General features: G+C 39.9%; 3 protein-coding genes across 7 annotated transcripts in view; 1 reads left to right on the forward strand and 2 right to left on the reverse strand.

Annotated features, from left to right (window-relative positions):
* LOC143021303 (uncharacterized) overlaps positions 1 to 22,848 on the reverse strand; it is a 310,379-nt gene extending 287,531 nt beyond the window's left edge. Inside the window, exon 1 of the mRNA XM_076178711.1 lies at positions 22,496 to 22,848. The gene's annotated coding sequence lies outside the window, so the exon portion shown is untranslated. The remainder of the gene's footprint in view (positions 1 to 22,495) is intronic.
* An 18,408-nt stretch (positions 22,849 to 41,256) lies between these two features.
* On the reverse strand, positions 41,257 to 115,479 carry trx (histone lysine N-methyltransferase trithorax). Of its 5 annotated transcripts, XM_076177800.1 has the most exons (18): positions 115,279 to 115,479; positions 107,358 to 108,416; positions 106,836 to 107,028; positions 103,626 to 106,594; positions 103,368 to 103,505; positions 101,298 to 101,422; positions 99,298 to 99,556; positions 98,578 to 98,754; positions 97,549 to 97,791; positions 77,007 to 77,210; positions 76,288 to 76,419; positions 68,655 to 72,607; positions 59,504 to 59,533; positions 54,277 to 58,291; positions 53,996 to 54,171; positions 53,376 to 53,538; positions 46,953 to 47,099; positions 41,257 to 44,824 (listed from the first exon to the last, which is right to left on the reverse strand). In XM_076177800.1, exons 1-18 carry the CDS (start codon positions 115,438 to 115,440, stop codon positions 44,651 to 44,653), a joined length of 14,319 nt encoding a protein of 4,772 aa, XP_076033915.1. In that variant the 5' UTR covers positions 115,441 to 115,479; the 3' UTR covers positions 41,257 to 44,650. The 5 variants fall into 5 exon arrangements, with proteins under 5 accessions (XP_076033915.1, XP_076033917.1, XP_076033916.1 ...); XM_076177802.1 differs by lacking the exon at positions 76,288 to 76,419; XM_076177801.1 differs by lacking the exon at positions 59,504 to 59,533.
* LOC143020903 (bifunctional glutamate/proline--tRNA ligase-like) lies at positions 61,936 to 62,260 on the forward strand. Its single transcript, XM_076177806.1, has one exon. It carries the CDS (start codon positions 61,947 to 61,949, stop codon positions 62,229 to 62,231), a length of 285 nt encoding a protein of 94 aa, XP_076033921.1. The 5' UTR covers positions 61,936 to 61,946; the 3' UTR covers positions 62,232 to 62,260.
* Positions 115,480 to 117,500: the final 2,021 nt, after the last annotated feature.

Genomic DNA, 117,500 nt, shown 5'->3' on the forward strand with positions numbered 1-117,500 from the left:
CATGGAATCCACATACCTTTGATTTTCTCATTCAAATTTGGAAGAATAAATCTTATGTTGTTCAACATTAAGCCTGCTTAGTTTCATTTGCCTTGCATATGTAGTTTCTGTTATCTATCTCTCAAATGATATAATTTTTAAACAACACACACACATATATATATATATATATATATATATATATACATATATATAATATTAGATTTACGTAGCTATAACTGTAACACTGCCTACCTGGCATTAGTGATAACCAGACAGTGCAATGAAACTGGGTTAAGGTCAGCGCATTGACCTGGCAGAGCAATGGACAGGGGCACGACGACAATTGCAGCCATAAAACCGAGCTGTCCGGGTGAGGCAGCACGCAGGGAGCAATACCCAGTGTGTGACAACCTAACGTAAAAGACGAAAAAGAGGACGAAAAAGATGGAGTAGAAGAGTGGAAGTAGATTAGATGGTTAACAAAGTCTGGGGTTTATTCCTCAATACGAAAAAAAAAATAAATCCTCATTTAACCTCCTTCTTAAGAGACGCATGGGAGCTCGGTGACGAAATTCTTCTCCCCCTCCTCATCAAATGCTCAGCCGCCTCGATCTGTCGACAATCACGACGTGCAAGGCACGTTCCTCTTGCAAGAAACGCAGTTGCAATAATTCGCAAGAGAAAAAAAGGGACATTTCCATTTGCCTTAACGACCGTTTCTTCTGTTGAAAACCCATCAAATTTGGCAATGCGTGTGATTAAACGCTCTCCCTTCTTTCTATGATGAATCCTAAATGACGTGTGTGTGTGTGTGTGTGTGTGTGAATGTTTATGTGTGTATATGTGTGTTTATGTGCGTGTGCATTTTATCTATCACTGAATTTAGGTACAAATATGTTCACATTAATATGTATACCAACATACACATCACATGTGTATATATTTATCTTCACTGTGTGTAAAAATTTATGCAGCTGGCTCAGACCTCTCATAGCTACAGGTGACTGTCAGACGCTTTGGATACCTTAACACTCAAGGCAAAGGTGACGGTTTCGGCCGTAGGTAAGCCCCCCCACCCCCAACACCTTTTTTTTTATCTCGCCAAAATCACGTCGTCAGTAGTCAGCGTCTGGCAGCCTTTCAACGAGAGCTGTCGAGTCATCAAGGATCTCTTTCTCACGACAGTTTCCCCCCTCCCCCCCTTTTACCCCTCTCCTCCCCCTCCCCGCCCCCCGAAGTCACTCACAACCCGACATCCGTCGTCTTTTCTCTGACAATGTCTGTCGATGGCGTTGACCCGGAAGCATTTTATTTTATTTTATTTTACTTTAACTGGCGTCTAAGACTTTTATTCAGATGTGAGGTGGTCCCTTACCCTGAAGGGAGCTCCATCAAACCTATCCTTTCATCTAGACTTGAATTATCCATCGTTTAGAGCAATAAAATACATAAAGTGTGCCACGGAAAGGAACACGTTGACAAGGTGGCGACTACATCAAGTAGTGATAGCTAAACTCAAACTCCCTCTCGCCACTGGCGGTTTCGCTTACACGAATGGCGACAGACATACGATTCAAGTCGTGATATCGCGATTGATTGCTACGAATAAAATCGCCTGGCGACTTGAAACGGACCAATAAACAAAAATCGTGGTGAAGAGGTCTGTCTACATTATCCACCTTAAGGCTATCACACTGGGCAATTTTTCCTCCAACCTCCGATTCATCAGTGGCAAACAGTCGGAGGAAAAATAGCCCAGTGTGATAACACGTTTAACCCTGCCTTGTAACCTATCCCGTCCTATCCACCCTCGAGTGAAATAACATACGAGTAATCCTTATCTCACCCGTCCCAACATCTAACACGTCTGTGACAGTTCACCTACGTTACCTCAACTATCCCAACACATCGGGCAAAGGTGATGTTTTGCAATTATCCCTTTATTCTCCCTTGATTATTCATTCCTTCAGCTTATTTTCACATTATTTTCTCTTGCTTATCTTTTCATTCATTCGTTCGTCCAACTTATTTTCAAATAACATAGATTTGCAAAGGAAGGGCTTACGGCCGGTAGTCACACTCTTGTCCATATATGGACAGACTTTTTTTTTTTTTTTTTTTTACACAGGAGTGTCTGGAACTTGGCCCCCACCCCCACCCCCCCTCTCCACTTCTTGATTGACTCGGCCGCGGAGGACTGTCAGATGGAATTGGACACGACGGCAGTTCCGCCTCAACGCCAATGTTCTGGCCACGCCTCTGCCATTCCCTTCCCTTTATGGTTGCCATATCAACCTGGTCAACGAAACCACGTGACCAGAGTCGGCGAGTGTCTGGGAGGGCCTGGGGTCGTTACGCAGAATCCGAAGAAAGTCACTAGATCGATAGATGACCTTTACAATATGTGCGTATATACGAGTGTATCATATATATATATATATATATATATATATATATATATATATATATATGTGTGTGTGTGTGTGTGTGTGTGTGTGTGTGTGTATGTGTGTGTGTGTGATAGAATCAGAAATGGAGAGAGTGAGTAGTTTGAAGTAAAGGTGGGACTTCACCAGGGATCTGTTATATCGCCTTGGTTGTTCAATTTATACATGGATGGGGTGACAGGAGAGGTAAATGCATGTGTAATGGGTCAGGGATTGGAGATAGTTAAAGAAAATTGAGAAAATGGGAGATAAGCCAGCTGTTGTTTGCTGACGACACTGTGCTTGTGGCAGGATCAGAGGAGGGATTGAGGAAGTTAGTGATAGGGTTTGGGAAGGTGTGCGAAAGAAGGAAATTGAAGATAAATGTGGTTAAAAGCAAGGTGATGAGATGTACAAGGGGAGAAAGTGGCACCAGACTGGAAGTGAGTATTACGGGAGAGAGACTGAAGGAAGTGGATATCTTTATATACTTGGGTGCGAATGTGGCGGCAAAGGGAGGAATGGTGGAGATAGAATGTAGATTGAGAGAAGCAAGTAAATGCCTTGGGGAATTAAAAAGTATAATAAGAAACAGACATTTGGGAATAGACGCTAAGGGAAGTTGTATGAAGGAGTGATTGTGCCGACAGCAATGTATGGGACAGAAACATGGAGCATAAGAGAGGAAGAGAGGAGTTTGAATGTGTTTGAGATGAGGTCCCTGGGAAGTATGATAGGGGTTACTAGGCTGGATAGAGTGAGAAATGAGGAGGTGAGGAGGAGACCAAGGGTGGAGAGGGAGTTGGGAGATAGAGTTGATGAAAAAGTATTGGGATGGTTTGAACACATGGAAAGAATGAGTGAAGAAAGATTAGTAAAAGAGGTGTGGAAAGCAGAGGTAGAATGAGTGAACATGAGGGGGTGACAAAGGATGAGATGGATGGATAGGGTAAAAGGGGATTTGGAGGGGAATGTCTGTTGGGGAAGGATGGGAGAAGACAGAAGATAGGGGTGAATGGATAATGGTTGTGTATGGATGATGCTGTGATGCATGAAAGGGAGTGGATGGGAGATGGGGGTGAGGGAGTATGTGTGAAAAATAACTTAACGCAACCCGAAGGGATTTCTCCCCGTCTTCTCCTTTTCTGCATGAGGGGACGGAGAGGGGGGGTCGCCGATTTAATGAAGTGGCAGCCTTGCTTTGGATGTGCTGTCTTGGGACACTGCTTCTGACCCAGGGCATTGGGTGAGATGCAGGGATGACCGGTCATCCAGGAGGAGCCAAGATAAGAGGGAGGGAAGAGGGTGGATGAGAGTGGAGTATGTGGGGATGGAATGGGTAAAAGTGGATTTTTTTTTCTACCTCCCTTGTAAAGGGGAAAAGGCCTCTGGTGTATATATACATATATATATATATATATATATATATATATATATATATATATATCCCTTTGTTGAGACAATCCCCCAATCTGTATCCTACAAGCTTATGTTCATATCTTCCTGCATAACACATATATCATGCACAATATCATTATCATAGAAGCCTCTCCATTTTTCATTTATTCGTTTATTGATATATTCATTTATTTATTTATTGATACCTCGATTTAGGTATAAATAAATAACTCCTGCAAGTGGGATGAGAAGGAGCAGGTGCGTGCCTTGTCTGGCTAGCCCCCTTATAAGGGGGAAAGAAGCCTATTGGTATATAGATAAATATTTTACTTATTCATTTACTTATTCATATATTTATTATTTTTGTGGGAATTAGTTTTCGGAGAAGTCACCCTAACAGAGGTTAATCTCTCCGTGATTAAACTTCGCCCATCATAGGGATCTTGGCAGAAGTGAGGTTAATCCCAGGATTTCGTCTCCTTCCTCCTGTACCTCGTGATTATACCATGCCCTTCTACACAGTCCTACTTTTTTCACAAAGGATTACAAAGGAAGAGTATACCGAAAGATGATCTTTTGATTCTTGACTAAGACCGATATCAAGAATACATAAACTAGGCCGGGTGTTAAGAATAGATAGTTAACTAGGCCGAATGGTAAGAATAGATAGTTAACTAGGCCGAATGGTAAGAATATATAGTTAATTAGGCCACATGCTAAGAATAGTTAACTAGGCCGGATGCTAAGAATAGATAGTTAACTATGCCGGATGCTAAGAACGGATAGTTAACTAGGCAGGATGGTAAGAATAGATAGTTAACTAGGCCGGATGCTAAGAATAGATAGTTAACTTGGCCGGATGTTAAGAATAGATGGCTAACTAGGCCTGATGGTAATAGATAGTTAACAAGGCCGGATGGTAAGAATAAATAGTTAACAAGGCCGGATGGTAAGACTAGATAGTTAACTAGGCCGGATGCTAAGAATAGATAGTTAACAAAGCCGGATGCTAAGAAAGCCCTGTACCATTACAATGTAAAAGTCAACTTGGTTTTCTAGTTGTTTATCTGGCTTACTGGTTTATCTACAAAATCTGATTAATTCTTATACGCACAGTCAAGTTAGTCAAATTTTTCTCTCTAATGGTAGAAAGCGTTCCCCAAATCTACTGTTTCCTCCTTCTCTTCTTCCTCCTTTCCCTCTTCTTTCTCCTACCCCTTCTCCTCCTCCTCTTCCTCCTCCACCACCACCTCTTTCCCCTCCTCTTCCTCTTCCTCTTCCTTCTCCTTCTCTTTTTTTTCCTCCTCCTCCTCCTCCTTTTCCACCTCCTCCTTCTCCTCTTCCTCCTCCACCTCCTCCTCTTCTTCCTCCTCCGTCCCAATCCACGATCTCTTTGGTGGGTCTGCAATCAGCACCGCTGAGCCGATCTTGTTCGTTCATAGACCCCGCGACCTCTCTCTCCCTCCCTCTCTCTCTCTCTCTCTCTCTCTCTCTCTCCTAACCAAGAGGGAGGGAGGGAGCGGGAGTGGGAGTAGAAGCCGGTGTGGAGGTGCGGAGGGGGTGGGGCTGCGGCTATGGAGTGGGTGGAGGGAGAGAGGGAGAGGGTGCACGGTGTCAGCAATGGCCAGCGCTTCTATCCTTGGGCACCGAAGAAGGGAGTCCTTGAGAAGGTAAGGACAGATGCAAGGAGGGCGACAGAATAATGATGATGATGATATTCATGATGATAATAATAATAATGATAATATTGATAATAATAATAATAATAATAATAATAACAAATAAATGATAATAATAAGTAAAACTAACCTCTTAACAACCCAGGCTTACAATTGTATGCACCCATCAATGATTTACAATTTCCCCCCACCCCACCTCTTCCTGGTAAACCAAGGCAGTTACGTAACAAGTTACTTAACAAGTTACAAGTTACCTGCAGCTTGTTACAGGCGGAAAGGATTAACAGCCTCAGTCCTTTAGGGAGTTTAGCGACACCTCTACGGCCCAGAGTCCCTAAATATTTTTTATAACTGGAGAATATCCTAAGAGAGAGAGAGAGAGCACATCACCCTTGAAGGAAAGAACACCCGCGTGGTTTCATTTCCTCGAGAAGCACTTCCATTTGGCCTTACGAACACTCCCTCGTGTCGCCTTTGCCTTGTTTGTGCATGAAATTTTTTCCCCTTCATTTTCCTTCTTTAACTAAAAACCTTATGATATATTCAGAATACCAATACACTTTTTCTCTAATGTCATCTCTAACCCATTCTAACCCATAACTAACTCATTCGAAAAAAATATACATACATTCACACAAACACACACACACACACACACACATATATATATATATATATATATATATATTACTCCATCGTCACTTACAATTGCAAGTTCTTCGCAAGAGCAAATGATCAAAAGGGGCCCACAAGGCCATCCATCTCCTGCCTCAACTATTGCTAGAACTGCTTCAATGAAACTAGGTGCTCTGTACTCCGTTCAAAAGCCCCCAGCTCCAATTCAGCTACTGACATTTTTAAAGTCCCTGTGAAATCTGCTGACTCAACGATCACATAAATAAATGATGAAATAAATAGATAAATAAATAAACAAATCTAAGCAACTCCTCCCTTTCCCACGCTCGAACGAACCTGATGTATCCTCACCCAAGTCCACCTCGGATTCTTTCCCCACTCCCCCTCTTGTCCCCCTCCCGCTCTTGTCTCCCACCCCCTTTTGTCCCCCTCCCCCTCTTGCCCCCCTCCCCCTCTTGTTCCCCTTCCCCCTGTTGTCCCCCCTCCCCTCTTGTCTCCCACCCCCCTTTTGTCCCCCTCCCCCTTTTGTCCCACCTCCCCCTCCTGTCCCATCCCCCTCTTGTGTCCCTCCCCCTCTTGTCCCCTCCCCCTCTTGCCCTCCTCCCCCTCTTGTCCCCCTTCCCCCTATTGTCCCCCTCCCCCTGTTGTCCCCCTCCCCTTCTTGCCCCCCTCCCCCTCTTATCCCCCCTCTCCCCTTCTTTGCCCTTAACAGATTCTCCTTCACCACCTTCGTCTCCACATCCCTTTTTCCCCCCTACACATCCGAAACCAACCCGTGAATAAAAAACCTATAGACCAATTAACAAAATTAATTAATTAATTAGTAAAGAAGTAAACTGAAAGAACCCCCACCCCGTTTTCGAAATCTCCACGCACAGTTTTTTTTTTTTTTTTTTTTTTGTGACCCAAAGACCTCACCCGTTTTTAGTCGGTGCTCTTGACCATCACCTTAGTAACAAATCCTAAATATCCTAACTTCGTCCGCCTTCATCCTTCCCCGATCCCTCTGTGTGTGATTTACTGTGGTCTTGGATCACGTGTTGGACTCGTGATCGACAACTACTACTCTCCCGGAAGAGATCTCAGAGATCATGTAAGACCGATCTATGGATAATGTTGTGACCTTACACACACACACATAAAAAACTCCCCGCCCACAAGAGTTGGAGTAACGGCTCGCAGCGCAGTAAAATTATTTCAGCCCTTGGCGGGATTCGAACTCGGATTGTTGTAGCAGCTGTTGCGAACGCTACCACTGCGCCGTCGAGTCGTGTGATTCACCATGGTCTTGGACCTCGTGTGGGACTCGTGATCGACAGCTATTACCCTCCCAGAAGAAAGCTCAGATCTCATATATGACCGATCTATGGGTAATGTACCTTATACGCGCGCGCGCACACACACACACAATTCTCCAACCACGAAAGTTGGAGTAACGACTCACAGCGCAGCGATACTGAAATTATTTCAGTCCTGGGCGGGATTCGAGCTCGGACCGCTGTAGCAGCGGTTGCGAACGCTACCACTGCTCCGTCGAGTCGTGTGTGTGTGTGTGTGTGTGTGTGTGTGACAAATCCCCATAACCTCACCAAAAGTCATCAAAATAATTCAAGAGCGACCCTGACTTAAATCTCTCCCAGTCCGAAGAAGCCACCTTCCACTCTCTTTGGTTCTGGGGTAGGATATCCCATTTTCTATGACAGACGGGATGACGGATGAGCCGTTTTCTTTATTGGCCTGGGTTGCTGACACACTCCCGTCCCTCGTATTGCATCTCCAACAGCTTCGTTTCCAAAACATCCTTCCTTGGGTCTTGCCCAAGAATGTTTTGTTAGACGAATTTGTATTTACGAATTTTATATTTTGTGTTTTTTGCATTTGTAAAAATTCGTATTTCGAATTTGCATCGTCTACGTCGGTAGTGACTCCTTTTACTGCCTTCCCCTTCGTTTAAATCTTGTTCTTCAAATTCAAACTTGCATGGAGTGGTTTCTGATCTACGTATGAGTAATTACAACATAGAAAACAGGAAAAATACATAGACTCAAGATCACACATACACGCACACAACACAAGCATACACACATAATTTGTAATTATTGTCTCAAAGCGCACATTTGTGTACATATAAAGATATTTTATGTGTTTTTACATAACTCCCTGTGCAAGTAACACTCCTAGTTCATAAACTGATTCCTATTTAGCAAACAGACCTCGTTGCTAAACCCTAACAAAAGGATGAGGTGTTGACTGTGGTTGTGATGGTGGTAGTTGGTGATGGTGGAGGTGATGATGATGGTAGTGGTGATGGTGGCAGTGGTGATGGTGGTAGTGGCGATGGTGGTAATGGTGATGGTGGTAGTGGCGATGGAGGTAGGTAGTGGTGATGGTAGTGGTGATGGTGGCAGTGGTGATGGTGGTAGTGGCGATGGTGATAATGGTGATGGTGGTAGTGGCGATGGAGGTAGGTAGTGGTGATGTTAGTGGTGATGGTAATAGTGGCGATGGTGGTAGTGGTGATGATGGTAGTGGTGATGGTGGCGGTTCTGATGGTAGTAATGGCGATGGTGATAGTGATGGTGGTAGTGGTGATGGTGGCAGTGGTGATGGTAGTGGTGATGATAATAGTGGCGATGGTGATAGTGGCGATGGTAATAGTGGCGATGGTGGCGGTGATGATGATGGTAGTGGTGATGGTAGTAGTGGCGATGGTGATAGTGATGGTAACGGTGATGATGGTTGTAGTGATGTTGGTAGTAGTGGTGATGGTGGTAGTGGTAATGGTGGCAGTGGTGATGATGGTAGTGATGATGGTGGCGGTGATGATGATGGTAGTGGTGATAGTAGTAGTGGTGATGGTGGTAGTGCCGATGGTGGTAGGTAGTGGTGATGGTGGTAGGTAGCGGTGATGGTGGCGGTGATGATGGTAGTGGTTATGGTGGTAGGTAGTGGTGATGGTGGTAGGTAGTGGAGATGGTGGTATGTGGTGGTGATGGTGGTAGATAGTGGTGATGGTGGTTGTAGTGATGATGGTATATCGGTGATTGGGGTGGGTTGTCCCTAAGCACCCCCGTCATCAGAGCTCCACCAAACCAGAATCCCAAACGTTGACAGAAACGTTTCTTGCCCGAACACCTGTTCCATACAACAAGAAATAATGACAGCATTTTACTATGATCATGAACATAATTAATTCTATAATTACTATAATTAGTCATCTCATGCCCCTCACCCCGTCTCATTGATGGACGGTTGCATCAACTTCAGACACCATGGTGAGCCCAACAGCAAAAATTCCCATTATGAGCTCCCATACACACCAACCCATCAAACTAGACGAGAGAAAATATGTTTCTATTTTCTTGCTCCGTCCACATTATGCCCTACTCAGTGAATAATACTTTGTTATGAAAATATCAAAAAAGGAATGCAGAGTAATTATTCAATATTTGTTGACAACAAAGCGAGACTACAAGAGTTCAATGTTTTATTTACTTTTTCATTTACGTATTTATTTATCTATTATTTACTTAATTATTCTAATTTACTTTTGTAGACATGTAGGACCCGGGATATCAAACCATAGTATACTTTAACATCTAGCTATGGCATGATTAATGACTATTTCCTATGCTAAGAAGGATACTTCACCACCACCCCCAAAACCAAACTAATGTATATATATATATATATATATATATATATACACATACATATATATACATATACATATATATATACATCATATATATACATATACATACATATATATATATATATATATATATATCCCTTCACCTCAAAATCAAAATTAAATAATACATTAATAGACAACCACTATAAAGAAACCTTGATTGCATGAAATATTTTGTCATCTACCTCTAACACAGCATCTCCCAACCTTGGGTGCTTAAATCAATTATTATAGAAGGTTCTCCTGGGAAACAGTGCATACATACACTTTCCTTTGTCCTTCTAGTAATAAGGTATTGGTCATAGGGTGCTAGACAGCTTAGACAGATGGTGCCACGATCGGAAAAGGTTGGGAAACACTACTCATTGCAAAATACGTTACATCATTTAACGTTATTCTAATAAATGTTAGACTCCCATACAAAACAAGTGAACACTAAAATTGACGCAAAACGAATTAGAAGGAACGAACATTAACGAATGAAATTTACTAAAATATTTGCTCACTAAATTCTTTGATGTAAATAAAATAAAGGTGTTTCGAAATTTTCCAAAATTAAGAAAATTTATATCCGATTTATCTAAACCCATACTATGAAAAATCACCTACCAAATACTTTTACGCACGAAAATTATAATGAAGAAGTTACCTGCATAAACACTGCACATTGTATATGTCATGTCTCTATTAATCTATATTCTATTTATCTTAAACGGACAATGACGTCACACTGGCGCGCTCATAGAAGCAGGTCTGTGATTGGTTGTTTACATTACAGCAGGTCTGTAATTGGTGAAGGGACCTGGACAACCCCAGATCCCGTTTTCTGTTGTCTCTCTCCTCAACTGAAGCCCTCGAGTCTGACGTCGGCCACCGGTAAAGCAGAGGACGATCGCTGTCTTCTCTGTGAGGGGTCAAATCGAAAGCTCAATTGGGCAAAAAACCATATCCTCACACTTCGCCGCCTCGCCAGTGTCCCAATCCTAAACGCCTTTTTTTTTACACTTTTCCTTATATTTTTAACCCATTTTTAACAGTTTTCCTTCTATATATTTTCTTTCTTTTATCTTGTCAGAAGACCATTCACTTCATCCTTCCCGAAAAAAATAATTACATAAATAAATTAATCAATTTAAAATATAGATACATAAAAGTAACTAATAGCAACCTCCCATATACCATTCTCGTTGCCAAACGCCACCAGACGTAACAACCAATTCTCTTCAAAATACTTCCATGCAAGTCTATTCAGCCTTCGTAAACCACCACGGCGAAATATTCTACCCCGTAACTACCAGAAGATCAACTACTACATTGAAATAATAACATAAACCACAATGACGTTAAATGGTTATTATACGTGCAACACATTCCTGCATGAACCGGTGTTTTGTGTCCCAAGCAGACATCAGAGGTCCCGTAGACAAGTGCCGCACTTCCATCCTAACCCAGTTCGAGCTGGTTAAAATGGTTTCTGACTTAACTATGCTCAGAACAATAACTATTCTTATATAACCAAGTTCAACGTACAACTTTTCTAAATTAGATTACGGGTTAGGATGGCCCTGCAGTGGAGCATTCGTGTGTGTGTGTGGGGGGGAGGTGCGTGTGTGTGCGCGCGCTTCCGTGTGATTGTGTATGTTTGTGTGTGTGCGTGTGTGTTTTCGTGTGTGTGTAGATTTTTGTGTGATTGTGTATGTATGTTTGTGTAAGTGTGTGTGTATTTTCGTGTATGTGTATATTTTCGTGATTGTGTGTGTATGTTTGTGTGTGTGTGTTTACATACATTCATTATACCTTGTGTGTGTGTGTTTACCTACTCTCTCCTACTCTCCAGTTCATCATACCTATATATATAGTATGTGTACGCGTATGTTCGTGTGTTTGTGCGTGCGTGTGTGTGGTGTGTGTGTGTGTGTGCGTGTGTGTGCGTGTGTGTGTGTTTGTGCGTATGTGTGTGCGTGTGTGCGTTTGCGTGCATGTGTGTGCGTGTACACGCGTGTGAGTGGAGGGCCAGGGGCACCTTTGATCACGAGGAAGTGAGAAACATAAGTAAAAGATGGGGAAGGGGAAGGGGGAGGGGGGAAAGGGAAAAGAAAAGGGGAAGGAGAAAGGCTGTCTTTGATATCCGCCAAAGAAAGTTTGGGTCAAATATCTACCGGAAAGGATCTGCCCACCCAACCACTTTTTTTTTTTTTTTTTTTTTTTGCACATGTCTCCTTTTCCGTAATACAAGCCTGAAGGTAACGAGGGCTCAAGTTTTTGATGATGACAAAACTAAAATAAATAAATAAATAAACGAATAAATAAATAAATAATGTGAGTAAATGCATAACCGAATAGTCATTTCACGGACACGAATGAGAGTCAAGTACAAAACGTTTACCTCGTTTCGGACTAACGTAATTCAGCTTTTAAACGTTATCTTTTATTCCGTTTCTTTAACATATCAGCTACGTTTTACGTCGCGCGCGCGCGCGTGTGTGTGTGTGTGTGTGTGTGTCTGTGATTCACCATGGTCTTGGATCACGTGTTGGACTCGTGATCGACAGCTACTTCCCTCCCGAAAGAGAGCTCAGAGTTCATATGATCAATCTATGAGTAATGCTGTGACCTTACACGCACACGCACACACACACACATACACCCAGCTCCCCGCCCACGAGAGTTGGAGTAACAACTCGCAGCGCAGCGATACTGAAATTATTTCAGCCCTGGGCGGGATTCGAAACGGGGCCGCCATAGTGAGAGCCGGGAACTCTAACCACTGCGCCATGAGGTGTGTGTGTGTGTGTGTGTGTGTGTGTGTGTGTGTGTGTGTGTGCGTGTGTACTCACCCAATTCCACAAATTCCTATTTTCAACTGGCGTGAAATTATATCACTCTCTAACTTCGCACATACACTCACGGCGCGAATATACGAACTGCATTGGACCACAGTTGATGGGGTCAGGCTGTGGTCAGCGTGACAACTCAGCTCTTTCGAAAACACGACGTAGCAAACTCGCATGACGTCATCCATGTAACCGAACCATTCGGCTTTATATATATATATATATATATATATACATATATCTTATCCGAGAGTTGACACCTTGGCGTGGTGGATAGGCTTGAGAATCTTAATGATTACAAAAGATAGGATCTCTGCAGGGTCACCTATATCTAACAGGTTTTGTAAGAAAGATCAAAGAGCAGCTCACACACAGTCGCAGGACCCACTACTAACTGGCACGTTCCTGATGGCGAACAGGGAAGTTCCTCATAGATACATGGGGTATCGTCATAATGACGGGGTGGACTATTGAGAGCCCTGTAGATATATAGGACTTCACGGAATATAATGGATAAGGTGACACCAGAGAAATATCTCCCCAGAAACCAGTTGGCACGGAGGTGAGATTACTGCCAAAAACCCTTCATTGCAAATATGAATAGTACAACCAAAACAAAGTCGGGCGTTCCTGTTGTATCATAGTCTCCTAAAGGTCCAACCGCATTGCCTCGTGTGCTTACGGCCAGTGTGACACCGAATGTGAATAAGCACTTTTCCAGGCAGATCCAAGCACTGGACATTAAACAGTATGAAGAAAATGAAGATCTATCCTTACAACGTAAGAAGTCTCTCATAAGACCAGGCTGGAGAGTTTAATGGGAAGAACTAGACAACATCAAGTGGGACATCATAAGGTTGAGCGAAGTCCGAAAAGCGGAAGAAAATTTTATACAATTACAAGATGGTCACCACCTGTTCTACTATAGAGTTAAGGACAAAGAAAGGTCTAGTGGAGTAGGATTCTTGATCAACTGAGAGGTTGTTGGTAACGTAGTCAAGTTTAGTAGTTTATCAGACAGGATAGCTTGGATTGTGATTAGGCTGTATAAAAGGTGCACTCTAAAAATAGTTTAGGTAGCACCAACTTCACAGAGTTCAGACGATGAAATTGAGTCCTATGATGATTTACGTCGGATAATAGATCAAGAAAAAAGTAAGTATACGTTGATAATGTTCAACAACACGAAAGTTCAAAGTAATGATATTATAATCGATGGTGAGAGTCTTGAAGTTGAAGAGTATAATTATTTAGGCCAGATGGTGAAAATGACGAAATATCACGACAATGAAACAAAAAGACGTTTTACAATAGGTGGGAAAGTGTTTGGTAAGTACAATAAAATTCTGAGAGGCTCTCTAACTCTATGTTTAAAACGTAAAGTTTACAACCATTGCATTCTGCCAGCAATAATCTACGGGTGTGAGACTTGGAAACTGACGAAGGCGATGGAAACAAAGCTATGGACTGTACAGAGGAGAATGGAGAGATCAGTGATGGGAATAACGCTGAGAGATCGAAAGAGAGCAAGTTGAGTGAGAGAGCAGACTAAATTAAAAGATAGTGTGGAGGCGGTAAAAGAGAGTAAGTGGAATTGGGAAGGTAAGTTAGTGCGAACGACTGATGAGCGATGAAGAGAGTGTGTTACTGAGTGGATGCTGCGAGATGGGAAGCATGGAAGAGGGAGACCAGACAGAAGGTGAAGAGATGAGATTGAGAAATTTGCAGGAGTGACGTGGCACAGTTTGGCGCGGTCGTGTGAATCATGGAATGCTTTGAAGGAGGCCTTTGTTCAGCAGTGGATTGATATACATACATACACACACACACACACACATATATATATATATATATATATATATATATAAATCAAGAAACTTTTTCTTGAACCACATCGTAAATGTTTGGAAAAACTACCTGTTCATGTCGTGAGTTCAAATACAACTGACACTTAAAAAATGCCAACCCAATCTAAATCATCTCTCAGCATCGTGAGCGCATATCTACATTAAATAAGTCTGTGGTACTTGACTCTCTCCACCCCCTTTCAATTCGCAAGCAGTAATAGCTCTGCTGCTGTTTGGATCTCCTTTGTATTGCTTTGTGATATTACGGGAGTCAAAACAAAACTCAGTTGTCCCAACTGACACGGCATTGTGTGTGTGTGTGTGTTTTTTTTTCTCAAGACAACGTCAGATTATTACGAGGCCTCGGCTAAGTGTCTCCTGGGGTGAGCTCCTAGTCTTCCACAGTTAGACAGGAGGCACGCTTTCACCCTCCTTCGAACTGAACTGGTTTCGAAAAAAAAAAAATCAAGCGAAACCAGGGCTGTTAGCTTTCTGTACCTAAAGTACCAATTTTCTTGGTACTGGGTACTACATTCATATGCTTAAAGAAAAAGAAAAAAATGTACACATGGTTACCATTTCAAAACAAGAGTTAAAAAAATCATCATAAGTATTGGCTCTGCGCATAGACGTATTTGGTTGCCATTTATTTTCAACAGACCTAACCGACTGTGAAAACCAAAATAAATAGCCTCATTTCCTGACATCCACTGAGCGTCAAGAGTGACCTGTTGCTTCTCCACTGCAATGCACTATTTCAATTAAGTCTATGTATATTATTTATTTTACTAATTACTTAATTAACTAATTAATACATTTATTTTATTGTTTATGTATTTTCAATATTTTATCTCATTTCATCTATTTATTGTTTATTTATCATTATTATTATTATTATTATTATTTATTCATTATTTCTTTACTTATTTATTTATTATTATTATTTTAGCCATTAAAATAAGGGAAAGATTCAGGTGAAGGTGAGGGTGTTGATGGTCTTTGAAGGTGGTCAGCAGGGAGACGATTATCTCTGACATCCATCTAAGGACCACAATGGAAATAAGCTTACATGTTTATTTGTGTTATCCTCGGCATTTGTAATTGTTATTCTGAACTATGTGTTCTTTTCTTTATCTGCATTTTATGTATATTGATTCAATGCCAAATAAATTATTATTAGTAGTAGGGTTTTTGCAGGTACCTGTCACTAGTCCCTACCTATGTTATGTTATCATTATGTAAATTACTAAGGCCCAGTTTTACACTCTCACTCTCCAAATGAAAACAGAGAATGTCAGTAACAGCATTTCCATAAAAAAAGTAACAAAAAGGTGGAATGCCTCACTTGAAAAGACACTGCGAGTAAAAGCCAAATGTAGTTTAAAAAAAGTTACAAGGATTACGATGGGGAATTCACATACAGTGAACGGACAATACCCCAACAGACAAAACCCCAATTGGTAGGTTAGGTTAGGTTATGTACCCTCCCATTTTCCTATTGGGTTTTTGTTATGTGTTCTCTTCACATATACACATGAGTCACCTCACACTCTTTCACATAAACACAACCACTCAGATCTACACACAATAGACCACTCTGGACATCCTAAAAGAAACAATACATCCAGATCATTCAGGGGATCAAAAAGCAAATGTAATAATAAGAGACAAAATAATATGATGTTTTACTGCACATACTACAAATGACATATGCAAATAAAGTACACAGGTTAAGTCGTATTTTATTCACACCATAATTACAGCCAAATGGAACCAATGAGAGGTACTTAAAAGAGATGCTTGCCTTCAAAACCCTTACTTCCATTTCAAGGTGCAGCTCCAAGGGGCTGCAAATTTCCAGTCAATAAAATTTGAGGAAATAATTAATCTAATACAGTAAAGAGAAAAAATAATTCTAATACTTATTCTCATGACAATTTTTTTTAGGAAAACTTATGATACTGCACAACATTTTTACAATGTCTCCATGTTCATACTACAAGCCACAAATAAAAAAATAAAAACATCCTTACTTTATATCAATTTGGTGAAGATTTATTTATGTTAGGAGGCCAGTTTGGACAATTAACTTTGTTAACAGAATTCAGACTTAAAAAAGATAACAATAAGAATAAATAGATGAAATAAAAATAAAATAAAGTAATAATAAACAAATAAAATAAAATCTTCATACTTAATCTATTAAACATGAACCAATTATATTAACAATTAACAGTTAATAATAATAACCTTACAACAGTTAAAATCCAAATATTTCCTTTCCCAAAATCCATTTTTTCCAAATACAATGTATATGATTCTTTTCTCTCTAGCCATTCAAGTTTTTGACCTAACTCTTACTTCCAGGCTGATCCATGGCCAGGCCATGCAAGACAACATTATTTCCATATGCCTCTGATTATTAATTACCTTCCCATTCCTTTTTCATGCCTCCCCACATTATTCTGCAGTTAACACCTAATCTGAGGGAGAGAGACAAGACACAACTGAACTTCCCAACAGTTTTTTGGAATGGGAATGGTGGATGCATGGGAGCTTGCTAGGAGAATCTATGGGGATTGGTTATGGCATGTGTGTGAAGCAATGCTCCCTCTGCCATATACTCCCAGTTGATGATGAAATGATGCATGTATGTATTTTTTTTTCCATTAACTTTATGACCTACTCCATGGCCTATGATAATAATAAGTAGGTGGCAACCCATAGTTTGTGGGGCAGTATGCTTGCCTGGGACCAATTATGGATACCTGGAATTGGTGGTCCTGCAAGATGATTGTCAGAGAGAACCATACCCCCATTGATTGTCTACAAAACCCATCAACACCCATCAAGAGATACAGCCCTGAGGTGCTGACTCTGTCTCCAGAAGAGCCCAAGACTTTGATTGTATTTTCTTTGCCTTTTCACATACCAGTCACTATTCCCTTCCTCCAACTTCTATAAGCAAGTGACATGAAAACAGATCCACATTAATGCAGCATAAAAAGCCATCCAATGTTTCCTTCTAGAGAAATATATGGGAGGGCCCAAGGACTGTTGCCAGCTCCTGTGAGGCTGCAAGTTTCCAGTCATTGAAACTTGATGCAACTATTATCGTTATCAATGCACTTGCCTTTACCAGTGCAATGTTTCAAATAAAAAGTTACTAAACTGGTGCTAATGCGGCTGAGGAAAACCTATGAATTATTGTCTGCATTGTATTAATGTGGGACAGTTTCTATGTCACCAGTTTATAACAGTAGGAAGAGGGGAACAGTTACTAGTTGTGAGCTCTCCTTACGTGAAAAGGTGGAGGAAAGATGACAGAGAAAAAGATTTTGATCCCAGTCTGGAAAAAAAAAGTGTCTGCCCCTTCAGATTGTAACCTTAGATGGAGGTGAGCCAGTTGACGAGTTTTGAAAATGTTTGACAGGAGGATTATGTTCTCTGATGTTCATCTTGCAGGACCCCACTTGCACATACTCATGCCCCTGTTATATAAATGAAAAATTACATAAACAGAATACAAGAATAAACATATAAATTGGAAGTAAATAAACAAATCTAAGTAGCTAATAGGAATCAAAGCATAAGGTTTTATCTACCTAAATTCCATAATCTTAATACATACATACATACATATATATATATATATGTATATATGTATATATATATATATATATATATATATATATATATATATATATATATATATATATATATATCAGAGGTTTTTCATTATATATACATAAAAAAAAAAAAAAAAAAACAATCCAGTAAAGATTTGGTCTCCACCAAAAGTAAAGAGTGATAGATAAGATAATATGATGTGGTGCAAGATTGCCCACAATGACTGGGTAAACTATAGGCCATGATAAACACAATCAAATCAAAGGATATTGAAAAATGGAAAGAATACCAACAACAGTGAATAACTGGTTCCCACTAGAAGCTCTGGACCAGCCATTATTAAAAGAGTGAGAAAATACTAACATGATCATAACAATGAGGTCGATAAAGGGAACGGACAAAATAATAGATATGACCTCTATTTTTGGGACAGGAAGGTGTTATGAGATCATGGAAACATGCCTGGAGGATGTAATGAGACAATTTTCCATGCAGATACACCAACTATTAGAATAACCGAGAAGATAACACAGCCCAAGCTAAAACCATGAAATTAAACCTTGGTATGATGGATGGAGAAAAAGAGACAAGACCTCAAAAACAGCCATTTTCCTGTAAACTACAATTTAGTGAATACAATCACCTTTGCATAAAGTTAAATTATTTCTACTTTTACATTAAATCTACATCCTTAACACCAAAACACTATTATATTTCATCACAAATAAACAGTGCTTTTATCCATGGGGGCAATGTAGTTTTGCATCAAAGAACCACCACTTTGACAAAGCAGTGGTAAAGGAGAGATGGAGGGTAGCAGGAAATGGGGATAATCCTTCATCCAAGAGGAGCTAAAGTGAGAGGGCAACAATAGGTGATGGGTGGGAGTAGAACAGGTGAATAATAAATAAATTTTATTTGGCACTGAATCAATATACATGAAGTGCAGATAATGAAAAGAACACATAGTTTGAAATAACAATTTCAAATGCCAAGGACAACACAAAAAAGCATGTAAGCATAAGTGGAGAATAGCCTCCAAGCATACAGGTACATCATTTCATATTCCATCAATAAAAAGCAGTGCTTCTATACTTGGGGACAATATTGCACCAAAGTGGTAGAGTCACAGATACAGTATAGGAGCGATTTTGGGGAGGGATAGTAAAGTTTAAAAGTTGTCTGCATTCTCTTTTTCATAGCATATTTTCTTAATATTACAATTGGGTAAATGTATCAATGAAAGAAGATAGAAATGTGACATGATCATAATGCAAAGGTCAATGAAAGGAACAGATAATGACAAAATTTTGGTTTCAAATGGGTCTCATGAGGTCACAGAAACAAACTGCAGAAGACTACATGCCTGAAGGGCATCAAGAAGCACAGGGTCACACAGCCTTCTTGATTTAGAACTTAATCAACACTCAAAGAAGAATGTTAATTACTTTTAATTACTACAATCCCTTCTTTCTCATACTCCTCTTTAAATCTCTCTTTTATCATCTCTACACCACTCCCTTCAACACAATATTGTCACCAAGGAAAGAAGTATTCATCATCAATAGCAAAACATAATACTAGAGGAAGAATATTTAAAAATTGTGTCCAACAATATATTTCATTGGTATGCTCTTGGTTGACTTCAATCATAACCCTTGCAATGGAACAACTCAAGATTCAAAACATCTCTATTTTATTGGTATTCTGATAACTTGAAATCATAAATGATACATATCATTTGGGAAATAATCATTTTTGAGAAAACCCATCACTCTTCTCGAGGTTTATGAAAGCAGTTCTCAAATTTTGGTGAGCATACCCTCTGGTGACTTTCAGAGAGTGCCCTACAACCTCTCATTTCAAAAACAACCAATGTATAGTTTCCATATCTTACAATGAGATTGTTTTATTTTTTTTTATGATCCTAACAATTCCCAGTAAAATCTTATTTCAGCAGATTAAAAAGTGACTCAATAATTTGACAAGCCATATTTTTTTAGTTTTCTTCTTTGGAGAATTTCATCATGGTGTACATAAGACTTTTAGTTATGATGATGGTGAACAACTTCTGGCTTACAGTATTTCTATTGCAAAACAATATATATGACTTTTATAGTACAGCAAAACAAATAATTAAATAAATAAAAAAATAAAAACAGAACAAAATAAAATAAAGTTTCACCTGCTTTCCCTTCCATCTTAGTACCCTTGAATATTATTAGTGTATTGTTGTAGGATGCGTGGTCTTAATTCATACAAACATAACTAAAACACATCCAATCTGGTGACATATCATGGGAATTGGGGTGGGTGGGGGTTGGAGACAATTTCACCACTTGCCACCATCTGTCATTCATAATGTTTACTTTTTGGTGATAACCATATAATGTACATTATTTTACATATCTATTTTAAAGTAGCTGGAATTAAATAATTGGAGTTTTTATCCACAAGATTTCCCATACACCTGTTTAGTGTGTGACAAAATAGCAAAATTTATTAGCCAGCCAGTAGGCCACTCCTATGTCTACAAATATTATTGAACATGTGTATAGATTTTAATTTATGCATAACTGCTATCAAATACTGTAGATTACTGAAACCATACATTCATGAAACTGTGCACTCAGAGGCACTATGTGTCCCTAACACAACTAAAGTCTTGGCAAGTTCTTTCTGATGTCCTGGCCAGTGATTGGTCAAGATCAATTACAGCACCTTTCACCCCCCACCCTGCCCTTTTAGATGCTTTGTAATTTTCCAAAAACAGAGGGACCATTTTTATTTTTATGCTGTAAATTTTCATTGAAAATAATATTGTATGGGAGCAGATTTTGTCAAAGCAAAATGAAAAATTTAAAATCATGGCAATTAACAATAATAATAATAGGTTGAATGAGGGTTATGTTTATTGTCATCAACTTATACAACCGAATAATTGTAAACCTAGGATGGCCCACATGAAGAATTGTCACCCTAGGATAGCCCACATGAAGAATTGTCACCCTGTCGAAGTCTGGGGTGACAATTCTTCATGTGATCCATTGTTGCCTTGAGTTTCACTTATTGGAAAACCTGCAGCCCCATAGTACCTGCAGCAGTCTATGGGCCCTCCTACTGATATCTCTGAGAAGTAAGTTTAGACTATCATCTGTGTCGTAACTCAAACTTTGTCTTCCTCCCTTGTTAGGGGTAAAGAGTACCTTGGTATATGTATGTATGATGTATCTGTATTGTACTGATGTGAGGCAGTTTCTATATCACTGGTTGTAAACATGAAGAGAAGGGAAGTTGTAACCAGTCATCAGGTCTCCATGTGTGAAAAGGTGTATAAAATCTAGTCCGAATTGACAGAAAGAGATCCTGGGCCCAGTCCCTGAGGCCAGTCCCTCCTGATGGAGGTGAGGGTGGTGACGGGTTTTGAAAATTGGGTATCTTCACTGTCCATCTTGAAGGACCACTACATGCAGATACCAGCCATTGGTCTCTATCCTATTGCTTTAAGATATAAACATGTGTGATACTATGCTGTTTGAGAGACTGGAGAACCTGGTCCCACTCCTATTTCCATCCACATTTACTTATCTAGGTTATACATCATGTCTTAAAGAACTGTTGTACTTAGTCTTGGTGTCTCTTACAACCTCTAAGTGCTCTATTCCCCAATACTCCAACTTTCTTCATATATTTTGTTTACAAACTATTTCTGTGGTGAATATTAACTACATGGTCTGTACGTGATGGTGAGTCTATTTACGTGCCTACTTGTCTTTTAGAGAAAGTGAACTTTATTTTTCATGTGAAATGTGGTGTATTAGGTTTTGACTCAATTTTATGTGATAAACAGAGCTACTTTTGTGTTTATTTTTTCATATTGTTGATGCATATTTGGGCATACATAACTTGTTCAATATTTTCCTCTTTGTGACTTTAGTAATTCATAATGTAACCAGATTGTTATGTCATATTTGATTAAATAACTGCTCCAGGTTACTTTACATGAAAACATATTAGTATAACAGGTGCACATTCAAGACCAAATACTTTAAAACCTTGTATCATTTATGTCAAAATGTTTACACATATTCTCCCCCACTTTGACATGACAAGTAGATTACTCAAAATATTATAAACAGAAATAGGTCACAAGACGAAATATGCACAAAGCTAAATGTATATCTGTTCAATAACAGTAGTTGTTCCTAAGATGAAAAAATTACGAACAATATGGGACTTTTAATTAAATGTTCATTCACGTTCCCATTGCAAACAACCTGTGATGTTGGCTTCATGAAATTGCTTATAATACAGAAACCACGGCCTCTATGGACCAAAGATCATAACATGTCATCAGATATGTACTTACGTATTCATCCGTGACGCTCTGTAGTAAATATTCCTTATGGGTCGGACGTACACCACCGTAGGGAAAGATCAACTTTGATTCAAAACGCGATGACAGCCACCCAATCACCAACAATATTTTCAAAATATATCACTTGATTTGCTCAAACAAACAATGCGTATGACCATATTCGGTGTATAACCGTCTTAAACCAAATATTCACTTAATACCGAATATAATTAACTTAATTAACACGACTCGTGGGGTGGGCATTAATACACTTCCTCCATCAAAACACTACGTAAAGATACCATGAAGGACTAGTAAGGACGATGGAAGTTGTAACCGATGTAGGTTCAAATAGTGTCATCTTATCTCTAAATCCTTTATATGACTTTTAAGGCTACGATATAGGACCGAAACCGATATAGTTCCAATGTTTACACTGCCTATGCGTATTCACTCGATGTCGTCTGCCAAATCGCTAGCAGACGAAACTGTTACACAGGGCGCCGAATTTAAATTGTAACGCTCGCAAGTTCAAGGATAATATTAATTATTTCTGATTTATGCTGGCCAACGAACTCTGATTTTATGGCCAATATATCCATATTATTTTTACTATATCGCCTCTGTGTGTAAATGTTGTTGCTTTTACGTATTTATTCAAAGGATGTCTGTTCGAAAAATGGTTCAACAGGCGACGAAAAGAGGGAAGAGATGTCGTTCATACAACATACATTCAAGGAGTCCATATATCAACAACACATTGTATAAATGCGTATTTCATCACTTTCATTCCACATTAATTATTAATATGCCCCAAGGAATATTTTTTAGCATAGGTGGAGTAATTAATGTTAAGTATTTTGGCAGTGTTCTATCCTATTGGTCATAAGTATTGTCTATACCACTACATCATTTCCTTTATAGCGTTTATATGTTCAAGTAGATATCTACAATATCTCCAATCGTTCTGCATATTATTTTCTTTGATAATCATCTAACTAGGCTCTTCTCTGTATATTTTCTACAGCTATTGTGCCTTAACTTCTATATGGATGAAAATTTGAACACTTGAACTCCGATTGTGAGCGTGCAAGTATTTCATTGCGTAAAAGTAAGCATGAAAAAATATTACTTATTTTAAAATGTAGACAAGATATATATATATATACATAAAACGCCAAAATCAACGTTTTAGCCTTTTCTGTCTCAAGGTTACGGCCAGGCTGTGTTTCTAGCGGGAAAAGGATCATCACGTGCTTCATTATGTTCATAACCAAACGTCTGATTTGGTTAAGATTATGATATAACACTCATAGCCGAATATTGACTGGAAATTTAAGAATCCTACCGCCATATCGTTGGCGTCATTGATCGAACATGGCGTACTATTAGTATAGAGACGGCGAATTCTTCCTCTTAATTTACCAAATCTTTTCCCAACTTCGCTCTTTAATCATCCAGAAAATTACGGAGAAGCAATACTGAACGAAAATGACGTGTGTGTATCACTATCATTATTCTTTACATTTATATATATTATCAACCTCAGGACATTTTTTAGCAAAATGCTGACACGAATAACGATGTTATGAACAAAAGAATGGGGATTTATGAAAAACAGGCTTTGATTCTTATTATCAGAATGTTCTGACGTTTCTGAAACGAATCTCAAATCTCACCAGGAAGACAATAATCTTCCATTTATGTGATAATAATAAAATAATTTCACATAAAACAGCAAATATAAATAAATAGATAAATAAATAATGATAATTTTGAATTAGATATTGCGGTGTAGTTTGTATTCTTGTATGGGGTAAATTATAAAATAAATTCGAGTTTACATTGCATGAGCGATGAAAGTATATTACCTACCACTTTCATAATTGTTATGGCACCTATATTTCTACCATGTACAAGTGAACATTAAACTCAAGCTTAAGTTAATTACGTTAATCGACTTTAAGTTCATATGTTCAAAATATATTTGTATGTATATTTTTAAATACCTCATTGTATGAAAACTGCATTTATTTGATAGGACATAAATATAAAATTTTTGTTATTTGTCAGTGTGAATGCATACATACACATAAACATACATGCATATATACATACATATATACACCAAGAGCTTTTTCCCCCTCACAAGGGAGGTAGCCAAGTGAAAGGCACGTACCTACTCCCACCCATTCCACTCTCCTCTACCACCCTTTCCTCCCTCTCATCTTAGCTCCTCATGGATGACGGGTCATCCTTGTATCCCGCCCACTGCCCTGGGTCAGAAGCAATGTAGCAAGATACAGTACATCCACAGCAAGGCCGCTTCACTTAATCGGCGACCCTCCCCCCTCTCCGTCCCCTCATGCAGAACAAGAGAAGACGGGGGAAGAAAATCCTTTCGGGCTGCGTCAATATATCATTCACACATAAGCACACCCTACACCCATCTCCCCCGCCCTTCCCTTCTTTGTATAACAGGATCATCCGCCATACACAGCCATTCTCCACTCATCCCTATCTCCTGTCTTCTCCCTTCCTTGCTCATCAGACATTCCCCTCTTTCTCAACGCCCCCTTCACCCCATCCATCTCATCCTCGGTCGTCCCCTCAAATTCACTCCCCCCACACCTCTTTTACTAATCTTTCTTCACTTATTCTTTCCATGTGTCCAAACCATCCCAATACTCTTTCATCAGCCCTATCTGCCATTTCCTTTTCTACTCTCGCTCTCCTCCTCCTCACCCCCTTGTTTCTCACTGTATCCAACCTAGTAACCCCTACAGTATACATGCATGTATATGCACATATACACATACACACACATACATGCATACATACACACATGCATGCATACATACACATACAGTATACATACATGTATATGTACATATCCACATACATACACATACATACATGTATATGTACATATACACATACACACACATACATGCATACATATACACATACAGTACATACATGCATACATACACATACAGTATACATACATGTATATGTACATATACACATACATGCAAACATGCATACATACATACGCACACACATACATACATGCATGCATGCATACATACATACATACACACTATATACCAAATGGCGCTTTCCCCTTTACAGTATACTAGAAGACTGAACTCTCTACCCTTGAACTCCTTCGGAAATGGGAGTTTCAAAACACCTCCAACTCCCCAACAAAGGAACTCGACTTTGAATTGGCGAACTCCTTCGTTCTAATCAATTTATTTACTAATTTGTAACTTAATTTTTTCACTTCTCTGTTCCATTATTTGTTTATTATTCAATATCAACCATTCATAATTTATCATCGTATATCTATTATCCATACATTTATTCATTTATTATTTTTCCTGTCATTCTTTGGAAAACGTGATATATATATATATGTATATATATATATATATATATATATATATATATATATATATATATTAGAATGTGGTATCCAGATAATCACGATGCGTTATATAGTTAGCACACCGGGAATACGGCAGCTTGGTATTGTGTACCAGTAACACGACAGGTATATATTTACTATTTTTACCAACCAAAGGCGCGTACACACACACACACACACACCACACACACACATATATATATATATGTATATATATATATATATATATATAAATATATATACAAACACACACACACACACAGGAACCTCACTTCACCGCGAAAAACAAATTGCAAGAATAACCACTGAAGAAAACTAAACAGTAGACGGTAAGAGCTTTCGTGTATTACATCTTCAGACAAAGTACTTTCTCTGAAGATGTAATACACGGAAGACCTTACCGTCTAGCCTACTGTTGAGTTTTCTCGAGTGGTTCTTCTTGCACATGTGTGTGTGTATATATATATATATATATATATATATATATATATATATATATATATACATAAATATATATATGTATGTATATATATATATATAAGAAATCCATTGTAACCTGGCGAAGTTCTACTGCGCAATTCTGAAGTGCATTTTATACAGACAGCAGTGCCGTATACTTAACATACAAAAAATATTTTTACAAAATCGGATCACACAGGTTCGGTGATCGATGACAGAGGTTCCAATCGCCTTTGAAAACGCTCTCGTTCCAGCAAAAATAAACAGATAAATAAATAAACAGATAATCTAATCAACCAAACGAATAAATATTTAATAAATAAATAAAAAGTCCTCATTTTATTCAAAAGAGCTCAGTGGTTTAACGTAGGCAACATCATGGCTGTCTTTAGATAACGAGCCCCGCAACGATGGTTGAAGGGTTAAAGTGGTCTGGCTCGTTATCGTATACAATGGGGACTTCAACCTGCCTTGCATGGGACTTGTTTGTGTCGGAAATCCTGCGTGCATGTGCACAAGCACTCTCATGCACGCACACACAAAGCCACACACGCTACTGCAAGTTTCTGAACGCAAATAGAACAATTTTTATATTATATTTTTGTTCTATTTAAAAGTAGGAAGGGGTGTAATACATGCACATAAACAAAATCAGCACTTTTTATCATTCTGTACTCTTAGATCAAAATGCCCAGTCTTTCTTTCTGTTTCCTAAAAAATAAATAATAAAAAAGTGGAACCATAGAAGCATACTTACGTGTATATCCATTTCTTGTAAAGGGCGCGCACGCACACACACACACACACACACACACACACACACACACACAGACGGACACGCGCACACAGATTTACATTACAATTAACATTAAATATTATTGAAGGACATCTCCAAGTTAGAAGTTCTCGTCGGAATTTGTATTCTGTGTTTTTTCTCTCTATATATATGTTTTGTTAAAACAACTGCGCATTCGGCGCTACAAAGCTTCTTCAGTAGACTTTCAAGCCTTCTGAACGTTGATTTTTGGTCATAGACGGAATAGGTTGCCAGTATACATTAGGAAATATTGTTGAGGAAGAGCATACAAACGTTTCGCTAAACGCAGTTAGCATTTTCAGTGTAATAGATACAGAGTACAAAAGATAATATACATAAAAACCTCTGGGGGAAGTCACAACATAAGACGCGAGGGGAAGTCACATCACAAGTGTGAGATGACGGGGAAATTTGTCAATCGTTGTGGGCCAAATGTCCGTTACATGACTGGCGGAACGCCGGAGAGGAACTTGAGTGTCGGTGTAATTGGAATATGTCTTGTTATAGTTGAAAGGTCCTTGGGAGGGACTTCATGCTGGGGAGTATGGTAGGGGCCTCCACTTGCCTGTTGATAGGTTGCAAGTCTCTTATGAAAAGTGCTTCTAGAAAGAAGAGTCTAGACCTTTCTGATTCGTTGTCGAGAATGATGGTATTGTCTTCTAATAGTTTTCTAGTGATGTGTATATTGTCTCTCTTCAGGAGGTGTAGTTTGGGGCCTCCAATCGATAAAGTGGGAGGACATTCTTCTCGACAATGTCGTTATCGTTTAGCCAACGTAGCTGTCGAGAGGAGTACAGTCCTCTATGGGACAGGGAAATTTATATACTACGTTGGTGCAAACGGGACCTTCCAGGCGAGAAGTGTTATTACTAAAAGTGTAGTTGTTTTACCAGAAAACCTGCTGCCAAGATTGACCAATATATATATATATATATATATATATATATATATATATATATATATATATATATATATATGCAAAGTAGACCACTTGGAAAAAGAAACTAACGAAGCAGAACGTTTTCGTATATTACATTTTGCACTGAAGATGTAATATACGAAAGCGCTCTGCTTCGTTAGTTTCTTTTTCCAAGTGGTCTACTTTGTATAAGTGAACATACGTACTCGTGTTCTTATTAGCACACACATACACACACACACACTCACACATATATGTAATATATATATATATATATATATATATATATATATATATATATATATATATATATAAATATGGGCATTTATACATGAGGGAGATCTCACTACCTCCCCGTGTTGCCAGAGTTGGCGACAAGCGTGGACATTACCGAGTGACACATTTATTATAATAATTATTAATGAACAAATGCAATAATAACGATAATGCTACCAATAATGATAAGAGTAATAGTAATAACAATAATATTAATAAAATGATAATGTTAATGATAATAATAATAATATAATGTTATAAAATTAGATTAATAATAATAGTAATATAAAATGTAATAAATATAATAATAATGATTATAATAAAAATGTGCTGAAAATAACATAGCATTTATAATGGATGATACGTGATTTGAAAGCATGTGAAATAAATAGAAATATGGTAGCACGGTATAAGAAAAATCGATAATAAGGTTAAAGGAAGAAAGATGGAAAGGGTAATAATAATAATCATTATCATTATAAATATTATTATCTTTATTATATTATCATAATTGTTATTACCATTATATTAATATTATTGTTATTACTAATCTCATAGTTTCTATTAATATTATTGTTATTACCATTACTCATATCACTATTACTAGCATTGTCATTATCATTGCATTTGTTCATTAATAATTTTTATAATAAATATGTCACTCGGTAATATCCACACTTGTCTCCGACTCTGGCAACACGGGGAGGTAGTGAGGTCCCCCTCATGTATAAATGCCCACATCTCGCTTTGTACAGCATTCCTTTGAAAAAGTATACCTGCGAAACTAGTCATGAATAAACTCAGACTAAGATTCCCGTGTTCCCTACTCCTCTTACGTTAACCTGCCAGAATGTCTCAACATATATATATATATATATATATATATATACATTATATGTGTGTGTGTATATATATATATACATATATATATATTTATATATATCTGCTTGGAGAGTGCTTTCATTCGGTGGCACACTGCCCGTAAGTACATGAGGCAATGCGGTTGGACCTTTAGGAGACGATGATCCAACAGGAACGCCCGGTTTTGTTTTGTTTGTACTGTTCATGGTTGCTATGAAGGGCTTTTGGCAGTAATCTCACCTCCCTGCCAACTAGTTTCTGGTGAGATATTTCTCTGGTGTCACCTTATTCATTATATTTGGTGAAGCCCTATATATCTATAGGATTCCCGATAGTCCACGCCGTCATCATGACGGTACGTCATATATCTATGGTGAATTTCCCTGTTCGCCATCACGGACGTGCCAGTTAGCAGTGGGTCCTGCGACTGTGTGTGTGAGCTGCTCTTTCTCTGATCTTCCTTATAAAACCTGTTCGATATGGGTGACCCTACAGAGATTTCCTCCCTATCGACATCACTTTTGTAATCAGTAAGTTTCTCAAGCCTATCCACCACGTCAAGGTGTCAACTCTCGGATAGGCATATATACGCATGTACATATATATACATACACACATACATATGTATATCCACCACGTCGAGGTGTCAACTCTGTATAGTCCTGTATATTACAATAAGATAAACACACACACACACATATATCATTGAAAGTAGGTATGGAAATTGGAATGAGAGATGGAACTCACGAGCATTGTTCCTGTCCTGCACATTACGATTAGGTAAATACGCACGTACACAAAAACTTACACACACACAGACCCCCCCCCACACACACACACCACTGAAGCTAGGCATGAAAATTGGAGAGTGGGAGACAGGACCCCCATGAATATTTCTCCTTTCCTATATGCTACAATTAGATAAATGCAATTTTATGTGCCTAAACACATACAGGCACTCACACAGCGCATGTACACATATTCGTTTGCTGGCAGATGCCACCTGGTCCGGGATTCTCCCTCCGTTACTGGGCCGAAGACACCGCTGCCCACGGGTCTCTGGACCAATTGGGCGCGACGAGGGACACTGCCTCGGCCGTTAGCACTTGGACGAACCAACGGCCGAGGACAACCGACTCTCCAGAATAGGACACTTACGGCGCCGAAGGACGTCGAGAACTTCCTCGAGACGCCGATCAGGGAAGATCGGCGGGAAGTCGCGGGCAGAAGAGGGGCACTCCTACCAGTCAACACTTGGCGCAAGTGTTTGGGGTGCTCGCCCGATCTCGACAAGCGCCTTTCGCCAGGAGAGTCTTCCACGGGACTTAGAGGGCCCCCAGGAACCAATGGAGCTGCTCAGCGACGGGGGCCGAAGAGAACGAGCAGCAGCACTTCGGTCGGCGGCACTTGCGCGAGTGTTCGGAGTGCCCGCCGGCCTCGGAAGCTCTGCGACCAACTTCGAGGGGATCTCGAGGTTCCTCGAGACGACGTAGGCCGGAGGAGACGGACGTCCCTGGCCAGAGGGGCTGGACAAGTGTTCGGGGCACGCCCCTCGAAGTGTCCAGCGGGTGTGCAAGTGAATGTGTGTGAATCCGTGAGTGAATGTGTGTGTGTGTGTGTGTAATTGTGTGTGGACGAGCGAATAAATGCGTGAGTTAATGTGTGTGTGTGTATGCGTGTGTGTTTGAGCGAGTGAATGCGTGAGTGAATGAGTGTGTATGTTTACGATCCTCCCCTCAGGTGAATAAAGTCGTTTGGTGCTTTAGTTTTGGCAAACATCATGATGAAGTGTGTCAGCGAAGTGAAAAAGTTGGTTACGGGGGTCTTAACCTCTTCATTACCCTGATAATAGTAATAAGTTCTTCTGGTGTTAGTTTGACAAAAAATGAATAAATACATACATAAAATAAAATATAGTGACCATCAATATATATTTATTCATAGAGACGCAGATCTACGCAGACGGGTCCAACGTTTCTATATTCCTGTATGCACATATACACACACACACACACACACACATATATATATATATGTATATATATATGTATATATATATATGCGGAATAGGAAACACAGGAGTCTTAGTCTTGAGTTTATTCCTGACTAGTTTCGCAGGTATGCTTTGAAATAGCATACCTGCGAAACTAGTCAGGAATAAACTCAAGACTAAGACTCCTGTGTTTCCTATTCCGCTTACATCAACCTGTCAGAATGTCTCAACATATATATATATTATACATGCCAAGTGGTCCAATGCTCCTCACCTCAACATCCCGCACCCCAATGAAACCCGGTGCACAAGCTGGCACCTGGCCAAAACGAACGTAACGTGTGCAAAAATCCAGCTCTGTAGGCGGGCACAGCTCCTGAGGCACAGTACCACCACCACTCTCTCTCCCAAACAATGGACCGCGGAACGGCCCCCACAGAAGGTACCTCCAGGAGGCCCCCACTCAGCGGCCATGTTCTCCGCAGTGCTGAAAACGACAACACCCATGTAAACTTTCGCAAGGATTTCAAAAACCAAATTGGCCCTGGCACTGGCGACGCAGTCCTTGCACAAACCGAGATCCAAAACAGAAAAAAAAAACACCTGGGGAAGGTATCGATAGATCTCTTGAAAGACGCAGGCAAAGAAGTTCATAATAAGTTAACTCAGTTGTACTCCCAGTGCTTACGTCAGGAAAGCGTTCTGAATCGTGGTGCAATGCTATAGTGATTTTGCTTCATAAAAAAGGAGACCAGAAGGACCTTAGTAACTATCGACCGATTAGCTTACTATTAAATGTATTTAAAGTATTCTCCAAGATCCTTACAAATAGACAAAGTAAAGTTTTAGATGGAAACCAACCGTAAGAACAAGCAGGCTTTAGAAGTGGATACTCGACTCTAGACCATTTGCAGGCGATGAACCAACTAATCGAGAAAACGACAGAATACAATATACATCTCTGTTTAGCCTTTGCAGATTACGAGAAGGCATTTGACTCGGTAGAACAAATAGCAATACTAAACTCGTTACGCAGAGTACAAACGAACACATCGTGAGGGTTTTAGAAAAGATTTATGCGAAGGTACCGCTATAATTCGACTCCATAAAGATACAGAAAACATCAAGATCGAGAAAGGAGTACGGCAAAGGGATACAATATCACCCAAATTATTTACAGCTTGTTTGGATGAGCTTTTCAGAAGGTTGAGTTGGTAAGAGAAAGTTTTGAAGCTTAATGGCGAATATTTGAACCACCTAAGATTTGGGGTTAACATTATTCTTATTTCAGAGAGCGCAGAAGACTTGCAAGATATGATGAGAGATCTTAACAAGGAAAGTCTCAAAGTAGGTTTAAAAATGAATGAGACCAAAACCAAAGTAATGTTCAACACGAAAGTTCAAAGTAAAGAGATAATAATCGATGGTGAGAGTCTTGAAGAAGTTGAAGAGTATAATTATTGAGGTCAGATGGTGAAGGTGACAAAAAATAATAATAACGAAATAAAAAGACGCATTACAGTTGGTTGGAAAGTGTTTGGTAAGTATAATAAAATCCTGGGAGGCTCTCTACCTTTATGTTTGAAACGTAAAGTTTACAATCAGTGCATTCTCCCAGCAATAATCTACGGGTGTGAGACTTGGAAACTGACGAAGGCGATGGAAACAAAGCTAAGGACTACACAGAGGAGAATGGAGCTATCACTGATGGGAATAACGCTGAGAGACCGAAAGAGAGCAGACTAGAATGAAAGATAGCGTGGAGGCGGTGAAAGACAGTAGGTGGAATTAGGCAGGTAAGTTAGTGCGAACGACTGATGAGGGATGGAGCAAGTGTGTTACTGAGTGGACACCGCGAGATGGGAAGCGTGGAAGAGAGACCAGACAGAAGGTGGAGAGAAGAGACTGAGAAGTATACAGGGGTGATGTGGCAGAGGTTGGCGCGGTCGTGTGAATCATGGAAAGCTATGAAAAAGGCCTTTGTTCTGCAATGGACTCAGGATGGCTGATTTGATTTATACCCACCCACCCACACCCACACACATATTTATATATATATATATATATATATATACATATGTTTATATATATATATATATATATATATATACATATATTGCAGTAATTCACAAGGCACACATGAAAATAATATGCAGAAAAAACCACTGGGAAATAAGAAGCTCAGTCCGAAAGTTTTCGTCTATTTAAGACATTATCAAGGTATTCCTTGAGTGTCTTAAATAGACGAAGACGTTCGGACTAAGCTTCTTATTTCCCAGTGTTTTTTCTGCACACACACACACACACACACACACACACACACACACACATATATATATATATATATATATATATATATATATATATATATATATATATATACACACACACAAGGCAGACCCCTTGAAAAAATGTGAACACACGTACCCTTGTTCTTATTAGCAATATATGTACATACATATATACATATATATATATATATCTCTATAGATATATATATATATATGTGTGTGTGTGTGTGTGTGTGTATTTACATGTATATATGTTTATATATACATACATATATTTACATGTATATATATATATATATATATATATGTGTGTGTGTGTGTGTGTGTGTATTTACATGCATATATAATATATATATATATATATATATATATATATATATGTGTATATATATATATATATATATATTTGTATATATATATATATATATATATATATCTATATATATATATTATATACATGATCTAATTTGGTTTAACGTCACAAATTCCTCCCTAGCAGTAGTCTAGGACGATGCCCTTTACAAAGGGCTTTGTGGTGTGGAATTTAATGAACCATGCCCTTGGTGTAACTTGCCGGTGGAAGTGTTCGAACCGTCATCAGCTCGACCTATATATAAGGTGAGGAGGCAACGCTAGGAGGCGTTGAGTAGTTGTGGCCAAAACCCAATCACCTTCGTCCTATTATGCGCTTTGGCCTTTGGTTGCAGGTAATGGTCACTATTGGGAATCGGAGAGAATTGCGGGACTCGAACCCACAACAAAGCGAACGTGAGACCAGCATGCCTCCAATTACGCTGGTGTGATGAAGAGGGGGGCGGACTCACCGGGAAAGACTTTTATTCTTAGTTTTCATCACAACTATGGAAGGAAACCGAATTCGGGTTGACTTTAGGTTCGAAGGGGTTTTTTTTTTTTTTTTTTTTTTTTTTTTTTTTTCTTCACAAGGCGATCCAGTTGGCTCGATTTGCGCCAACGGAGCAGCAGCAGCACCTGAACATGTGGCAGAGCAATCTACACGTCCTAACTTTGCCAATTATGAACCGAGGGAGCAATTGGGAGTAGACACGCCAACACTACACGGCTCAAGTTACGTTAAACTTCTCGTGCAACATTACCTCTTTCGCTGCAAAGGAAGGGCGGGGGCGGGGGTTTGTGGCTGAATATTATCGCCAAGCGGCAGGGAAAGATTTAATCGTGATAGGTGTGTTATTCTTCTTCTCTGTGCAGGTTTCAAAATGACTACAAAGCTTTTAAAAACAAACTGGGGTTGGAGTCTATACAGATTTTTGTTTATTTAAAAAAAAAATAAAAAAAAAACGCGTGTTTCAATACATAAGATTTTGTATTGCACCAAGCGATTTCATTCATTATCTAGGGCTATCACACTGGGTTATTTTGACTCCGACATCCTACCTCCACCCTTAATTTGAATAACTATAATACGACTTCGCTTACGGAAGTCTCGACTTCTCTAAGAACATTTCAACATAGTGTCTAACTTTAGTCTAGGTTTACAATCTCTTAGTTTATCATTCAGCTTTGCTATATTTATATGTAACGGGAAGACGATTTGATACTTGGAGATTTGAAAAATAAAATATTGTAACCGAAGTCGTTTTCACTCAAACGAACTCTGAACGGTCGGCGAGGGCGATGCCCGTGGAAGCCCAGTGGGATAACGTCATAAGACAATCCTCTGGACCTTGATTAGTGTTGCTAGTTGACCTTCTAGTTTCCCTACCTTGATGCACAACTCACCTTCTCATTATGTCATGAAATACGAGATCACGTTTACGTTATTTAAGAGTCATGGGACTGTAATCAGGGTTACTTACAGTCTAGCCAATGTGCAACAGTCGCAGATAATGAAGCCCGTGACCATGCCAGCCTCGTACGATTTATCGGCGTCACTAACACGGGCCTCGTTGCCAGATATCGCCAAAGTTGGTCTTTAGTGCTCCTATCTTGATATATGAAGACAACATTGAAGGAGTTGGAACAAGGCTGCGTAGTGTAAGTGAAATGTGTCTATGATAAAAAGCGCCTTTGGGTTTATGGGCCCACGTGTTTGCTCACCCCCCCCCCCCATGCTAATGTGATCAGTCGAGAACATGCCAATTAAAACGTAGTTTATGATTTACATTATTATACTCATGTTTATTATTGTAATTATTAGATAGGGTTGATGAAAGAGTATTGGGATGATTTGGACACATGGAAAGAATGAGCGAAGAAAGATTAGTAAAAGAGGTGTGGAAGGCAGAGGTGGAAGGAGTGAACATGAGGGGCGACCAAGGATGAGATGGATGGATGGGGGTAAAAAGGGTATAGGAAAAGAGGGGAATGTCTGTTGAGGAGGGACGGGATAGGACATAAGATATGGGTGAATAGAGAATAGATGCGTATGAATGATGTGATGCACGAGGGGGAGAAGGTGGGGGATGAGGGAACATGTGTGAAAAATTAACTGACCCAGCCCGAAGGGATTTCTATGCGTCTTCTCCTTTTCTGCACGAGGGGACGGAGAGGAGGGACTCGTTGGTTTAATGAAGCAGCCTTGCTGTGGATGTGCTGCGTCTTGCGACACTGCTTCTGACCCAGGGCAGTGGACGAGATGCAGGGATGACCCGTCATCCAGGAGGAGCCAAGATAAGAGGGAGAGAAGGGGGTGGCTGAGAGATATGTGGGGATGGAATAGGTGGGGTTGGTTTTTATGCTTTATTTTCTACCTCCCTTGTAAGAGGGAAAAAGATTGGTATATGTAGTATCATAATCTATATTACTATTATTACTTTCATTATTATTGTTTTCATTAATTTGTATTCTATCATCTATTTTGCTAATTGTATCTGCAATGAAGCGAAAACAAGCATGTTGGGTATTTTAATGTGTTAAGGTACGGTTACACTAGTCCAGTGGTTCTCAAACTTTTTCGTGATCGACCCTATTTGGAACATTTCAATCCTTCGCGACCCAGAATAAAGTAAAGAGAAACAAAATGGACAGTGATATATATACCCTTTACTTTGAAGAAAAAAAAAAAAAAAAAAAAAAAATGTGTACAGCTTTTCTTTACCAAAACTAAATTAACAAAATCCATGGCAATCCATTTCCTTCAGAAAACTAAATTAATTAGTCAAGTATTTGAAATACTCAGAAAACGTGAGAATTTTTCGTGTCCCTGCGACCCATCAAAATTGATCTCGCGACCCATAGTTTGAGAACCACTGCACTAGTCAACGGATGGCTTGGATTCCAAGCCTTGGAACAGATTTCGTTCAACACTGGAGGATTTGGGTTGGAATCCAAGCCTAGGGACGCCGAACTTAACACCATTGTAGTCCACACCTCGGAAGAGATTCGAAAGAAATTGAAGATATATGTTAAGAGTATTCATATTTACGACTATGTATATACTGTATATATATATATATATATATATATATATATATATATATATGTATATATATACATATACATATATATACATTATATACACATATATATATACATATATATTATATATATGTATATATATATATATATATATACATATACATATATACACATATATATATATATATATATAATATATATATATATATATATATTCAGTAATAAGATGAATTATTTAATAGTATAAAATTAACTTGAAATAGAAAATAAATCTTATTGAATTTATATTGTAACAATAATCAAACAGTCGTTTGAATACTGCTGTATGTAAAAATTGGTCATTTTTCTTGTGCGGCAAAAACTCTTCTTACCATTTGATTGATATCTACGTTTTTCGCTGTGATGGAGTGGAATACTGAAGTTTCTCATGCTCCAATAAAGAAGATACGACCACAAGAGACGCTTTGGAATGTGAGGCATCTCGACTATATTAAGAAATAATGATATGATCGCTCTCACTGAGTCAGCCCTTCAATTACCATTTTCTATGGATGACAAATATATTCTGCCTAGTGCTCGGTAATTTATGTGTGATTCACCATGGTCTTGGATCACGTGTTGAACTCGTGATCGACTATTTACCTTCCCGTATGAGAGCTCAGACCTCACATATGACCGATCTATGGGTAATATTGTGACCTTACACACACACCCAACTCCCCGCCCACGAGAGTTGGAGGAACGACTCGCAGCGTAGATACCGAAATGATTTCAGCCCTGTGTGTGTGCATGGGCGCGCGCGTGTATAAGATATGCAAAGTTTGTCAGATGTGCATTTTAGAGAGATCGCGAGTCGTCTAAAGTTATTTGGGATAAAATATTTGAGAAAGTGGGACAGGTATTGGCTCTGCCAATGAGAGTTCCCCCATTCTGGATAGGGGGCGGGGCTTGCTGTAGCTCCTTTTACGTGATTGGTGGGAAATTCTCTACAAGCGAAGGCTGTATTTACGTGTAACTACATATTGTTGGATGAACGAATACAAAAGTTGGACTCAAAGCTTATCGACGAGTAGTGTAACCCTACCTTTATTCCAGTGGCGGATCCAGAAAATATATATATATTTTTTTTTTTGGGGGGGGGCTGACCTATGTATGAGTGGGATGCGAGCGAAGCGACCCCAATCAGCTGGGGGATTTGAAATGTGAATTTTTTTTAAGCATTTTGAAGTTATTTTCAAAGGTACATTGAGGAAATGGTCAATAAATTAGATTGCAATGGTAAAAAACTTCATACACGCGCACATACATGGCTCTTCCTGAAAAGTGAATACAAATATGGCAAAAAATAAAACTGCAACTTCAAGTTTTTCCATCCCTCTTTCCCAGCGTTGCGCTACAGCATCGTACGAGATCACCTCGACCAATCAGCATTCATTGCCATCGTGATGCCATCGTATGATGCTCCAACTGAAACCGACGAAAGCCAATTACGCTCCAACACCACCATGACGCTGTCATATGAATACTTACAGGTCCGGTTCGGCCTTCGGACAGTGTCAATTAAATCCGAAATACGTTAGATATATATTAAAAGGAGGGTCGGTTTAAAAAAAAAATCAAGCACATAGTTCTGACAATGGGATGTTAAAGGCAAAAATTTTGGGGGGCTTCAGCCCCCCCCCCCCACTGGATCCGCCATTTATTCATCAAACAACAGTACACCCTGAGATCATGGCACCGCCGGTAATAACAGTGGCATCGCTTGCCTTATGAACTGTTCAGGACCACTGTGCGTGTGTGTGTGTATGTGTATATATGTATATATATATATATATATATATATATATATATATATATATATACCTTCCCCATTCCCTTCGATAAAGAGCCTAATCCCCTTTTTGAGATAAAATCATTTCCATGTGATATGAATCTTTGTCAAAGCATATTTATGTTCTATTAGTTTTTATCTTACATATTTTAACTCTGCAGGGAGAATATACAGCGGCGCGTAACTGTCCTCAATGATACGAGGACGAAGTCGGTTACAACCCAAAAGAACTAGAATATATTATATCCGCTGCTAAGAGCAACTGTGGTATGTTTAGCTCGATTCTCGCTTTGTGATTACGTAGATCATGACACACAATGGCCACGGGCGATTTTACTTGCCTTGGCTGCCTGATTACGTAGGGCAAAGGTGACTGATTAGGCCTCAGCCGAGCGCGTCCCACGAACGCTCTTATTACCATGTTCTTATTATTCCTTTTTGTTTCATTCGTCTATCTAATTTAAACTGGAGCGAATATTGTATTTATTGCCAACAATTCTCCAGCAATTGTATCAAGACTCCCTTTACGGGTTCTAATTCAAATGTCGCCATACAATTTTATTCAACTGGTTCTTTTTGGCGAAGCATGGCATGCACGTCCAATGGTCACATGCCACATAACGCCTCTGCCGTGACATTCCCTTGCTCATGTCGTAGTGAAATTCTCCTAACAATTATTTGCCCGAGCTCGCTGCCCTCTTTATCAATTTCAACTTCTTCAAGCATTTCTTGACGCAAGGAAACTATTAGACATACACTGATGCCATACACTCGGCTATTATTTTTCCAGGAATGCAAATCTCTATATAGTATCTAGTGACTTATTTTTTGTTTTGTAGCTCTGAAACTACTTAAAAATTATATAATCTAACAGCAGTTTACATAAATTGTCAACTACACAAATGGAAAGAATCTATTTTTCGACTTGCCTTGTGAAGACGATGTACAGTCGATGGGCCCAAAACGTTGATCCTCATCAACTAACAACACTCGTTTTCTTCTTGCACTTATTCACTAAGTAAAATGTATACTACTTAGTTCACTCAATAATGACTTACTGAATATATACCAGTTACACACTTTAACTTGTCAGTATGTTTCGTTATTATTTACTTCAGAGTCGTCTGTTCATCCGAGATCGACACTCGAACTGACAAGTTTGTGAGACTCAATTGAAAGGCTCGTCTCTCCAGAACCTCAAGGTCTCCTATTTGAAGTCTCACTTCAACATTGAGCTCAAAACAATGTTTGGGGCAATGGTATTATGAAGTTTTAATATATTCAAATTCACGAAACCAAATTTAAAAATTGTTTACACAAATAATTTAAAATATAGACAATATGAAAAACTCAATGTATACCACCTTTATATATACCTAGTTAATACATGCGTAATATATATATATATATATATATTAAAAATATACATAAACATACATATACGTATAATGTATACTGTACATATCTGTATATATATGACTTGTTACTTTCTCCCTTTGCCCGATATGAATTTGTTTGGTTCTCAACGGTTTTTGCGTACCCTGTCTAAATGGATTTTTTTATAGCAACAAGGGACAGCCTCCTAAAAGATGGACAGCAAAGCTGGTTGTTTTCAAAATCTGTCAATCCCCTCACAGTCGTGAGGGTGGCTGACAGTCTCTGGACTTGGCCCAAGATTGCTATCAACTTCATCTATATCTCTTACACCTTTCTATTCACTCAGAGCCAACCACTAACCAACTTCCTCCTACCACTTTAGCTAACGACATAAAAACAGTCCCACACCAATACAGTAGACAAAAGTTTTAAGTTTAATTCAAGAGAACTGTGAGAGGGTCCTAAGACTGCTGCCAGGGGACAGTATTTGATCCATTAAGTGAAACTCTACCTATCTGTATACGAAGGGCTTCTTCCCCCATTTTAAGGGAGGCCAAGTCATAAACACGCACCCACCCAACCACCCTTTTTTCCCTCTTATTTTAGCTCCTCATGGATAAAGGGTCATCCCTGTCTCCTGTCTGAATTGGAAACTATACAAAATGACACAGCACATCCACAGCTAGGTTGCCTCACTTATGTGGCGACCCTCCTTCTTTTGCGGAAAATACTGATGGGGAGAAATCCCTTCAGGCTTCAATCCTTCAGTCATCCCCCTAAGTTCACCATATCCACTTTTGCTTTCCACACCTCTTTTGCTAATCTTTCTTCATTCATTCTTTCCCTGTGTCCTAATCATCCCAATACTCTTTCATCACCCTTTCCACTCCCATTCTCCTCATTTCTCTCACTATCCAACCTTATAATCCCTACCATATTTCTCACACTTCATTTCAAGTACATTTAAATTTCTTTCAGTCTCTCGTGAAAATCAAGGCAACAATTATTATTGTAATTTTAAAAATAGTATATCTACACATGACAAAATCTGTCTGTTTTTAAACAGTTGAATCCTTAAAAAATGTTAATGAAGTCAAGGAAAACAAATTAATACAACCAATCGATTCACTGTCTCTTTATTGGTATGAACATAGGTGCAAACGTGCATGACCTTCCTCTCCGCCATGCCAACTCATAAAACGGCAGTGCACATTTCCAAAACAACCACCACCGTAACACGTAACAACCGAAACTTATAAAATATTCTATATAAAAAGACTAAATTATAAATACACGGTGGTGTGTACCTGTTTTAATTCCTGAAGATTTGTTGTTTAATATCCTAAAAGGAGAGTATGTAGGGTTGTGGTGGTGTCACATGAGACAATTATTGTAAGGTACTGCAGAACTACTTGGGCATTTAACTACTATGATGGGTTGTTTGGTGGAGCCAAAGTAGTGTTCAACTATTGCTTCATTTTCATATTGCTAAAAACAACAATAATTATGACTTTTTTTATTTAACCATTTTCCTTTAACGCTTGCAAGAACATGATATGTTGCTTCCAAATTAACAAGTTGTGGCATGTGACAACTTGCAACAATGCAAGTTGTTTGTATGTATTCATCTACTTTAGCCCCTCTGTACACTAATCCTCTAGTCTAGTCCTTCCTCACCTATGTTGTGTATTGGCACCAAATGTGAACTTACTGCCGACGGTTGGCTGTGAGGCAGGAGCAGGAGGCTCATGAAGGTAAGGAGAGAAATTGGGATAAACAGAAGTGTTTGCAACAATAGACCTGTTGTCCTTCCGCCCACTTTCAAGGTAGGTGGGTGGGTTGGTGTTTGGGGAAGGGGGAAGGAGGGCACGAGATAACAAATGAACACTGATAATGATGGCTTCAAACAAAGTCTAAATGCTACATATAACAGAACCTGTTCAGCTGCATAAAATTCCTGCTGAGCACTGATGTTAGGAGTTATTCTACGTTTAATAAAAAATAAGAAAATAGAAGGTCTGATGTATTAAAATGCATAAAAATGGTTCATGGTTTAGTATAGGGAACTGGAAAATATGATTTCGTCTTTATTAACGGACAATAAAATTTCAAGAGTATAGAAACAGTATATGAAGATATTACAAGAACATGTGAAATTAAAAAAATTTAATAAGGAAAACTATACAAAATTTCATAGATAAAAAAATTACTAATTGACAGAAAAGGATATATTAGAGATGAATAACGTGATGTAGGTGAGATGAGCAATAGTCTAGGACATAATATCTTTTCTTACACAGACTCTATGTAATGGGACATCTTTCAAACCTCAAAGGAATATCACTTACAGGCCAAATCCTGAGAGAACTGGAGAAAATGTAAGACTGCCATATTATTTAACATCTCTCATGCTATACTTCTACAAAAAATCAATAAAAATCTCAGACTGCACCAGATAGGACTAAATGAACGAACATTAGATAAAACACTATAATAACACTATACCAATTCTTCGGCAAAGGCAACAACCTGAATTTAGGAGACATCCCATCTAAAAACAGATGAAGTCACTGTCCAAGTGCTGACAAATTAGACTCCGACATTCTTTTATGGCTTTTCAACCTTCTGGTGGGAGACCATCTGAGCTCAACATACTGACTGGCGGACCCTGTGAGCTTTCCAGGTTCTCAAATGGCCATAATTCCATGCCTATTCATTAGAACACAAACTGAGAAGTGAAGAAGTGAAGGAGCAAAGAACAAGAGAATCCAATAAATAATAATGAATCTCAATGACAGAATAACAAAAATAAAAGCACATATACTTTAACAAAAACGAATTCAAAACTAGAAAAAACATTTGTAGGTGAAACAGTCCAGAACTTTTCAAAGAAACTACGAGATTTTGAAACACTGTTCACAGGATAAAGGACTGAACAAAAATCTTGAATTATTGAAAAATAAATGACAAAAATTATATCTCAGCAAAATAAAACAATAGATTGAGTCCAGAAAGATGAGTGTGTGTGTGTGAAATATAAAGTTTGTAGAGCAAACCATTTCATATAAATATAAACAATATAGGTGGGTTGTTTCAAGTCATTATAATTAACTGGAGTTATATAATGATTATCTTTTTTTCTTTATTTAGAAAATAAATTTGCTCACAAAATGTACATGAAAAAAAATGATAAGAAAGGGAAAGAAAAGATGAGAGAAAGAGAGAGAGAGAAAAAAAAAGTATTACAAGAAAGTGTAGTTAAGGGAAAATGGTGCCTAAATGCTAATTTTTGTACTGGCTTTCCATGGCACTTAGCAACGGCCTAATAGCATTTTGGTTTACAGTGATATCCAGTATCAAAAGTTAAAAAGAGTAGTGTGACAAAGCCATGTACATAATATATATGAACTCTTCTCTGTGAAAACCTTAAGTCTATATGCTACTATATACAGGGATGAGATGAGAACCAAAGTGGTGTACGTCCAAAGTGGTGGTGGCTGGGTGTGGCTTAACAAGTCTGGCTGGTACTATGGGGTTCTTGGCTTCATGTGGAATGGAGTGACTCGATACCAACTCTTTAGGTAGTAAGCGTCCACAGCTTTGCAAAATGTACAAATTGAGGCACATGGGAGAAACTTTATTGCTGCTCCTTGGTGGCTGGACGACGAGGAGCCTTGCTGAAGGATACAATGGAAATCTGTGGAGGGGGTGGGAGGGGAAATGGGGAGTGGGGGGGGGGGCAAATAAGGGAAACGGGAGGGTAAATAGGTTTTGGGGCTCCTGCTGTACCCTTGGCAGGACTACTACTACCCGCAGTTGCAGGAACTCCCAGTGGAAAGGGCGTCCTGTTCCACATGATAGCACCAAGTCAACAGGGAATCCGACGGTCCCTAATGCTTCCTACAAACTAGCCAACAGCGAGGACACGGTAATCCTGATTTCCTAAATCAACAAATGGGTCGGGCAAGGACAGCAGCAGCAATAATATCAGCGGCAGCAGCAAATAGCAGCAGCATTAGCAGCAGCAGCAGCAGCATGGGATCTGTCTCCGCCTATAAAATCATCTAAGGAACTACATTATGTCACTGCTGTTTGCACTGGTCCCCTCTCAGAGGATGAACACCAGTTGATGCATTAGCAGCAGCGGCAGCAAAATCTGCAATACTGTATAATGAGCAGCAACAATAAAGTAGTGGCTTGGCCAAGGCTTACAAAGTTACACAAACAAGTCCAGCTGCATACAACATAACAAATTCTGGAAGGGTCCAGGATTGAGGATTCAACTAACGGGTGCTCTCCGACACACCATGGCAATCTAAAGCACAGCTTGGGCGGAGACAAAGTCCTGAAAGCTTTTGTTTGTGCTGCTGCCTTCCATCCCATGCAGTAAAAATACTCATTGGATCAAACTTGTACACAAAAAGCAAAAAATTGTACTTAAATCACCGATCGGATTGTACAGTGGGAAGTGAACAATGCCCTCCATCACTTGGGCAGCAGATAAGCTATCAGGATTAGTTGAGGTACTTCCTACACCGCCGAGTGCCACAAGTGCAAGGAATCTTGTCCTCTTCAATAGGGAATTTATAGTCATAGGTGAGCTCCTCCCCTCGTAGGATACGTCGAAGGGCGAAGATGATGATGTGCTTCTTACCCAAAATGTCAACCACACGTGAGTAACAGTTAGGCTGCACAAAGAAACAAATAAAGACAAAAATAAATAACACTAAATACTGATTAAAAATACATATATAATATACAACTGATCAAACTTGTTGAGTAATAACAGGACATAGTACCAATCTTCAGACTCCTGAAAAGCACATTCATTGTTGGGCCACATTTCTTACTTGCTTAGTGTTATGATTAAAGGAAATAGAAGGAAGGGTAGTGAGTGGTGGGATGATGAGGCAAAGAAAATTGTAGAAAAGAAGCAAGCATTTACAGATTGGTTACAAAACAGGATGAGAGAATCATATAAGAGTAAGAAAAGAGAAGAGAAGTAAAGCATAAGATAACAGAGTCAAAGAGGAGAGCAGATGTGAAATGGGGTAAGAGTATGACAGATGTGAACAATACCCTACAGGAAATTAAGAGAGGAAGAGGAACTGAATCAAGTAGAGAAGAAAAGGTGAAAGGTGCAGATGGAGAGATGATAATGGAAGAGACAGCAGTAAAAGGATGGGCAGAATATTTTAGGGAGTTCCTAAACGTGAAGGAGGATAGTTATGGGGAAGGTAGTTGCAGTGGGAAGCACTTAGAAAATGACAGTGATGAATGAGGAAAATGGAGGAGAAATAAGGAAGGATGTGGTGAGAGTAGTTATTAAAATGATGAGAACAGGTAAGGCACCTGGGTTGGATGGGTGTCATGTGGACTGTCTAAAAAAGGGAGGTACAGTGATGGTGGACTGTCTGGTAAGGTTGTTCAATGTTTGTCTAAAAGAGGGTAGAGTGACAGAAGACTGGAGAAGTGCCTGTATAATTCCACTTTACAAAGGAAGAGGGGACAAGTGTGAGTGTAATAATTTCAGAGGGATAATTTTGTCGAGTGTAGTTGGGAAGGCTTATGGGAGGGTTTTGATTGAGAGGTTTAGGAGAGGAACAAAGGGAGTAATTGGTGAGGAACAGCGTGGGTTAACCCCTTCCATACGGTGACGCCTACGTAGGCGTCATGAGGAGCAAGTGGATACGCGAGGCTACCATATCGGCGTCTTGATTATATCTATTGTAGTTGTACCTGCATGACCCCCATACTCTGTAAACTGTCATCATCATATTTTCTATGGTTATCAAAATTCACGGGTGAAAAAGAACGAGCACTACAGGGGTTACATTATTTTTTATAATGCGAGTATTATGACGCAACATCGCACGTCTGGCAGCTAATGCTGCCCGTGAGATTTTGGCCCGGAGTGAAGAGGTTAAGGACAGGTAGGGGTTACTTTAGGAAGGCACTGTAGGCGGTATTGCACATATATGGGATAGGAAGAAAGCTGTTCTGAGCAGTCAAGAGTATCAGAGCCTGTGTTAGAATTAGAAATGGAGAGAGTTCTTGGTCTGAGGTAAAGGTGTGACTTCGCCAGGGATGTGTTATGTCGCCTTGGCTATTCAATTTATACATGGATAGGGTGGCGCAAGAGGTAAATGCAAGGGTAATGGGCCTGTGTTGGAGATGGTTAAAGAAAATGGAGAAGAATAGGAGATAAGCCAATTGTTGTTTGCTTATCACATTGCACTGGTGGCAGGATCAGAGGAGGGATTAAGGAAGTTAGTGACAGAGTTTGGGAAGGTGTGCGAAAGAAGGAAGTTGAAGATAAATTTGGGTAAAAATAAGGTGATGAGATGTACAAGGGGAGAATGTGGCAACAAATTGGGAATATTGACGAAGAGAGACTACAGGAAGTGGATAGCTATAGATACTTGGGTGTGAATGTGGCAGGAAAGGGAGTGGAAGTGGAGGAAGAATGTAGATTGAGAGAAGCAAGTAAATGCTCTGTGTGGGACAGTTTCTATGTCACCAAGTTATTGTACAAGTGGGAAGGGAGCAGTTGCTATTGTCAACTCTCCTTATGTGAATAGATGAAGGAAGTACAGTCAAAGTTGATAAGAGATCTTGGGCATAATCCAGAGATAAAGAACTGTATCTCCTGATAGAAGTATGAGTGATGACAAGTTTTGAAAATTTTGAAAACAAGTGGCAGGGAGATGATCTTTGACAAAAAAAAAAAAAAAAAAAAAAAAAAAAAATATATATATATATATATATATATATATATATATATATATATATATATATATATAAACATTGACTTACATCACAGGAGTGGTTGATGAATCTAGCAGCATTTCCATGCATTGTGGCATCAATCACAGTGTCGTCATCTATGCGAAACATGTAGCAGCCAATGCCCTTGGACTCGTAATATTTTTCACGCATATCACAGAGACTTGATCGTATGACCTGTAAAAAAATATTGAAAATATTCTATATAACATATAACTTTTGGACTAATGATATTAAAGATATAGGCCTTGGAACCAGTTTCCTTGAAATTTTTCCTTACATAGGATATTTTGTACTTCATTGTTCCAACTACAAAAACATTCATACATTCAAGACCTGGACAAAGTCCGGAAATAGACAGAAGTGTGAAGTGAACTTCAATATTAAGAAATGTAGCATAATGGAATTTGGAAAAAGCAAAAATAGAATATCATGTCAATACAAAATTCGTACAAAGGAAGTAAAACATAAAATAAACTTGGAAAGGGACCTATGAGTAACTATTTCAAATGACATGACACCAGACAAACATGTCAACATATTAGTTGGTGAAACTTTTAACTTGTTAAGATCAATGAAAGTAGCCTTTGACTACATGGATGAAGAAATGGTAAAGAAAATACTAGTTACACTTATAAGACCAAAATTAGAGTACGTTGCAACACTATGTACACCTAGTTCTAAAAACAAAAAAACTAGAAAGAATTCAAAGAGCAATGACAAAGATGGCACCAACACTCTCCAATTTGACATACAAACAAAGATTGGATAAACTATATCTACCAACCCTGGCACAAAGAAGAGGAAGAGGTGATTTGCTAACCATCTACAGAATTATGAAAGGGATAGAAATTCTTTATAGAGATGACTTAATAAAGTGGGACAGAAGAAAAACAAGAGGACATGAGAAGAAACTTAAGAAGGACAGTTACAGAAGAGATCTGAAAAAGAATAACTTCCCACACAGAGTAATAGATATCTGAAACAAACTGAATGAGGAAACAGTGAGTGCTGAAACTATACATGACTTTAAGAACAAACTGGATGTGGAAAAATACAAAAGTGGGTCACTATGAGCATAGCTCTCTTCCCGTAAAATACAATTAGGTAAATACATATACCAACGGCTTTTTCCCCCTTACAAGGGAGGTAGCCAAAGTCAAAGGCATAAATCCACTCCCACCCATTTCATCCCCATATACTTCACTCCCATTGACCCCTCCTCCCTCTTTTCTTGGCACCTCCTGGATGGTCATCACTGGATCTCACCCACTGCCTTGGGTCAGAAGCAATGTAGCAAGACACAGCACATCCACAGTAAGGCAGCTTCATTTATTGGAAAAAAAAAAAAAACATCTCCATCCTCTTGTGCAGAAAATAAGAAGACAGGTAGAAATCCCTTCAGGCTGCATCAAAATATCATTCACACATACTCCCTCACCCACCCCATCCCCCACCCACTCCTTTCCATGCATCACAGCATCATCCATACACAACCATTCTCCACTTACCCCTCTCTTCTGTCTTCTCCCTTCCTTCCTCCACAGACATTCCCCTTTTTCCCAATGCCCCTTTTACCCCATCCATCCATCTCATCCTTGGTTGGCCCCTCATGTTCACTCCACCCACCTCTGCCTTCCACACTTCTTTTACTAATCTCACAAAGGAGGAGCATACCAAAAGGAGACCTTTTGGTCCATAACTCAGATGGAAAAAAAAAAAAAGTAAATATATAAATAAATAAAATAATACATACATATACCAAAGGCTTTTTCCCCCTACATGGGGGTAGCCAAACAGAAAAAGGCATAGAAACCACTCCCACCCATTCTATTTCCTATATATTCCACCCCCCTTTACCCTCCCTCTTATATTGGCACCTGGATGATGGATCACTGCATCCTGTCCACTGCCCTGAGTCAGAAGCAGTGTCGCAAGACACAGCACATCCACAGCAAAGCCGCTTCATAAAATTGGCGACCCCCGCTCTTCGTCCCCCCATGCAGAAAAGGAGAAGACGGGGAGAGAAATCCCTTCGGGCTGCGTCAATTTTTTTTCTCATACATACTTCCTCACACACACACCCCCATCCCCCACCCACTCCCCCTCATGCATCACAGCATCATCTATACACAACCCCTCTCCATTCACCCCTATCTTCTGTCCTATCCCATCCTTCCTCCACAGACATTCCTCTCTTTTGTGATGCCCCTTTCACCCCATCCATCCATCTCATCCTAGGACGCCCCCTCATATTCACTCCTTCCACCTCTGCCTTCCACACTTCTTTTACTAATTTTTCTTCATTCTTTCCATGTGTCCAAACCATCCTAATACTCTTTCATCAACCCTATCTCCCAGTTCCTTTTCCAATAATAAAATAAATAAATAGGCAAATTAAATAACAAACAAGCAAATAATATATAATAACAAGTTTGTGCATCTCCAAATTCCCTCCATTCTCACTCAAACTCCAAATACAAGCCTAGCACCTTCAGATTTACTTCCCTCATGACCCTATCCACATCTCTTTCAGACAACCAGTGGCCTTCAGGTAACCCCATCCATATACATATTGAACATCCATAGTGACAATGCACAACCCTAGTGCTGCTCCACCTTCACCTCAAACCACCCACTCTCTCCACTCCTAACCCATATTTTCATGTCCAAAAGGATACAAGTATTTCCAGTTGGATCGTAAGAGGCGAGAAGAAAGGGACGGGGAGTGGGACTAGACATCCTTCTCCTTGTAGCCCCACAGGGGACATTCCTAAACGAAAAAGTAAAGGCATAAGAGGGTCTGGGAGTTTTCCGACCAGCACCCTTAGGTTTGGGTCTTTTAATGTGCATGGATGTGGTACAGATGAGAGTAAAAGGGAAGAGATAGGTAGTATGTTTGTGAGAAGAAAGATGGATGTGTTGGCTTTGAGTGAAACTAAGTTCAAAGGGAAGGGCGAGTGTAAGTGGGAGGTTATCAGGAGTGAAGAGAGGGCGAGGGAGGGAAGGGATGGCTATTCTAGTAAGTGAAGAGATAGGTAAACTGTAGTGGAGTGGAAGGAGGTTTCCTCAAGGATAATGTGGATGAAGGTGAAACTGGGAAAGGAGATGTGGGTCTTTGTAAGTGCATATGGGCCTGGCAGTGAGAAGAGTGTACAAGAAAGGGAGGCCTTTTGGATAGATTTAAATGAGTGCATGAAGATTTAGGGAGAAATGTCAATGTAATAGTACTGGGAGACCTTAATGCTAGGGTAGGAAATGGTCCAATTGATGGAGTGGTTGGGAAATGTGGAGTTCCAGGAAAGAATCGTAGTGGAGAGTTGATGGTAGAAATGTGTCTAGAAAGAGAGTTGATGATAGCAAATACAGTGTTTCGGAAGAAAGTCAAGCATAAGTACACATGGGAGAGGGTGGTGGATGGAAGGGTGGTAGATAGAGCGTTGATGGATTATGTAGTGGTAAATAGGACTATGATAGGAAGAGTTAAGGATGTACATGTGCTAAGGGGAGAGGGTGGGGGAATATCAGATCATTTTTTGGTGGAAGGTAAGTTGAGAGTGGAGGATAGATGGAGAAAGAGGAAAGGGACAAAAGGCAGGGAGGGGCTTAGAGTGAACTCTTTAAATGAAAAGGAAAAGGAGAAGCAGTACAAGAAGAAGCTGAAGGAGGAGTGGGAGGGAGTGAAGGATAGAGTAGAGCTAGGTGTGGAGGAGGAATGGGGATGGTTCAAGGAAGGAGTCACAAAGTGTGCAAGGATGGTGTGGAACAAGAAGGACAGGAGGAAATAGAAGGAAGGGTAGTGAATGGTGGGATGAGGAAACAAAGAAGGTTGTTGAAGAGAAGAAGTGAGCTTTCACAGATTGGTTACAAAATAGGACGAGGGAGTCATATGAGAGGTACAAAGAAAAGAAAAGAGAAGTAAAGCAAAAGGTAAAGGAGGCAAAGAGGAGAGCAGATGTGAAGTGGGGTAAGAGTATGACACAAAATTTTGAAAGTAATACAAAGATGTTTTGGAAAGAAATTAAGAGAGGAAGAGGAGGCGAATCAAGTAGAGAAGAAAAGGTAAAAGGTGCAGATGGAGAGATGATTATGGAGGAGAAGGCAGTAAGGAGAAGATGGGCAGAATATTTTAGGGAGTTGCTAAATGTGAAGGAGGATAGGGAGGGAAAGATAGTTGCAGTGGGAAATGCTAAGAAAATGACCATGATGAGTGAGGAAAATGGAGGAGAAATAAGGAAGGATGAAGTGAAGGCAGTTGTTAAGATGATGAAAGCAGGTAAGGCACCTGGTCTGGATGGATGCCATGAAGAATGTCTAAAAAAAGGAGGTACAGTGATGGTGGACTGGATGGTGAGGTTATTTAATGTTTGCTGGAGAGAGGGTAGAGTGCCGGAGGACTGGAGGAGTGCCTGTATAGTTCCACTTTACAAGGGAAAAGTGGACAAGTGTGAATGTAGTAGTTTCAGAGGGATTAGCTTGTTAAGTGTAGTTGGGAAGGCTTATGGGAGGATCTTGATTGAGAGGATTAGGAGAGGAACAGAGGGAGTAATTGGTGAGGAACAGTGTGGATTTAGGACAGGTAGAGGTTGTATAGATCAGATCTTTGTGGTAAGACAGATATGTGAGAAAGCTATAGGAAAGGGGAAGGACGTTTTTTGGGCTTTTATGGATCTGGAAAAGGCTTACGATAGGGTAGACAGAAAGGCACTGTGGGAGGTTATGCAGATATATGGGATAGGAGGAAAGCTTCTAGGAGCTGTCAAGAGTTTTATGAGAGTAGTAGAGCTTGTGTCAGGATTAGAAATGGAGAAAGTGATTGGTTCGAGGTAAAGGTGGGACTTCGTCAAGGATGCGTTATGTTGCCCTAGCTGTTCAACTTATACATGGATGGGGTAGTGCGAGAGGTAAATGCAAGGGTAGTGGGAAAGGGATTGGAGATGGTTAAAGAAAATGGAGAAAAGTGGGAGGTGAGCCAGCTGTTGTTTGCTGACGACACTGCGCTTGTGGCAGGATCGGAGGAGGGACTGAAGAAGTTGGTGACAGAGTTTGGGAGAGTATGTGATAGAAGAAAGCTAAAGATAAATGTGGGTAAAAGTAAGGTGATGAGATGTACAAGGGGGTGAAAGTGGCAGTAGACTGGAAGTTAGCATTATGGGAGAGCGACTGGAGGAAGTGGATAGTTTTAGATACTTGGGTGCAAATGTGGCAGGAAAAGGTGGAGGTAGAATGTAGATTGAGAGAAGCGAGTAAATGTCTTGGTGGATTAAAGAGTGTAATGAGGAATAGACATTTGGTAATGGATGCTAAGAGGAGACTGTATGAAGGAGTGATTGTGCCAACAGCACTGTATGGGGCAGAAACATGGAACATAAGAGAAGAAGAGAGAAGGAGTCTGAATGTGTTTGAGATGAGGTGTCTGAGAAGTATGATGGGGGTTACTAGGCTAGATAGAGTGAGAAATGAGGAGGTGAGGAGAAGAACAGGGGTGGAAAGGGAGTTGGGAGATAGGGTTGATGAAAGAGTATTAGGATGGTTTGGACACATGGAAAGAATGAGTGAAGAAAGACTAGTAAAAGAGGTATGGAAGGCAGATGTGGAGGGAGTGAACATGAGGGGACGTCCTAGGATGAGGTGGATGGATGGGGTGAAGGGGGCTTTGGGGAAGAGGGGAATGTCTGTTGAGGAAGGAAGGGAGAGGACAGAAGACAGGGGTGAATGGAGAATGGTTGTATATGGATGAGGTTGTGATGCATGAAGTGGAATGGGCGGGAGGATGGGGGGGGGGTGAGGTAGTATGTGTGAGCAAAATTTGACGCAGTCCGAAGGGATTTCTCCCCGTCTTCTCCTTTTATGCATGGGTAGACAGAGAGGGGGGGTCGCCGATTTAATGAAACGGCCTTGCTGTGGATGTGCTGTATCTTGCGACACTGCTTCTGACCCAGGGCAGTGGACAAGGTGCAGGGTTGACCCGTCATCCAGGAGGTGCTAAGATAAGAGGGAGGGGTGTGGAGTGTATTCAGGGATGGAATGGGTGGGAATGATTTTAAGCCTTTTCCTTTTTGGCTACCTCCCTTGTAAGGAGGAAAAAACCTTGGTATATGTATGTATGCAAAAGGATACAAATATTTTATCATTACAGCCAATTGTTGTTTCTCCCAAACACCTTTACTTATCTATTAAATGGACCCCTTGTCTCAATAAATCAAAACAATTAAATTTGAGATCCACTCATCAAGACATATATACAATCATAGACAACGACAATGAAGACATCAAAGAGTGGAAAGCATGCTAATATAGAGTTGAATGGAGAGATAATGGAACAATGAGGAAGTTACAGCTACCTGGGAACTGATATACTAATGGAAGAGGGGGAGGAAGAGGTGGATGTGCAGGAGGATGAGAAGAAGAAAAGAGTTGAAGAAGGAAGAGGAAGAAGGGAAAATTCCTTACCTGTCCCGCATATTCAATGACCATTTCTCCAGCATCAATGTCTCTCTTGCAGAAGAGACCTCGGCCATGGATAAGAGAACGGAACACTCCCACAGCCTCACGTGCAGTTTCACGGAGGTGTCGATAACGCATTGCCATGGGAAGTTCCAAGCTGGTTGCCCGCCTATTGAGGATAAACAAAACAAACATGAAGTTTCAAAAATAGGTTGTACTGTAATATATAAAATAAACTTGTTCTACCTTGGAACCATTACCAGATACTTTGACCTCATCACATTATTCATTCCACTCAGACATTTACACGTGTCCCTCATTACATATCCCCCAAATATTTGAATTCACACATATGCCACAAAACTATTCTATGTAATCCCCATTTCATGCATAAAAATTGCAGTTATGCAAAATGTGTGGTTATTATTTTGTATACTTCCATAAACTGTAGTACTCTGTTGTTTTGCATTTATTCCCCTTACTATGCCATCCATTCCATCCATGTACACACTGAACAACTATGGAAAACATCACAAGAACTAATTGTGGCTTAAACAAACAGTACTCCTTCAGAGCTTAAATTTGGTGAGGTATCATGCACAAATGACGCAAGAAATTCTATATACCTTATGGAGAGTTGGATTTCTTCCTGCTGTACATGAGAGCGCATAGGCATTTTCCGATGCTTAGATGCCAGCCAACTGAATATGTCATATGGAGACCTCATCTTGAAAGGTTCCGTACGAGCACAGCCTGAAGAGTTTTCTTCTACTGTTTCTTCTTCTTGTGGTCTTCGATGGAACTATTCAAGATCAAGATAATTTTGAGTTTATAATAATCATTTGATAAGAACTTACTATGCTAACAAGTATGTATAATATAACAACTGCAGTTTACAAATACATACCTGGAAGGAGTATCTGTGGCAGTCCTTGGCTCCAGGTAGCTGCTCCAGCAGGTACTGTACTGCATTGTGTGTGAGGCCCAGCATGTGCAGGCCAGACATCGTATTGCTTCCACTAGATTCGAGGTTGCCATAGGCCTTCGAGTCCATCTTCATGTTTGCTCTTGCTGCAGTAACTGCACTAAACACCTTCTGCCACACTTCTGCCACGTGGCGTGATTCTACATGGAAACCATCATCTGAAGTGACCTCAAACACTATGTATGGTTCCGAGCTTGAAGTTTTTGGCTTCTCAAACAGTGTTGGGTCATCTGGCATGCTCAACAGAGGCCCTGAAGAGAAGTTTGGCAGTTGCTCATTGACAAAGAGGTCACTTGTGGTGTCCTTATTGACATACAACATATCTCGCTCAGGATCTCTACTTTTAGACTTCTTTCTCTTTGGTCCAACAGACACTTTTGCCTTTATTCTCAATTCTTTCACTTCTGGTGCAGGCAGCGGGTTGGTAGGTCCTGATACAGGCATGACATTGAACCCTGTGTTTGTTGCAGAATCTTTCTTCAGAACCAATTTATATGACTGTGTTTCAAGACTATCCTCTTTCTGACTACTTTCTTTGCTTGGTTGTTCCTCTGTGTCTGACTCTGATGCACTGTCTGTTTCACTAAGGTTAGCCCTCAAGACTCTGGGCTCCATCAAACTAGGTTTGGCTTCCTTCATATCAAACATCTCAAACTGTGGTTGTGGTAGTATTGTGTCCTGCTTGAGGAATGCATGCTCAAGCTGTATCGTCTCTTGTCTCTGCTTTTGTCGCTGGATTTGTGCAGCCCGCATAGCATCCCGGTAACTGTATGTAGGCCTGGGCCGTACGGTGGCTACCTTTGGGGTAGAATCTGCTTGGCTGGTGGTTGTGGTTGAAGTTGTGGACGACGGAAGAGAGCATATTACCGAGGTGGTGATGACTGCAGGTGCCACAGTTGCAACAGTTCGCACAACTACTTCCCTATCATGGAACGGCAGCCGAGCAAGTCCCTCACATTTGCTCATCTCTGGGGTGCCTGTGGTTGTCAGCACAGGAGAACTCTGAGATGATGGCTGTGGTGCAACAGAGGCCTGAGGTTTGTACTTGATGGGAGCAGAAGTCTTCGGCGACCCTGACAGACCAAATGGAAGGTTAGGGGATACCCGTGAGCCACTCGTGCTTGGAGACAAACTCGTTACTACTCTACCAATGTCACTGTTCTGCAAGTCAAGACTGCTACATGGCACAGTAGTCTGTTGGCTTGAGCCCCCAACCTGTACTTGTGTTGGGGTCATAATGCTTTGCCTTTGCATCTGAAGATTCTGGGAATGTTGTTGCTGTTGCTGCTGTTGTTGTTGTTGTTGCTGCTGCTGTTGTTGTTGTTGCTCCTGCTGGAGCTGTTGCTGTTGAGGTTGCTGCTGATGGCTTGACAAAACAGCAGAAGTGAGAGTTTGTGAAGACGATACAGTGGGACTATACTGAACCACTGAACCTACAGGGTGGGCATGCAGCTGCTGTTCGGTGTGATACATCACCTGTTGGGGAGCAACAACATGCTGTTGCTGTTGCTGCTGTTGTTGTTGTACATACTGGAGTGGCTGAACACTCGGCATGACAGGTGATTGGTTGATGAGCACTGTATCTGGAGTAGTCAGCGTGTAAGCAATGTTTGGGGTCACCATACCAGGAACAACCACAGAACTCTGCTGTGGAGTGACCACCAAGGGTGTAGTGGGCATAACCACGCTTCCAGGTGTGTATGACAACCCCGTCACCAACCCACCCCCTACTTGGTTAGTTACACTGGTTGCCTCACCTTCTCTGAAGCTGCCCACATACTGCACTGTGTATCCTTGAGGCACAGCTACTGACGGTGCCGACATTACCGTCAGTACCTGAGGTGCTACTGTGGTGCCACAGTGTTGCTGTTGCTGCTGCATTTGCACAGGCGAGGTTATTTGTGTGGAGGCCATGTGTGTAGCATATGATCCAGCATGACTGGGGAACGTTTGCCTGATATACTGTACACTACCCTGGCCAGCAGATGCATTACCAGCAACCACAGATGTATTACCTTCCTGCAAATGTGAAGTCACCCCAACATGCAGGCCTGTGTGAGGTGGCCGCTGGTACTGGAACTGTGGCTGAGGTAACTGTGGTAGAGCTCGACGATACTGGTACCCCTTGTTTCCTCGTAGGAGTCTGATATTACCATAGCGGCGAGGACTGCTACTCTTCTTAACCACTGGGCTGAACTTGACTGGTGACACTGTGGGTGGAATAAATGGCTCAGCACCCTCTCCTTGCCCCTGCATACCAGCCACTTCCTTCAAGATCTCAACATCCTGTCCAGTGTTTGCATTATGGCCTTTTCTTCCACCAATGCGAACCTGTCTGTGTACACCATGTTGTCTCCCCACTACACCATCTGTCCTCATTTTCTTATGGACTGGTTCTTCTGACCCACCCATCATCCTCTCTCCTTTCTTTATTCCTTCATTAGATTCTGCTTTAGGTTCACATTGTGATACACTTAACCCTAGTACACTTGCTGCTTGTTCATATCTTTGTTGCTGTTGTTGTTGTTGTTGGTGCTGAGGCTGCTGCTGCTGCTGTTGTTGCTGCTGAGGAAGCTGATAATGATGCTGCAGTTCCTCACCAGTAGTGTACTGTTGCTGCTGTCCTTGACCTGGGTTTTGTTGTTGGTACTGTTGTGGTTTGGATGGGTTCTGACTGAGATAATGTTGATTCTGGCTCACATACTCTGGTTGCTGCCGACTCTGACTGAGGTACTGTTGAGATGGTGGCTCCTGTGTTTGCCGATTCTGATTAAGATACTGCTGTTGTTGTTGTAACTGTTGTTGTTGCTGCAACTGTTGTTGTTGTTGCTGCAACTGTTGTTGTTGTTGCTGCAACTGTTGTTGTTGTTGTTGTTGCAACTGTTGATTCTGGTTAACATACTGTTGTTGCAGCTGCTGCTGTTCTGGTTGATTGTTCTGACCTAAATACTGTTGCTGGTGGTAATGTTGCTGATTCTGTTCCAGATACTGCTGACTCTGATCCAGCTGTTGCTGTTGATTCTGATCCAGCTGTTGTTGTTGACTGTGACCAATTTGCTGCTGTTGACTGTGATCAAGCTGTTGTTGATTGTGATCAGTATATTGTTGCTGGGTCTGATTAAGATACTGATCCTGTTGATTCTGGCTGAGATACTGTTGTTGTTGTTGTTGTTGCTGCTGCTGCTGCTGCTGTTGTTGATTCTGATTTATGTATTGCTGTTGTGTGTTTTGGCCAAGATGCTGCTGTTGACAGCCGTGATCAACAAATTGTTGGTGATGTGAATCCTGCGAGTGAAACTGCTGTTGTGGTTGTTCTGGCTGCAACTCCTGGTTTAAGTACTGTTGCTTGGGTTCTGGATTGTGCTTCACATACTGCTGTGGTTGTGAATTCGGATCTGGATTAGACTGTTGCTCCTGCAAAAGTGAGTCAAGGAATTGTTGCTCTTGTGAGCCATGAAGGTACTGCTGTCCTTGTGGTATGTCTTGTGAGTTGCGGTTAAAATACTGTTGTTGCATTTGCTCCTCTGGGTTGATATATTGTTGCTGTTGCTGCAAAGAAGGGGCACTAGTTGCACCTCTATTCTGAGCATTAGCATCTGGTCCCTGGTAGGCTGGCACCTGTGATCCACCCATGGCACCGCTGTGGTCCGAGTTACCACTAGTGGACCCCTGGCCAGCACAGCCTACAGGCGAGATTGTTGCAGTAGCCACTGTCAAAACCTGATCCAAAGAGAAAGCCTGAGCACATGTAGATACAGTAGTTAAGCTTCCTTCTTTAGTCTGCACATGTACCTGCTGCTGCCCACTTTCCAAGCTCTGAATTGTCTTCAATACCTGTCCATCATCTTCTTCCTCCTCTTCTTCTTCCTCTGATGTGCTTGAGCTGTCAACTTCAAATGTGCAGGTCTCAACATGTTTCTGGCAGCTTTCTCTAGTCCTGCAAAGAAAATTTTGCCAGTTCAGTTATGTGTACACTAACTATACTGCAAAAACAACAGGACCAGACTAGGTCCAAGATCTCTATCAAGTTCAACTGTATTTCTTCAAACACAGGGAGCTGACAAGTGATGACTGCTCCCCTTTCCTACTACTTTCAGGTGACACTGAAACAGTGAGATCTGTGGAAGGGCCTGAGGACTATTGCAAGTTGATATGGGGCTACATGATTCCAGTCAGTGAAACTCGAGACAAAAATTATTTCTATTACCATAAATCAGTAAGCACCCAGAGGTCAAATTAAGCTGTCTACCTCTACCACTGGACAAATACCCAGATACCCAGTTTCACATTTGACACACACAAACTCCTTACAAAGACCTTATTGTGAAGGTAAATAAAAAACAGAACAGCTGCAGGCATGGGATTTGGACTGCAGAAAAAAACACATCACTATATATAAACAAATCATAAGAACCACACTTAACAATGCTTCCATGGAATTGTATCCAGCAATTAAGAAAAAGAAAGAAAACCTACAAATGATGCAAAATCAGAATGATAACTGGCTGTATTAAAAAAACTATCAGAACACTTCACACAACAGAGGATATGAATGATAAGCACATAATTCTATGCTAGAGCCCTTGAACCCACCCTCCTACCCTTCAAATAAACACAGCTCACCCAATGTAACATGAAAACAACTCCAGCAGTATTGTAGTGAAAGCATTTAATATGAAGTGTCAGCTAGTAGAAATGGAAACAATAATAAAAGATGATGTTTAACAAAGTTCTAGAGTGTGTACTTACACACACAGACATAAAAAAAATATATACTATTGAAATGATAGTACTGTACGACAAAATAACTATGATAATCTAATTAGATAAATAAATATAAAATATTATAACAAAAATAAAAACACCAAGACATTATAAAAAAAATATATATATGAACTGTTAGAGAGAGAGAGAGAGAGAGAGAGAGAGAGAGAGAGAGAGAGAGAGAGGAATGACAGGTGGGAAGGATGTAGGGGGAGGGAGAGAGAGAATAAATATGTGCAAGGGATATGATAAACTTTTAACAAAATATGAGGGCTTTATACAAGGTAGAGTAAAAGATACATACTGGACGGAATACAAATTAAACTTTGTTGAGGTGAATATGAATGACACATGATAAATAATGAAAGAGGTAAAACATACTTACAAAGAAAATGACTCGTTTCCAATAGAGGAACTGAAAGGTTTAGAAAACTTTGATAATAGAAAATATTTATCAAAGATTGTGAATATGAGCACAATATCTTCTAAGGTCCACTAAAGGAAAAATTTGTATGTGTCAAGCCTATTTCTTTTCTCTTTCATCTTTTTCTACCTCTAATGGGGTCGACATTTCTGACAAGTTCTCAACACTCGGCTCAGTCCCTCCGTTCATATTCTACCAAAACCTTTTCTCTAAAATCACTCCTTATATTATCTATCTTCTTAGTCTCCTTCCATCTCACTTCCCATCCACTTTCATTTCCATTATGGTCATCCTCAACTTTATTCCCTATTTATGACTTGCAAATCTCAAGTATCATGTCTTCTTCCCACTGATCCTCTATCTCCTATCCTCTAGAATGTCTCCAATTCTTCAATTTCACTTCAACTTCCCCAACCTAATAGTGCAGCATGTAACAATTTTATCTGCATGTGTCTAACCTACATATAAAGGAAAATAAGAATAAAAAACTGAACTTGTGACCAATAGAAAATGATACTTTTCAAGTCAATGAACCAACAATACATGAACAACTGTTTGAAGGAGTGACAAATGAATGGAAAAGGTGGTAAGGAAACTCAGATTGAACCAGGAACACTAATTACATTACATTAGTGTTCCTGGTTCAACCTGAATTTCCTTACAACCTTTTCCACTTGCATGAACAACTGCCAAAATACCTGAAAGAAAATGAGCTTACACCACAAAATCAATCAGAATAGAGAAAATTATTCAACAGAAACAACCATATGTTCAGCCATAAATTATTTAGTTAAAAATAGTAGACAATGGAAAGTGTGAAAAATTGATCATGCTCAATTTCAGCATAGCATACAATATTGCAAATACCCCCCTGAGAAACACCAACTATGGAGGAAACTTCTGGGGCAGGCCTAGCAAACTGTCAGTTATATAACAGACACCAAAAATTGAACACAGAAAAGTGTAGCAATGTTCAAAATTGAAAACTGCAAATGGTGAATATAAACTGCACGAAGACATTGAAAACGAGTGAACTAGGCCTGCCTATGAAAGTTACCTGTATCCTTGAAGGAGGGTGGCATCAAAACTCCCAAGAATTAAAGTCACATCTACAACAGTCTACACCCAATACCCTCACAACACACACATCCAAAAATATGTACACACATGACCCAGTGGATTAAAGAAAATACTAGATACAGAGGAAATGAAGAACCCTCAAAATTGAACTTAATACTTACGACAGAACCTGAGATTATTGAAAAAATTTATTATAAAACTCCAATAGGAAAAAGTGACCACGTACTAATAGTAATGGAATTGAAACAACAAATGGACCAAAGCAAAAATGATAAACATAGAATAAGAAGACCTACGTATAACAAAACAAACTTTGAGAAACTTAAAACATTCTTTCGCAATGCAAACTGGGAAAAATTCCAAAACAAAGATACAGGGATAGAAGAAAAATGGAACATATTAAAAGAAATATATAATGAAGGGGTGAACAAATATGTACCACAACATACATACATATATCAAGGCTTTTTCCCCCTTACAAGGGAAGTAGCCAAAAAGGAAAAGGCATAAAATCATTTCCACCCATTCCATCCCTGAATACACTCCACACCCCTCCACCCTCCCTCTTACCTGTGCACCTCCTGGATGACGGGTCATCCCTGCACCTTGTCCACTGCCCTGGGTCAGAAGCAGTGTCGCAAGACACAGCACATCCACAGCAAGGCCGCTTCATTAAATAGGCGACCCCCCCTCTCCGTCCCCCCATTGCATAAAAGGAGAAGACGGGGAGAAATCCCTTCGGCTGCGTCAAATTTTGCTCACACATACTACCTCACCCCCCATCCCCCCGCCCATTCCACCTCATGCAATCACAACATCATCCATATATAACCATTATCCATTCACCCGTCTTCTGTCCTCTCCCGTCCTTCCTCAACAGACATTCCCCTCTTCCCCAAAGCCCCCTTCACCCCATCCATCCACCTCATCCTAGGATGTCCCCTCATGTTCACTCCCTCCAAATCTGCCTTCCATACCTCTTTTACTAGTCTTTCTTCATTCATTCTTTCCATGTGTCCAAACCATCCTAATATTCTTTCATCAACCCTATCTCCCAGCTCCTTTTCTGCCCCTGTTCTCCTCCTCATTTCTCACACTATCTAGCCTAGTAATCCCCATCATACTTCTCAAGACACTTCATCTCAAACACATTCAAACCCACATTTATCTTTAGCTTTCTTCTATCACATACTCTCCCAAACTCTGCCACCAACTTCCTCAATCCCTCCTCCAATCCTGCCACAAGCGCAGTGTCGTCCACAAACAACAGCTGGCTCACCTCCCACTTTTCTCCATTCCATATTGACCACAGTCAGTGGTCAATATGGAATGGGACAAGATCTGGGCCTTCAATAAGAAAGTTATAGATAGAATAGCACCAAGGTACACAGCTTTAGAAGGTGACCTTGTGCCTGTGAACTTGCCTGGAGTGGAGGAAGTAGCAACACAAGCACCAAAACATCCAAAGGATGCTTCCATTGGTGCCAAGTCTGTATGGCAAGGTCCTAAGGTCCTGATTGAGTCTGTTGATGCAAAGGAGTTGAAGGAGGGACAGAATGCTACTTTCATCAATTGGGGTATTGGCTGCATGTTATTGTGGCAAAAGTAGCATGTAGTTGATACTTTAGGGTCTATATGGGGTGCCTCTATGGACCAGAGCCACACATCATTTTGTCTATGATAGAGGAAAACTCTGTTCATAGAGAAATGATGACACTTTTATACTACGACTGTCCCTCCCTCTTATCTGTGCACCTCCTGGATGACGGGTCATCCCTGCACCTTGTCCACTGCCCTGGGTCAGAAGCAGTGTCGCAAGACACAGCACATCCACAGCAAGGCCGCTTCATTAAATAGGCGACCCCCCCCTCTCCGTCCTCCCATTGCATAAAAGGAGAAGACGGGGAGAAATCCCTTCGGGCTGCGTCAAATTTTGCTCACACATACTACCTCACCCCCCATCCCCCTGCCCATTCCACCTCATGCAATCACAACATCATCCATATATAACCATTCTCCATTCACCCGTCTTCTGTCCTCTCCCGTCCTTCCTCAACAGACATTCCCCTCTTCCCCAAAGCCCCCTTCACCCCATCCATCCACCTCATCCTAGGATGTCCCCTCATGTTCACTCCCTCCAAATCTGCCTTCCATACCTCTTTTACTAGTCTTTCTTCATTCATTCTTTCCATGTGTCCAAACCATCCTAATATTCTTTCATCAACCCTATCTCCCAGCTCCTTTTCTGCCCCTGTTCTCCTCCTCATTTCTCACTCTATCTAGCCTAGTAATCCCCATCATACTTCTCAAGACACTTCATCTCAAACACATTCAAACTCCTTCTCTCTTCTTCTCTTATGTTCCATGTTTCTGCCCCATACAGTGCTGTTGGCACAATCACTCCTTCATACAGTCTCCTCTTAGCATCCATTCCCAAATGTCTATTCCTCATTACACTCTTCAATCCACCAAGGCATTTACTCGCTTCTCTCAATCTACATTCTGCCTCCACCTTCACTCCACCTTTTCCTGCCACATTTGCACCCAAGTATCTAAAACTATCCACTTCCTCTAGTCGCTCTCCCTTAATGTTCACTTCCAGTCTACTGCCACTTTCACCCCTTACACATCTCATCACCTTACTTTTACCCACATTTATCTTTAGCTTTCTTCTATCACATACTCTCCCAAACTCTGCCACCAACTTCCTCAATCCCTCCTCCGATCCTGCCACAAGCGCAGTGTCGTCCACAAACAACAGCTGGCTCACCTCCCACTTTTCTCCATTCCATATTGACCACAGTCAGTGGTCAATATGGAATGGGACAAGATCTGGGCCTTCAATAAGAAAGTTATAGATAGAATAGCACCAAGGTACACAGCTTTAGAAGGTGACCTTGTGCCTGTGAACTTGCCTGGAGTGGAGGAAGTAGCAACACAAGCACCAAAACATCCAAAGGATGCTTCCATTGGTGCCAAGTCTGTATGGCAAGGTCCTAAGGTCCTGATTGAGTCTGTTGATGCAAAGGAGTTGAAGGAGGGACAGAATGCTACTTTCATCAATTGGGGTATTGGCTGCATGTTATTGTGGCAAAAGTAGCATGTAGTTGATACTTTAGGGTCTATATGGGGTGCCTCTATGGACCAGAGCCACACATCATTTTGTCTATGATAGAGGAAAACTCTGTTCATAGAGAAATGATGACACTTTTATACTACGACTGTCCCTCCCTCTTATCTGTGCACCTCCTGGATGACGGGTCATCCCTGCACCTTGTCCACTGCCCTGGGTCAGAAGCAGTGTCGCAAGACACAGCACATCCACAGCAAGGCCGCTTCATTAAATAGGCGACCCCCCCCTCTCCGTCCTCCCATTGCATAAAAGGAGAAGACGGGGAGAAATCCCTTCGGGCTGCGTCAAATTTTGCTCACACATACTACCTCACCCCCCATCCCCCTGCCCATTCCACCTCATGCAATCACAACATCATCCATATATAACCATTCTCCATTCACCCGTCTTCTGTCCTCTCCCGTCCTTCCTCAACAGACATTCCCCTCTTCCCCAAAGTCCCCTTCACCCCATCCATCCACCTCATCCTAGGATGTCCCCTCATGTTCACTCCCTCCACATCTGCCTTCCATACCTCTTTTACTAGTCTTTCTTCATTCATTCTTTCCATGTGTCCAAACCATCCTAATATTCTTTCATCAACCCTATCTCCCAGCTCCTTTTCTGCCCCTGTTCTCCTCCTCATTTCTCACTCTATCTAGCCTAGTAATCCCCATCATACTTCTCAAGACACTTCATCTCAAACACATTCAAACTCCTTCTCTCTTCTTCTCTTATGTTCCATGTTTCTGCCCCATACAGTGCTGTTGGCACAATCACTCCTTCATACAGTCTCCTCTTAGCATCCATTCCCAAATGTCTATTCCTCATTACACTCTTCAATCCACCAAGGCATTTACTCGCTTCTCTCAATCTACATTCTGCCTCCACCTTCACTCCACCTTTTCCTGCCACATTTGCACCCAAGTATCTAAAACTATCCACTACCTCTAGTCGCTCTCCCTTAATGTTCACTTCCAGTCTACTGCCACTTTCACCCCTTACACATCTCATCACCTTACTTTTAACCCACATTTATCTTTAGCTTTCTTCTATCACATACTCTCCCAAACTCTGCCACCAACTTCCTCAATCCCTCCTCCGATCCTGCCACAAGCGCAGTGTCGTCCACAAACAACAGCTGGCTCACCTCCCACTTTTCTCCATTCCATATTGACCACAGTCAGTGGTCAATATGGAATGGGACAAGATCTGGGCCTTCAATAAGAAAGTTATAGATAGAATAGCACCAAGGTACACAGCTTTAGAAGGTGACCTTGTGCCTGTGAACTTGCCTGGAGTGGAGGAAGTAGCAACACAAGCACCAAAACATCCAAAGGATGCTTCCATTGGTGCCAAGTCTGTATGGCAAGGTCCTAAGGTCCTGATTGAGTCTGTTGATGCAAAGGAGTTGAAGGAGGGACAGAATGCTACTTTCATCAATTGGGGTATTGGCTGCATGTTATTGTGGCAAAAGTAGCATGTAGTTGATACTTTAGGGTCTATATGGGGCACCTCTACGGACCAGAGCCACACATCATTTTGTCTATGATAGAGGAAAACTCTGTTCATAGAGAAATGATGACACTTTTATACTGCGACTGTCCCTCCGTTATGCTGTCCCCCAACCCCTTGTTGCTGTCCTGTACCATTTCTTTGAGTATTCTTTTTCTGTGGTGGGGGAAAAGAATACTGCCACCAAATATTCCCACTTAGATCATAAGAGGCGAGAAGAAAGGGACGGGGATTGGGACTAGGCATCCTTCTCCTTGTAGCCCCACAGGGGACATTCCTAAACGAAAAAGTACCACAACAAAAAATGGAAAAGGCATACATAAAGAGCTGGTACAACAAAAGATGTAGTGAAGCTAAGGAAAAAAGAGACAAAGCTTAGAAAAAGTGGAAAAGAGATAAGAGACAAAGCAAATGGCAAACGTACATCAAACTAAGAAACGAATATGTAAAAATACGCAGAGATGAAAAGAGGAATTATGAAAAAAAGATAATAGACAAATGTAAGGAAGAACCCAAACTATTTAACAAATATGTAAATGGAAAACTGAAAAACAAACAAGAAATAGAAAAACTGCGCCAAGATAAAAAGGAATATAAAGAATGGCTGAAATTATGAACAACCACTTCAGATCAGTATTTACAATAGAAAACTCGCCTAACAGTGTAGATAGAGAGAGGGAATTATCCCCAGCAATGAAAGAAATAAACGTAACACAAAAAGAAATCAGTGATCAAATTAAAACCCTTGATGTCAGAAAATCACATGGCCCAGACGGAATTGCAAACTGGATACTGAAGGAATGTATGGAAGAATTAACTGACAAAATATATAATATAATTAAATCCTCACTTAAAGAAGGAAAAGTACCATTGGACTGGAAAAAGGCAAACATTGTACCAATTTATAAGGGAGGTGATAAAGAAGATCCATCTAACTACAGACCGGTCTCACTAACAAGCACAATAGCAAAAATTTGTGAAAGAGTTGTCAAAAACAGATGGGTTAAATACCTGGAAGAAAAATCTATACTGAACCCAAATCAATTTGGATTCAGACAAGGGAGATCATGTACAACAAATCTGATCTGCTTTTACTCAAGATTAGTAGACATAATACAAGAAAGAGATGGATGGGCGGACTGTTCTTTTCTGGACCTGCAAAAGGCATTCGATAAGGTACCTCATAGGAAATTAATAAATAAGATAGAATCAAAGGGTGGCATCAGAGGAAAATTATTGGAATGGATGAAAGACTTCCTGATTGGGAGGAAAATGAGAGTTGTAATTAGAGAAAAATTCTCCAACTGGGAAGAAGTAAAAAGCGGGGTCCCGCAAGGATCGGTACTGACCCCGATCATGTTTGCTGTATACATTAATGACATGAATGAAGGCGTGGGGTGCTATATGAATTTTTTTGCAGATGATGCAAAATTACTTAAGAAGGTAAAAACGGAAGAGGACTGCAACTCATTGTAACAAGATCTGGACACGATATGGAATTGGACTCAAGTGGGAAGTTGGACTCAAGTGGGAAGTGAAATTTAATATAAAGAAATGCAGTATAATGGAATTTGGAAAGAGTAAAAACAGAATATCAAAAGAATACAGAATTGGAGAAGAAAAAATAAAAAAGCAAACTCTGAAAAAGATCTTGGAGTGATGATTGGAAAGGACATGAAACCTGATAAGCATATAAATAAAATATTCGGAGAAACCTACAATTTATTGAGGTCAATCAAAGTGGCATTTACTTATATGGATGAAGAAATGATAAAGAAAATACTAACTACACTAATAAGACCAAAACTTGAGTACGCAGCATCACTTTGGACACCCAGTACCAAAAAGAATATTAAGAAATTAGAAAGATTACAAAGAGCGACAACCACTAGCACCGACTCTCGCCGAACTAACATATGAGCAAAGACTATCCAAATTGAACCTACCAACTCTGGAACAAAGAAGAGAAAGAGGAGATTTGCTGACTATCTACAGAATAATGAAAGGAATGGAAGTTTTAGACAGGAACGACCTGTTAGTGTGGGACAACGGTAAAACGAGAGGACATGGAAAAAAACTGAAAAAAGATGGTTATAGAAAAAACTTGAAAAGGAACAGTTTCCCACACAGAGCGATTAATACATGGAACAAATTAGACAACAAAACAATATGTGCAAACACTATACAAGATTTTAAGATAAAACTTGATGCGGAGAGATACAAAGATGGGTCACCACGAGCATAGCTCCCATCCCGTACATTACAACTAGGTAAATACACACATATCACAAAACAAAAGCTCCTTAATATATTCTTTAGTTCTATACTCTGCCACACTTCTCCAAAAATCAATCCAAAAAATCCGAGAAATCACTGAAGACAAGCAAGAAAAACATTACCATGTCTATATTCAGGTCACCACCCTTCACTGAAACCATACTAACACACAATTTACATGGCAACATACACTAAATGCCCTAGATACAACCACAACACAGATGTTGGGGCCTGCTGTGGAGCTGTTGTCTTGCTCACCTTTGACACCTTCTTTCCCCAGGTGCTGAGATAGGTGGAGGGTGCTAAATATATTTTAACAAGTACGAAAGGGAGGTTGCCTGTCTTGACTTGGCTGCCTTCCTTATATGTGGGAAGAAGCCCCTGGTATACAGACAGTATTAATGGTATTCACATTTCAACTTGGCTACTCCTCTTATAAGGGGAAAGCTCTTACTCTGTACGAGTTTCACAGATTGAAAACAGCCCTATAAACAGCTGGCAATAGTCCCCTGGTCTCCTTATGGTTCTTTCCTGGAATGTACACTGCATTGGTGTCTGTGATGTACCAGTGTGAGACCATTTCGGTACCAGTGACCTGGAGGAAGGAGGAGGAGGAAGAGGAGGAAGAGGAGGAGGAGGAGGAGGAGGAAGAAGAGGAGGAGGAGGAGGAGGAGGAAGAGGAGGAGGAGGAGGAAGAGGAGGAGGAGGAGGGGGAGAGCAATCTCTGACTGTCAGCTCCCCTTATGTCAAAAGGAAATACAGTCGAAATTAATAGAGATCTTAAGAATGGTCCAGGGACCAAGACAGTGTCAGCCCCCTCAGATGAAGATGAGGGTACTAACAGGCTCTGAAAACTGACATCAAAGACTACTCTGACATCCATCTTACAGGACCACCACATGCTGGTTCCCATAATTAGTCCCATCTACAGGTTATTGAGATCAGCTTTAACTTTTAAATGACAGTGACACTGGGGAGGGTATGCACTTCCATCCCTATGCTGAATAAAGTCCCTGCAATCTCTGGGTCTCAAGAAGAGCACATGAAAATAAATGGTAATTTACAGATTTTCATCCCAAACATCAAAAGATCAAACCAGTTAAAACAGTGTACATGCAGATAACATACCTATATAGTCGTTTGCATTTGGAGCATTTGTAGGGTCCTTCTTCCCCTGGAGCACTGCGAGCTAAACTTTGTTCCTTTATGCGAAGGGCCAAGGCAGAGTGAAGAGGTGGCTGAGTATCCTCGTGCTTTTGCTGTTGCCTGCGCCTCCTTGCCTCTTCTTGGCTGCCCTCATCTTGGCTCTCACTCCACTCAGCACTGGAGGATGAACCATCAGCAGCCCCATCCAGTTGCAGAACAGTCTTGTGTTTGTACTTGTGGACCCGAGATTTGGAAAAGTCGCACAAATTGTTATTGTTCACTATACTGACGGTTATGTCATTGGTCTTGTCTGTGAACTTGAGAACCTTCTTCGACATGGACTTTTCTTCAACTGCACTGTCTGATGTGGTAGGGCATAAGCCCGCCTCCTCTTTGGTGTCCTTATGGGTTCGATCCTTCTCCCCAATTGTCGAGTTATCCTCGTCAGAGTTCAAAATGCCACTCCACTTTCTCTTGAGATTCTTACGCATGACTCCTGAGCCTTGTTCTTCTGGGATCTCAATGGTTTCATTGATTTCAATCTGAACAGTTTCATAGGGTTGGTTCTTGCGCATACCACTACGAAGTGGATATTTCTTGATGACTGTTTTGTAGTTCCTCTTCATACAGATTTTCTTACAATCACGTCGACAATTGGGTGAGTCTGCTTCCCTTCCCTCGTTAACCTCCTCCAAGGCTTGCAGGGGCGAGGCAGGTACTGGAGAGGATGTGGGACCAGCCACTGAAGTGTCGCTAAGATCACTAGCATTAGAGGAACGGCGACTCTGGGAGGAGGGCATGGGCAAGACACGACAAATCTGTTTGGATGAGGTAGTGCTGCTTGGAGAGGAACAACTTGTACTGCTGGATGCATTTCCCTGAGAGCAAGAACAGTCATTTCCTCCAGTAACAGCATCACCACAGTTATGGTCCAAAGAGCTCCTTGTGTTACCAGGCAGTGGGGCATTATCAACGGGAGGACTTGGGTCTTTACAATCCAGTGCCTCCTGTGGCAGTGAGATAAGATTTGATCCAATGTCAGATGTAGGTATGCCAGAGAGCATTGAAGAAGTCAAGTCTACCTGGGGCAGATGGGAACCTGCTTCTTTGACAGAAGTATCTTCAAGGTTATCACAAGTACTGAGGAAATCCATGTCAAGGGGACTTGGTCGTCCTGAGGTGGAAAGGTTGGAGTCAAGAGCCATTGGATCACAAGCATCCAAGTCATTCAAAACCATGGAAATAAGTTCATTGTCCAGGGCACTTACAATACTTGGCAAGTCTGTATCCAAGAGCAAATTTTCCTCTTCCACCGACTTGCTCACTTTGTCAATGATATCATCTATGCATTGACGTACCTCCTGTTCCACTACCGTAGGAGATGCCTGCTTCTTCACAGGCTTGGCCAGAGGTGTCTGTTCACCAAGATTGTTTACAATCTGCTGATACAGTGGACACAAGTGAGGTGGGATTATGTTGGTCTCCCGAGACTTCTTTTCAACTTTCTTCTCCTCCAACTGCTTGAACCACTTCTGTACTTCTGCCATGCACTTGCTCACACCCTTCTCACCCTGAGAGTGATCAATGGTCACATGGAAGGCATTGGGATCTAGGGCAGTGGCTGAAGGAACAACCCGACGTGTCCGGCAGACATATCGTGTCTTTCTGCTAGGATCAACAGTACTCCAGTGCAGTCGACTACAAACAAAGTCCACTGGAATGAGTGCTTCCTCATAGTCAGATTCTGGTAAGATGCGACCTAGGCTGTGAATGGTCAAAGACCCAATAGCAACATTGACCCTACTTCCCAAAACCTGCTTCCATTTTTTCTTCTCACTGTCCATGTCTACATAAACACAGCGATTCACTCTGAACTCGTCAGCCTTTTCAGGTCCGTTGGAAGTGTTCTTGTGCTGTGGACAAAATATTCTTTTGTCCTCCATGAACTGGCAGCAGACCTCTCTGGCACACATGAAGTGATAAGTGGCCTGGCAACTCTTATGACAGCAGCCTACTGTTGCTCCGCGGTCTTGACATGTAGAACATTTTATCTGACGTCCTCGACTTACAGCAACATAAACATTCTGCAGTCCTCCATCCACTTCCTCATATACTTCTGATGACCACAGTCCACAATTAATGTGAATCCACTCATTCTGACCTAAGTAGAGAAGACGACCAGCATTATTTGGTTCATGGTCTCCTTCCATAGTGCACAAAACACATTTGCGGTGATCCACTTTCATCCCTGCATCGGCACCTGTACCAAACCCTCTCCGACCTAACGGAGAATCATATTTTGTAAAGATACGTGGGATACGACGTACATTCCTGACAGTGTAAGTGTGGTCTCTGTGAGGGGGTGGAAAAGGTCTGTTCTTGTCCACCAACTCAAATATATTAGCTGCCTTGACATCAAACCACGGGAAGCATTCCTTGATATGTTTACTGTAAGATGACTTAACATTTCTTGTTTGACATTTGTTTAAATTTCTACCTGTTTCAATGATGCGACACATGTCAACATGAAATTGCAAAACAGTTTTATACTTGTTTTCTTGTAACCGATCTCGCACAGTCACCAAGTCCTTGGGTTCCTCAGGATCATCCTGAATGCTCTCTATTTCAGAATCAGTTTCACAGTAAGAGCTTTCTTCACTACTCACACAATCATCATCAATGTCTTTTGTGATTTTGTCCTTTGGGCTAATGGGCTGCAGAGACTGGCAATTTGATAACGAACCAACTACAGTATTGCCCTTCTGCTTGTACACCTCAGACCATCCCTGGTTACTTTGGCAGCCATTGGCATTATTTGAATCATCAAACAGTTTTTGAAGAAAGCTACTACTTTCAGGGCTTTTATCACTAGGACCATCCACTTGAGTGTCAGACAAACTACCAGCATGACACAAGTGTACAACCCTTTGAGTTTCAACCTCCCCAACACACATTCCGCTTGAGGCCGAGGACTCGACAGACTTCCCAGTGCTGAACACAGCTGCTGCAGATGCTGTGTGGTCCTCCTTGTTCCCCTCTTCTCTTGCCTCTTGAAAAAATGCCTCTCCGCCAACCATCATCCTGCCATCACAGTCACCTTCTGGATGGCTTCCCTGAGTCTTGGCATCAGGAGACGCTGAGGGAGACCGGACCTTACAGATGTCCTCCAGCCTGACAGAACACTTGCGCAGTCGGTAGGAACTCTCATCCTTGGAAGGAGCAGCAACACTCAGAGGAACATCAAGATCCTGAGCCTGATCCATCATGGACTTGCTTGAGTGAACAATACCCTGAGCTTCAACTGGACAGATTTTGGGTGAGAATGAGTCGTTGCTATCCACTACTTCCATGGTTGTAACTGTGCTTGTGCCTAAGTGTGAAGTCTCCCCCAAGCAGGCTTTAGAACTGGAGAAATCTTTACACTCATTCTGTTGCGTGTCTGTCAGGGGGGGCAAACCTTGGTGTCCACATTTCTTCTCCTCAAACATTTGCTTGCAGCGGTCACCAAGTGTAGCAATGGTCGACGGCTGCAGATCTAACTGGTGAAGAAGGGGTGGACTTAAGGAAGGGTTGGTCAGGCTAGAATTGGCACTTGACAGCGGGTCTTCACCCTTAACATTTAACGAGTCGTCCAGATCACTCCCCGGCATCACAGGAAAGCTCCCCTTGACGAGGGGTGAGGGAGAAGCTTTCAGATCTTTCCTGACCAAATGCTTGGCACATCGGCTGCCAAGAAGTGCCTCCAATACTGCTTGGCAACCAGCAGTCAATTCCTTGTCCACTGCATCCATCCACCCTTTTGTGCCCTCAGACAAGCAGCGCCGACACACATATTCGACAGAATCTGGCAGGAAACTCAGTATCTGGTAGCGTTCATTGCTGAGCCCCTCACAGTGGGCATGGATCCACTCTCCGCAACGACCACATTCCATCATCTGCAAATTAAAGAACAAGAGATGACACTATGTCTTTTTATGACAAAACAAAACAATTACACAACTCATCCATACACCAAACATTACCATGCTGTTTATGAACAAACACAAATATTTTGCTACAGAGAACCAAATCCATTAATCATGTAAAACTACAAAAAACAATAATTACAATCATAATAAAAACAATAAACTAATAGTTAAATCAACAACTCAATCAATGTAACATCAATAATACAATAAGATTACAGGACTACGTAATGGGGAAGAACTGACATATATTAAACAATTAAATAAAAAACATCCAAAAATTTCATGATACAAATTCGAGATACAATACGGGGCATCCATTAAATGAAAATGGGAGAAACAATAAGATTTGCAATTGCGCCTTTAAAGATGAATACTTAGAAATCAAAGAAAAATCAAAACACAAGTGAAACTGACCGAACAACTAACAGCAAAGAAGAAAAAAGCTGTAGCAGCAATGAACACATGGCATGTATATGCATATCATGGAAAATATTAGTTCAATGTAAATACAGTATATATGTCTGTATGCATTTACCAGTATATAGGGAGAGGGAGAGAGTGGGAGATGAGAGAAGAGAGAGGAGAAAGGAGAGAGAGAGGAATGAGAGAGAGAGAGGAATGAGAGAGAGAGGAAAGAGGAGAGAGAGAGAGAGAATGAGAAAGAAAATGGGAGAGTAAGACAGAGAGAGAGAGAGAGAGAGAGAGAGAGGAAGGGATGGATGAAGTAGCATTTCTTTGGCAACAACCAACACTTCTATCCTTGGGGACAAAACTGTAATATTGCACCAGAGAGGCAGAGGTATAGAGATGGCAAAGAAGAGATTTGAAGAAAGAATGGGAGGGTTAGTAAAGTTATAAGTGAGCAGCCTTTATCTATCAATTTATTACGTAAGGATATCACTAAAGTCCCTAAACTACTGACTGCAAAAAATTATACAATTAATGGTCCATATATATATATATATATATATATATATATACACACATATGTATATAGATACATATATATACACATACATATATATACACATACATTATATATATATATATATATATATAGAGAGAGAGAGAGAGAGAGAGAGAGAGAGAGAGAAAGGGAGAGGGAGAGAGAAAAAGAATTTTTGGGTGCATATATGTGGACAATAGTATTCATCTGTGTACACACATGCTTCAATATACACATATATTTCACATGTGTATGTATACTGGTGTATCTACAATTGAATGTCAAAAGATTGAGTTAATCTAATATCCCAAGGTGTGTTCATGCATGTACATGTAAATTGAGTATACAGGAAAAATTATGCATGAGTGTGTGCGTGTGTGTGTATGTGTACATGTTTTAGTGTTTAAAGACTTGTTAAATAATGCATCTTTTGATATTGCCAAGCAATGCCGAGAGGTTGTGCTTACCAGTGTTTCCTTCATTCCACGGGAGGAGGTTAAGTTAATATGTAAAATTTCTTTTAATACATATCATTTGAACAATTTTTTTTTGTAAAATATCTACTGTATTCAAATATGTGAAAAAGAACTGCAGCAAATAGCAAGGCAATAATGTGCTCTGTTGGATTGCAAGCAACATTTTTTCATATATTTACAAAAGGTAAATTTCATATCTTATCATTTATAATTAACCATAAATTGATAGCAGAATATCCAATAAAAACAGTAATTGTTATAATAAACCTAAGATGTAATATGATGTGACTGAATTCTGTGTATCTTTGTGGTATCTACAAGAACTTGAAATGATTTATCTGTGAATCCAAAGTTACTAAAAAATTACCTCCACTACTTCGTAATTACCTAGTCTACCATACTCGGGATTATAAATATGGAACCACAAAAATACAGGGACCAACTATGAGTACTTCCTGATTGATGGACACTAAAGAGAACCATCTTCATATTGCGCATCTTTAAATCCCACAAACAATATCGTCTCTTTCTGAAGGTGCAGCCTCGACAGGCTGGGGACTTGGTCCTTAGACTGGGCACTTTCGTATACAGAGCAGACAAATGACAACTACTCCCCACTCCTCCACACTGAGTTCTATGGGAGCACCCAAGGACTGTTGCCTTCCACTTTGAAAGTTTTCAAGGGGGAGGAGGAAAAGGAGAAGGAAGAAGCTGGGAAGAAGGGGAGGAAGAGGAGGTGGAGGACAGGGTGCAGGAGGAAGGGGAGGTGGAGGACAGGGAGGGGGAGGAGGAGGAGGAGGAGGAGGAGGAGGAGGAGTCATATGTTGTCAGCTCTCCTTATTTAAGAAGTGGGACAACAATATTCAATGATGATAGAACCCAGTCTAAAGACCAAGGGCCTATTCCTTAAGTCTTCAGTTCCTGAACGAGGTGAGAGGTTGTTTACAGGATATGAAGAAGAGGGGAAGTGCAACATTTTTTTTCCTTACACGGTCACAATAAACAAGAATTTTTCACAGGTCCCAAGCATATACGCATACACAGATATGAATACTACATGAATTTTTACAAAACTATCGAATTCTAATAAAGGCTAAACATACATCTCTGTCTACTTCCTACTGTTCTTACTGGATTTCAAAATAAATCATTCAGTACAATATGTAAAAATGAAATACTAAAATCTATATTAATGTTGTTGGAAGAACATATTAAATGATATGAAAATTACCAACAAGATGAAAATAAATATATATATATATAAAAATAAGCTTGTCCAAAAATTTGCTCCAACACTGAAAATATGATTAGATGAAACATAATAATTAAATATTCACTGGAAATTTCAAAATAATGATCATACACTATCTCCTTAAAGACCTATATAAATGTCATATACTTTATACATTTTTACAACTAAAATGTATATCATGTTTCTGTGTACTTCGACATGGCCAACCACTCATAGGATGGAAAGGCCTTCTTGTTTACAGGGTACCCTAAAAAATACTCACAAATGTACCGAGTAATTTTTTTGGGGGGACACCTTGTTTATACATATTAGTACATAAACATACATATGCATCAATATACATATAAACATATATACACAGTCCCATAAAAGTACTTTTTTATAAGACATTCTGTATATGTACACGCACACAAACACACAATCCACACACATACATATATATATATGTACATAAATAAAATGTGACATATATACATAAAACAATGCAAGAAAGGAGTCCATGACTAGTCAACTAATCATCACTCCTATATAAAATTCTTTGGTGTCATATCACACCAATGAAAAATGTTAATCCTTCACTATTGGACTATCTGGTGAATAAAAGCACCTAACAGACGGAATGAAACCTAACAATGCAAAACTGCCAAATTTCATATTAACCTCTTTAGGAGAACAATGCTCTGTCAGTCAAATAAAATCAATTTGGCAAGTGCCAGAATAAAATATTTATAAAACATCATTGTGACAAAGGTACTAATGATTTCAATTACTGTGACCAAAACTCCTAATAGTCATGATAATATCTTTTAAGGACTTTGTTCTAGCTAATAATGGAAATTTCTATTTGACTGAAAGGACATTTACCCTGCAATTCCTGGTGACAAACTGAAAAGGGGGGAAAAAATAGAAAAAAGAAAATATCTAAGATAAATAAATAAATAAACAAATTAATGAATAAAAAACAAAAAATCACCATATCATGAAGTAGTGGGGATACACTAGATCTGGCTGTCGGACTCTGCTGTGGAGGAGTTGTGTCTCGCTGCAATGACCTTGACCCATGCAGTGTGACAGGGGATGGGGATGACTCTTCATCTATGAGGTGCTGGGTGGGGAGGGGTGTTAAATGGGTTTTAATTATATATGAAAGAATTAAGACCCTTTTAAGTTATGAGTCATCTCTCTGGGGAATATCATCACCCTCTGCCTCTAACCTTGGCAATGGATAGAAGGCAGAGATGACCCATCATTTAGGAGGAACTACGATGGAAAGGATATCAAATGGGTTTCTGGATGGGTGTGGGATAGGCGAAGGGTAAGTGTATGTTTGACTCATCTGCTCCCCCTTACACAGGGTAAAGAGTCTTTTGTTATGTGTATGTATGTATTGTCTAAAACAAAATCTACTAAATGCTACTATATCTAAATGGGCATCCACTGAATCTGGCACTAACTAGGCTTGATGCTATGTAAAAAATGAGTTTGATATCATGACATATGATCAAGATGAATATCTCTGACTGAGTTATGTATCATACAATCTGTCATTTCTCTCAACAACTTTTTCACACACTATTCATAAACACAAGGGATCATGAGGACCAAAAACCACGCTAACCTAAAGCACCCAGCAATTTAATCTAAGGCCTGGACTCATCTGCTAACTTACTCAAAACATGAAAAGTAATATACCTTTGATTCATAGTCATCATCTTCATAGCAGCCATTACATATCGGGCAATAATTTCCATTCTGCCGAAGTGCCATGCAACGACAGCAGAGTGCAAGCTCCTTGGTCTCAGAAAACTCGTTCTGACCAGGATGGGAAGAAACTTGCAGCCATGTTGTGACATTAGGACTGCCACAGCTAGTGCAGCGTGTGCAACTGACACATTTCTGAAAATAAAGAGTATAAAACATAAACATTTGCTCAGCACAGGTAAAGATATGCTGACGATAAGCAATGATATATGTATACAGCCACTATCCAAGTTACGACCTAGATAGGTTCCGACCAACCAGTCATAAGTCGGATTGGTCGTAAGTTGGATCCTATTCCAAATGGCCGACACGAGGGTTCTACTCTAGGATACATGATATCAATCTGTTGCGTTTTTAAGTAACTTTTTCTATTGAATACTATTAAATACAAGCTGTTTACTGTTTATTTATCAATGCTTTTTAGTTTCATTTTATAATTTTTTCTATTTTTTTTTAATGTTTTAATACTGTACTGTATTTCAGTATACATATGTATGCAGGTACTGTATGTATATACTATACCTGTATACACACACACACACGTATTAAATATAACCTTGCTTACCATTTTTAATTTTGTTTTTAAATTGTAGTTTCCTTTTAATAATTTTTTCTTAATTCTTCAATTGTTGTATGTATTCTAAATATATGTGAATTCTAAGATCTATTTTTCTCATCCATTTCAATCCATTCTAAGTGTGAGATATAGGTACAGTACATTTATCTTTGTATACAGCATTTAGTAAAAGCAGCAACGACTGCAACAGCACTGTAGGAGAGAAGCCAAATGCAGAGTATGGGATCCAATGTATTTAACGTTGCGCCCAGCAGGGCTTCTCCCGAAATAACATAGTGGACTTCTTTATGGCTATCGACCCATAAGGGGGTTATTAAGCCTGGTGTGAAGTTGTTCAGTCTCTACTTTTTTTTTTTTTTTTTTAAACACCAGTTTCATGTTCGTTTCTCCCCGCAAGCTCGAGTTATATAAGGAGTCAGATGTTTGTTCACTATGTTATTTCTGAAGAAGCCCTGGTGGGCGAAACGTTAAATACATTGGATCCCATACTCTGCGTTTGGCTTCTCTCCTACAGTTGTATACAGTATTGTTTTCAGTTGTTTAGTTGTTAATATGATATGGTAAGTTAAAGAAAGAAAATACTTATTATAGTGTATTCGTATTAGTAAACTCATAATAGGCATCAGCTAGACATGGTCGTAAGTATGTAAATATCCTTCATCCATAATTTATCAAACTCTTCCACAAATGCCTTAGCTGCAGGCACATCACTGCTAGCAGCCTCACCTTTCAACAACACGTGGTGAACCTGGTAACGCTCTCGAAAGCAACGAAACCACCCAGCACTTACTATGAACTCATGTGAAGCGTATTCTTCACCTGCACGTTCTTTCAACATGTGAATTTAACTTGTAGCCTTACTTTGCACTGCTTGCAACATCACTCTCACATTTCTTTGCCTATTATCTTCCAACCACGTGTATAGCAACTTTTCCATCTCTGCCATAACTGCCGTACGCGATGCCGGTTGCCACAATCTTACGCGCTGTGCTGCCAGACATGTACAGTAAACTCATAATAGGCATCTGCTAGATGTGGTTGTAAGTACGGATGGTCGTAACTCGCGTACATCGTAACTCGGATAGTGACTGTATATGTGTATATATATATTTATATGTGTATATACATATACATATATATATATATATATACACACACACACATATACAAAAGGCATTTGATAAAGTACTACACAAAAGGCTACTAAGAAAACTCGAAATAACAGATGTACAAGGAGTTATTAAAATGGATGGAAGATTTCTTGAATGGGAGAAAAATGAGGGTGGTGCGAGACAAAACCCCAACCTGGGAAGAAATGATAAGTGCAGTTCCAATAATGTTTGCCATATATATAAATGACATGGATGAAGGTGTAGAATGTTAAATGAACTTCTTTGCAGATGACACAAAGCTACTAAAGAAAGTTAGTACAGAAAAAGACTGTGAACCACCACAGAGAGACCTGGACAAAGTCTGGGAATGGAGCCAAAAGTGGGAAGTAAACTTCAACATCAAGAAATGTAGTATAATGGCGTTTGGAAAAAGTCAGGGCAATATAAAATTGGTACAAAGAAAGTAAAAAAAAATTAACTCATAAAAGGACATAGGAGTAATTATTAACAAAAATATGACAACAAACATATTAACAAAATAAATGGAGAAACCTACAATTTACTAAAATCAATAAAGGAGGCCTTTAACTACTTTGTTGAAGTAATGGTAAAGAAAATATTAGTCAAACTGACAAGATCAAAATTGGAGTAAGCTGCGACACTATGGACACCCAGCACAAAAAAATATATAAAGAAATTAGAAATAATCCAAAGAGGAACGACAAAGATGGCACCAACACCTTCAAAATTGACATACAAAGATTGTCCAAACTGGAACTACCAACCCAAGAACAAAGAAGAGAAAGAGACCTAATGGCCATTTCCAGAATCATGAAAAGCATAGAAGTCTTTGACAGAGAAGATTTAATAAAGCGGGACAAAAGAAAAACAAGAGGACATGAAAAGAAACTCAAAAAGGATAGTTATAGAAGAGATCTGGGAGAAAAAAAAAAGTTTCCCACACAGAATGGTGGACGTCTGGTACAAATTGGACGAAACAATAGTACAGGTATGTGCAAAAACCATACAAGAATTCAAGAACAAACTAAATGCTGAAAGATACAAAGACGGGTCACTATGAGCACAGCTCCCTTACCATTAAATACAACTAGGTAAATACAAAGGCTTTTCTCCCCTTACAAGGGAGGTGGCCTAAAAACAAAGGCATAAAATCCACTCCTACCAATTCCATCCCCAAATACTACCCCACTCCCTCCCTCTTATCTTGGCTCCTCCTGGATGACAGGTCATCCCTGCATCTCGGCCACTGCCGAGTCAGAAACAACGCAGCAAGACAGTACATCCATAGTAAGCCTCCCACAGCTATTTAGCAAGCATTATTTAATATATATGTTTATACGAATATACGTGCTTGTGTGCATATATATATATAAAGCTGGGTGAGTGTATATGTGAGTACAGTATATTTATCATACAAGTGAATGTTTCACGTAAAAAATAATATACATGAAAAATATTTATAAAATGCTTCCTAAATAGCTGTGGGAGGCTGATATATGGATCTGCAGAATAGATTTCCACATGGGGTCAAGGAGTTAAGGAGTCGGAGTTGGCATCCTAGGAATTCTAGGAGTTGGAGTCGGAACTTATACCATCCGACTCCGCAACCCTGCTTCCCCATCCATCCATCCATCTCATCCTTGGTCAGCCCCTCATCATCACTCCTACCTCTGCCTTCCACCACACATCTTTACTAATATTTTTTCACTCCTTTTCATGTGTCCAAACCATCCCAATACTCTTTCATCAACCCTATCTCCAAACTCCCTCTCCACCCCCCACTCTCCTCCTCAACTCCTCGTTTCTCATTCTTTCCAGCCTAGTAACCCATATCATAGGCTACTTCTCAGGCACCTCATTTAGAATTTGTTTAGATAAACATTTAAGCAAGATGCTGTAATGACTGCCATTTATATTATTTGATTATTTGTTTGTCATTATTTGTCTGTTTGTTGTTCACTTGGTTTCTGTTTATTATTATGTCTGTCAGTTTATTGTTGTTTCCTATTTGCCTGTTTGTTTATTATTTGCTATTTGCCTTTGTATTGTTTATTTTATTATTATTTATATTATTATAACTTTTATTTTATTTTATCTATCTTTTTATCATTTATATATATTTTCCGCATCCAACCTAGTTGTGGACCAAATGGTCTCCTGTCGGCATGCTCCTCCCTTGTAAAGTGCTGTCAGCACAGTCATTTCATACAATCTCCTCTTAGCATCCATTCCCAAATGTCTTTCCCATTACCCTTTTATGCCCCCAAGGCATTTAATTGATTCTCTCAATCTACATTCTGCCTCCACCCCCACTCCTCCCTTTCCCGCCACATTTGCACCTAAGTGTCTAAAACTATCCACTTCCGCCAGTCTCTCTTCTTTAATACTCACTTCCAGTTAACTGCCACATTATCCCCTTGTGTATCTCATCACCTTACTTTTATACATATATATCTTCAACTTCCTTCTTTCCCACACATTCCCAAATTTTGTCACTAACTTCCTTAATCCCTCCTCTGATCCTGCCATAAGTGCAGTGTCATCAGTAAACAACAACTGGCTTATCTCCCACTTTTCTCCATTTTCTTTAATCATCTCCAATCCCCAACCCATTACCCTTGCATTTACTTCTTGCACCACCCCATCCATGTATAAATTGAACAGCCACAGACATATAACACATCTCTGGAGAAGTCCCACCTTTACCTCAAACCACTCTCTCCATTTCTGATTCTAACACAGGCTTTACTATGGTCTTAAAAGCTCTTGACGGCTCTTAAAATCTTTCCTCCTATGCCATATATCTGCAATACCTCCCAAAGTGCCTTCCTGTCTACCCTGTCATAAGCCTTTTCCAAATCCATAAAGGCCCAAAACACATCCTTACCTTTTCTTAAAGCTTTCTCACATTTCTGCCTTACCACAAAAATCCGATCCTAAACCTACACTGTTCCTCACCAATTACTCCCTCTGTTCCTCTCAATTAAAACCCTCCCATAAGGCTTCCCAACTACAATTAACAAAATTATGTCTTTAAAACTACTACACTCACACTTCCCTTTCCCTTGTAAAGTGGAACTATACAGGCACTCTACCATCTTTTAAACAAACATTAAAACCTCACTAACCAGTCCACCATCACTGTACCTCCCTTTTTTAGACATTCCACATGACACCCACCTAACCCAGGTGCCTTACCTGCTCTCATCATCTTAACAACTGTCTTTACCTCATCTTTCCTTATTTCTCCATTTTCCTTGCTCATCACGGTCATTTTCTTTGTGCTTCCCACTGCAACTACTGTCTTTTCCTACCCTCCTTCACATTCAGCAACTCCCTAATTCTGCCCATCTTCCTCTTACTGCCATCTCTTCCATTATCATCTATCCACACCTTTTACCTTTTCTTCTCTACTTAATCTGCCTCCTCTTCCTCTCATTATTTCTTTCCAAAACATCTTTGTATTACTTTCAAAATTAACCACACACACACACACACATATATATATATATATATATATATATATATATACACACACACACACACACTGTGACCACATCTCTTTCTACCAGCTTTGTACAGTATTTCCTCCATCTTTTTACATGAGGAAGGCAGACAACTATATCCCCAATGTTTGAGTAAACAAGAAAACTATGTAATTTTGCTCACAAACTCAAGAATTTCTAGGTCACGAGACAGAAAATGACTAATAAATTAATGCAAACACAAATGGAATGTTAGGATGAGCAGATCCTCCAAGTCAATGAGGCAGAAGATAAAACATACCTGCATTCCATTATCATGGCAGGTGAATTTCCAGAATGACAACAAAAACATGATAAGAGGGAGAATAAAAAAAAACAAGAGCACAGATATAGGAGCAGCAAGATGAGAGAGGGAGAGTTGGTAGGGTGAAGAAGAGCAAGAGAGAAGTAGGAAAAGTAGGAGTAGAAGGAGGAGGAGAGGGAGATGTGGGAGAGAGGGAGGAGTGGGAGTGAGGGAGGAGAGAGATGAAGGAATGAAGGTGATAGAGACGAGGGAAAAGGAGAGAAAGTTCATAAAGGATAGAAAGAAAAGTTCAGAAAGGGGTGAGGAAAGTGAGAAATAGGAAAAAGAAGAGAGAATTACAGTTTATCTAGTGATAAACATGATTTCAGAAGCTCCTAAGGTATCTTGGCCACCTTTTGTCAGGCCTTTCAGCCAGTGTTTTGACAGTCTTCACCTCTGATGGATGTTCCCTAAACTCCTTCAGATTACTCAGCTCTTTATTTACTTTTCTTCATTTACTCATTTATTCTTTTTATTTAATCATTTATCTCTATATATCTTTTTGTCTTGTCTTCCTTAAGATGTTACCCTTTTATCTTCAACTTTTGCATATTACTAAATTTCCTATTAACACCAGATGTTATTCTGAAGAGCTGACCTAGAACAAAACAAGATATCAGTTGATCTTGACCTTTCATTCCTAAGTCTGCCCTGAGCACCAAGCTGTAATGAGTGATGTTGCAACATCTGGTGAATATAAGAATACATGCACATACACAGCACTGCACCGTGTCGTATCCAACAGACTGGAGGATCATGAAACTTGGCCCCTGAAAAGTTGGGGTATTATTCACATGAAAAATTGTAACTGGTTCCATAGTTCAGTCAGTAAATTCACCTACAAACACTAGTCATGTATGTTACAAGTTGTGTAAATCATACATTCTAGGAGAATGCATGGTATTGGGAGGGGGATTTTGCACTGCCAGGTAGATAACTTCCTGCCATGAGGTGGCAACATGTGAGGCAACAATGTTCTGTTCTTAGGGATTCTAGTGCTGTTTCAAGACATCAATTATGTTCATGTGACCGCAGCCATGGATGTATGTGGTGTTTGATTGTTTTTTAGGTGATTTGTAGGGTGTTGTTCACTGTTCTTGCCATGTTTAATACTGCAGATTGAAAAACTGGGTACTGGTGAGTGTAGGCACGAAAACGGGTGGATACTGCCCTCCTAGTTACCTCGTCAGCTTGTTCTTTGCAGGGAGCAATACGAGATACTATCCAGCAGGGTGCAAACAAACACATTGTGCTGGTTCTACAGAACATTTATGCAAAAGGTACTACTATAATTCAACTACATACAGATTTATAGATATATATACATATACATATATATATATATATATATATATATATATATATATAAAAGGACAAGGTGAAAATCTGACCCATGTAGTTTATCTGAAAAATATTTTCAGAACAGTTGGGATGGGAAAGATTTGAACAAGAATGAGGAACATGTTAATCACCTTGATTTACAGATGACATTCTCAATTCAGAAACAGAAGACTTACAATGAAGTCTCAAGTAGGTTTGAAGATAAGGAAAAGTAAATCAAAAGTTATATTCAATTGTAAATTCAAAGTAAAGCTTCTGACCCAAGGCAGTGGGCAGGATACAGGGATAACCCATCATACATGAAGGGCTAAGATGAGAGGTGGGGGAAAGGGTGGTGGGTAGGTGTGGAGTGGTTGGGAATGATAATGGCTGGGAGTAGGTAAATGGCTTTTGACTTTGCTATCTCCCAGGTAAGGGGAAAAAAGCCCTTGGTATATAGACTTGAGTTGAATATAATTTTAGGTCAAATGGAACAACTTACCAAAGGTCATGAAAATTTCATAAAATCACGAATCACGACAAGTTAGGAAAAATTTGGCAAGTAAAGGAATATCATGAGAGGCTCAATCTGTATGTCTGAAATTCCAAGTTTACAGTCAACGTATTATCATAGTTATGATCTACAGATGTGAAATTTGGAAACTGTCAAAAGCAGTGGAGACAAATCTTAAGTGTTCATAAACAACGAATGGAGAGATCAATGCCGAGAATAATAATGAGCAACAAGGAGGGGGCAAATTAAGTATGAGAATGAGAATGGACTGAAGTGAAAGGTAAAAAAGCTGAAATGGAACTTGGATGGGAAAACAGCCAAAAAGGAGGATAGTAGATGGAGTGTGACTGTACACCACGAGATAGGAGGCACAGAAAGACCAAATAGGATTAAAGAGGAGACAAAAAGTTTGCTTTAGTGACATGATATATCTCAGCAGTCATACAATTCAGAGGAAAGTTGGTAGAGGCTTTAGTTCAGCAGTGACTTCTGAATGGCTGATTGATTGATTATATACTTTCTTTTAATTATATGGTATGACTACCATGCTGGGATCAATCTGGTTGCTGCTCTTTGTATTCTATTGACCTTCTTTGTAGCTTTTATTCTGTGTAGGAACCATACCAATGCTGCAAAGTTTACTGCACCTTGAACTTGAGGCAGAATAGATTTTTTTAAATTTTCAAGTTTTTTCATGTAAGCAGGCTGGAATGGTTCTAATGCAGCAACGTTCAAGCCTTTTTGCCCCTTGCAGCACCCTTTCAACTACGCCAGTGTCATTCACCAATTTTGTAGAGTTTTACCATTAATGTTAAATCTTTGACAATGAAGTATGATGTTTTGAAGATGCATAGATTTTAGAATATGCAGGACTCAATATTCTCAGTTTGTCTACAAATCTACACTCCATCTATAACCACTACTTGTGCCACACAATACATCCATACAAAAACACACTCAGATCACAAAACAAGCATTTCACAACCAACTACCAAACTCCCTACACAAACTTTTCCAGACATCTGCTATATATATATAAAATAAATAAATATATAAAAATCAAATTATGAGAAAGGGAAGAACCATACTTGTACAAATGCATTCAGGTCACCATCCATTACCACAACAATACAAACACCGACTAGGCCTGGCCACAGAAACAAACTACTCTGCATACACTCATCACAGAGGAAATATCAAACTTTTCATTCCAACAGTGCCCTATTTATCAAATCCAGATAACACTATTTCAGCCTTTGTTGCAACTTTGGAACCAATCCAGTGACTGTCGCTAGTTACCAGAGACCAATGTCTCCTGATACCAAATGTTCTTTCCTTTTACAAGGAGGGTGGATGAGCTAAAGCCCATAATCACTACATATGGGAGAAAGAAAAGAAAAAGAAAAGAAAATATATATATATATATATATATATATATAAATAAAAAATAAAGAAAGAAAATAAAAAGATAAATAAATAAAATATATAATAATAATAATAATAATACCCCTCCCATCTCAGCACCTCATGCATTAAGTCACCCCAGTGAACTACATTTTTTTTTCTTCATTTGGTTGCACAACCAAAGTGCAGTGTTGCAAACAACAACTGGCTCAACTCAATGTTTCTCAGGACTGCTCAGCCAGACAGCCTAGAGAACAGCAGCAACAACTCTTGTTTCTTCACTGACTCCAAACCTTTGCCCAGCACCACATACTTACCTTCCTTACTACCATTCATATACACGATGAACTACGTCACACAAAACAGTCCAACATTCACCAACACATACCTACTACTCAGTTAAAAACTCTAGTCTTCACCAGATCTCCCCCATCCTATACACCACCACACTCCAAACAGCCTTCTCCAAATCCACAAAATGCCTAAAGATCATCCTTACCTTTTGCCAAAATCTTCTCAACTCTTATCAAACACAATTTATGCACCCTCCTTCTCTCCCAAACCCCCAATATATCAATCCATATACCAAGAGTTACCTAAACCCCACCCACTCCCTTCCATGCACAGCCATTCTCCACTCACCCCTATCTATTGCCTTCTCCCTTCCTTCCTCAACAGACAACTCCCTCTTACCCCATCCATCCATCTCATCCTCAGTCATCCCCTCATGTTCGCTCCATCCACCTCTGAATTCTACACTTCTTTTACTAATCTTTCTTCACTCATTCTTCCCCTGTCCAAACCATCCCAATACTCTTTCATCAACCTTATCACCCATCTCCTTTTCCACTCCTGCTCTCCTACTCATCTCCTTGTTTCTCACTCTCAATATTTATATAGTATATATTGTGGAGGGAAACCTGAATATATACAATATAAACATTCAGGAGCTAATTAATCAATATCAGCCAATACAACAAGGCCAATTAATCTGTTATCAGCCAATATGTTTGTCAGTGCATCCCCAATTCTAAGACAGTTGGAAGAATGTTTTGACAGTAACAAAATACGCTGTAAGTCCCACTCATTCTCTCCAGAGGGAATCATGATGTAGTGGTGAAGCAGCAGTTTGCTTTCTTCCAAGAAAGTCCTTGCCCCCAACCGAGTGCCTTTTTGAAATCAACATGGGCTGGAGACAAACAGAGCTGGTACTCTCAAGCCAATTTGAAAATTGAAGATTGGAGGAAGAAACACTGCCCTGGAAGCAGTGTGGATATAAAATGATGTTGTGGAAAATATACATACATACATATACCAAGGCTTTTTCCCCCTTACAAGGGAGGTAGCCAAAAAGGAAAAGGCATAAAATCATTCCCACCCATTCCATCCCTGAATACACTCCACCCTCCCTCTCATCTTAGCACCTCCTGGATGATGGGTCATCCCTGCACCTTGTCCACTGCCCTGGGTCAGAAGCAGTGTCGCAAGACACAGCACATCCACAGCAAGGCCACTTCACTAAATCGGCGACCCCCCCCCCATTTGGAAAATATAATATATATATATACAACCACTCCTCGTTTAATGACGACAATTGGGACCAGCGTGCCGGCGTTAACCGAATTGGTCGTTAAGCAAAAGTGTATACATATACGTACATGTACTGTATGTACAATGTCCAGCAATACATGTATCTTTATTTTCGTGTATTTTCCCTCTTTTATACAGTACATTAAAGCTTTATTTACTGTTTATTTACGGTGGTTAGGTTCCTAAAATTACCATATATGACCAAATCTGCGTATGCTGACATTCCATATTGAATACCGGGGTATTTTTCGTTTCGACCATGGGCGCAATATAGCAATAGAAAATTAATTATTAATTTTGTAAATTAAAATGTATCAACGTAATATGCAATTTTGTGGGCAGAAATGAAAGTAAAAAATACCATGCTACAAGAAAATATGCTAATGAACGAAGTTGGTAGCATAGGATTGGGACGCCATCTTGTCGTCTGCCAACGTCTCTCACGACGATGACAACGAGGACGAGCCGGATGACATTTAATTTGCAGGTAATGATTTATCAAACACAGGTCAGGTTAGTTTAGTTTAGGTTAGAAGAATTCATCATCCTTTTATTTCTTTGACATCGGCATCTATCATAACAAACATGGTGTACCATTCGTCCGACATGACTTCGTTACTTACGAAATTTGTTTAAGCACCTTTTTTTTATTTCCGCTCACAAAATTGCATATTACTTTGATACATTATAATTTACAAAATTAATAATTAATTTTCTATTGCTATATTGCGCCCATGGTCGAAACTATAAATTTACCACTACCGGGATATACTGTACCCCAGGTAGTTTTTGCAGCTTGCAGGATGGTAATGTAGACCTAAGCTTCAGAACACTTTACTTCACAGCTAATATCCACCGTACAAGTTCAATTATAACATCATACAAATTTGCCTCAGCCAACTTAATTATCGTACACGACGTCGTAACTTTGGGAGATTTACGTTAAACGTCTGTCATAAAGCCCGTCGTAACTCCGCGTCGTCGCTAACCGAGTAGGTCGTTAAACGAGGAGTACCTGTACATACACATACCAACAGCTTTTACACACATATTCCACTCCCATTCACCATCCCCCTCCCTTTTTTCTTGGCTTCTCCTGGATAACAGGTCATCTCTGCATCTCGCCCACTCCCCTGGGTCAGAGACAATGAAGCAAGACAGCACATCTACAACATGGCCACTTCATTTCATCAGCAACCCCCCATGCAGAAAAAGATGGGGAGAAATCACTTTGGGCTGCATCAAAATATCATTCACACATACTCCCTCACCCACTCCATTCCACGCATCACAGCATTATCCATACACAACCATTCTCCATTCACCCATCTTCTCCCATCCTTCCTCAACAGACATTCTCCTCTTTCCCAATGCCCCTTTTACCCTATCCATCCATCTCATCGTTGGTCACTCCTTCCCCACCTTTTTTACTAATCTTTCTTCGCTCATTCTTTCCATATGTCCAAAACATCCCAATACCCTCTCATCAACCCTATTTCCTATCTCCCTTTCCACTTCCACTTTCCTCCTCATTTCTCACTCTATCCAGCCCAGTAACCCCTACCATACTTCTCAAACACATTTAAACTCTTCCTCTCTTATATTCGAGGTTTCTGCCCCATACAGTGCTGTCGGCACAATCACCCCTTCATACAATCTCCTCTAAGCATTCATTCCCAAATGTCTACTTCTCATTACACTATTTAACCCCCCAAGGCATTTACTTGCTTCTCTCAATCAAAGTAAAATGTATACAGCAATATTTGTGCTGAATTCTGTAAGGAAGTGAGGTCTGGATGCTGAATACAAAAGAAGTGCCATGTGGAGACAGAGGAAATAATATGTATGGAGTTGTGAAACATGACGAAAAAAGGATTTGTGAGCTGGGAGGAAGAAAGCAAGCCAACTTGAGATACTCTGGAGGTGTTACAAGAGTGGAGTCAAGCAGACTCCCTGAAAGGATTCATGAATCAGGGGTGTCAGGAGTAAGAGCAAGAGTGGAACAAGGAAAAAGTGGATGTACTGGGTAAATGAACTCAATTCAGCTCTAGGTCAGGATGTTCCCTGTAGGGTGCACCAGTGATAAACTGGCAATCTTCTCTGAGGAACAAAATTAGAGGTGCAATTCTAAGTTAAAGCAGGAAGGAGTTATGGGATAAATGTGATGAGAATGAATCAGGTGAGGATGTCCTTCACCACTGCCTACCCAATCTGCTTTGTGGGTGAGAGAGAGAAAGAGAGAGAGAGAAAGTTGAGGAGGGGGAGGTGGGGATAAAGACAGTAAATGCTAACTTATTCTGAAAACAACAGAAGGAAGGTCACTCTCAAAATCCAAAGAAAACTTGTTCATTTTATAGGAGAGAACACAAATGACTTAAAAATTCAACAAACTAATTCCAGCTGATAATATCAGACATCTTACATCATGAAAAGAAACTTAAAAAGGATAGTTACAGAAGAGATCTGAAAAAGAATAGCTTCCCACATAGTGATAGATATCTGGAACAAACTGAATGAGGAAACAGCGAGTGCAAAAACTAAACTAAAATTTAAGATCAAAATGGATGTTGGAAGATACAAAACAGTCACTACAAGAAATAGCTCTCTTCCTGTAAAATACAACTAGGTAAATACACAGCTCAATTCACACAATTTCCTTGAGCAAGCTCCCATGTAGCCAGCCACTAGGTCTGTGGATGTCAATTGTCTTCTCTATCAACGATTGTCTCTTATGGGGAAAACCCGGCGAGATCAATAATGGAACCCTGACTTTTGACCATATAGCCGAGCTGATGTTTACATATGCAAGTAACAGGCCTAGACTGAGTTTCACAGAACAGTCTCTGGTTTGATACTTGCCCATTGCAGCAATACCCTACGATTCTCCAAAGGCACTTGATATCAAAGACATCGAACCTCCTCTTCAAGTCCGTATTGTTCATGTCTCTAAGCTCTTGTGTAAGACGGGATGCAGATACAACTTAAGATTCAGATATCTTCCTTCTGCATAAATATCAACACCATATATTCTGGTTCACTGAATCCATAACACCATGGGCAATGCCAATTCTTCGAATGGACTTCTTGACATGACTACATAACCAAGGTATTTCAACATCCTTGCCACAAACACAGACAGAATAAACTGTGCCATCCAAGAGGCCTCCAAATGTCTGGACTTTGGTCTTGGTCTAAAGGAACTGGAGTCCTAGCAGTCTTATTTCTTTGTGCAGAGATTAGAAGGCTGCAACCAGAACCTCCAATGGTTCTGCGAGAAATACAGTATCATTGGCAATGACATTGATTGGCATTTGTGTCAATACCCAGTCAATGCAGGAATTAAAGCTTTGAGGTTAGGCTGTACCTTTGCCTCACTCTTGAATTAATTGAGAAGCTGGAGATGTTTCCTCCATATTTTACAGCACTCTGTCCCCATGTATAAGCCCAGAAATCAAGTCTATAGTCCTCACAGGAATCCCAAAGATCTGACAGAAGATCCCAGGGCACCCCACTACACAGAATCAAACACCTTGAGATCAACTCCACAAGAACATGAAACACTAAGATCTGATCAGATGTTGACTTTCCTGGAATGGACCCTGATTGCTCAGCAAACTGAACAATGTAACACCAAGGTACTGTTGCAATCCTCTTTCCCTTTCCAGATAGAGGTAACAGGACCCTTTTTCCAGTCAAGGGAATGGTACTGAACTACCAAACAGAAGCCAGCAAATCCGTGATAATGCTACTGATGCTGGCCACCTTTCCACCCATCAATTTGTTCAAATCATCTCTTAAAGAGGGCAGTTTTGTCTATTGGTGGATTGGCTAGTGGCACCTAAACACCCATGGACAACTGACAAAGACTACACCCAACACAAGCTATCCATCACCTGTTCAGACTATGCTCGCCTCAATCTAGAGTGGAATTTCTTCAGGGTCCCATAAACAGGCCTGAAGTCATTTGCATTAAAACGGCCCTCTCCATCTTAAAGTATTTGCCTGATATACCCACTTCCTTATCCATCCTCATGAGAGCTCTAGTCCATTTCTTGAGTCCTGTATCAGTCCAGGTCCCCAGCCATTGTGGCAGCAGGATCCAATATACTACCCAATGTCTCGCACAATGCCGTACCACTCCTGGACTAGTAAGTCTCCAATGAGCTCCTTGTTAGCTTTCGATTTTCACATATGAAGGTCACTTCAATGAAGTCACACAAAACAAGTGTGTCCTGTGATGGGCACCAGGGCCCTGACATGGGTAAGTGCTGCCCACCCCACACGCAACCACTACCACCACCTTCCACATCTGATGATCACTAGCACGATTCACATGTAACATTCATCCACAAAACAATGTTTATACACACAACTTATGATAAATAAATCATGCATTAAGAGTACATTAGGGGGAATTTGCTTTACCTTCTTTTCACCAAAAGTGCCGCCCCCGCCCAAAATGTGCATTTTGGGGCAGGGCATTGCCTCCACCCCGTCCATCCCCTTGTCGGGGCCCTGATGGGCACTGGTTGACTATAGTCAAGTTTAGCATAGATCAGCTAGTTCAAATACTTAAACAAGAGCATGTACAGGGATTTCCTGCTTTATGAGTGTTTAGAATGTGTGATTTTGGAATAACACGAGGTAAAAAAACCTAGTCATTTTTTTCCTTTAACACAGATTATTTAGAACATGATGTAAAAATTAAAGTAATGGTAAAACTAAACTGTTCACTTTATGAGATCTTTTCATAACACAATCCCTTCTGGAACGTATCCCTTGCATAAATCAAGAAATCCCTGTACACTCGTCCTTCGATTTACGAACTAGTTACGTTCTTGAAAAAACGTTCGTATATTGAATATACTTAAATCGAGCACTTTTTTCCCATACAAACCTATTATATTATGTGAGATAGGTTCTTACAAACAAATTTCATGTCCCTATAAAGTCATCACAACATTAAATATGCATAATCTTGAATACTGTTCTCTGCTAATTACATACAGACACATATAATATTAACCTCTTCACTCCGGGGCACATCGCATGTCTGGCAGCATTAGCTGCCCGATGTGCAATGTTGCGTCATAATAATCGCATTATAAAAAATAAAGTCAGTGCTCAATCATTCGTTCTCTTTCACCCATGTATTTTGATAACCATAGAAAATTGATGAAGCCAGTTTAGAGAGAATTGAAATTACGTAGGTACGACTACAATAAATATAATCAAGATGGCGACGTCAGCATCATCGAGTACCCACTTGCTCCTCATGCCGCCTACGTAGGCGTCACCGTATGGAAGTGGTTAATATGCAAAGTAGATAATAACACTTAGGAGGCACAATGTCACTTGAAATAATGCTAATAATCCACGATTAACCAAGACCTAGTGAGTAGACCGAGCAGTACACGGCGTTGTTTTGAAAACAATAACAAACTGGGCAGTTGGTTCTTTCTCAGTATGTATCTATTTTCACTTTTATTTTATTTTTTACCTGGACATATGGCAGTTTTTTTTTTTAATATTTATGATGTAAAAATAATTCTTTTTTAATATTTATGTAAATTTTTAATATTTATGTAATTTTTTTCAACAGGATTTTATTAGTTATGGCGAATTTTTAGTTTGTATTTTGATTTTTGGGACAACAATTTTTTTGTTCGCTATAGCAAAAATTCGTATATGGAGCGTTCTTAAATCGAGGGAGGAGTGTACTTCAATACAAGATGAAACCCAAGATATATTTCAATCTCACCAATATGCTTATAAATAGGAGTAACCTCACAATATGCTATAGTCAGCTAAGTATGTCTGCACTCCCATAAAGAAGGCACTATCTGTGCACCTCAACCAGTTTGTGTAACCTTCACTACTGATCTCACCACTGCCTTCCTCACCTCAGCGAGACCCATATTCATTCCAAGCCCATCTGATCACCACCAATAAAAAGAGTATTCAATCATCTTATGAGAGGGAAAGAACATTCCAGGTGCCAACAAAGAAAACTTGCCAGTGGTTTACCCTAAACCTGGCTTGACATGTTCCTGCCTCATTTACAACCCTCTTAGCAGGCTTTGTGGTTTTGACTTCAGAATTCTTTCACAAAGTTGATTTGTCTCATCTCAAAAGTAAAGTTTTTTTTGGGCTGGTCAAAATACAAAACCAAGTCAGTCTCAAAATTACCATCCCTAGTCACAAGTGCTGGAAAGACAACTAAATCAAATTATAAACACAATGCAATACTGTTTCTACATACATATACCATAGGCTTTTCCCCTCTTACAAGGGAGGTAGCCAAAAAACAAAGGAACAAAAACCACTCCCACCCATTTCATTCCCACATACTCCACTCCCTTTTCTCCTTCTTATCTTGGCTCCTACTGGATGATGGGTCACCCCTGCATCTTTCCCACTGCCCTGGGTCAGAAACAGTGTCGCAAGACCCTAATTTGCAAATTAAAACAATCAATATCTTTGCCTTTCTACATAACATGCATATACTTGTCTGCATGTTTCTTTATTTAATCTCTCAATGTACAAATATACATAACCTTTAAATACACAAACATTACAATGGAACAATAACCAAGAACAGCGTTTTTTTTACAAGGTGGCTAAAGCCATATGAATTGTTTGGTGTTTCCCCCACTTTGTGCAGTCACCGCTCAGCCTGAATATTTACAAGATGGTCATCTTCTGACCCTGTGAAAGACTAAGGGCTACATTTCAACACTTCCCTGAGGTATGCCATATCAACTACTATACAATATGAATTTAATATCCAACCTGGGCCAAAACTTATATTCCCATTTACCAAACAAGTTACCTTCTTTTTTACATTTATATCAATGTAACAATGGTTAATAAATACAATAAATAGCACTACACATCTTAATTGCATGGGAACCCCTTAACACAGTAAATCTAGTCTCAGGTACAATTGTGCCAATAATCCTCAGAAACATTTTCCATACAACACTAATGTCAGAAAAAAAAAAAAAAAAAAAAAAAAAAAAAAAAAAAAAAAAAAAAAAAAAAAAAAAAAAAAAAAAAAACACTAATATTTATATGTAATCTTCAATCCTAATGCAAGATAACAACTGATACAAGTGCTTAGCTATTGAAAGGCTGGGCGAGGTGTAGCAAAACACTAGTATCTCGAGTGATTCATTATATGAGGATCGGCTATTTCTAAATATGGTAATGTCAAGTAAATGCTAAATATATGACACTCAACTGCTTGGATTACATAAGAACACTTACCTACAAAAAAATATGATATATGATAGTATCTTCTTCTGGAAAGTGGAAAAGAAAAAGGAAATAAAAAAATTACCAAATATATATGCAAAATAACCAGTTGTCAATGTGATAGGAAGCTCTTGAGACCATTCTATGGCACATCACAAAACAAAGTAAAAAATCAAAAATCTAACATAGCTTTTCTTAAACTTGCAAGTTCTGATGCTCTCCCACACAGTTCTCGCCGTGATCGCTTTTCAATAAAATCACTGCGAGTGTCAGCTTGGTTTAGCAAATTTTGACTTTCTATAGATATTGACTCAGTTGAGTTAGCACTACATTCCAATATTTGGTCTGTTTCCACAGCCTCTTCTATTGTGAGGGTAATGCTTGATTCCTCGGCCAACATCAAACTGGGAAGGTTTTCTTTGTCACTGTTGTCCTCTTCAGGCTTGACAGGTGTAACTACAACAGAGGGCAAACCATTCTCACAACCCTCAACACTAATATCTGCAATTCGTCTCTTTTTGACCACAGGTTCCCCAATTACAATGTTATTTTTATCATCTTCATAGGGTATTTCTAAATCACAAACTTCATTACCACTTTCCAGATCATTGCCATACTGTAATGTCACATCATCTTCATCTCCTTTAAAGCTGACTTTCTTTGTTTTAACGGTAATCACATTTCCTACTGGAATGACTGATGAGGTGTCATCCAAGTCGAAGACAAGAGGAGCCTCTGATGTATTACCTACTTTTTTCTTATGGTGTTCTTTAGGTTCCTCCATAAATGCCTTTATTACACTGTCAATTGTACCATTTATGTTTAGTAGACTCTGGTTCAACTTTCTCTTCCTTTTTACCCCCTTTTCCCCAGATTTCCCAGGTGGCTGGTCGCCCTTCTTTGATGGTCTTCCCCGTTTCTTTGGTATTTTGCCATTGGAGGTACTCGTTTGCTCTGCAGTTCCATCCTCTGTTTTGATCCTCTTCTTTCGTGGTTTCTTGATTTTCTTATCTTCTGGGTTTTTGGGCACTTTATTCTTTGATCCCGGTGGTCTTCCTCTCTTTTTCTTTACTTTGATGAGAGGTTTCACCTCAGAGCCTTTCTCAACTTCTATAGTTTCCTGAGTGCCAACACGTTTCAAAACAGGTTTGAACTTTGAATTCTCATTTGTCTTTGCTTTGGATACTTCCTTTGCCTCCTTCTCCTTTGTTTCCTGTTCCAGCTCCAATTGTCTTTCTAGTTTTGCTTGTATCCTCTCCTGTTCTTTTCTTTTCTTCTCCTCTTCTCTCTTTTTCTCTTCCTTTTCCTTTATGTCAAGTTGAACCTCATGACGTCTTATTTCCATGACATCTTCCCAATCTATATCACTGTCATTGTCACTGTCCTATTGACAAGAAGAAAATAAACCAATAAATAAACAAGCATTTACCTAGCAAATCAACCAGTCAAATAAAAATTCATGTATATTTTCAAATATAGCATTACAAACATCAACAAAACACAAGTTCATAAATACTTACCGATTCACCCTCGGATGCTGAATCTGTCTCCGAATCTGAACCTGGGCCACCTCTTTCTTCAACCAAACCTTTATTTAAAAGTTCTTTCCAGGTTGGATAACCCAATGTTGAAAACAAATCACTATGAATGATTTGCAGCAGACGATAGTAGGAAATCTCAATTTTTTTGGTAGTATAGACTCGCTCTTTTTTATACCCTGAACACAGATACTCATCATCCTTCATGGTCACTAGATTTTCCATTCTTACTTTCCTAAGGTCAGTCCCGTGGTTAATGTTCACATTGCAATACAATTCTATTATTTCATCTTCCAGACAGATTGAATTTTCCAACATCAAATCTCTGTCTTCACTATCCTCATCACTATCACAATCATCGAAAAATTTCAACAAATCTTCAGAACTGTTCTGAGTATTTTTCGTAATTTCACGGGGAAGAAAATACACTTGGGGTTCCATGTTTTCTGGTTGAGAACTATCTACAGTTTCCAATGGAATCATTTCACAGTAGACAAGAATATCTGGTTCTATACTCCTATCACTGAACGGCTCTGCTGAATATATGGGTGTTTGCTTGGGCCACGAGCCTTTCAGTATCTGATGGGCATCGATCTCCTGGAAAGACACAAAAGACATTGGGTTTTGGACATACACACAATGAGCACCAGGAAACAAGTGGACATACTTGGAACCCCTTGGTTCCTCTATCAATGCTGTCCATCACTGTTTACCTTCTACCCAAATCCAGTGTAGCCAATCCCTTGTCCAATGTGATTTCCATGGTGCCACCAATACCACTTCATTTCTGTAGTAGCATTGTTGACAAGTGTAGCAGCCATGCCCGCTATCAACCAAACCCCAACACACACCGTCCTATGTGAGTTACCCATGATACTGACTAGGGTTGTCGATACTGAACTTTCCCAGCAATCTTGCACGGGAGGACTTTATCTACGAAACAGCAACGGCAATGCCTCATTTGACCTTACTAAAAGCTAAAGTGGCCGGGTGTGTTGTTGGATGAACCTTGGTGGTGGCAATGCAACACAAGCAGGCACCATGGGGCAAATCACATAGGACAGTGAGCAGGCCATTCCTAGACATACGTCATACAAACTTTTGTTTCATATCCTCAATTTTGTATCAATTCATGATTGAAATTCAAAGCCACCATCATCCTATCAACAGTGTGTATTCGGATCACCATTTGATGATCACAAATTTATAAAGGACCAAGACATGCTAGTCCAAGGAAAGTTTACTACATTTCTATACATCTATCCTTGATTTGCAACAAGTTTTACTGAAAAACACAGAGCATCACACTTACCCAAGTCCTCTCTGGTGTTGGCTGACAAGTCTGGTGGGCTGAAGGTCCGAGACATTCCATGTGATAATACTGACGGCAATCAGAGCACCTGAGCAAGGAATCTGCTCCTAGAGCTCCGCATACATGGCAAGTGGCACATCTGCGGCAGCACCAAAAGCTCTCCTCCTGCTCATTTTCAGGACCTTCCCCTTCTTCTAGGCAATAAGGGTGAAGTCCTTCACAGCACCAAGCACAATACAACAACTGGAATTAAAAATATCCAGCATCAATCACAATTCTAAGTGTTTATCTACATTTCACTATTCTACTTATCTATATATCAAGGTCTTTTTCCCCCTTAACAGGGAGGTTGCATGTCAAAAGCCACGTACACACTCACCAAACTTCTAAAAAGATTTCGCTATTAACCCTATTAAAATTTCTTGTCCTATGTAGGCACTGTCAAGACTATTTTATATATGCATGATTAAAGAAGTATTGGGGACACCTATGAGAAGTACAATACAAAGAAGGTGGAAGTAAAACTCAAGGTGAGGGAGGCCAAAATGAGAGTGAAGTGGAGCGTTTGATGGAGAACTTTTAATGAAAATATATTTTTGGAAAGAATTGACAAGTGCCATGAGAAATAGGAGTTTTGGGATGAAAGCAATTAAGATTGGATATAAAACTGATTGTGCTCAGAGCACTATATGAAGTGTTAAATTAAAATTGTGGATGTTATAAGGATGGATATAACAACCTTGACTTTCAGTGAAAAAAATTTGCAGCTATGTCAGCCAACATCCAAGTTACAAAAAACAAGCACGCGCGCACGCACACACGCACCCCCCCCACACACACCCTACTCCCAACCCACAAGAGCTGCAGTAACATCTCACAGCACAGTAATACTGAAATTATTTCAGCCCTGTACAGGATTCAAATTCAAAAAGCTAGAGTACCAGTTGCAAACACTACCACTGCACCATCAAGTCATGTGTGTGAGTGCATGCAGTTGTACCAATGTATACAAAAATAAGGACTACTTACAGGTTCCTTGCCAGCAGCACCACAGCGGAAACAGAGCGCCTGCACATCCAAGCTACTGGAGGTCAGTACTGGGTAACCACAATTGATCATTTCCTCCACATCATATCCTTGCCAGAAGTCAATATTGACCATAGCTCCAGGTACATACTGCTTCCCTTCCATTGTATCACCACGATCCTGTTGATATATGACAGTACCACTGCAGTGGACCCAGTTCTTAAAACCCAGGAATCAATAATGACAAATATTATATTACTTACAAAAAACCACCTGTTTACAGCACACACGGCTCACTTTTCAGACACCACCAAAAAAACTGTAAACCAAATCTGTCATAATGCAAGCAGAGCACATAAGCTTCATGATCACAAACCTTGCTCATTAACTACTAAATTACGAGTTGCATTGGGGAGTCTATTTTTATCACCCAAGATTTGAACCGGTCTTGTTTTGACTTGGGCACTGAAAAAGCACAAGTTACTCATTTTCCTTAAAGTATGGATCTCAAATTATCCATTATTAACACATGATTGAGTTAAAAGATTAGTCACTTAAGAACCTTCATCTATACAACCCACACAATACCATCCCACATTCACAAACCCCCCAAAAATTGCCTTTTTTTTTTTTTTTACTGAAATTTTCCATCTTACCATTAATAGTATCTTTCAACAACAAAAATAATCACAGCCACACAAAGATAATCAATCTTTGCCTAACCTTTGGATCTGGTTGAGTTCTGGTCTGCTGTCTTGGCACAAAAACTCCTTTCTCCTGAGCTCGGCTCACACCTTCTATCTCTTGGATTCCAGTCTGTTTGTCCACCCAGGTTGTTGTGGTCGTCTTTGGAATGTCCTTCACCCCAATTGAGGGCACTGCTGTGATAGGTGACTTGCCAAATTGAACCACAGCTTTGGCCTTATCATCGGTGTTGAGAGAAGATTTAATGGATAACCTTGGATTCTGGCACTTTCGCATTCTGAAAAGAGAAACAATAAAATGGATTCATTAAAAGATAAAACAACACAAACTGATCTCATTTGGGATAAGATGCCGTCACTATTTCAGGAACTTTTGTAAGAACTTGTCACTCTTCATTTCCAGAAGTTTACGACAGGAAACAAAATTGCACAATGTAAAACCCTCAACACCCATTCCATTGCAGCACCTCAACTATGACAGGTCATCCCTGTCCCCACCACAATGTAGAGGTCATAGGCAATGTAATAAGACAATGCCTCCACAGCATAAACTGGATTACCCCAACTGTTTCACCATACAACACAATGGAAAAACAGATGAAGACAAGAAAAGATGGAGAAAAGGAGTATCATATATGAGGTCCATTCAAAAAGTATCGGACCTTGGTCCATAAAAGGAAAAATAATTTACCATTCAGGAATCCATTTTTGTGGCAGTTGACGGCACCCTTACTGCGCATGCGTGGAAATTTTAAAAGCTGTAGTGCGCGCCAGTTCCCACCTGTTAAGGCTAGAGTGCAGTCATCCAGTGCGTACTCGTCGGAATATCGTCCTTACGCAACATGTTGGAGCGCATCGAGCAGCGCTATTGCATTAAGTTCTGCCACAAGCTTGGTGATACACAAATGCAAACTATCCAGAAGATTCAGCAAGCCTTTGGCAATGAAGCCATGGGAATAACACAGATAAAGGAGTGGTATAACCACTTTAAGCAAGGACAAACCTCAGTTGAGAGCAAGCCACGGTCTGGCAGGCCATCCACCAGCAGAAATGAAGAATTCATTGCAAATGTTCGTCGAATAGTGGAGGGCAACTGTCGTATAACCATCAACGAGATTGTCGGAGAAGTAGGAATAAGCACAGGATCACTTCATACAATTTTAACTGAAGATTTGGCCATGCGACGAGTGTCTGCAAAATTTGTTCCAAAGTTGCTGGTGGAACAGCAGAAACAACTCCGCCTGGAAATTGCACAAGACCTGCTTGATTGTGCTAACAGTGATTCTGACTTCATGAAGACCATCATCACTGGTGATGAGACATGGGTGTATAGATACGACCCAGAAACAAAATTTCAGTCATCACAACGGAAGCATCAGACATCACCAAGACCAAAAAAAGCACGACAGGTTCGGAGCAACGTCAAGGTAATGTTGACATGTTTTTTTTACTCCAGTGGTATTGTGCATCATAAATATGCACCAGCAGGACAAACAATTAATAAGGAGTATTATCTGGAAGTTATGCGACATCTTCGCGATGCTGTGCGACGAAAACTACCGCAACTGTGGGCTGCGCGCAACTGGCAACTTCACCATGACAATGCACCTGCTCATTCTGCCCACCTGATCCAAGCTTACCTGGCCAAAAACAATACTCCACTTGTTCAGCACCCTCCCTACTCTCCAGACGTGGCACCTTGTGACTTCTGGTTCTTCCCTAAACTGAAAACAACCCTTAAAGGGAAGCACTTTGAGTCGAGAGAGGAAATCATGAGAAAAACGACGGCAGAGCTCTACAACATTCCAATTTCGGCATTCCAGAGATGTTACCAGCAGTGGCAGCACCGCTGGGAGAAGTGTGTGCACTCCCAAGGGGAGTACTTTGAAGATGATTGAATAAAAGTTTTGAAATGTACACAAATCTTTTCTTTATGGACCAAGGTCGGATACTTTTTGAATGGACCTCGTATAAATGAGGTAAAACTAAAACAAATGCAACAGAAAAATCTATACATACATGCAAGGTTTCTTCTTAGTTCCTGGCCCTCCATATTTTTTCATATCCCGACAGTTGGCACACTTGCGGCAATTGAGTGTGACACAGCCCGAACACTTCCCACACCATTGCGTTTTTCGTAATACCTGGAAATATATTTCAGTAATGAAAACAAAAATAAAATTATTTTCATAAAATTTCAATTTTAATTGGTGCACTTAAAAGCATACACAAAATTATTACCGGAAACAACAACAACAACGATATAAACACTTAATCCCTTTGAAAGATAACATGATTTTGTAAAGACACCTGGAGTCTGAAATATGTCTTTTGCCTCCCATGTTGATGATCCTCTCCTTTTATGAAGGACATTATGTTAGCATTCGACACCACATACTATTATTTGTCTGTTCACCACATCTAACTGTGGAAGTTCATAACATGCTTCAAAACGGTTGTTCTCAAAACTTTGACACTGAAATCTTTTTAAATTTGCCCCAAAACTCTGGTTGTGGTGCCACATTGTTTTGAGGTCTCAGACCATGCACAATGATATTTTATTGTTTTTGAAAGTTGCTAGTCAGTTTAGCCATTTTGACATTATACATACATACTATCCAGCCTAGTAACCCCTACCATACTTCTCAGGCATTTCATCTCAAACACATTTAAAAGCTTCCTCTCTTATGTTCCATGTTTCTGCCCCATAAAGTACTGTCAGTACAATCACTCCTTTATAGAATCACCTCTTAGCATCCATTCCCAAATGTCTATTTCTCATTACACTTTTTAAGCCCTCAAGGCATTTATTTGCTTCTCTCAATCTACATTCTACCTCCACTCATCCTTTTCTCACCACATTTACACCTAAGTATCTAAAGCTATCCACTTCCTCCAGTCTCTCTCCCTTGATAGTAACTTCCAATTTGCTGCCATCCTCTCCCCTTGTACATTTCATCACCTTACTTTTTCCCACATTTATCTTCAACTTCCTTTTTACACACACATTCCCAAACTCTGTCACTAATGTCCTTAATCCCTCCTCTGATCCTGCTACAAGCACAGTGTTGTCAGCAAACAACAACTGGCTTATCTCACACTTTTCTCCATTTCCTTTAACCATCTCCAATCCCCAACTCATTACCCTTGCATTTACCTCTTGTACCACCCTATCCACTTACAAATTGAACAGCCAAGGTGACATACCACATCCCTGGTGAAGCCACCTCTACCTCAAACCACTCTTCCCATTTCTGATTCAAACACAGGCTATACTATGGTCATAAAAACTTTTGACTGCTCTTAACAGCTTTCCTCCTATCCCATATATATGCAGTACCTCCCACAGTGTCTTCCTGTCTACCGTTGTAAGCCTTTTCCAAATCCATGAAGGCCCAAAAAAGTCCTTAACTTTTCCTAAAGCTTTCTCACATTTTCCTATAACAAAAATCTGATCCACACAACCCCTACCTGTCCTAAACCCACACTGCTCCTCTCCTAATCCTCTCATTCAAAAACCTCACATAAGCCTTCCCAATTTTGTTCTGAATAATATTATGAAGTTACAGTTACATGTGGTGAGCACACAAACATTACTAGGTGGTGTCAAATGCCAAAATAATGTCTTTCTAAAAGCAGAGGTTCATCAACATGGGAGGCATATCCTTTCCAAACACAGAGCATGTGTTGATAAATTATGACAAACAAAACAAGAAATCTGAAGCAGTCATTTCCAGGTAAGACCCCTTTTGGGAAAAGAAAAGAAAACTGCCAAATCAGCATTTACAAACAATTTCCCAACCTGATATTTCTCTCCACATCATTTTACATATCTGTTCCCAATCATTGTGTACTGGCCATAATGCCATCCTAATCCACATTCCTCACCCTCCATATTTTCTTTCCCCATGGATGCACATTCTCCAAAGATCCAATTCTGTAGAATTACTTGGTTCTTTGGCACCCCAAAACCTAAGTTCCTTTTATAAATCCTTTTGTGCATGGTCACAAACTTTGGAGGTTAACATCACTACCTAACAAAAATCAGGTCAGTTACAAAACACAAGGATACTTTACAGTGATACTTGCCTTCCCACGTACTGTTATAGGAACTTCAGAGGGTTTGCCAAACTTGATGTTTGAAGATGGGAGAATCTTGCTAATTTTCTCTTCCCTGGGTTCTTCCTTCAGTGGAGATGGGAAAACAGCTCTGGGCATTCCAAGCACCTGCATCATATAAACATCTTTATCAAACTCGTCATGCTATGGGAAAATAAAAACTACACAGTATAATGGCAGTAAAAACATGCTCAAGAACAAAAAATAAACAAGAATTTTTTTTCATACCTGTGCCTGGCTGCGACAAACATGTTTTACTCTTGGTCCAATACCTTCGCCAACTCCATTATCAAACTCTTCAACTTTGGAAGGGCTACTGTCACTTGTCTTGACAACAATTACCTTTGGAGCAACTTTACAGGCCAGCTTCTTCTTTGCCTGCGCCACTTTCAGAGAGGAAACTGATTTTGTGCTAATCATCTTGGATACTAAGGTTGATTGTGATGTCTCCGACTTCAACTTGGTGTTAGGGAGTATCTTGAGAGCTGGAATACCATCTCTCTTGTAAACTCTTATGATTCTGGCTTCCCGACCCGTCTTCAGCTTTTTCACCAGAACTTTTGTCCCACGAGACTCCTCTGTTGAAGAGTCTTCAGAAATTTTGCCAACACTTGGATGTTCACTGTCAGACCACTCACTTCCTTCCGAGGACTGCAACAGCGAGGGAGGAAGATCTGTGCTCTTACATACTGGCTTGCTTTTCTCTTCCTCCTTCTGCCTCTCTACATTTTCAGAGTCTGTATTGGATACTTCTGGATCTGTGACTTCTTTATTCATGATTGGTGGGAAATAGTAATTAAGATCAACTTTCTTTCCAGCCTTCTTCATGTAAGCCATGAGTTCTATCCTGGATCTAAACGTCTGTCCATCAGGACTGTGTAAATATGCTATCTTCCCCTCTCCTTTCTCGTTCCAAACAACTTTCCGTGCCCAGCCCTGGCCAAAGTGGAACATTTTACCAGACTTCTGCCTTCTGGTTTTTGCCTTCAACTTGCGCTTTGGTACTTCTGGGATTTCTACATCATGTGGCTCAGCTTCTGATGGAACTGCAGATGAAGGTTTAGAACTTTCCGAGGTTTCTAAAGCTGAAGTAGCATCAGACTCTGCATCAAAACCATCTGAGGTTTTCATGGAAGCATCTGAAGTTTGGTTATCCATTCTATCACTGCACATAGGCTTAAAGTTTTCAATTTCTGAATGTTCCTTAATGTTGAACGCAACTCGCGAGTTATCCGGTGTTTTGCTACCTGATTTTACCTTTTCTGGTGTTTTCAAGATATGCTTCTTTTTGTCTGGAGTTTTCAAAACACTTTTAATTTTTTCAGGAGTTCTTGATATTTTGGACACTAATTTCACTTTCTCTGCTTTGGTTGATATTTTTTCTTTCTCTGAATGGGAACTGGTATTTTCTTTCTCAACTTTGGATCGAGTTTTCTCTTTCTCCACAGGGGAACAGTCTGAATCTGAACTTCTCGTTTCCTTAACCGATGCTACAAGTTCCTTATCTTGTCTTGCATATTTCTTGGGAATTTTCAGCACAATTTTGTCCACCTTTGGTTCTTGCACTTCCGATTTCTTACCTTGATCTACATTCTCAGGTGTGGCAATGAAAGGACTGGTTTCTGCACTCTCTATTGGTTCAACCACCACACGGTCTTCTCTCTTCTTTGTAGATTCCGCCAATGCAGTTTGCTCTTCACTCTTCTTTGACGGTTCCACGGCTGCTTTTTCATCTTTCTTTTTCCCAGTCTCCTTGAGAACTCTTTCTTCTCTCTTCTTTTTCCGCTGTATTCTCTTTCTCTCCTTTTCTTCCCCTGGAGCTCTTGGGGCCTTCATTTCATTTTTAACTTCATTTGGCTTCTCAAACTGTACAGACTCAAGAGGAACAACACCAGCACTTGGTACCGATTGGCTTTTCACAGGAGAACTCGCAGTTTCAGACTCGCTCTCTGTAGTATCAATAGTAGGTTCTTTGCTACTTCTCTGGAAACCAAGGGACAATGATCTACTTCTCCCAGATGAAAGCGTCTTTTTACTCTTCTTTTGTGAGATCTTACAAATCAACTTGGTGTCCTCAGCCTCCTTTTCACCTTTTGTATCACTTGCACTCAATTCTTTGGTCTTATCAAGAGACTTATTATGCTTTTTCAAAACATCCTTTTTAGCCACTTGTTTTTTACTAAAGTCCTTTTCTGGCTTACTGACCTGACCAGTTAATGACACTGAACTGTTCTTTTCTATTTCACACTCAGAGACCTCCAAAGACCTTTCATCTGAACTCATTTCTGAGCAAGGTTCTGAACTAGACACCGGCTCAGTACTCGAACTCTCAGTTGCTTCACTTGAGCTGCCAACTGATGAGTCAGAATGACCCGTTGCAACTGGAAAGTATTTGTGTATGTCATCCACCTTCCCAATCTGCTCAAAGTACCGACTTAATTCTTTACGAGACCTGAATGTCCTTCCATCAGGACTGTACACGTACGTGTCAAACCGTCCACCAGTATGTCGCCATTTAATCCGCCGCGTCCAGCCACCTGGTAGAGTTGTCATGACTACCTTATTAGTGCGTGCATTACTGCTGCTACGACTGTAGCTCTCTTGTGTTCCTGAGGATAAGGTACTGCTACTTCCACCAAATAAAACACCTGCATCAGCGCTAATGCCCTGTCGCTTGAGGTATTCAACTAATCTGGGAACACTCTTGAACCTCATTCCGTCTGGGCTCACCACCACAATTTCAGGTCCCATTTTGCGCTTCCAACCCCCAGGAAGATCAATAACACACCCAAACATTCCACTTCCTCCCCCAGGGTCAAGTCTTTTAGCTTGCTTGTTTTTGTCCACAATATCTGAACTTTTATAGGTGGTGAGGCTGGCAATATTGATACAGCGAGCCAAGCTGGTGGCCACTGTGTCTCGAATATACTGAGGTAGACTTTTGCGTAATTTGTCATGCAACACATTCGGCAGCTGGCCAACCACCAACAGCCTTTTCAGCCAACATGCCTGGCACCTGTCCACTTCCTCCTTTCCTTCCAATGTACACAAACCTTTCCCATCACAGCACTCAAAAATTCCATCAGACCCTGAGGTAACACAATTTACAAATTTTTTGCAAACTTCACATAAAACAAGATTATGCTTCTGCCTGATAGCCTCTGGAGCACTGCAAAGTTTGCAGCTTACACTGTCACCTGGAAAGAAATAAAAAATTTAATTGCAATACTTAAAATGCATACTTGCTATATTCATGGTTTTACCATAAAAATCAGATTGCGCATTTTCCCTGAGTCCTTCTGGCCACATGCCATGACGCCAGGCTACTCTACATATTGGGTAGTTCAATACCCCTGCGCGATTCATCATTTGATAATTTGATTTCTCAGCTGATGATCATTTTATCACAAAAAAAAAATTCTTAAAGAGGTGACCAACCTTCTTCTTCCGGAGTTCCTAGCTGCTTCATTGACATAGGACTCCTTATCTTCTGCAGTGTTCTTTTGTTGATAGTAAGGCGAGCTTTGCGTAAGATGGTTTTGCTGGCCTGTGAAGAACATGAAGGGGAGACTGCCAGGCCAGGTGACAGCTCCTCCCCCTCAATCCCTGATTTATTTGGACTTTTGGAAACCTAGAGAAAAATCATCATGTAAATAAACAGCAATACAAATCAAAGATTTTAATTTAGAAAGCATGTGGCATTTCAAGTTATGTGGATATGTCTGACAGGATCAATATAACCTTAAAATTTAGCCATACAAAACATTTTCATATACAAAAAGCATTCTAAGTAAAAAAATCTTAGTTAAGTTAACAATCTAAGTAAACAAGTTATTAACCCAACAAGTTTAAATTTACAACAATCCACTGGAATTCAACATCCTTAGACCCTACATTCTACTTGATCCAAAATAAAAACAAAGATGTAGGCTAAAATGGAAACAAGTTCACAAAACTCACCACTTGTTTTAGACGACCATCCCATGGAGACCTTAAAAGCTTTTCTATCTTCTCCATTTTCATCTTGGTCTCCTTGAGATCCTGGTCCCTTACTGGAGATGTAGCCACAGCTTCCAAAGAAACCTCGTGCTCTTGCCGTCTAGTGCTCTTCTTGGGGCGCCCCACCTGTCCCTTAGCCTCCCCTGTGATTGACTCGGTGTAAAGTGATATAGTTTTTCGCATCTTCTCCTTACCGACACCTCTAATGTCACCCAATTCTGGCGACTCTGGAGGTTTCATCTTGGTCCTTGGTAGTGACAGGAACTGTGTGTCATCCCCTCTACCCTTTGCCGAAAGTCTGATTACCCTTTTAGATTCTAATGGTGAAACTGGCTGAGAGAGTGATAGTGGAGGAGGAGGAAGAGGAGGTGGCAGTGGAGGTGGAGGAGATGGTGGTGGAGGATCAGTTGGAGAAGATGGATGAGGTGAGGTTGAAGAAGCCTGAGCACTTTCTTTTCTAAGCTGATCTTCTTTATCCAGCAGCGGGTCTTTGGTGGGAAGAGGTGGCGGTAATTCTGAATCTGGCCCAGCAGAACACATATCTGTGATGTCATCAAAGAGTCTTTTGTTGGGCTTGATTATTCGAGATGATCTTACACTCTTAGTTGGCAAAATAAATTTCTTAGGACTCTTTTCAACAGGAATATTATTTTGAGGCAATTTTTTAGCCCTGGCAAGTAATCTCTTTGCAGTCTGGAATGTGGAAGATCTTCCCACCTTCTTTTTAATGGGTTCAACTGTACTTTTTCCATTTCTGTCCATGGTAGAATTTTTGTCTACTACTTGTTTCTTACCTTCTTTTTCTTTCTGTGCTAAACTATCCCTAACTTCCGTAACTGCTTTTCCTATTGTATTGACTCTGCTTCGTGTGACAAGTCCCTGTGAAACCATGGTCTCTACTGTCTTTTCTATCCTGGATTCAGGCTTACTACTTGTACTGCTTCTCCAATTGATGGGTTTGGAGGAGCCCTCATCTTTGCTTCTGTTTCCATCTCCAAATCCTTCGAAGTCATCTTCACCCTGAAACAAAAATATTTCAATAAGAACATGTTTCAGTCTTCAATATAAACCTCAATATATGAACTCCATTGACATCTGATTTTTCAGCAAAGAACATCAATTTGATGCCTTATGAGTGAAGAACAACAATGTGAATTGTTACGCAGCAGCAGTAATAAACATGATTCAAATATGGATACCAGAGTATAGATGGGTATACCCTTTCATATCAGTACTATGAAACTGACTGGCAATAGCCAGAATATACACAAACAAGAGGCTCACCCTTATTAAGGGGTTGGCAAAGTCAACGCACACGCTCACATCAAAAGGAAATAACACCCCTTTTATCTCAGCTCCTTTAAGATAAAAGGTTACCCAGCCAAAGCTGATTACTCCCAATTTCACTATACATTGACTCCCCCTTCCTCCTCATTCACTCCCCTAGAAAATACACAAGAACATTTCTTTGAGTCATGGCAACCCTTCATTCATTCACTTTCTATATTTACAAACCACATCAACATCTCTGGTATATCATATTTCTCAAACACTTTATCTTGAAAACAAAGAACTTGAATATACAAGCCAAAGGGTTAATTGCCATGGTTGGTACTCAATGACTTTAGTACTGGATTCCTTAAGTTGAATGAAATAAACTAGCACCAACAAAAATAAACTTTAGTCAAATATAGACACCAGTTAGATGGACTACTATACAGGCTTCCCTTAGCAAAAATACACAAATATCATTCACACAATACTCCCATCCCCAACCCACTCCATTCACCCCTATCTTCTGTCATCTCCCTTCCTTAACAGACATTACCCTCTTTCCCAATGCCCCTTTTACCCAATCCATCCATCCATTTCAACCTTGGTCGTCCCCTCACATTCACTCCTTCCACACCTCTTTTACTAATCGTTCTTCACTCATTCTTTCCATGTATCCAAACCATTCCAATACTTTTTCATCAACCATATCTCCCAACTCCCTTTCTACCTCCGCTCTCCTCCTCATTTCTTACTTTATCCAGCCTAGTAACCTCTACCACACTTCTCAGGCATTTCATCTCAAACACAAACTCTTCTCTTATGTTCCATGTTTCTTATCCAAAGTGTTTTCGGCACAATCAATCCTTCATATAATCTCCTCTTAGCATCCATTCCCAAATGTCTATTTCTCATTACATTTTTTAAGCCCCCAAGGCATTACTTGTTTCTTTCAATCTACATTCTATCTCCCCCTTCACTCCTCCCTTTCCTGCCACATTCACACCCCGAGTATCTAAAGCTATTCACTTCCTCCAGTCTCTCCCCCTTAATACTTACCTCCAAATTACTGGCATATTCTTCCCTTGTACATTTCACCCCCTTAATTTCACCCACATTTATTTTAAACTTCCTTCTTTTGCACACCTTCCCAAACTCAGTCACTAACTTTCTTAATCCCTCCTCTGATCCTGCTACAAGCGCAGTGTCGTCAGCAAACAACACCTGTCTTATTCCCCATTTTTCTCCATTTCCTTTAACCATCTCCAATCCCCGACCCATTACCCAAGCGTTTACCTCTCCCACCACCCCATCCATGTATAAATTGAACAGCCAAGGCAACATAACACATCCCTGGCAGTTCTACCTTCACCTCAAACCACTCACTCTCTCCATTTCCGATTTAAACACAGGTTCTACTACTGTCATAAAAACTCTTTGACTACTCTTAACAGCTTTCCTCCTATCCCATATATCTGGAATACCTCCCAAAGTGCATTCCTGTCTACTCCGTCATTAGCCTTTTCCAAATCCATACAGGCCCAAAAAACATCATTACCTGTTCCTAAAGCTTTATCACATATCAACCTTACCACAAAAATCTGATTCATTCAACCCCTACCTGTCCTAAACCCACACTGTTCCTCACCAATTACTCCCTATATTCCTCTCCTAAATAAATAAAATAATAATAATAATTTTTCCTGGCTGTGAAAAATTAATAGTAATATTCCATGATCATTCTGATACAAACACATTACTGATACTGTAGTTTCAATTTGTGACATCACAGTGTAACATTCATAAAATTATGATGTTCTTTCTTTAGTGGATTGTAGCCAGTTTACCTAGAAGATATGGGTTTCCTGCTAGAGAAACCTGGGACAATGGATTGGTATTCCTCAAGTAATTGATCAATCAACCAAAGCCCATTCAAGTATCCTTTCCATCTCAGCATCTTGGGGCTAGCTTGCCCCGTTTTCCAACACACTGGGTCAAAAGCAATGCAATAAGGCAGTTCTTTCACATCACAGCTTGCCTGACTGACACAACTCTATCACCCTGCTATACCCAAACTCCCTCATCCACTCAAAACAAATTCTACAGCAGATGAGAACATCCCTATGGGCATTTTATCACTTTATCCCTTCACTCTATTTTGGCTATCTTCAGGTATTTCATATACATCCATTGCCCCTTTCACTCCGATTAATAATCAAACATATATATCAATGATCACTAATAATTAAGAAACAATCAAATACACAAATAAATAAACAATAAAAATGATACAAGATCTTGACACCTCCCAATGGAAGTGTGGATATTAAGACTTAAAGACATGTGGCAAGAAAAATATTATCTTATATCTTAGGGTTTACAGGCGTATTTTACATATCTTACCCACTAAAATTCAGCCTGGACCACAAAAATATCAACCTACGTATCTGTGCAATCCCTTATTCATGTACTGTTAATCTTGAGCACGTGCATGAAAGAAACTATTATCAAGTGATGTAAGTGGTTCTCAGTCTCTCCAAAATAGTGCATCTCTCACAATACACTGGACTATTGTCTGTTGGGACCATGGAACCATTTCTATATCACTGGCTACTAAGTAGAGGAGCAAGCACTAGTTGTCAGCTTTCCTAAAGTGAGAATGTTGTGGGACCCACAAGACTTTGGAACCTTAAGAACCCTGAATAACGTTTCTCCAACTTGTGAATTTATAAGAACTTTCAAAAACATGAACATGTCCCCTTAATTATATATTGCTATTTAAATTCAAACACACACACTATCATATCAGATCACAATGGCAAAGGGTTCCTACAATCTTCCTGGCTACATCATCAAATGCACAAACAATAGAATAAATATATCTGAACTCAACATCTACAATCCCTCTCCCATTTAACTTCTTCAATACGTCAAATTCTTGAGCAAAGCATTGGCTGCCTGATGCAAGATGATGCATCACAATACACACATAATAAAATGTAGTTACAACTGTATTACTCCTTCTCTTTCATCCTCAATATTAATAACAACAGAAAATATGATCAAGCCTGTTCACAGAATATGGGGGTCACTCAGTTACAACAACAAAATAAATATAATCAAGGCACTGACGCCCTCAAGTACTCATTCGTGCCTCACAACGCCAACACCAGTGTCACTGTATGAAAGGGGGTTGATCTTTCTTCTCAGTTGCTTTTGTATGACTTCAATTAACAATGTAATATTTCTTTGTAATTCATTCTGGTCTACAACCATTCACTTATACTTTGGTTCTCATACTGTTCCCCAATCTGGAGGAATACTACATTCTCGTGTGACTGAAGGAACCTTAGGTACATTCCAATGGGACAACCTAAGTTACACTTCTGTCCTCCAAATGGGATTGCCAAGCTCATTCAGTCTCAGCATCTTGTATAAACACGACCAACAAGGCTTGGTCAAACAGCTGAGTAAACAAATACTGCTGAAAGTATGTAGGAAATGATTGAAAATAAAATCTGTTGAACTTTTACAGCAAAAATGAGAACAAATCCAAGTTCAAAAGTTTGGATGCTGCTGCAGAGATGTAAACTGTCCTTACTCAGGTGAGAAACAGTTACCAGTTCCAGCTTTCCTTACACTAAAGTATTAAAAGCATGTTACATGTAGTCAACATTTTGGAACTTTCATAACATCTCTACAGATCAAATCACTCAGTTTTCTTTTATGAATGCAGACTAATCTCTGCTCAAGAATTTAAGTTGATCACTTCTACAATACAATCCCTCTGGTCTACTACTTGTACATTTGTATACTTTACCGAAAACTGTTGGACTGGCTGAGCAACACATACCATGGTGCAGCTGCCAGAGACCCTAAAATGACATTGTGGTAATTTAAGGCACAAAGTATTGTGGAGCACTTGCAAGTACCACTTGTTGACACTGACCCTCTGGCAAAGTCATTATCAAGAACACCATCTTGGATTTTTCTCTTAACCTGGTGAAGACAGGGACTTCTACTAATAAGAGGAATTATACCCCTTCTTTCTCACCTGTAACATCAGATTTGATGTATGAGATGGCACATAAGCAGTTATGTTACAAGTACATTTTTTTTTCATTCTTTTTCAGATACCACAATCTATGACACTTCACTGCACCACTTGAAATCTTTAATCAAAACCTCTTGCCATGATGTAAACAAGATTTGGTTTCATGAGTTGTGTGCCTGTGGGGACGCAGCTGAAACAAGATAAGTCGCATCAAGCCATACCAACACAACTCGCCAATCCCTAACTTCATCTGGAGATGCCTCATGGGGCTAGTACCTGGTCTTTAAATTACAGGCTGAATTGGTGGCCAACTCTTCTTGGCAACAGAAATAGGTTGTTGTTGGTTAGTCCACAGTGTTAATGGATAATGATAAGTTATGGAGGACTATCTAGAATAGATTATCCACCCTAACCATGCTTGATCATACATGAGGCTGCCTAGCGGTGGACATGTACCATTTACTACATTTCATTGTTAAGTCATAAGTAATGATTGATGGCTCCAGCAGTCTGATAAGTGAACTCTGTCCTGTTTAGCTTAGTTTCAGGTTTGTTTATTGGCAGAGGTCAGCCAAGAATCCTGTTTGGATCTAGGCTTGCAAGAGGTGTCTGAGTTATGAGCATTAGGTCTGCTCTAGTCAGTGTGGTGGGATCATGTTGTGGTAATTTTACATAAACTTAAACCCTGGTCTCAGCATATAGGTCATCTACAGGTATTGTCTGTGCAAGGTAGATACTGCCCATACAGGATTGGCATAGAACAACATGGACTTTACAGTCTGTCTTATTTCATCAGCGCTACTGTCTTGAACTAAAGCCTGTCTGTCATCCCTTTCATGGTGTTAAGATATGAACCTTTCTGTGTGAAGTTAGTAGTGTATTGCATAGAGATGTTATACAGATCAATGTGTGTGTGTGTGTGTGTGTGTGTGTTTGATACTTGTGTTGTTCAGTCCATGGTGCTACATAGGTACAAACTTGTGCCAAAATGCTCTTTCCTCCTTACAATGGGGTGGCCCACCCTTCACCCATTTACTGTCCCTATTATCTTCACTCCTCATGGATAAACATACAACCCTGTACCCTGCCCATTGCCTGGGTGAGGAGCAATGCAACAAGACACAGTAGTCAAAGCTGGCTTTCCCTCACTTCATTATATGGTGACCCTCCCCACACATCCATTCCAAAATCCTGGGTACTCCATACTGCCTTATCTGCCAAATGTTAATGAAAGCAATTAAAACGTGATTAGTTCTCAACATAATGTAACCATAGTTTGTCAATACTTTTAATCAAATGGCAATGTTTCAGCAGAAAAAAGTACTTGTACTATTTAGTTGATTATACTAATTAGGTAAAGTAGATTTATGTTTGGTCAGATTTTGCCTACTATGTCTTCCCATTATAAAATCATCAAAGTGAAAACAACACAATCCTCAAAAATGAAGATATAACTGTCTGTTCAATATCATTTTGAGTAGACGAGGAGGTTGAATGCCACATAATGAAGCCGAGGGTAAATCAGCTCCAGCTACTGGGCCTTGATACATCTTGCAGAATTACCTTTGACCCGAGCAATGTGGCAAGCACAGAAATCCCCCCACCCCCAGTCATCCACAAGGTACAGAGTTGAACAATGGATTTTCATGCTTATGAAATGATTGTTCTCACCTTGGCTTAGCCATCCGCTATCATGGGGGAGGACTTTGGTATGTACGTTTGTGTAACCGATACTATTCCACGTACTTTTCTATAGTAGTCTCAATTAACAACCTACACTAACACTGACAACAAAACTATGCCAACTCCCACATCTATTTTTTCAATGCCATTCATAAACACGAGCAGCGTAACCAAACATATAACAATGCAAACCTTCACACTTGGAAAATAAATCCTAATTTGAAATAAAAGTAACCTCTTGAAAAAATTACCCCGAAGGATATAAAACAAAATTAGCATGCTTTCTGTGAGCAAACATGTTACCATGTAACAACACCCAATGTGGCTGGCTGTTCCATTCAATTTTCCCACATATCAAGATCTTCCCAACCAACTTCATTCTGGTTCAAAACAGTAAATCCCTCCCATTAATAAATTGTTCATATTTGCCAAGTCATGCCTAGTCTAAATATAGGTTGAGATGAGAAGACTATGTATGGGAGTGAAGACCTTGGAAAATATTTTTCCACCGTCGTCTGTTTATGGACGCCATTACGTGGTGCTGTAAACACTACAAATACGTTGTGAACATGAGAATTTTGACTCTTTACGAGTGATATAGGCCCACTGAGCTGAGGGTGACGTGTGGAAGCGTGCTGGCTGTTTCACTTGTCCACTTCCCCCACCCTGAGCCTCTCGTGTTTTGCGTTCCCAAACACGCCATTACCGTCATCAACTCGATCTCAATCCTTGCACCCGCTATATGCCTAAACCTGTGGAAACTACATATACTAGGCTTATAAATTAATGCATTCATCGTATATTGATTGCAACCATGCAACTTGGCGCCATGTTGAAGGATTGAGTGAGGTGGTTCCAGTTGGCAAGGCTTACCTCATCAGACTCTCCAAAGATTGTTCTAAACAGGTCTAATCCACGTCTTATTTGTTTCGTATATGCATCCTCTGGTGTATTTGCAATATAACTACCACGGAATCTAACTCGTTTGTGTGTGTTGAGCTTGAGGGCTTTGCCAGGAAATCTTAATTTTGCCATGTTCACTTGGACCTCTGCAACGGAAACTGATACGTTCGTATCCGCGTGATGTGAGATTGCTTTCGTTCCAAAATTAAATTGGCATTATTTCCAAACACCAAAATACAGATGATATCCAAAATAAAAAATAAACATATTCACATATAATCTAAAATTGTGATTTGATCATCAAAAATAAAAATTTAATATCCAGTTAACGAAAAGACTTTGCCGGAGTCTTTGGATGACAGCATTGGAATTTAAGGTCAGCGCACTAAGGCCGTTGCGCGCCAAAGCCCGCCAAGTGTGTGGAATGTGCGGGTGAATGGCGGGAGACCGTCAGGCACACCAACAAACTCATTCTGGGTATTTTATTTATATTTACTTAAACCCGTCTAAATATAACCATTCTCTTGTATTTCGAACAGTTTTAATATCTTCTTTCTCCTATTGCACTCCCCAACTTCGCGCGTGCGACTGTTTGTAAACAAAACCCCGAAACGTTTCCGATTGTTTGTTGAAACTGTGACGTTTGTTTCACAGCGTGCAGCATCTTGTAAGATTGAAAAAGAATAATCATGAACATAATAAAAGCCACAGAAATGATATGAAAGTAACACAACCCTCTTCAATCCCGTGGTTCCAATTTACTGTCTCACTTCTCGTATTGGATTCCGCTTCCACGACCTATCCAATATTACGTACCTGTACTCAACGCATTCCTTGCAAATAAGATAACACTTGACAGATCAGCCGACAGATGCCAAGTTAATTTGAAATGTCAGTATACAAATGTATATAACTTACAACACCCATTTCAGGACCATTTTACTAACAAAACCCATTTGTGATTCCATGTAATTTTTACCCCTATTTCAATGTGCGCATAGGAACGAATACATTAAACAGTCGTTATTAAACTTTTGCATTTATTTACCTTCTCGATCACAAGATGACAAGGCAATTATTTGGGTTCCTGAAATGTATAATGAACTTCAACGCAATCCGTAGTTATTGGGATACCTACTCAATAACGAATAAAGAAAAAACATACACCTGAAACTGTTACACGTCATGATCAAATAAAATAACATCGATAAACTACAGTCCAATAACATTTCTCTTGCAACTTGTAAGTTGTATACACCAAATGTACCCGAGGGTATATTGCCAGTATACAGGAAATGCCATTTCGAAAGGACGCAAAGGTACGAGTTGTTACACAGGCTATTCATGAAAACCGGTTTAATCTTTCAACCCTTTAAGTGCAGGAGGTTTATCTAAGATGTCTAAAATATTTTGTAAGCTAATGAAATTCTCAACCGTGAACAAGATCATAATAGTGACCACTTTAAACCGAATCAATCAAGATTAATTCCTAACCTGCCAGAAAGTATCGGACATGCAAATAAAGTTATTTACTACATACCGTCAAACGATAACTGAACGAAAAAACTGTTTTATCGTAATTTCAAAACATTTCTATGCAACTGCATGGAACTACCGCCGAATGAATTCTTGTAAAAATAAAATAAAACAAACGATACACCTGATCCCTTCGGGCCTCAACAAGTACATTCGATTCGTACGTTTATTAAAAATATCGCCAAACGATTTTATCTAGCTGGACAAAACAAACATCTGCAGACCATTTCAATTAACTCTTTAGCATATATATTTGACTCCTACTTCTTCTTGCTACTTAACAATACTATTCAATTAAACAAAATCAATGAGAAGGCAATTTTTACCAGAGAAACGAGTGTTCCAACGTACTAGGTATCCGTAGAGTATTGCCTGCATGGTTTCTATGTATACAATATTATAGGGGACTATAGCGACACCCCTACGGACCAGACTCACGTAGCATTTTTTTTATATTTGGAAACTGATTTCCATTCAGATAAGAATGCTGATCCGTTTCATCTTCAATTGCCTTCACCGTATAACATTATAAGCGCCAATTATCGACAATGTGATATAATCCACGGACCCTTATATTCGCCCTTGTGTACACGTTCTACCACTGAATGTTATTGATGAGTGAAAAATGAATAAAAAGATGAAAAAATTAATAAAGT

This window comes from Oratosquilla oratoria, chromosome 41 (assembly GCF_046742065.1).
Source record: "Oratosquilla oratoria isolate Oo_2021 chromosome 41, ASM4674206v1, whole genome shotgun sequence".
NCBI classification, from domain to species: Eukaryota; Metazoa; Arthropoda; class Malacostraca; order Stomatopoda; family Squillidae; genus Oratosquilla; species Oratosquilla oratoria.

Excerpts from the sequence above, each read along its gene's own strand:
- LOC143020903 (XM_076177806.1), top strand. The coding sequence starts at position 61,947 with ATGGAATGGGACAAGATCTGGGCCTTCAATAAGAAAGTTATAGATAGA.
- trx (XM_076177800.1), bottom strand. The coding sequence starts at position 115,440 with ATGGCAAAATTAAGATTTCCTGGCAAAGCCCTCAAGCTCAACACACAC. Across the intron at positions 99,557-101,297 it reads ACTAAGAAGAAACCTTGCAT|AATGCGAAAGTGCCAGAATC; the intron begins GTATGTATAGAT and ends TTCTCTTTTCAG. Across the intron at positions 97,792-98,577 it reads GTGCTGCTGGCAAGGAACCT|TTGTTGTATTGTGCTTGGTG; the intron begins GTAAGTAGTCCT and ends TTTTAATTCCAG.